The 118,116-nt window shown below is 38.7% G+C and overlaps 3 protein-coding genes across 6 annotated transcripts; 1 reads left to right on the forward strand and 2 right to left on the reverse strand.

Moving 5' to 3' along the window:
* The first annotated feature begins 662 nt into the window (after window positions 1-662).
* TFB1M (transcription factor B1, mitochondrial) lies at window positions 663-25,766 on the forward strand. Its single transcript, XM_048937673.1, has 7 exons — window positions 663-804; window positions 2,272-2,423; window positions 4,269-4,377; window positions 5,291-5,442; window positions 11,149-11,268; window positions 21,850-21,977; window positions 24,337-25,766. Exons 1-7 carry the CDS (start codon window positions 672-674, stop codon window positions 24,593-24,595), a joined length of 1,053 nt encoding a protein of 350 aa, XP_048793630.1. The 5' UTR covers window positions 663-671; the 3' UTR covers window positions 24,596-25,766.
* On the reverse strand, window positions 11,279-21,610 carry CLDN20 (claudin 20). Its single transcript, XM_048937672.1, has one exon. It carries the CDS (start codon window positions 15,660-15,662, stop codon window positions 15,003-15,005), a length of 660 nt encoding a protein of 219 aa, XP_048793629.1. The 5' UTR covers window positions 15,663-21,610; the 3' UTR covers window positions 11,279-15,002.
* Window positions 25,767-25,781: 15 nt separating the features above from the next.
* TIAM2 (TIAM Rac1 associated GEF 2) lies at window positions 25,782-116,572 on the reverse strand. 4 transcript variants are annotated; one of them, XM_048937660.1, is made up of 26 exons: window positions 116,459-116,572; window positions 113,434-114,633; window positions 107,681-108,116; window positions 102,660-102,832; window positions 101,430-101,654; window positions 89,694-89,879; window positions 88,383-88,529; window positions 85,315-85,377; window positions 80,540-80,704; window positions 75,142-75,247; window positions 74,605-74,682; window positions 73,605-73,697; window positions 72,323-72,586; window positions 55,976-56,079; window positions 39,046-39,225; window positions 37,463-37,531; window positions 36,950-37,075; window positions 35,580-35,688; window positions 34,785-34,964; window positions 33,304-33,422; window positions 31,496-31,604; window positions 29,727-29,785; window positions 28,797-28,902; window positions 27,956-28,043; window positions 27,217-27,371; window positions 25,782-26,422 (listed from the first exon to the last, which is right to left on the reverse strand). In XM_048937660.1, exons 2-26 carry the CDS (start codon window positions 114,625-114,627, stop codon window positions 25,782-25,784), a joined length of 5,175 nt encoding a protein of 1,724 aa, XP_048793617.1. In that variant the 5' UTR covers window positions 114,628-114,633; window positions 116,459-116,572. The 4 variants fall into 4 exon arrangements, with proteins under 4 accessions (XP_048793617.1, XP_048793616.1, XP_048793619.1 ...); XM_048937659.1 differs by having other exon boundaries at window positions 80,540-80,707; XM_048937662.1 differs by lacking the exons at window positions 55,976-56,079; window positions 72,323-72,586; window positions 73,605-73,697; ... (9 more) ...; window positions 113,434-114,633; window positions 116,459-116,572 and adding an exon at window positions 53,321-53,573.
* Between the last annotated feature and the right edge of the window lie 1,544 nt (window positions 116,573-118,116).

Consider the following 118,116-nt stretch of genomic DNA (forward strand, 5'->3'; position numbering starts at 1 on the left):
ATTCCTGTTTTTTTAAATCTCTGCTTAGAGGAGCAGGTGACTTAGCAGTGAATTCTTGCTGTGTGTGACACCACGAACCAAACAAGCAAGTCTTAATGAAGACATAAGTTGACAGTGATAGGACAAGGAGAAATGCTTTTAAACTAAGACAGAGGAGGTTTAAGTTAGATATTAGGAGGAAGTTTTTCGCATGGAGGGTGGTGACACACTAGAACAGGTTGTCCGAGGAGTTTGTGGATGCCCCATCCCTGGAGGCATTCAAGGCCAGGCTGGATGTGGCTCTGGGCAGCCTGGTCTAGTGCTTGGTGACCCCACACATAGCAGGGGGTTGAAACTAGATGAGTATTGTGATCCTTTTCAACCCAGGCAATTCTATAATTAACTATATATTGTTAAAAAGTAAAGAAAGATTGAAAGTGAACAGTCATGGGATGGTTTTGTTTTGTTCAATGTTTTGGCAAACCCACCAAATGAGTCTCGCCCAGCTCCCACAGAGATGCGCTTATTACAGGCACTGTGTCCAATAGTGAAAACACCCGTGGGTAAAATCAAGCACTTGTGTAATGATTTGTAAATCATCTATTGGTTTGTAAACTCTGTGGAGTTTTGACATGTGTAAATTCACTGCAAATGCCAGAACTGTCTTCTTGGTGTTTCTCCAGTTCCGTCCGATGGCTGCTGCAGGAAAGGCTGCTTCTTTCCATCTGCCTCCTCTGCCAACGGTGGGGGAGATCATTAAGCTTTTTCGTCTTCGAGCACAGAAAGAACTTTCCCAGAATTTTTTGCTGGACTTACGATTGACAGGTTAACTATTTTATTTTATACACTTTTAGCTGCTATGAAGTACATACACATCTCAAGTTTTGTCAGAATCTGATTTTTGGCTAAGGGGATGATGTTTGCATGATGACATCTGTCAAATATACAACAGCATAGAGTCTCCTTTGAAAGCTGTTTTAGGTTAGACTTCTTGATTTTGTTTGTGCATTCCTAGAAAACATCTTTCTTTATAGAGTAAATTACAGGATATTTTTTAGATATATTCCTATATCAGTATCAATATCAGTAACAAAATATCAGTTCAGTGCGAAACTCCAAGCCTTAGTAGTTTCCATTCAAGTACTGTCATTTAATAAGAACTGTCGAGAATTACCAAAGTGTTGACAAATTTGGTTAAGTTTCAGGTGAGTTGAATTTATATGTTTGATTCAAAAAGGATTTCCGTCAGGTTATTATATATCACAAGTACTGTTGGTCCTTCTGTCTTTCAATATACTATATACTGTACTTAGGAACATTGGTTGGGTCAGTCTGACAGAAATTTCGTAGCTTTTCAGACCTGTTACAGTTCAGTTTCCTGCAGCTTCTTCTCAGCAGTGGCTGACAAAGATGACAGTGTGCAATCCATAGCAGATTTTTTAGTTGTATGGTGGCTGGGTTTGACAGTAATCAGTGCAGTGTATCTTCATGTACCCAATGATTCAATTATACATTGTTACTCCAGCTGATATAGATTAGGAATGTGAATATAAAACTCTCTTCCCTCTTATGAATAGCCAGGTTCTTATGTTAGAGTAAAAATGTGAGAATGAGTTTAGTAAAACCTTAGAATAGAAGATTGTCAGAATCTCTTGTTTTTGTTACACATTTAGAAGACTTGTAGAGTGAGCAGTATAGTTTCCCTCAGCATTCCAGTATAGGCTTCCTAAGAATCTCTGTTTCATTAGCTATGTTTTTAATCCTTACTTTAAGCCTTTTTCAATTGTTCATTTTTTTTTTCCTGCTCATCTTTATTGACTTCCAGAGTTGTATCTTGCTATTCATGTACAGTAGTCTTGCTAGAGCTTCACTGTATCCTTTTTGCCTCTCATTTCCTTAAAACAGGTGTTCTGTAGTGATATACCTTTATAAAGATAAGTATTGAGACCCCAGGTTGTTGAGTGCTCACTTACAGTACTGCTGGTTTACAGATAAAAAAGTAATATTCTCCTTTTATTTGATTCTGTAATGAGCAACAGTGTACATGAAAGACAGTAAACTGGAAGTAGCCTTTCTTTAAACAGTGGAACAGTAAAGCAGTATCTCTTGGCATGAAACAAATCTGAATTCTGTGCAGTCTAGCAGGCATGTGATTGTGTAAGTGGGATATGTCACTGTTTGTGCCTATTCTGAGATAAACTCATTGTTTATTGTTAGAGTGCAAATGTGCTTATCTTAGTGAGCCGGATCCTTTGGAGAATAAAGGCTTAGTGTGTTCTTATTGTCTTGCAGACAAGATAGTGAGACAAGCTGGCAAGCTGAAAAATGCTTATGTCTGCGAAGTGGGCCCTGGGCCAGGAGGAATTACCAGGTCTATTCTCAATGCCGGTGTTCAACAACTCCTCTTGGTTGAAAAAGATACTCGATTTATTCCAGGATTGCAGGTATCAATGGCAGAATGATTCATATGAATGTATGCCTGAACATTTTAAGAACGTGGAAAGATTCAGAGTGTCTTACTTAGATCAGCACGTTGAAAACAGTTTTGATACTTTGGCTCAAATTAGAGCTGTCATTTGCTTGAAATGAAAACATGTACTATGGCAATTGATCCTGTCTTATCTTAACAAGTACTCCTTGTCTCTTTCTGACCTGATGCTGCAAATAAATAACAGTTGTTTGTTGGATGTTTCAAGTGCTTTAAAGAGGCTATTCATGAAATAGTAGTTTGAATGTTGATGTTGTTTGATCTCATTTTTCATTTTAATCCTAATAATTTTGCCTTAAAGTTTAAAACATTCTGACCATATATCTCCAGTTAAAACAGTTCAGTGTGGGTTCTCATTCAGGTACAGAAGAATAAAATAAGAATAAAATAAGCATTTATTTCATATCTTTCTTGATTTGTATAACAGAAAATGTCAGAAATTAAGTAAAAGTCCCCAGTTGTTATTTTATAAATGTCTTCTTAGGTATTTATAAGATGCTGATATAAAGCATGCAGCATTTTTCACTGGCTGTTTCTTCGTCTGTGATCTCTATCACAAAGCTGAAGCTAGGATCTGCTACTGCAAAAATGGAAATACAGTGAAGAACATATGTGTTCAGAGTAACAGTTTACACAAGCTGAGAGTCTGTCAGTTCTGTCTCACTCTTAAAGAAACACAAACGCCCTATGCCATATGCCCTAATACTTGTTAGGCTGGAAAGATATATGAGGAGAGAGAAGGTGCTCTTAGTTAGTAGTTTGAATATGCAGTTCTTCCAGGGAGTGCACTTAGTTTTTGTGAACCATGCCTTTCGGTTTTTGTATTTTTACACCCTTTCCCTCGTGTGTGAAGAGCAAGAGGATCTACATAATGAAAGATTACTCAGCTTGTGTACTTGGTGCATAAATGCTTCTGGAACCAAGTTAGCTGCACACATTGGCCTTAAAGTGAAGAAAGCTTCGGTGACTTCCCTCAATTTCTGATTTCAAATTGAATGTATACAATTGTGATTTTCTGGTGTCAAATGCCTTTCTCAGTTATGTTAATTATAATACTAAATAAAACCCGCATTCCTTCTGACATGGAAACTAATATTAACAAACAGTAGAACATATTAATAATCCTTTGTGTAGGTGGGTCTTGGTTTCTTCTTGTACTGTTTTCTAAGTTTATTGATCTTACATTATCTTTCATCTGTTTACAGTACTTGGAATAGCTTCAAAGAAGAATTTGACAAATCATGGCAGATTAGTGAATTTGAATGCAATACAATTGCTAATGTAGTGCTGGAAAACCCATTAAGTGATTTGGATTTGTGGTTAGATTTGTTTTTCTGGTTGAAAATAATTGCACTTAAATCATGTGGAATCATAAAACCATAGAGTAGCTTGGGTGGGAAGGGAACTTAAAGTTGATCATCCAAGTCTGTGCCATGAGCAGGAACATGTTCCGCTGTAATAGATCCAGAACCTTTCCAAAACTTGCTACGTGCAATACCTGTTAATAATGCAGAGCTTGTTAATCATTTTTGTGGACAAGAAACTTGTCAACCTTTTCAGGCTTAAATTTCCTGTTCGGAACTGTGCAGCTTTGAATAATAAGGTTTTAGATACATACTGAACATTTTTCACCAGTGCTTGCTTTTTGAAGGTAAATAGTTATTAAGTGTGCTCAGTTTTAATTGCTACTGTTTTTTGTATAATAAGGTATATAGCAGGGGTTTTTCTCATGCTGTGGATGATGTTGAAAATCAGAGTGGTTAATATTCACTGTAAATTCTATTTGCGTGTATACAAACAGATGCTGTCTGAAGCAGCTCCAGGAAAAGTACGCATTGTTCACGGAGATATTCTGACATATAAGATGGAGAAGGCTTTTCCAAATCACTTAAAGAAGAACTGGGAGGATGGTTAGTATTTGGGCTTGTTTTGGTTTCATTTTAAGGCTTTTGAGTTGAAAATCTGAAATACTTGTAGATTTCAAAAATATACTTGCCTGTGGCTGGTATTTGAGAAAAATCACAAATATCCAAGAAATATCCTAGCCTAGAAAGTGAATAATAAGTAAACTGTGCCTAAAACCCAGCTTGAATTTGATATTGTCATCTGCCATTCGTGTAATTAAATGCTGCAGTATCTAAGAAACAACAACACTTTCTTCTGTCCACCTCTTCTGCAATACTTACTATGTGCTGTGTAACATTTCCGTTGATGCAGTGCAGAATTGAACAATACATATAACTTTGCATGGCTAAGGAGCTGTCTTGTGCTAGTTAGAAAGCTTTCTGATTTCATATATGGGTCTCTGTGCAGAGACCCATTTCATATATGGGTCTCTTTAATTTGAGCTAAGTTAGTTATGACTCCCCTGAGTCTCCAAAGCCCATGGGATGAAACGTGCTGGACAGAATAACATATGCCTGTTTTCTCTGTATCTGATAGTCATAGCTGAATGAAAACAGAAATGTCTAAATTATGTATTTCTGCTGTTCTGGAGTAGCTCAGCTGAAATCTATCAATCAGCTGAAAATTGGCTGAAAGCTACTAATTTATTCTAATGTAAACAAGAATAAAACCTACCTTTTTTTTTTTTTTTTGCAACCAACTATCATGAACAGTAACAGTTTTGTCAGTATAAGACAAGTATAAATAGAAAGGCATAATTTTGATGTGTCACAATAAAAATTGTTTTAATATTTTAACTCTAGATTGATAGGCTCATATGTTTGTTATGTAAATATTCTTTCATGGCAAATCTTATCCAAAACTCTTTGTCAGTTGTTTGTGTTTGTTTTTTTTTTTTTTCCAATCAAATGTGAGCAGAGCCACCAAATATTCATATCGTTGGAAATCTACCCTTCAGTGTTTCAACTCCTCTAATCATCAAATGGCTTGAAAATGTTTCTAAAAGAGATGGACCTTTTATTTATGGAAGGACGCAGATGACACTGACTTTTCAGAAGGAAGTTGCAGAGGTACTGTTACTGTTTTCCCTAAATTTTAATTAAAAAAAAAAAATATATATATATATATATATATATATAAAAATATAAATAATATATATAATATATATATAATATAATATATATAATATATATATATAAATAATATAAAATATATATATATATATATGGACAGTCTTAGTAGATACACAAAATACACTGGGTGAAAGAGAAATCCATTCCTTGAAATAAAGAAAAAATGCAAGTTTGGAAGATTTTAGCATTATTTCCAGTTTTGATTAAACAATTCAAACACAGGAGATGTTTGGTTCAGGCCGTGGAAACTGACTCCAGCTTGAACAAGAAAGACTTCAGTTCAGAATTATGAATGGATTTCTGTCAGCCTTATGAAAGTATAAAAGCATCATTTGTGTTTTGTCACAAATTGAGGTTTTTAGCATCTCGATAGTTAGATTCTCAAAGAAGGCTGAATTGATTTGCTATGTTTTGGTGTTAAAACTAGGTAAATTAATATTAGGAGGATTTCACTCAGAATGCTTTCAGGCTTAACAGTTTATTTTTGTTGCCATGGCATAAAACATACCATAAATCTGGAGATTTCTTGTGATTCTGTGATTCTTACCTGAATCCCAGTTGCTGGGTTTTAGTGTTGTTTTTTTTTTCTGGTTTTCTTGTTGTTGATTTTGTTGTTTTTAAAGAGAGGAACTGTGCGTTGGTCTGAATAACACATCAGTACATGTTAGAGGATGATCTGCAGGAGATGAGCTCTGCAGAAAAGGACCTGGATGTCCTGCTGGACACTAGAATGGCCATGAGCCAGCAGTGTGGCCTTGTGGCCAAGAAGGCCACTGGTATCCTGGGGTGCATTAAAAAGAGCATGACCATGGTCAAGGGTGGTGGTCCTCCCCCTCTGCTCTGCCCTTGTGAGGCCACGTTTAGATTACTCCGTCCACTTCTGGGCTCCCTAGTTTAGAAAAACAGGAATCTCCTAGAAGGAGCCCAGTGGAGGGCCACAAAGATGAAACAGGGCATGGTGCATCTCCCATATGAGGTAAGACTGAATAGCTGGTTCTGTTCAGCCTTGGGAAAAGAAGACTGAGAGGAGATCTGATAAATGTATAGCAGTATCTGGAGGGATGTGGACGGCAAATGGAGGAGGCTGGGCTCTTCTTGGTGGAGTGTAGCGATAGGGCAAGGAGTAATGGCCTAAGACTTGAACATAGGAAGTTTGGTGCTAACGTGTGGAAGAACTTATTTATGGTGAGTGTGACAGAGCACAGGAGCAGGTTGCCCGTAGAAGTTGTGGATTCTCCTTCTCTGGTGATATTCAAGACCTGTCTGGATGCCTACCTGTGTAACCTATTGTAGGGAACCTGCTTTAGCAGAGGGCTGGGCTTGATGATCTCTTGAGGTCCTTTCCAACCTCTGCAATTCTGTGATTCTATATCATTGAAATTCCATCTAATTAGCTGAGAATACGCAATAATGTTTCCTCTGTGCAACCTAAATGTATATGTTGCTTTAATTATGTTGCTTTAATTTTTATCTTTTACAATTAATGTTATAAAAATAAAATTTTACTCAGTTTTTTACTGTATGCAGAGAATTATTTATACATGCAAGTGGCATGTCTGCTGTCATTTTGCAGTCGTGGAAAACCAGTCTTTGCTGTTACTGCTTTAGCTCTGCAATCAAGTTTCAAGAAAAGTACTGAAGTTGTTCCAGCAGATGGCTCTAGAGATCACAAGGGACAAACGTTTTTTATTACATGAGTAGGATTTTTTAATTCAGTTCTGAGTTTAGGCATTAAAAAGTCCTGTTCTGTTTTCCAGAAGGACTTCATGTCATCTGAGATTATACATTGTTGCAAAATATGGCTAATGGACTAAGATAGAAAATGCAAGTGATGATTAATAATAAACAAAGACTTGTGACAGCAGTGAAAAAAGTGGCAGAGTGCTGAGATAAGTGGACTCTGTACTTTTTTTTGTAACCAGCTGCATATGCTGATGGTGACATGCAGATTATAGTGCTTCTGTACAACATAGCTCAAATGAGATGCAAAATGCCATGCACTCTTAAGTTATTTGTACTTAAAAAGCTAGGAAGTTAAAAACACTAGGAAGTGGAGCGGTATGTTCAAGACTGTACAATTAATCAGTGTTAATTGTTGTTGACTTTGCATTCTGGGACATCTTGATTCGTGTTTTTATGCTTATGCAAACACAGAGCTTGCTCTGATGCAGAAATTCCATAGTTTATGGTTTGTGTTTTCATAGTGAATGCTCATTTGGGGTACACTATTTTGTTTTATGGTTAGGAGGAATGGTAATCTTTCTTGTGCCACTCTGAAGTAGCTTAACCATTGATATTTGGCAACTACAGGCCAAACTACAGGTATTCTGTACCTGCAAATACAGAACAGTTTAACACAGTAGAAAACTTAAAAAATTTATTAATTGATATTTTATGTATCTGAAAGGGAAATTTCTTAATAGCTTGCTATTCTCTCTGATCCTTTGAAGCTAAAAGCCTGAATACTGAATAAAGTGTTGGTTGTATATACCACGAGTTCAGTGGAAGGATAACATGCTGTAATGGAACAGCCCTGTGTGCTTCGTAATCACTTCTGATAACTTGATGTTAATGGTGAGAAAATAAATCAGTGTGCCAATCCGTAGTCAAGCTAGTTTGTGCTATTATATACAGGTAAAAAATACCTTTGCCATTTCTTGCTGGTGGTAATTTCCTGCTTTTCTATTTCTTTCTAATTGCTACACTGTCATGAGTTATGTTAGTATAGGCCTATTGCTACTAATTTCTCTATTCTGATACAATTTAATTAAATTGATTAAAATTATTGAAGAGAACCAGTAGTTATGATTTATATACTAAGTTTTAAGGCCTATTAAGGAGGATAAGACCAGATATTTACAGTTATAAAAATGATGCTTGGAAGTGTTGGGTGAATCATTTTGCCTCTGTAGTTCATTTTTGTAAAATTGTTTGTTATTTTCTGGAAAAAATCTTTGCCAGAAATTCCTCAGTAGTTCACCTCAGATTTGCCACTTGGGCTGGATACTTTCTGACCCACTTATATTAAAATGAATCATAATTCAGTTTAAATGGGAGATCTTTGTCAGTGTCTAATTTTGAGTAAAACTGGCTGCAGAGTGTAGTTCACCTGCTGCTCCACCAACACAATCATATACTATTAGACCTCTAGAAGATAGGAGTATTAGTGGAGCAGGATGCTTAATCTTTGTGTAACACTGCTGTCTATGTAGAAAGCTAGACAAAAGGTGCTAAGAAATTGGAAAATAGTTCAGGTTTTTGAACTATGAACAAAAGAAGACTTACTATGTTTTCTTAAGTTGTAAGATGTAAGTTAAGTTCTTAAGTTAAGATGTAAGTTGTGTATAAATACTAGCATTCTGAAAAAAAGTAATTGGCTTGTGTATTAGGATTGATTTGATAGTTGTAGAATCATAGAATGGCCCAGGTTGGAAGGTACCTCAAGGATCATGAATCTCCAACCCCCTGCCATATGTAGGGCCACCAACCCAGGGCCCCATCCAACCTGGCCTTGAACACCTCTATGGATGGAGCATCCACAGCCTCTTTGGGCAGCCTGTTCCAGCACCTCACCACTCTCTTGGTAAACAACTTCACCTTGATATCCAACCTAAACCTTCCCTCTTTGAGCTTAAAACCATTTCCCCTTATCCTGCCATTATCTACCCTTGTAAAGAGTTGATTCCCCTCCTGTTTGTAGGCTTCCTTTAGGTACTGAAAGGCTGCAATGAGGTCACCCCGCAGCCTTCTTTTCTCCAGGCTGAACAAGCCCAGCTCCCTCAGCCTGTCTTTGTAGGGGAGGGCTCCAGCCCTCTGCTTTGCCAGTTCTTAATTCTTTGTGTAGGTTGATTCCTGTGATGGATTTTGCAGATTGATTGATAATGGGCTTTTAATATATGCTTATGAAAAGCATGGCTTACTGAGGAACAAAACAAATAGTTGTCCCTGAGGAACATTGAGAGGAGTTGATAGTGAGCAACATTAAAAAGATGTCATGTACCACCTTGACTGTGTTCCATGTTATGTTCCAGAATCAGTGTTTTGATTCCTGCCTTGAAATTTTTGTAGTACATAGATACAAAAATGTTGCCTAGTTAGCTGAACTTCTGACATGGTTGACTTACTGCACTTTCAGATGCTATCCACATTTTAAAGGTAAATACAAAGAAAATTTTGAGAGCTAAGGGAGAAACAACCCAACTACCTAAATAGCTCAGGTTACAGAATTACTGTTCGTAGCATTTTTGCAAAGTGCCATACCCATGTATGCTCCTGCCGATGCGATTGAAGTAATTTGTTACTGCCCAGAGGTGGATGTTCTTAAGTTATTCCCTCTGTAAACTGAGAGGCAGGAACTAAGCCTGAGTCTTGTTTTCATGGAAAGTAGACTTGCTTGTTTGAATTGGCATTTGAAGAGCTGTAAGTGCTGTCCATTTCATTTCCACTGCAGAATTAAGGACGTGTGTATCTGATAGCTTTTTTTTTTTTTTGTTAGATTTTTTAATCAGTTTTCTTTTTTTGTTTTCTTTTTATTTATTTATTTTTAATAAGTTTTCTCTGAAGCAATAAAAGGTAGTTTGAAGAGCTCATGTAGGCTGAAAGAATCTCTGAGTTTGCTTTCTGAGAAATTGTTGGAAAGGATTTTATTTGTTCCATGCTGATACTTAAACTGTCTTTTAGGAGACTTGTTGGAAAAAGATGGAAAAAAAAATAAAAAAGAGAAAAACTTGAGCAATGAGTTTTGTTTTTCTGACATAGTTTGAGCAGTATTTTATCAGCATGAATTTCACATGAAGCTATGTAACGTACAGATGTTATTAGATATGTAAACTGCTCCTTTTTTAAAAAATTAAGGTAGTTGTAAATAAGATGAGAAATCTTCAAAATTCAATTGTTACCTGTAACCATTTGAGAGATGTTTTACTGAGAGTTTTTTTGTTTGAGTCTTGTTTTTGCTTGCGAGACAAGCAGATAATGTTTCATGCCAGCTTTTGAAAGTGTAGAAAACCTCTTTTGTCTGGGTGACTTTTTGATAACCTTTGTAAGAAATTCCATCGGAAAATTAGAGAGCTGCTAATTGAACTTTAAGTATTAAATGCTTGTAGTGCTAGGTATCTAAACTTAAGTAGATTAGACAACCTTGCATGCATAGTAAGCATAGATGAGTTTATAACAAAGAAATTTTGTTTAGTATCTGATTTTGAGTTTATGGAGCTTTAATTTTGGAGAAAAAAAAGAAAAAGAAAAAAAAGATCCACAAACAGTGGAAGGGAAGAATGTGAAAATATTATCAGCCAGCACTGTTTTGATTTGAATTCTGCAGTGATATCGGTTTAGTCTTCCCATGTTCCCATGCAAAATTATGTTGACATTTAGTAAGTTCTGCAGAAGTTCAAGGAGCTCCTTTCTGTGTGCTTTTGATTGAAGGACTGGGATTGTAAATTAGCATGATGTCATGATGAAATGGTATTACATAGGATAATATAGTTCCAGATGATTCAGGCTTAAACTCTGATGTGAGCTCTTAAGAGTTAGTTGTTTTTTTTAATTTGTCCTTGATTAATAGTGATAATCAAGCTTTTGTGTAATTGACAGTTTTGTCCAATCAGTTTCACTAATTCACGTGTTTTGATTCTTCAACAGAGGCTTACTGCTAATACAGGAGGCAAGCAACGTAGCAGACTGTCCATCATGTCTCAGCATCTCTGCACTGTTGAGAACTGTTTTGTAATACCAGGCCAAGCCTTTGTTCCAAAGCCAGATGTAAGTTTTGTTATGTTCTTCTGACTTTATTGTTAACTTTTCAGTTAGGCACTCCATCTGATTTTCAGGCAGGAAAGCAGTTGGGTCCTCAATTCAGCATCTCCACACTACTAAGTAGACTGTTTGTGGTATGCGTGAAAGTGAAATATCCATGGCTGAAGAGCATTCTTTTCTTTTTGGTTACTGAGAACTTGTGCTTTGATGTTCAAGTCTATTTGCATGATCACTGTAATTCTTTGGGTGTTTGTGGAATTTTAAATTTCGTGGCAGGATAGTTTGCTAGAATTGCAGCATCTTTGAAAAGCTAATTATTTTACAATTGCAGTTATAGACAGTTTAAAACTGCCTGGAAAATTTGTTGAGTCTTCTGAAACACCCTTATTAATAAAAGCTTTTCAAATGCCACTGGTAACTGTTTTTACCATGTCTGTGGTCTGTGTATTTCTCCTTACTCATCTTCAGCATTTTGAACTCCCTCATGTTTGCTATACTACTTAGTCACCTACATCCCACTCCCTGTTTAAAAAAGTAACCATGTTTTCTCTATTTTGTCTGCTCTTTAGAGGAGAAAAGTGTCTTTACTATCCTCTTATTTCCTGCTACTATTTTTTTTTGTTTTAATAAATCCACTAGGATAACAGGAATCAAGAATGCAAAAGTTAAACTGCATTTTGATCACAGATCTACCTTTTTTTCTTCTTTTTCTTTTTGTAAAAATGTGTGCATGACAATAAGTAGGATCTGTTTGCCGTGAGTGCACTTGGACATTTACTTGCTCCTTCTGAGTTTCTCTTAAAATGGTTGGTTTGGCTCTTAAGTAAATCATCCTTTCCCTTTCTCACAGTCTCTCTGTGGGTCGTTTTATTCTTCAGTCATATCTCTCGAGAACTTATAGAAGGTTATTCTCTTTCTCTTATTATATTGAATTTTACAGCCTATGTCTGTGCATATTCTGATGACAATGTAGAATTCCTTTACTGTTTTTTTTAAACAAGTAACTGTCCAGACGTGTTGCGCTATTATTTGTGACAACAAATCTTCACTATTGTGAAGAAAAATGGCCATTGATGTGGCTTTTTTTTTTTTTGCTTTACATTTTTGTTTGCATGTGTTTGTATTTGTTTTGTGATTTTCTAGCCCTCCTTTTTTTTTTTTTCCAATAATATTATATTAATCTGAATGTTAAGTACGTGAAGTATTGTACAATAAGACTAAAATTTGGATTTTGTGGATGTAGTATGAGAACATATTAGAGCTGCAGTGAAAAATATTGTGCCATCTGTGTCTCAGCACTGGATACCTGTAACTGAAATTCCCAATTTCCTGTACTGAATAGGCTTCAATTGACTGAGAGGGAAAGATAACTCCATGAAGGTGTGACAACTGTCTGAGTGTAAGCAAATCCTATAATCAGTTGTTGCTTAGTTGAATAAGGACCTCACAAAAAGGCAGTACTGCTAAACTCAAACATGTAATTATTTAATATATTTATTTGATTTACAGCAAATACAAGTTACATTGCAAGAGCAGATAATGCAAGCTTTTCAGGAAGACCTGACACCCGTTGCACTGTACTTTGTTTCCTTCTAACTCCTGTTGTAGCTTCATCTCCTGTTTTGTTTATTTATTTTGGACTGAAATGGTTTGAGGTGTCACTGTTGCTGATAGAACCTTTGCCTTCAAAGAAAGCTCTTGCAGGTGTTGTGAATAATGCAGCTGTGTACCTGCCTTTTGTTTCACAGGTGTCCAAAGAAGTTCAGGTACTTCTGTGTAAAGTTTTAGAAAGAAAAATGTGTTGCTTATGTAATTGAAAAATACTTCATTTTGCTTGGAGTATGGAATTATTACTTTTTTCATATGTATAAACATCTTTGGTTTCTGTTTTATGAATGTCAGTTTTCATTCACGTACGTTACCAGTGATCACAACATAGTGTCATGTCAGGCCCCAAACAAAAGGTGGAGAAGAATGGTTTCTGGGAACGAGTTGTCTACCTCATTTGCTCAGTGAATGAATAATATTTTAACAATATCTATGAATATTGAGTCATAATGGGCTTCTGTTTTATGAACAAGATGGTGCTGCAAAGCATTCTGTCTTAATGATGAGCAAAAAGCCAAATTTTCTTTGCTTATGTCTCTGCAGTATTAAGTAACTGCTGATAAAAGTAGTAGGAATAGTATAAAAGAAGCTCCCTGATGAATAGATAAGAAACTTAAGATGGCTACGTAACACTAGTAATAAGAGCAAGATGAAGTTTGAAATTTCTTTCAGAGAATGCAGACAGTAGAACAAAGACTTTACATAATTGGATATAAAGCATTTGACTTTCTAAAACGCTGTAACAGAAGATTTTACTTTTTCCAACAAACATTAGATAGATAGATAACATTATGGGCTCTTTGTACTGTTCTTGGAAATTTGGGATAATAAAACAAAAACTGAAAGTTGCATATAAATATATCAAATAAATAGCAGTTGGTTTTGTTTGAAGACTTGTCCAACGTTGTAACGTTCCTGAATTTAAGAGTCTGCATCATATCCTCTTACCTGTGCTAACAAATGGGCATCAATTTGATTCCTGTTCAGTAACATGTTTAAACAGGACATCTGCCAATGAACAGTGACAAACAAAATCGGTTTGTTGAAAGATAAGCAATCAAATTAAAAGAGTTAACATATACATTTAAGTGTAATAGCATTCTCTTATCATTATTATATATTACATTTTACTCTAATAAGATATCTGGGACTGGGCCTGAAACATACCTTAGTGGAATAATTGAAAGCACCTGGAAAGTTCTTTTAGAAGGCCAAAAGCATTCAAGGTAATAAATGGTAGCTGAAGGCCAAATGCTTCTGGATTTTTCATGTAAATAGATAAACAGTTTGTATCCCACATTACAGTTTTCATAGTCACAGTTACATTTCAGTTGTACTGCTCCTCAAATCTAACACTTGTGATAGATTAGCAGCAATTGAAGAGTGCCCAATTGGCATTGCTTTAACAGTAATAAATGAAACCCACAGCAGGTGGCAGTTTAGGGGGTGAGAGATTATTTTGGCAGCATCTGAATGATACCACTGATTTTGCTTCCTAATATGTAAATCCTGTGCAGCTAAGGTTGGGAGTGCAGGTTTGTGTTATTAGTTTGGTGGTTTTCTTTTTTGTATTGGGCAATTTATTTCTTCTTTGCTTTTTATTGTTGTTGTTTAGGAAATCTAAACATTACTATGACAATTTAGAACAAAAAAATGAAAGGCAGATATGTCCCTTACATAGAAATTGTTGAATTGAGCTTCTTGGACAGGGAATAGTTGCTTTTTTTCCTTGCATCATAATTAAAGGGAAAAAGGTAAAATACCATATAGAGCATTCTGTTACCAGTGGCCTGATTTCACTAAATTGAAGTGTCTTTGCTGTAACAAGCGATCAGTACATTAAATGTACTGTTGCTTATGCTGAAATAATTTATTTTTCTTCAGTAACTCTTACTTGGAAAGTCAAAGAAAATGGTTTGAGATGTCAGTCAAAAAAGTACTCTTGCAGCAGACTCAGGGATTGCTTCGTAACTTGTTCTTTTTGCTGATATTGCTAAGAGGAAAATATCTTATGTAAATATAATTGCAGCCCAGATGTAAGAAAATTTAGGTGTTACACATTCTTTAAAATAATCAGAGTACACTTAGCATTAAAAAAAAAAAAAAGCCTCAATGGATAAAAACAATGGTATTTACACGTAGTCCTTCAGGTTGTAACCTGTATTGCTTTCCTGCAGTGTGGGTGGGAGATGCTGCTGCTTTGGAGGATAAATCCATGCTCCTTGCTGCTTTTTAAAGCAGGAAGTACAGAAAATCGCACCTGCAACAAGCAGAAACCCTGCTGAAATGAATCCTATATAAACCGCTCCTCCTGGTTCGTGTTTACTGCTCTCTGGAATGGTCTGGTCCAGAAAATTGGAAATGATTTCTCTCGTGTACCAAGATGTTGGTACTAATCCAAAAATTCCTGCGAGAATGAAGCAGACTCCTCCAGCAAAACAAGTGTGACTTTTGCTGTCGGTGTCCCCTCCCAACTTTGTGCATTTCATTCCAACTGTAGTGATGCAGATCCCAAAGGTTGATAGGATGCAAGACAGTACCATGGTGGTTCGTGCAGTCTGGATGTAGATGGGGAGAGACAGAACGGAGTATTTCAGGGTGCAGCTGAACATCCCGGTGCTGTACCACGTGCAGTCCATCCACAGTCCTTGCATCTGTGTTATAGCTGTTATGATGTTGGAACCAACATCTGCATTTACCTTCCAGTTCGGTAGCAAGGTGGCTGCGATGTCTCCAAAAGCGCCAAACAAAGCCAGCATAAAAGCAAAGAACTGCAGACCAGCTGATGCCATGCTTATCTGCTGTCCCCTTTTGTCTGCCCGCTTCTCTCTTGTAAATGCGTGTAACTGGTTGGTAGCTTCGTAGCCAAGGCTGTAGCTGGCTGTGGGATACAGAGGAGGGGGAGGAGAAGTACCGAGAGAAAGAAAAAGAAATCAACAAACAAAAAAAGCTTGCATTTAAAATCAGAGCTATGTGAATGAGTAACTGAACGTGACCCTGCAAGCAGATGAGAGCAGCTGAGCCACTGTATGCAAGGCACTTGGTCCTCAGTGATAACAAATGGACAGTGTTTTAGCATTGCCTGTGAGGGGGAGCTACTCTGCCATACATGATTGCAAGCCATCAAACAAAACATGATTTACCAGAGTGGTGTTCAGTGGTAGTATCAGATTACAGGCTTACTGGACAACTACACACTGTAAGTGGGACATTAGAAACTTGCAGATTATCAGCCATTGTGGAAAAATATTGTTGTGGAAAAATATTGTGGTAAAAGATATATTGTACGCTCAGCATTTCTTCCGTAAGCATGTTGATGACTGTAGCTGTCGCTCCTGTTGACAGTTTTTTAGCAAAGAGCACTGATGATCATATCTGTCACTTACAGTTCCAAGCAACCCTTTAAGTTCTTTAAATACTTGTGTTCTTTTCTTTGCTTTAATAACTTTTCTTTAATAATTTTTTTTTTTAAGTGAAATGGTGCTTAGTTTTGCTTTATTTTCGCAATTAAGTCATATCAGAACATATCAGAATAACTTATTCACTTTCACTTAAGTGATTCTCTGTCCTCAACATAGACAAGCAGTCTTTGCAAATCTGTCTTAGGAATGAATATGATGTGCTTTTGTCTATAAAGTGAAATACTATTTTTAATACTCATATGGCACTACTTAGTTGTGTAACAGCATTTTTTTTAAATCAGAAACCTATCTGAAATAATCTGCAAATTTGCCTCACAGTGGCACTTCATAAAATTTGATAAAAAGCAGAAATGCTGTTCTTGTTTTAAAGACCGAATTTCACATAGTAGATTAGAACATGTAGTTGTTAGGAAGCACCTGTGAAGATAGGATTGTTGCTGTTACAGCAATGGGACAATTGAGATAGCAGAGACAGAAGAACAGTTTGAAACTTGTGATGAGGATTAGAAAAGATGTCCTGCATTTAGATTGGGGCTGGATAGTAGGCAGTTCTTGTTTTCTACCACTATGGTAAAGAAAGGGCAGTCCTTGCATTTCCTCAGACGTTCTGTCTGAATACGAACAGTAATATTGGAATTGGTCTTTAGCAATGAACATTTTTGAGAAGTTGTAATAATAGTGGATACAGTTGAAATGAGTGGTGCACAAAATAACTGTAGCATTGTAAACTTATTTCGTATTTTTATGCGTAAGACAACAAGCTTTTGATCAGTATGTCATTAGTGGTATTACATATCAAGTAATTCTCTAATTCTGTAGTATAGGATTACTCATAAGCTAGAATTTATATATTGAAACTTAATTCAGGTGATTTTTCAAGTATGTGCTCTGTCCAGCATAAATGTATGTATATATCAAATGATTATATTTCAGGTGAATATGATAACAGCTAACCTATTTAAAAACCTTATTTCCAAGTCTTGCCTATTTTGAAATTCTGTCATTTTGTTCAGACTGTGAAGAGCTCCTTTGGCAAATACGTATCTTTCTTTTTGTATCAGGCCCACGGGAAAGATGGCTTATATTCCTTTTGCAGAAGGAACTGACATTTTCCTGATAGCTCAGAAGTCATTCAGAATCTTCTGGAAGCTCTCACTAGGACCTAGAGTTAGCCTTTTTATTGTTTCATTTTTAACATTTCAGCTACAGCATGCACACACAAACCCAAAGCACTGCAAATGGTAGTCACACCTTATAATTAATGGGATGAACTGAATTAAAGGTATGATAAATTCAAGTATAAGCACTGAAAGTGTAATAGAAGATACAGTTATCATGCATTCCTGTTCATGTAACACTTACTGCTGGTTGTGAGATCTGAGATGTTTTCTTCACTGTCGATGTCCTCAAAAAATAGGGTTTCACCTGAATGGGACTGTCCCTTCTCATATAAAACTGCATTGGCATTCATTAACAAAATTTCTTGGAGTGTTGTTTTTTCTCTTCTCTACAGCAAGTGCTGTACTGTTGTTTGTTCCCTCTCTTAGTTCCATCTACCAGAGAATAAAGGAGTACTTTGTTTAATGAGTTTTGTTTGACAAACACTTAGAAAGGGAAAGCAAAGAGATTATAGAGAAAAATACGTGGAGGCTCTTAGTGCTAAATGCATAACAATATCCAACTGCTTTGATTAAAGCTGCCAACAGGGATTAAAAGGAAAGAATAAAATCATAAGAATCCAAAAACTCTATAGACTTACGAATTTGAGCTGGATATGATTCATGTAAGTTTATCTGGGAGCTGTAGAGCTGTTTTCTCTCATTATTTTTTTTTCTTCATTTTTTCATCACATGTAATCTTATTATGAGTTTAAACTTCCTAGGAAAGAACTATGCAATGTATTTTAATTTCTAATTGGAACAGCAGCACATTTCTTTTCAGCTACAGGTTTTGCTTGTCTGTCCTTGGTAGCTTTTGCCTTCTGTAGGACATCCTTTACTCTTTAGCTTTCCATTATATATAAAAGAATGAAGGGATAAAGCTGCTCTAAAGCTTATATGATAATTGCAGCGTATTGGTGAAATGGCCTCAGCAAGTCAGGGTAAGAAATCATGAAGCTGGGAGAAAAGCCTTTCTGATTGTTACAGTGATATAACCATAGCTTTTGGTTCTGAGTTGTAGTTTCCCATGTCCACATCTGTGTTTCAAAAGATTTTTGGAGAATATAATTGTTTTAGTTTCATTTGCCAGTGAAGAATGTTTTACATCCTCAGGTTTGTCTCTGTAAATGTTGTGACATTTAATATCTGGTCAGTTGTCACATCCAAGAGAAGTTTCTCTGTTCCCAGATAAGCACAGGTGTGATGATTCAGGAGCTGCAGTATGAGCTGATGTAATGGGTGAACTCTGGTACAACGTATTCAGTTGTTCTTAAGGATTTTTCTGCTTGTCAGGAGCTTTCTGCAGTGCTGAGCAAACTGGTATGAGCTGCTGTAAATATCAAAAGTAGTGGATAACGCATGCAGAAATGCACACAGTGTCTCATACATTTGTTTGGAATGCTTTGGAGCAGAGAATGCGTGGTCCACAGCATGATTTCGTTAGGCTCTTGGAAGGCATTTGTGGTGCCCTCACAACACTCTTGAAAGAGACCGTTGCAGAGTAAAGAGGAAAGGTCTCATCAGGGAGAAATGGTTGGCTAGAAGATTAGGTATGAGTAGATAGATAGAAATAAATGGTCAGTGGAATTGTACAGCAAATCTAAGCAAATGCTTGTGCTGTGTAGCCTAAAGAGTCTGGAAAAAATGTGAAGATGTAAAATTTTTTGCTCACAAAAATCATGAGAGTAGTAAAGATGGAGTTTAACTTTGAAGAATTGTAAAGGGACCTTTATAGTGCTACTGATTGGATGATAAAATAGCAAATGAATGAAGCTTTAATGCATAGGACGTGACAGGCGAGGGGAAGAGCACTGCTCACGTCGTGTGTGCAGTAACTGTCTCTGAATTCATCAACCTGAAATGAGGTTTTATAGGAAAGTTCACTGTGTTGCTTTAAAAAGCCTCATCTTAGTGACTCTTTGCTCCATCAAAAAAAAGTGGTGAGTAAAGTAGTCAGATTATGAGTCATCCAGTGCCTCTTCGTTCTGGAGCAATGCTCCTTGTGAGAAGATCTGTGTTAAAGAACTGAGAACTATCCTTGGGAAGGAAGCTCATCTTTTCCAGTATGGTAATAAGAAGTTGTATATAATTGCTCTTAGTGCCGTGCCACAGTTATTTTGTACTGGAGGGAAAACCAAAGTGAAACTTTCACATCAGAATAAGGGGCTGTGTGATCAGCATACCTGGTGTGAGACTGAATGCTTGCCTGTAGCATACAGACACAGAGCTGGTGCTGAATGCTTGGCTGATAGAGGAGCTGCCTTAGAACTGTCTTATTAGGAACTCAGACAGTGCACTTTAATGAAGTGTAATATGTTCTGCTTAGGTTTCAGCTCCCTGCAGGAGAAAATTACAGCTTCGAAAAAGATACATGGGTTTGCTTTTAATACAGGCTTATTGCAAGATACATGTATTACCTATCATGAGACTTCTGTTGCTAACAGTTAGCTAAAATTGTCTCATGTAGGCTCATTCTGATTTAGAGCATTGATTTCATCAACAAGGCAACAGACTGAATTACATTGTACTTTGTCACGTGTTCCTCCTGCCTCACTAGAGCATAAACCTTCTTTGTACTTGAATGCTAAAACAGTAAGGGGAGAATAATTGTTACACTATTGACAGTTCAGGATATATCGGTAGGATAATTTTCATATTCATTATTTTATTAGAATTGAGTATTATTTTGAAAATAGTGGTGGGGCAAAAAAAAGAAAGTGTTAGAAATAAAATGATCCTCAGATTAACTTTTGCGTTCTAAGTACTCTTGTGTACTCTGTATTGATTTTCATAATTCTACTCTTTTTAATGCGTACTTAAAAGGTTAGCAACAAATAGCTTGGATAATTTTTAAGGAGTGGCCAATTAGAAGTGAAAAGCTTTCCCTGTATCTGTCACTATAGTAACCAGGCAGCTTTCCTGGGGTCCAAATAAATCAGTGTCTGTAATGGAACAAACGCTGAGGAGTGCTGTTTTCTTTCAGAAGCAGAAATTATTGCCTTCCAGCCTCTAGATAGCAAGTTGAGCTGGATTTTTTTTTTCCCCTAAATTTTACACTGTGTTTTTTTTTCTTATCCTTCAGAATTTTGTGGTCAAAAATGCAGGTGTCGGGGATCGAAATGTATTGTTGTATTTCTTGACAAAAGCGTAGATAAGTATACATGCATGTAAATAAGTCTTTGGTATTTCTGGGCATGGAGGTGGTTGGTCATGCAGAGGATGTATTTACCCTGTTCAAAAACCTGAAGTGTTCTGACGTTCAGTGTGAGCACAAGTTTTCATTGTGTGCTTGTGCTCTTCCTTACAAGTAGGGGGCTGTGGCAAGTCTAGAAGCCCATGAGAAATTCAGACACTATTTTTGAGATATGTGCTAATCTCCACAGATTCTGTATGCCAGGTTTTTATTTGTTATCTCACTTCTAAATAAGCTCTCGTGACATTTTTTAAGCATTTTTATATTTTAGTCATTAAAGCAGTTTTTCTATCTTAGTCTTGCAAAAAAGTCTAGCTTACAGAAAAAGTGGAAAAGAAAAAAAAAGGTATATTTCAGGGTGTGTTTATATGATGTAACTATAACTGCATGACATATTGTGTTTTTTATATGTACATCTGTGTATACTGAAGGCAGGATGTTACTATAGTCTGTTTTCAGACACAAGGGAAGTGGCAGGTCTGTGAACCAAGCTGATATAGGAACTACAAGAGAAAATAACAAACGTGAAAGAGATCTGTGTAGAAACATTCAAATGTAATTTTGGATTAACGGTGATGGTACACAGAGTATGAGTTCATAATTGACTCTGAACACAGTTCAACTGTCACTTAAATTGAATGCAGACTTATTTTGATCTGCAATTCCTTTGAATAGATATGAGTTTTAAAATCTTAATATACTGGAAAGTAACTCCTTGGCTCTCATTTTGCCAAAGCCCTAGAGCAACAGAAAATATATGGGGAATAGCTTTGATTTCTAATTATAATACCAATTTTCTCCTGCTGCCCTTCAGCCTGTATATTGAATATTGTCTAATTTGTGTATCATGTCAGAATTGTCTTGTGGAAGGATCTGAAGAAAGAAGTGCTAATTACTTTACGGATGACATGGAAGTTGGGCTGGATGAAGAAAGTGCCATGGGGAAAAAAGCACTAAGTACTAATGGTGTGTGAGCTAATTAGAAATATGTAGATAACCAAGAAAGACTAAAATACTCCAGGGCTTTGAAAGTTAAGCCAAATCAAGTACTGGGGCAGTGGTTTATCACACAGCTGTTACCTGTCACAGTGTTTTCTTGTATTGTCCCTGTTTCTTGACACCTAACCTGCAAACTGTAAAGAAGTACCGTGTCTCAGAGGAATGAATCTGCTCAGGTATCTTGATGTTTTGTTTTTCCTTACAGGTGGATGTGGCAGTGGTGCATTTCACTCCATTGGTGCAACCAAAGATACAGCAGCCGTTTGAGCTAGTAGAAAAAGTGGTTAAAAGTGTTTTTCAATTCAGAAGAAAATACTGCTGCCGCGGAGTCGAGTAAGGAACTTGAAGGAAAAATCCTCTATTTTTTGTTTTTATTCACTCTATTTAAATATGCTATTCAATGTTCATCAGATCTTTCAGTTTCAGAACAGAGACAGAATTATGAGCTGAATGCCTCTCTGTTTTTGTTAAATAATAATTACTGTGAATTTTTGTTAGTGTAATTGAAGCTGTTAAAATTAGTGGGATAAATTGGTGATCTTTCCAATTTGTATCTCTCCAATAATTGAACAAAATAACAAGAACAAAAGCAACGGAAAATCGATAGCATTTGTTGGTTGAGTTAAAAAATGAAAGTCTCAGAATTCTTAACTGACGATTGCAGTCCGTGGAGAGAGAATTCGATCTGTGGGAAATTTTACTTATTTGGAGGGATAGTGTCAAAAGGTTACATTCTTACTTCTGTGCTTCTGTGCCCCTATATGGAGTTGTTATTGCCTCTTTAAAAAGCCTTGTGTCTCACTGAGAGAATTTACTAGCTTCTTTAGCCGGTGCAGGAGAACTTCAGTCTGTTCTCCAGGGATCCTGTTAAAACTTGAGCATAGATACATGTCTGACTTGGGATGGGAAAAGCCCTGTGCTGAGCATTGTAGAAATATGTGACAGAGCTCTTTTAGGGAATTTGAGGGGTAGAGCTGTAGCTTCATCTAGCTGAAGTTTGCTGGGCATAGTTTTGAAGCAGTTTAGGATGGATGGCACCTTGCTAAACTGCAAGGGTTATATGTTGCTGTTTTGAAGGTGAACGTACATAGAATTTTGCCTTCATTTTTTAGATGGAGAAGTGTTTTGTTTGTTCTTGAGGCAGTGAGTGATATTGATGTATGGGATTCAAAACTGAACGCAAATTTGCCTGCAATAAAGTTTGAGTATACATTTGAAATTGGTGAGAGATTGAGGTATCCAAACCAGCTAGGTTTGTATTTGATTTCATGGAGGAGTAGCTTCAGCTGGTGATATAATCAAGAGGCACATGCAATCAGCATATATATGTTACGTAGAATATTTTTGCCAAAGTTTTTTTAAAAAATTGTGTAATACAAAGTAGCTAATAACGGCTGTACATTCTTTTGTGGCAAGGAGAGCGAGTCTGAACTTCTGAGCATCACATATTCTCTAACAGATTATTGGACTTTAACCCTAGCACGCAGCCAAGAAACACAATCCTCTTACTATTTAGCTGACCTGAAAAAAATGAGCAACTTGTGGTGCATAATGGGGCTGTTACATTACTTACAAGATACTGTATAGAAACAAGATAATAGAACGAGTGTACATTTGTGTTTCACTTCTGGGACCTGAGAGAAATGTGGCATGTAAGATTAAACTGTTACATCCAGGAAGCATAAAGCGTAGCAGAAGTTACCACTCATGTATGGACCTTTCATAGTCTATGTATAAAAGGTTGATTTTTGGCTCAAGGAACGTCTGATAATAATGGAGATTTCTTTAATCAAGGCCTTGAGGCGCACTGCAGCTTAAACCAGGTTGCTCCCAGAGACCCCATCTTCTCTTGTCCTTTTAGACCCCTTTTTAGCTTTGTGTTCTGTCTGTCCACCAAGTGCCAACTTTCAGTTGCACAAAGCCTAGCTTGTCAAAGGCAATCTGGCAGCATTTTAAAGTTTGATGTATGTATGACAACAACAGATAATTGGAAAACTGAGGCATGCTTATCAACCATGTGTCCAGTGCTTTCAGTAGCTTGAACTACTCGTGCTATGCATTTTTGAGGGTCATTAAAAATCACTTGAATTAAGATTTGAGAAGTTGTGAGAGAGAGGCCAATGTAGGTCACAGAGTACAGGGGTTAATTTGGCTATTTATAAACAGTTGATAGAGGAGAAAATGACATCTAGAACTTCAGGCACAATTTCCCATATTAAAATGTGAACAATAATTAATTATTCATTTCCTCTTCCTTGGCTTTTTTTTTTTTTTTTTTTTTTTCTGGCATTGGAATTAAAGTATTAATGAGAAGTTATAATAATACCTGTGCCATTGAAATGAAACAGCCTGAAACAAGTTATGTAGTTTGAACCTGATGTGCTTTGCGTAAAGTTAACTCTATTATTGTTCTTTAAATATTAGGCTGATTCCAAGAAGGCTCTGTGACAGTATCCATACCCAAAGCTCTTTTTTAATGTTATTAATCATGAGCATACATGCATGGGTTTGATGTACAATGCACAAATATAATCTTCCATGTTGTTAAAAGTTGCATTTGCAGAAAAGTGGCCCTTCTATTTTTCTATTTGCTTAGACAGTGAACTGTCTTAAGATTATGTAAAAGCCTTGTGTCTCTTTCTGGAAACTGAATTGTCTGCACTTTTCTGTCTGCTCTTTGCCTTGCCTTTAGGATCTTGTTTCCCGAAAGAGAACGTTTGAAAAAAACAGAACAGTTGATGATGGCAGCAGATGTTGATCCAACTCTGCGTCCTGTTCAGCTCACTATGTCGCACTTTAGAAGTCTGTGCAATGCGTACAGGAAAATGTGTGATGAAGACCCAAACCTTTTTGCATACAATTACAGAGAAGAGCTAAGACAGAAGAAGAGGAAGCGTTCCCCTGAAAGTACAAACCAGCTAGAAGAGACTGTAGAGGAAAATCATCTGTAACTGCAGCAGACTGAACTGAGATTTAACTTCTTGATCTAGAGGTGTTGATTTATGTATTCTTACATCTCTTCAGGTATGGAAGAAATAACTTTTGAAAAAATGGTGAAGGAGGCTTTCCTATTTTATTTGTTCAGTTCAGCTGTAGACAAAAGTTTAGGACAGTCCACTTACAATGTGCCTACTGGTTCTTCTCGTTTCCAAGGACAGAACACACACCCAGAACAAGGTATGTTGTGAGATACGTAATTAGATTGAAATAATACATTTTGTATGAACGTGAGTGCGTTACTGCAACATAAAAACTCTTTTCATACTTGCAGCATGTAAGATGTTGTCTGAGGTCTTATGCCCTTTTTATCTGGGAAAATCCTCTGTGCAGAGTAATTTAAAAATCAAAAGCCTCATATAAATATACTCAAGTGACTGGCTTATAGGAGGATAAAGTGCACAGATTGCCTCAAGGTCTGCTAATACTCTTTCTCATATATACAAAAGCAAAGAACTTGGGAGTTTAAGAGAACAGCAGCACGATAAAAAGTAGAAAACATATCTAAGTACAATACTTATTTGTCTTTTACTGTACAGGCTGGTAGAGAAAATAAAAAATACAGTCAAATAAAAGATTACAGGCCAAGCTTTGATTTTATATTTACACATATATATATAAAGTATAAACAGCATCTTGAAACATACAAAAATGCAATTTCTGCACTGTTGTGCACTAAAGCACATTCAAATAACTTAATTCTGCTTTAAATAAAGCAAAAATGAAAACCAAAGAAAATAAATGCCCATAGTATTGAAAAATTCATTTTGTTATACTACTTTCCACTGCATTTACTTCTGCCACTCACTAGCACCTTTTCCACATAACTTAACTTAAAAGTACTAACAAGGCCACCCTTTCCCTCCCCAAGAATAATACTACATAATCCCAATAAGCGTTTGAAAGGGATGAACTAATTTACAGACCTTGGCAAACTTAATCTATTTTTGATCCACAATAAATTAAAATAACTTAAAAATCCTTTACAGCTGTATTTGTGGAAAAACTGTACTAGTGCTGAAAATCAGATAGTAGTTTTGCTGTGGCTTCCATGAATTTACTGATTTTAAAGCAAAATAAGTTTGTTGAATTTTATGTGGACTTCAAATTAACATTTTGTATAGAGTGCTGCTCAGAAAGCTAGGATTTCCCATGCCTCTCCACAGCTTCATAAAAACAGTCCTCGTTAACTACAGATGTTAAGCTCTGGACGCTAAATTCTCTCTCCAAAATAGAGTTCAGGTCCAAGTTTGCAGCATCAGAGTGGCTGTCAAGGGACTGGTGACGTTCCTGCATTGCCATTAAAGTTCCCCTGTTACGCTTTGTGCTGTTTACTTTTCTCTTCACTGGGCAGAAATGGCCACGTATCAGCTTTGGATGTTCTCCCATCTTGAAACCATCTCCTTCCTCCTTTTCTGCAGCTTGATCTCGTTCAGAGTCAGTATTGGGTTCCTCTGAAATCTTCAGCCGTTGGAACTGAATTTCAATGTCTTTAGTAGGGCTGCTCTTCTTTAGGTTCTGATAGTCATCATCGTCATCATCACTGAGAATATCAGATTCTTTGACAAGAGCATTAGAAAAGTCAGAGGCACAGCTCTGTACATGCTGATCAGGAGATGAAGTTTTGGGCTCCTGTATGCTCTCAGTGGTGTTGCAGCTGCTGCTCTGGGTGCTGCTGCTCAGGCTGCACTCATCAGAGTCCTGGAAGGTGCCTTTCCCTTGGTCACCGTTCCACTCACTGCTGGGTGAATTCTTCAGTACCTTCAAGGACCTGGTGGAAGCTGTGCAGAAGAAGAAGGCAGTTTTATCTTCTCATCTAAACATCTGGTTATACTACCTGTCTCAACAACCCACTTCCAGTCGCGATGTACCTAGCCTCATTCAAGGTCAGGTATGTCAGCATTCTGATACCAGCAGTGTAATTAAGCATCAGATTTTTCTCTTACCTCCTTCAGAGTTAGATGCTTGCCTTTATGTGCAGGCATATATACCTCAAGTACTAGAGGGACAAGTTGGAGGCATGAGTTGAACTGTCCCTGATCCTGCCACATAATGAGGATTTTAGTCAACTGAGCACATAGAGAACTAGAAATACTAGTAGGAAACTAGTAGATAAAAAGCCTGAAGCCTGTGCTTAATTCATTACCGTATGTGCTGGGATGCAGATTAAGAACATGGAGAGAAACAAGAGCCCTGTCTTTTGTTATTTGTTTTAGCTTTGACTGTTAGCAGGGCTCAGACACTAGAGGTAACTCTGAGGAAAGAACACAGTATTCTGCAGGCCAAAGGAAGTCTGTTTCTAACCAACAAAATGGGGCCTTACTAAGTCTACCCTTAAGAAAGCTAATGACAAATCAAACGTGAGAATACAGTGGGAACCAGCAAGCTTGCTTATCTCCTCTAGCCTTTGTCATACACTGAGTTGTGGAGAAACTGCTGCAACTACTCAGCCTGAAAAAGAAAATGGAATTTGTGGGTCTGGCACACGACACTGTACAGCCACTTTAACAACTGCAAATCATTGCCAGCTCTGGATTCCAGCCTCCATTTTTCACTTTGAGAACCTGTTTCTTACCCAGTTTAGCTGTGGCAGGCACACGGTTCTTGAGTGGGATGAGGCGATCTTTACAGGTTTTCTCCAGAGGCAGCTCACATTTTATGTGACGTCTGAAATTCTCCCGCAAGATAGAACGGATCACCTTCACAATGTTAGTCTTGTTCTCGCAGTCACTGGAAGTTTAACACAACAGTTAATCTCATTTTCACATCTAAAGAAAGACAGCTGAAATCACATTCAACCTCCTGCTTTTTGTTGATGTTTAGCGTGGTGATTTTTTTCAGTCACTTTCCTTAGTAGTAGTTTGGCAGTTAACATTGTTCTGTGTTGTTAGGTATGTCATACTCTTTTGTGTTTTGAATTCTTAGTTACTTCCTTTAAAACAGCCTGAAAGATCAGGTACCAAAGGATTACCCTTGGAGTGGTGTTATCAAATTAGGGTTAGGCAATTTCTGCTAACCAACCAAGAGTCTGGTAAAATTAGTCTGCCCCTATCATACTGGAACTTATGATACTACACCTGTGCAGATTTTCACTGGATCACTGCATCAAGTTCAAGGCAGTTTCAAACTGTTATGTCTGTTATATCTTATGCAGGTAAATAGTAGCACAGTGCCTAGATTTAAAGACTGGTAACAGCTTTAGAAGTGCTGATATAATGGTCACAGGGTGGAAGGGTCTTCTACTTTTTAAAATTTCATTAATGTATTAATTAATTTCACACATTAATTTCATCCAACTTCCATAAAAAGCTTACCTGCTGCACAACTGAAAAATGGTTTCTGGCCTGCCTTCCAGTTCTGACTTTGTGTGAATCAGTTCCCAGATACAGCTGTTCTCTGTTCCTGTGCATAGAAGAAGATGTTATTTTTGTATATATTTCACAGAACCTTCAGCATTAGAAAGACCCGTGGAGAGCTCCTCTTCTCCTGAAAGCAGTGTCAACACAGGGTGTGGTAGATCCACAGAAGATCTCATCTGAGATAGAACCCAAAAGAAAGTTCCCTGAACTCTCTAGTTCTAGCAGCCTGCAAGGGCTACCTTTGAAAACTCTATGTTCTCTCTTGGAGAGTTGCTTTCCCCTGTTCTTATGCTTCTTAATGCCTTCCAGCCTTAGAAGACCTTCTCCCATTTCCTCTAAGACAGCCTGTGACACTACACAAGGTTCAGAACTGGATAGAATCATAAAAATCAACTCAGAGAAAACAAAGAGGTGGCCCTCTGCTACACCAGTTATACAGTCAGCTTCCCACACCAAGACTCTGCACACAGAAAGGGCATAACCAGGATGTCAGCCAAGGTAAACCCCATCCTGTTCATGGTTATCTTTTTACAGGGAATTTTCATTCTGTCATATCTTCATATCACCCTCCATCTTCGTTAACTCAGGGAAGAAGAGGAATAAAGCCAGCATATGGAACTGCAAAAGTCTATTTGTGAATCAGGTCTGTGTCCTGTGAGGTCAGACAACAGTAGATAGGACTTTCTCTGTACCTGCCTGTTTCCAGCAGCTCCAGAACTACGTACAGAAGAAGCAGTACTGGAGAATCGCAGAAAACTATTCATTCCAGAGTTTTCAGTACAAGGAAATTAATTACCTGCTGCATTCCCAAGCCGAACTTGAAGAGCAGATAGAGGAATCAGCCAGCGAAACTTAAATGGATCCAAGTCACCATAATTATGGGCAGCACGAACATTACTTGGCTGCAAAAACAAAAGCAAGAAGATATTTCTAAGAAGTGGTTCTTTTTTGCTTCCATTTCAGATCCATAACTGAAGAGAAATTGCAGTTCATTAGACTTTTTCCTTCAACCCCTAATGTGTGCTTGTAGCTGGAATGGTCATAGACACAGCCTTGGAATTTGTAGTTGCTTCCTTTTAAAAGCACTTGATTTTAATGGATAAAAGTAATATATATAAGTGCTATTTGGGAACAAACATTCAATGGAGAAATAGTCTAGGGATCGTACATTAGCAGAAAACAATCATGTCACTGCTGCTGCTACTACTCCTAAAGCCCTTTGATCTCTTACAATTTGCAGGTTGCAGTACATTGCCACTGATACTCAGGATATACTCAGGATATTCAGGTTGCTGCTTTAGTATTCCAGTTTTGTAAATGGGGCCAGAGAAAGTTACATTTATACATCCTTTCAAAGTGATCAAGGGTCTATAAACAGAGGTCTTCAATCCTCACAGTGTTAAGGTAGGCTGTCACAAAAGCTATCTGGAAGGAAGTGATTCCTGTATGGCAGTGTTTCATCCCTGACAGAACCAATGTATTGCTGACAGAGAAGATGCTGGAGCTTACTAAACAGCACTAAAAACAAACAAACAAAAAAACAGCTACAACTTATTGTTACATAAATACTGAATGCTTGTTTTTTCTATGGTAGCTAAAGTTCCAGCCTAGTGAGAGGAGGTGGCATTTTACCACAGCCACTTCCTCTTCAACACCAGTATGATCCATTCTACACTGCAGCAGGATCCTGCTCATAAACATCCACCACAACTCACAACAGACTTACCATTTTCTTTTTCAGTTTGTAGTTCTCTTTATACACCAGTATTACAGCCCTCTTAAAAACTAAAAAAGAAAAGAAGAAAGAAAGAAGACTCTTAATTGCAGATACAATATTCAGTGAAAATATCCTGAATAAGCTGAATATTAAAAGTCATGAGACGAGATAAGCAAAGTGATTGGGAAGCATCTACTCTGTATTAAAGTATTGAGTTTTTCATCCCACATATGTTCATGCAGTAGCAATATTTATTCTCAGATCTTCTGATGAACTTTTTAAGGTGAAGCCATTCTGCACGTGCATTATGAAACTACTGGCAGCCTGGCTCTAGCAAGTCTTCACACAAACATATAAAGCTGGTGCAGTTTAGACGTTAAGGATTCAGGTTTTCTTTTGGATGGATGCCTTCATGTGGAGTGAAATGCCAGTACTAAGAGAGAACTGTGAAAAAGGATGATAAGTCTTCCTGCAGGCCAGCTTTTGTTCAGTTGGAAACAAACATTCATCTCAATTCCTACTTCTGCATCTGAAGGAATTATCTGTCTTCCACAGCATCTGAGTGGAGCGGCTCACTAATGGTATCTAATCTCTCAGCTTCCAGTGAGGCAGTGACATGCTCTCTCTAATCAACAAGGAGAGATTAGAAAACCAGGGACATTGAAGGTGCATCTGGACTATGGGATAGCAGTCCTGGATCCCAGACTGGATGACAGTGGTATAGCTCTATTCTTACTTATGCATCCACATTTCCTTCCAGTGGAAGAGAGGGGCAGTGATATGCAGTAGGCTGTCATGCCTTCATGGAGCCAGGATGCAGACACAGTGAGCACAACATTTAGTCTAGAGTTGGGCATAATTTCCTTTAGTTTCACATATTAAATAAGTGCACTTTTCAAGCTGCAGTAGACTAAAGTGGGAATAAAACCAGGTTTCCCAGGTGGCAGACAGTCTAAGCTACGTATCAGGCCAGAGTCCCTTCATTTATTTATACACACCCTGTTGAGAACTCCCACTTACTGGGCTTGAGTGACTGGCATGTGTGGATCACTGAGAGCTCATCCAAGTGAACATGTGGAAGCAGTTCACACTTCTTCTTCTGTTTAGAAGCACTCTCTCCCCTTATCTGTCATGCTTAGAGAAACTTGGAAACTTAGGAAAACTTGTCTCATGAACCTGGAGTTGTTCTCTGGGTCCAAAGACATTTTAAATAGATGTTTTTTAAATAAATAGACAAGTGCCTAATATGTTTCAGTGGAACCTTTTGATTAGTAAGATAGTAAATGATTAATAGTACTTATACTGTTCAGTAAAACTCTTGGTTCCATGCACTGATTTTCACTTACATGTTTCAGGTTAAAATAGTCTGAACAAGGACTGTCAGACAACACATTTTGATGTAACAGTTGTAAAACAGGTTTTCCTGTATTCCCAGGAGTGAAATAAATCACCATTTTCCTACCAGCCTTGTTTGAAGACTTATTTATCATATTATTTTAGAGAGAATGTTGTTGCTTGAAAATCATTGATTTCCATACTTGACACACAGAGTAGATGAGGTTGGCTCACAGAACAGACAGTAGCAGCAAGCAAATTAAATAGAAATGTTTCTCTTGTATTAGGAAATGTAATAGTTTTGCATATGCTTTCAGATGCATGTCTACATTAAGTAACCCATGGTTACAGGAAAAGGAGATAGTGGCTTTAAAAAGTGTGGAAAATTTTAATTTCTTCATCTTTAGATCTGAAAGAGCAGAGTCATGAAGGAAGACACTTACCAAACACTGTAAGTTCAAGGTCTTTTCTTGCTTTGCCCAGTGATGGGAAAGGATTTAGCCAGGAAACTGTGGAGTGCATCAGAAGTTCTCCCATGGAAAGTTCAGTCACCTGGAATAAATTAAACAATAATCAATTAACAACAGACAAAAATATAAGCAATATACATCAATGCCATGATACAAAGGTGGGAGTAAATATTAAATTGAATACACATTGATAGCATTGATTATATGATTTCTGTATTTACTGAATGTACACAGTGAGCAAGACAGGGAGCTCTGTACAAAGGCAGGAAAGTGCAAGTAGTCCCCCTAGGTTGCTCTGAATACATCCTATTTATTTCCATGGAAACTACAACAGATACAAAGAGCACAGTAACACAGATTTGTTAGAGCAAATTCTCAACTACCAAAAACTTGTTTCAACAGTCAGCTGATTCACTTGAATGAGATAATAAATATGCTCTTCATTTTGTGGTGTGACAGATGTGCACAGCTGTCTGGAATGTGGCTTATCTTTCACACTGCTGTCACCACTGCTGAAACACACCACCCACCTCCTTACTGTGCTCACATCACTGTTTGTCTCTATCAGTGTTGAGTGAGCATCAATGAATGTCAGTTGGGTGCAATGCTTTGTTCAGAGGAATTCAGTGACACACCTTTGCTTCAACAGCACCTCAGTGTTGGATCCCATTTGTCAGACTGCCCCTCTGCTGCCATCTGTGAGATGGCAACAAAAAGAACAAAATACTGGTGAGAAGGGTCAGCCTGTACGGCCATACCATCAACATCTGCTTCTGACGTTGGGAGACAACAGAATAAAATAGGAGGCATTACTTTCAGAGCAGCCTTTGCAAAACAGATAATAACCGTAAAGTAACAGCATCTAAGTTATGGATGCTGGATACAAGTTCTTACTATTAGCTATATATCTTTCTATAGCTTATAGGACTAAGCTGACCTGATGATCTGTCTACGTATAGCCAGTTGTGAACTGGCTGATTTATTAGAGGTAAATGCCTTTATAGAGTAATTAGTATTAATGACACTTCCAATGGCAGAATTAATGCAGGTCTTGCTCTCCAAGGCTCTTCTTTCTTCACTTGACAGTGTATCTCAGGCTGTCAAGTTTGTTACCTAGAAATGATGAGAAACTAAATTGCCAGTGGAGGTGATATGGCTTTAAATATAAGGACATATAACAACTGACTTGGCATCTTCATATTCTCTACCTCTACTGATTGTGTCTGCTTCGTAATTGTTTGATGTAAATGCCTAAGTTGAGACACTGCTGCCCCAGTTCTGTGAGATGTGTGCACACAGTTCACTCAGCTAATGCTTTTGCTCTCTCAGATACCCATGGATGCCTCAGCCCTAGAAGTGTAGAGAATGAGAGTAACAGACATTAATGTGAAATCCCTAGAATTGCCACTTTCATTTATATGGGTGAAAAAAAAAATCTTAAGAACTCTGAAGCATAAAATCTGAATGCCTTTGGGCATGGATAATCTCTGCAGCACTTGAGAAGAGGAAGATGTCTTTATTTTTTCCTACTGAGAATTAATGTCTACGCCTGCTTGCAATTCTTGTCAGTCCAGAAGGCTGTCTGAAAATTTTTACTGTAACCTACTGACAAAAAGAAGTTTCACAGACAGATATGGAATGGAAGTCAAAATATTAAAGGAGAATGAAGGACGCCCAGCACAAACAAGTTCCCAGAATTACTTCAGGAAGAGATAAAGACCCCCAACAGCTAGAAGGATAATGCTTCAGGACTGAATAAAATACTTTGTTCCTTCTCTTACCTCCTTCTCTGTTCCACTTTGATCTGCAACCAGTTGATCAAATACAGTGCCGTAATCTTCATAAATCTTCTGCATCTCATTGATGTGACTTGCTACTTTTTCCATTGCCTTCAGCGCTTCTGTAAGGTTTAAAAAATTCATAGGCAGCTATGTAATTCAATTGTATTTTCTAACCATGACATTTTGTATAGAATTCTACTTGAGGCAGCCAAAACCATGCAGCATTCCCAAAGTTTGTTGATCAGAATTCTAGCTTTAGATCCGTGCCTCTCATAGCAGCTGCAGAAAATGTGCTTCCTGATCAAAGTGAAAAATGTTTATCTGATCTCTTGAGCGCCTGAACAAATAGCAGTAAGTGTTCTAGTGATGAATATTCATGAATTTGGAGTTCATAACAACATGACAGGAAACACAGTTAGGTTTTGCATCTTGTATAAATGGAGCCACTAGGCTATCCAGAGTCATAAACACCCATACTAGCATAAATAATTTAATAATTTAATGAACTTTAATGGAAAATAATTGAATTTGGCTCATCACAAAATACATAAATAAATACATTGCTAGGTTGCACAAATTCATCAGTGGTTGTTATCTATGAAATAAAATGCTGGTAGTCAGGTTTTATTTAAATTTTGTTTTCTGGACAAAGAATTACACTAGATAGCATTACTTTATTGTTAATCCACAAAGGAGTTGGATAAGGGCACTTAATTACCCTAGTTCTTCCAGCTCTTAATGGTGTAGTCTTTTAGCAGTTTGGAATTCACCCTTGACCTACAAGCAAGCCATCCTCAACCTGATTGTAATGGCAAAATATAGTATTAGAATCTCCCTTTGAAGTCGATAACATTCTCATGACTTTTTGCTGACAGTGTATTTGGCCTGAATCTATTTTGTTAAAATGAAATTCATCTCTGGACTTTGATCCTTAAGGTGCTGACAGACATGAACTGAAATTCCTCAGGGTGAAGCCCCAAGCATCTGAGCCTAGAAAAAGAATCTAATATATATATTAGGACAGCCATGAATTTGTGTGTGTGAAGACTGTGAAGCTTTGACACAGAACTCTTCCACACAAGCAAGAATCACAGCCAAGCCTCAAACAACTAAAATTGTCTTCTGCAATGCTATTAAAATTTGACGTGTTTCAAGAACTAATAATAACCACAAGTTATTTCCAAGTGGAAAAACAACACAATGAGCTCCTGTCACAAGGATTAAGGAGAAAGACCCAGTCCTGTTTGTCATGACAAATTCTGACTGTATCTAATTTCTCAAAGGGACTTGGACATGCTAACTGGGATTTTTCGCTAAAAGCACAATAAAGCTACTTACTGTTTTTAATGAGAGAGAGGGAATTCTCTCTAAGTTTTGACAAGTTCTGTGCTGTCCAGTGGAATGGCTACCTGCATCTTTAGAAAAGGCTGGAAACCAAACTTAACTCACATTGATTCCTGCAGAAGAATCCAAGAAGTTACCTGTCAAATGATAGTGCTCCTCACTCTCGTTGTCTGTCAGAGACACCAGCTCTTTCAAAAGCAGTGGATATTTCAGCACTCTCTGAACAGGCTTTATGAGATATGACTCCAGCGTAGAGGAGTGTTGCTTTGTAGGATTGCGGGCATCCAGGAAGGCCTTAAAGGCACTGTCTGTTTTGGCTAAATATAAATGGACGGGTTGGTCAGTTGAATGTGGAACTCATAGTGTGAATGCACAGAATTGCCACTCGTAACCAGCATCAAGTACCCCTCCTTTTTCAGTAGATGCTTTACACTCTTCATTTCATTGTCATTTCATGCACTAAATAATGTACAGAAGGGCTAAGAGAGCAATCATCTAAAGGTGACATTATTCCTCTGCACTGCAGGCCTCTTCTGCATCAAATTAAAGAAGTGATAGCGGAAGTAATTCCTCACTTACTCAGCCATTCATTGCAGCTTTGATTGACATCCATCATTTAACATGCAAGCATATGCAAACCAAATATAGCAGCAGCTTCTGGAGTATGAACTAAATCTGCGGACAGCACAAACCTGTGGCAGATGTTTCTGATGCTATTCAGGCTACCGCTTAGTTGTCACAAAAGAAATCTCATCCCTTCAGTTCTATACCGTACTGTAGCAGAACTGCAGATCTCAGCTATTTCTATTGAAAGATATCCTATTAGTCCTTCCTTTGTATCAAAAATTTGCTGCAGGTCAGAGTTTGTTACAGTGTTTCACTGAGGTTTAAAGTCATGCAAATGAATTGTAGTAATGAAGACAATGAATTACCTCTCTCAAGAACTTTCTGAACTTTGATGTGATTGGCACAAAAGCCACTGTACAGTTTAAAGTGGTCAGCATAATACAGAAACGATCCTCCCAGGGAAAACAGCAGTTTCTGAAATCAACACAATCAAAATATTTACTTTATTACCAGAACCCCAAATAAACATTCAGGTACATAACACATAGACTCAGTGGTGTGAGCATCTGCTGCCTTTCTATATATATCCTAGAGTATACGTATACGAATATATATATGTGTGTGTGTATATACACATATATAGAATACATGTATGTGTGTGTATATAAAATAAATATATATAACAATTATATTACATGGATACATTATTCGTAGTAGTTCATAATGCTTCTTTGTATCAGTAGACTTCAGAAAGGCAAAGGCTGCAGTTTTTCTCAGCTCTCCCTGAGCAAACACCGCTACTGTAGGCATTGTCTTACTTTATCTTAGAGACAGGACAGGAACAAAAAACTATAGGCATACAGGTACGTTGTGCTGGGAAAACACACGAGCACTTGGAAGCAGGGCATGAAAGTGCCAAAACCAGAAGAGAGAGTGTAAAACAAAGACAGGGTTGCTTTCCAACTGTTTTCCTTCTTTTGGGCAGGTGATAATTACAGAGCACCTCTGCTTTCTCTGGATGAAGAGGAGGATGGGAAGATGTAGGAGGGACTGAGTCATGAGGAAGATCTTTTTAGAGAAATGCTTCTCACAGCAAAGATAAGAAAGACAAGTAGTGATGGAAGAGGAGGTGAAGGGGGAGGAGGAGAAAGAGAGCAACCTTCTCTCATATTTTTGATTAGTGTTTGCTTCACAAAAACCAAGGGTCAAGCAGACCTGCAAGCAGTCTTTTCTAGCTTTGTGACAGTGCCAACATCTCTGGGGAATCTTCTTCCTCAATTATGTCAAGTACTGAGTGATGCCACTGGGAAGATGACAGCACAGTGAGGGCACAATCGACAGTCATCTACACTTTGTAGATGTGACTCTGTTAGACCTCACATCATGAGAAGCTCATACTGCATTTAAAAGGAAAAGCTCCCAGTCTGCAGCAGGTGAACAGGGCATAGCAGGGAGTCCAAGGCAGGGCGGAATTCAGCATAGCAACAATAACCTTTCTACAGAAGTTACACTTTGTGTAAGCAGTGCTACTTCATAGCATACTTGAAGTCTACTCTGCATTGTCTGTCTTACATCCTTTGCCATGGGAAAGAGGAAAGACCACGGAAAATAGCACTCACTGTCCACTGCTGATAGGTTCAAACATAAAAGCAACCATATGAAACAGAATTTTAAAGCCAGATGTCCACAAATATTTCCTGGCAAATTTTAAGTTATTAAATAACCACATATTTACCCGGAACTGAGATGGTGTCTGCAGTGTATTAAAATCTGAGGAAGAAGATATTCCATCTTCAAGGGTCTCCAAAAACACCTTCTGAAAATCCAGCATTTCTGGCAGACTGCCGAACAAGGACTCCATCTGTGAAAAAACATTAGTCTATGACATACAGCACTCCATACAGCTACCTTTGGTCTTGAGAAAATAGTCCACTAAGGAGATACAACACACCAAAAGAGGTTGCAAAGACCAGTAACATATTCATTAATATTTTTCAAATGCATTTTATTAAAAGGTCATTATAAAAAAAGCAGAGATTTCTTAGCAGTTAAATCAGAAGTACAACTACCATTTTTGAAAAGTGAGGGATGTGTGAACCAGAAAGACACATACAGGTGTAAATCCTATTGTTATATGCATAGTTTTGCTTTTCTGTAGTGCTCTAAGTAGTGAAAAACAAACAAAAAATAACCACAAGGTCTTAACTCACGAAAGAATGGAAAGAACATCTTTCAGTAATTCCCTCACCTCATCTTGTGTAAGGAAGGTTTCATTTTGGAGAGGCTCCAAGTATAGCTCAAAGAGGCAACTCAAATCCTGAAAGAAACAGAATTTATTCACTTTTTATGTAACGGTTTGAATTTGTCCTTTACATAACAACTGTGGGAATACAGGTAATTTAAGGAATAAGTTAGAAATACCATTCCAGTCCTGTAACAAAGTCACCCGTGTGTTGTTAGCACTAAAGTGATGGCTAAATTAAAAGCAAATAAATTTCAATGTAATGTTTCTGTTTCATCTTTCAGGATTTACAGCTTTACTATTACAAATTATATTTGAGTGTAGCATGAGGAGGAAACATTACATATGATGGCTTTCTGAAGATCTGTGTATGTGAGCAGTATCAAATATTTTAATCATGCATGTTAGATAAACCATATAAATAGTCACTCATTTAAACATCAGCAATAAAATTTGTCAGGACGTGTGACATTTTAAAATCCTATTTGGTATTAAAGCATTCAGTTATATTGTCAAGTAGTGTGATTAGGCGCTTTTTCAGTCACTTCTTCAAAGAATTGGTGCCACTTTTGAAGACTTACTATCCCACACCAAAGCATGACAACAGGGTTGGGGCCCACGCTGCAGGGCTCTGTGACCCTGAGGAAAGAAATGGCAGAAATTCTTCTGGAGAAGGAATAATCAGCATCTCTGTGAGAATCCCCATGAAGAGCATTTACAACCATCCAGGAATTTTGCCTGGTGTTACCCATATTACAGTGAATTCCATGATCTCCTTTGTTCAAGTGATTTCTCCATAAGAAACACCAGCTGGACATACACAAGGGTTCATGTTCTGTAAATCTTCCTCAAGCTTTACAGTGTATGGTTGTATTAGTGTATGGATGGATATGTTAGAAATGAGAAACTGGAAGTTTCTCTCCTTTCTCACACATTACTGCAATTGAGTACTGATATCAGCAAGTATGAGTTTTGAGATAAGTAAAATAGATGATTCCTCCTTGCTGAACATCAATGAAATCAAGCTGTTCACATATCTTTTGGCATTCATTCACATGAATTCTGTGGAGAGATTCTCTCGTAAGGGAGGAGGCATATCCAATAAATCATGGGCTTATCAGTCAGAAGAGAATAAACATATGTATGATGTTAGAACCAACTGGAGTTGCACCATTTAGCTTTGCTGATTCAAAAATAATAATGCACTATTCCTGACAATTAAACTTCTTTAGAATTTGTAGGAGATTGTTCCATTCTACCAGGGTTTTATTTATTTATTTATTTCATTTTGAAAACTACGAAACATCCCCTGGAATACTCTAGTGTTAAAATTTTGCATATGGCTACTCCCTGCTAATGACTTCTTTCAAATCTAAACACAAATTGACCAGAACTGAAGTGACCAAGTCAAATCCTACACCAAATATTACAACCTATTGAAAAAAAAAAAACAAAATCAAAAAGGCAACAGGAACAATTACATAAGCAGACTCTATGTTATGACACTGGTTATATAAAGATAAGCATGAATATATTAAGAACACCTACAAGTCATGGTCAGCTTTAAAAAGAAGGCTGTACTTTATTACCTTGACATAAGATTTCTCAGTATCCATAAGTTCTTGGATGACTTTCCTCAGTCTGTCTGCATCAGAAAGGTGTCGAGCCAGTGGTCGTGGAGGCAGATCCTGGTTGTCCTTCTGCCCTTCCATGCTGCTCGTCTGGACCTCTTGGAAGTTCCGGCACAATGCACTGATCTGTTCTGCGCTCTGTGAAACGGAAAGAGACAAGTGCTGATGTTCAAAAATACAAACTGTACTATAACTATTTTTAAATTCCTCAAATTTTGCTTTTCTTCCAAATTCACAAGCCAGCATGGGCTTATTTTTGACATATACTTATCCTGGATAGCTCTGAACAGCTTGAATTCGTAACAGATCTGGATCACAACAGTAACATTAACTGAAAAATGTCTTGTGTTTTTGCAGTGTAAATCACTTTAAGTCATCAGATACACACTTGTGAGATGCAAAAGATGGGAGAGCACACATAAGTCATGCGATTTGGTTCTTATGATGCCAGCATCACACTGGTGGGTTTTTTTTTCAACAGTTACAGCATCAAAATAGAAAAAAATACTAGATAGAAATCTTACAAACATTCTGAGTCTCTGGATGACCATCACTTGCACCTGAGAGCAGCTTATGCAGGCAATAATGTTTAATGCTTAGTAGGAAAATCATTTCAATATTCTTTTCAATATATAACATTTTCCTGAAAACTAGAATATTGCTACCATGACCTAGCTATACATTAGCACCTGTTGATATCCACTTTTTTGTACCATGTGAAACAATTTCTCAGCATTTCTCTCACGCTCTCCCAGAGATACTGGAAGTCACATATGCTGTGCCACACATTATCTTGCAGTTAGCAAATGTATTCAAACGAAGACTAGATGAATGCTGCCTTATTTCAAATGGAAGAGAACGGAACTCAAGTACATTTCAGAACTGCCTTGATGTGCTCTGATTTAGTCCAAAAGCTGTTTCAAGCAGGCTGCTGGGTCTCTTGATTCACTGATTATGCGTACAGCTGGGTTCACCAATGTACTGCGTCATCATATGGGCAAACACAGAACTTATTCTGAAACGGAACTGAGCTATACTAAACCCCTCCGTAAGGTAGAGACTGAGTGTACCAGCAATATTAAAGCTCCACCATTCATGTGAGAAAACACAGGTACATCCCACACATCTCTGTGATGGAAATAAATATTAAAATGCCAAAAACGTGCCACATAGTCCATATCGCTTGGTAGCTTCCCAACCCTCCAGTTTGGAATAACGTCACCACTTCTAAAGAGAGTTAAGTGATTCTCATCACTAAGATGTGCAACTGTCTTCCACAATCCTGTGTAATGACAGTTTTCAGGACTCTGAAATTTACATCTATACTGTATTTAGAGCATTCATTAGGACCTGACAAAATGCAGTGTGAGCATTTGTGGTGCTTTGTAGAAATGCAGCTACATACTGATGGAATACATTAAAGAAATCACAGTACTCTGTACCACTAAAAATAATTCATGTATTGGAAATAAATCATGACTTCATTTAGGGAAATAGGAGGGTATTTAAAAGCAACTTCTAAATAGCTCAATTCCGCAGTACTTGAATTTATATCTTATTTTCTGATGTCGGAAAGCTTTGTATTTGTATCAGAATGACTCAGATTTTACACTCTCTGCAGTTCAAGGCGTGTGTGGGCAGCTTGATTTACATCAACATGATGCCAGATCAAGGATACTAGATCAAGGATTCAGGATGGCCTATTCAAAGGGAGCCATAAACAGCATCGTCAAGCACAATTTTACAAGTCACCATAGCACAAAGTGGTAGGACAGGCAGATGCTGGAGAACTCGCCACATGTTCTCTTATCCTGCTCAGTTTTGGGGCTAGAGCTGCATCTAAGAATCATTGGATAAGAAAGTAAAAGGAAATAGATGACACTCCTCCATATAAACAATATTTGAAAAACAAAGCAACATGACTTTGATATCAGAAATCATTCTGTACAACTTCATAGTAGCGAACAAATGGAAAGGAATAAAAACAATTCTTGCTCTCTGTTCCTTTCCAAAAGTCCCTTATCACATTGATTGGGTCTCACATCCTTTTCTCTGTACTGCTGTAGATGCTTGTTTTCACTCCCCACTCAAAACAATGTCCTGCTCTTTATTATTATTGCTCTTTAAAATAGATATTTCTAGGAAGGCTCTGAGGACAATCCCTAAGAGCACATCTTTTAGATCAGATGTGTTTGCAGGAAGGTCTCAGACTCTGCCCTATTACCTTACAAGCTCTTGAACTAGGAAGCCTCAAAAGAGCCCCAGGTTGGTACTACATCCACCTTAACAATAGAATAACCCAGAATTTGCTCTGAAAATTACACTGCAACACCTAACGCTGGCTGATTTGACTTTCAGATCCATCTGGTAAACTCCTCAAGCGCACAGGTTCTTTTATTTGCACATGACCATGACTGTCAGTCCTTAGTAAAATTTACTTAGGTAAAACTTTGTAGCACACAACTTGTTGGAATAAAATCATTTTAACTGGTGAAAAGAAGGTTTTTGACTGTGGCCAAGGCTGCAAAGTAGCTGGTTACAGAGAAGAGCTGAGGAGAGCATGTAGTGCAAGCAAAGGACTTTCTTCATAGTCCATCACTTTAGCTGACATGTGATACATTCAGCAGCATTTATAGACAGCAAGCAGCTTTGGCTTACCTTTGGCACTGGACAGAAACTTAAGACTGCCAGTGTTGAATTTGAATGGCAGACTTGGGAAAGAGAACTAGAAGTTTTGCAGGGTTTGTGGAAAAACAAGTACTTGCATTCTAGGAAGAATCTAGTGAAGCTGTTCCGTTCTACTGGCCCCTTTTACAGATTTTCCAGCAAAGCGGTATAACCTTTCTACCAGACCTAGCAGCTGGAAGAGCAGGCTCTCTTGGAAGGATGTGTAGAAGCTGTCTTGAGAAACTTTGTTTCTTTTTATCCTTGCACCTGTGTTCCATATTTCGGCCCCATATATTTTAGCTTGGAGTATTCCTCATTAATGAGCATTGTTCACAGCAACTTTAGAAGGGAAACTTCTAATTCTCTAATTGTCAAACTTCACCCATAGCTGCCAACAACCACAGTGGTGCTCACAGCTTGTAAGATGAAGATGAAGCACATCCTATTTTTAATAATATTCTCAAAAAGAAATATTAAGGATTTTTCCTTCGAAGTGAACAAAAGATATGCCTACAAAGACTGTCTTACAGATTTTCTTTGGTCCTTGCAGACAAGCATATCATCATCTGAGGCTGTGCTATCCCCACCAGAGTTAAAATCTCCATAAAATTAATTTGCAAGAGGGGAGAAGACATTAATCAGGACTGGTTAAGCATTAGCACAACAATTTCATGGCTACTGTGTGACTTTCATTGAATGATACTGATTGAGCATAAATGCTGCACAAGGTCAATTATAGAGTCTCTGCTCACTGCTGTTTCTCTTAGTCTCATTTATACACCTGACAGATCAGTAGGGTTTGGTGTGTTGGTTCACTGCAGTTTAGTGTAGGTTGTGGCTTGGAGTGTTTTTGTTGCTTACATATACATATATATATATATATATATATTTCTTTTTTCCTTTTTCTTTTTTTTTTTTTCTTCTTTCTTTTTTTTAAGTGATGAAAAGGAAAATTTAAGTAGGCTTATAAAAATCTTCAAGCTTAGGAAGATTCCTTGGGAAGTTTACAGCAACACGCATCCTTTGACTAGCTTCCAGATTCCTGTACCCTTGTGGAGAACACTGGCCGCACCTACATAGAGGTCACTAACCCTTTGAGTTCATTATCCATGGGAAAGAACACACACAGAAAGCCTGCTGCTGGAACAGATCAGTCTTACAGCTTTTAAAAATGAGAAGCTAACAGCTCAGTGCTGTCTGATGTGTTTTTTTCAGGAAGTAAACTGAATGCACCAGACAGCAAAGAAACACAATTACAGGGGATTTTGAGAAAGAGCAACCAGCCAAAGACATTTTTATATCTCTCACTTTCTGAAAAAGGAAGGCCTTGGAGGTATCCATCACTTTCCTTTTATATCAGAAGACTCTCCAGAATAAAGACAGGCCTAGCATCCAGCCTGTTTTGTGCAGCTATCATTCCACAGACTTCTCTAGTCTGGGCAGTACTTTGTAACCAAGCAATGTAAAAAGCTAGAAATTAAGTCTTAGTAGTCCTAAAAATTGCTGAAAAAAAAACAGTACAGTACATGTACTTCTTTAAACTAAGACCAAAAAACAAAAAACACAGCTCAGTTTTGCTGAAAATTGCTTTGTGGGATTTCCATCAGCATGTTTCTGGGAAAGGCTGCTGTTCAGCTTTGGGCAATAGAAGCTGGGTAGATTCAGTCATCACAACTTACTTTTTGGTCCTTTTTTTCATAACCTCAACACCAACTACTCTTGATGGACACCAGTGAAATTCTGACAGTCTATTTTGTTTATCTGTGTTTCTTGCACGTCTTTTAATTACAACACTAAAAAAGGATAAATTGTCTTTCAGTCAGAAATTCAATTTCAGTGAGATTTATATGAACAGTTAGCCTGTTCTGGCAATGCAAGGAGTTATTAACAAACTTATGTAGAAATCAGAAATGCAGTTGGAAGAGGGCTTGATGTTCAGATAAAGAGTTCCTGTCAGGACCATGTGGCTCCTAAGATGCAACCCATTTGACCTGGTGCCTAAGCTATCAACAGGAATCGTGTGGTGGGAAGTCTTTGCTCTCTCTTGCTCATCTTTCTCTTTGGATATACAGGAAGACTCTCTGGTGCCTTAAGTATTCATTGGCAATGCTAGTTATAAACCAACTCATGCAGAAGGGATCTGGGCCCAAGTCTGCAGCAACCAGATCCCAAGGACCAGAAGCTCCCATTGAGCAGGAAATCAGTCACTAAAGTCATCTGATCCAATGCATATCATAGCCAAATGCAAAACAGAAGTCATTTCCATCATGGAAGGTTAAATCCTAACCACTCAAAATACAAAGATGTGTGTGTGGGGTGGGGGGTGAATCATTAAAAAGAACAAAGGGAGAGGAGCTCCGATGCCCACCTCACTAAAAGGAGACTCTTGACAAGTAACATCAAAGCACAAAATGCAGATTTTCTCAGAATATGACTCTATGAAAATATTGTCATGATCTCCTTCCCCAGGTCCTTATCCTGATGTTGGCAATATTTAATACAGAAGGCTCATATACTTTTCTACCATCTGCATAATGTGTTTACTGTCTTCTTATATTTTCTCATTTCCCCAGCCATTCCTTGATCACAGCTTTTCTACTTGCCACCCTATTTTTTCCAAAATTCCAAATCATTTGTCAGAAGTCAGATAAATAAAACATTGCAGCAGATATTTTACTGAAGAACTGTGTTAAAACCATCCCACTCAGCCCTCCCTCTGATAGAGGCAAGTAATAACTATTTGCTGGAGCGCACACAATCAACACCCCCCCCCCCCCCCCCCGCCTCAAAATATTCAAAAAACCCAAATCTTTTCCAGTGCAGCACTGATACAGACTCACCTACGGAGCGCGCTAATGACCAGCTGTAATTATGAAGTGCAGAGACCCCAGCAACCCGTCTCCTATCTCAGCCTGCTCACAATCACCCCAGCCCCAGACTCACCATAGAGAACATCCTGTGCAGGGAGCCGTACGCTGCTGCTGCCTGCTGCTGTGTTTTGCGAGCCAACGCTAAACTCTTAGCTCTGGTTTTACTCCTCCTGAAGGCGGGCATTGTGACTTATCAATACAAACTTTGCCAAAGGAAAGACCCCTGGAAAGGAAGGCAGGGATGCCGTAGCCTCCCACGAGCACACCTCTCTGCATTCAGCTGCAGCCTGCCAGCGTGCACAGACACAGCACAGAAGTTTTCCTTTTGTGCTGATGAACAAAAACGGGAGACACTCTCAATGTCCCGGTTTAACTGGGCTAAGCAGTGCATGAGGCAGCCGGGCCTTCCATTATTGCTACAGAGGCAGTGAAAACCTGCCAGAGGAGAGGAATTTTTATAAATAGCCTGATGTAGCGAATGCTGGACAAAGCGCAGTCATGCCAAGGGAATGTGGGTTTTATCTCCCAAAAAGGTACCTGTCTCTGTGCCCGTAAAATTCACCGCATAAACAAAACATCAGGTGCTGTGGGAAAATTAGCCAAATACCTAAAAATATCTGGAGGGTGCTGACAGCTCTGAAAGTCGGTGTGACATCAATGGCACTGATGCTCTGTCAAGGGTATATGTTGCTAAATGATGCTGCAGACACATGCACTTACAATGATAAAATGAAAAACAAATAGGCAGCTCCACGGAAGATTTGTTCAAATAATTGTGCTTGTCCTTTGTTTGAACTTTCTCATTGCAATTACATCAATAAAAGGAAATTTAAACTGTGCTCAGTAATAAATTTGAAAGTAGAAGTACCCATGTTGATATATACAAAAACACTCAGCTCCACAAACAAACTATTCTAAACAAAATGTAACTTTAAATAAAACATGATAGGATATTACAACATGGTGGTGAAGAGTTACAAGACTGACAAGAAATTTAGTAATAAAAGGAGAAGAGTATCAGTGACTTTAAAAAAAAAAAAACACCTATATTCCTCCCATTACAGCACTGTTAGGGCACACTGATGATGAGATGCAAGGCTTCTTTCAGCACTGCCCTTGCCACCACCTCTTTGCATTCTGGCAAGCCCTTTTCTTTTGCCCAAATGATACGCTAAGCTTGGGTGCACATATCCTTGGTTATGAGTGTGCTACTTCACAGGTTTCAAGGATATTTGCCCTCCTACAAGCAAGGGAATAGCACAGCCCTCTCCTTTAATTACTGCAATTAAACTTACATCCATCTCTTTCCAAATCGTTAGCGCAACTTGACAGCTCAGCATTTGCCAAACCATAAACCTCAGCTGCTGCATCCTATCACAGGAATAAGGATGCTGGCTCCCTGAAAAAACAAGCTGCTGACAGAGCACTGAATGTATCGAAGGAGTAGGAACTGTTTGTTTTTTAAGGACTGGGCTATTTTGGAGAGAGATATCAAATTTAGTGGGCGAGAAGACTGTGTAGCAGAAAATTGAAGGAATGATCTCGATGGAGTGAGATTTTCCAGGGTGGACAGGCTTGCTTAGAAGTCCAATTATATAGACCACTGTGTAGTGCGCACACAAAGTTTACTTTTCTTATCCACCATTAGTTGGTGGTGGTTGCTTCTGCAGTAGTCCACAGAGACTAGGAGTCTACAGACCATGTCCAAATAGACAACAGTATTGCTACTTTCTGGAAATTACATATTAAAAAAATACCAGAGTTCAGGACACCAGGTCCACCTTTATCAAGAGCAGAGCTACACTGTACTTCAAGCACTGTTTTTCATAGAATCATAGAATCACAAAAAAAAAAAGGCTGCTAAGTTTCAGGTCCAAGCAATGCCGCCAATCTCAACAAAAAACAATGACAGGACTTTTTACTTCCACATTAGGAATTTATTCTTCCCCAGATTTGCTAATTAAGCCTGAGTTATTAGCTAACTATATGCCAGCTAAAAGATGCTACCGATTGACATTTGGGGTTTTTTTTACATGTGTTCATGTACGGGCTGCCCAGGGAGGTTGTGGATGCCCTGTCCTTGGACGTGTTTAAGGCCAGGTTGGATGGGGTCCTGGGCAACCTGATCTGAATGTGTATGTTTGGTGGCCCTGCTAGGCAGGGGGGTTGGAACTACATGATCCTTGGGGTCCCTTCCAACCCGGGTGATTCTGTGTGATTCTGTGTGTGATTCATCAGGAAAAAACAAAAAAATATGTTTTAACAATACTTCCAATCCCTATTGAGGAGCCAGGATCAACCCAAAAAGTAAAAAACACAAACTAAAATAAACCAAATGAATAAAAGCATTCTCTTTAGCATTTCTTCTCCTGAAATATGCAACATTCAAGCCATCCTCAGTGATGTGCCTTCTAAGTGAAACGTACATGCAAAATAATCAATTGCCTTGAAACACATTCAAGATGACTGGAAAAAGGACACAGTCCTGTTGTTTGTTCCTGTGTGCTTTGAGTAAAAATCTTTCCCTTTACAGACATCTGCTTTTCATCTTTCCATTTCAGAGGCACCAGGCTTGATAGTTACCATAACAGTAACATCCTTTGCGATACAGGCTTCCCTCTATTGTCCCAATGCCTGTAGGTGCACTTATCTGCAAGGAGTTTGCTTCCCATCCAGCTTTTGCCCTCAATCCATGAAGGTAAAAGGTTAATTTAGCTGGTCTCTGGTTCTCTGCAGGGATCTATAAGAACTCTGCTCTTCACTTCTTATAAACGTGGGTGGGTGATTTGTCTGCCATTCTTATTATGCTAATAGCATGTTTTAAAATGTCTTTAAAATATATTTCCAAAGCATAGTTGACTAAATTGAAGACATTTTCTTTCATTTAAAACTGCAAACAGTCAATGCTCCAAGTGCTTAAAATTAATTCTTATTTAATTTTTAATTTCAAGCATCTTAAAGACTGTTTTTAACATTTTCACTCCAAGCGTTTTGTGCTGAATACAAAAACTTTTTCAAGTGCTGAATTAGAAACTATGGCAACCACTATGACATTATCTTTGCAGTTGCATTCAACTTGCACAATAAATTTTTGCAGTGTGCTTTCTTTAGAGTCAGAGAGGGCAACCTTTACCTTTTAAGGCATGTTGAACCTTTAATGTTCAGAGGTGCAATAATCCCACTATAAAGACAGAGGCAGACCCTTGAACTCTACACCAATAGTGCTGTTGGCAGCAACTAATGAAAACAGGTGAAAAGCTGTTGTCAGTTTCCTGACTCAACTGATCCTATAATTTCATAATTCTCCTCCCTCTTCCTTCCTTTCAGTTTCTTTATCCTTGATTTTGTAATTTCCTGCAGGTAGTGGATTTTTTTTTCAATTTTGGCATTTCAGATCTACCTTTGGCCCTATATGTTCCTGATAGAAGAAAATAGGAATCAAAGCCTAACCAAAACGTATGTGTGTACCCAGGATGCAGCTGTTGTCTGAAATTCTGTATTGCAACTTAGTGTGACTTTGAAGTGATCTTGTATCCTGTGGTTAACTGTTGGACACATCACATACCCGTTATGTGCTAAAATTGTGCTTAAATGCTTCTGAATCACACAGGGAATAAATGCATGTTATTGTCAGTTCTGTAATGGAACAGTATCTTCGTCTTAAAAAAAAAATGACAAGAGAAAAAAAAAAAGAAAACATAAATAATCTGTATCAGGGAGTTTTCCCAGCTCCCTGAGTCTGTCAGAAGTACAGTTAGGTATCTCGACCTTCGATTTCAAAGTGAAACACTGCCATCATGTCCTGTACTGCAGGCAACCAGGGTTGCCTTTGGAGGCCCAAGGTGGATGACGCTAATGAAGATTCCTGTCCTTCGTCAGTGAAGTCAAAAGCATCTCCAGAGGCACTGCTAACCATACCTTGTGGCAACGAACCAGTACTGTTCTCACATACTTCTTTTCAGATGCAGGTAAGCCGCATGGATTTTTTCCCAGCAGACCACAAAGACAATCTGCATTATAACTCATCTCTCACCAGCTTTTTTCATTTGCAAGCAACAACACAATTTCTTTTCCTGATCAAAGCCATCTGCATGTTTTACACTGACAGCTGTCACAGTACTGTTGAGAGGATGTTTCCTTTGGTCTGAGGAAAAACAACAACCACCACCTCCTCCACAGGCCCCAGCAACAGAATGTATGTAATAGCTCAGAGCGCAGCAACACAAGTTTACACCTCTACATGCAAAAACTGCACAATCTCCTTTTCCTTTTATTTCCAGTATGTATGCATGCAGGTCTCCATCTGGAGCTTGCAATAGTGTCTGGGTTACAGGATCAATGTAGGTATGGTGCCTTTCATGCTTAAAGCTTTATGGTTTCAATGCTCCCTACTACATTAGCCGAGACCTGCATTCAAATTATAGGTGATCCACAAATTAACATACTGTTGCAGTAAAGAACTGCATGATTAAAAAAAAAAAAAAAAAAAAAGTGAAAATCCAGGGCCAGGGTTAGGAACAAGCACTCACTAGTATGTTTACAATAAGCCTTCTGCAATCTACTGCATCAAGTTTGGTGCTTTTACTAAGGGGTGGAGTAGAATACTGAAATCTAAAGAAATTAGCAAAAGTCTTACAGACTTCTAACAGGCTATGATTTTACTTGTGTTGCTTTCTAGAACCCCTCTAAAAAGGATCCTCAATGACAACAGGGTTTCAGCTCCACATTGCTGGAGCCAGCCGCTCTGTTTGGGCTGCCTACAAGCCAGGATGTCTGCAAGTGAAGTGCAATAATTAACAAAGCTCTCCACGGGCTTCTGCCTCCTTTCAGTACAGAACTGTCCCCTCTAGGCAGAAATGAATCAAGAAAAAGCAGTGCTGAGGAACTTGCTGTTCTCCCACGCTAGCTCTCAGACTCCCTCAATGCATCTCACAACTTTAAGGATAATGACACTCCGATTGAAGAGGAGTACACGTGATTTTGAAAGGAGTACTACATTCACCACTGTTAAATTCCTTTCACACAAAGAACATTAGAAGGGATGTTAATTGCAGACTACTCCCCAGACTTTTGGGTTTCATCAACTGCTGAAGTTCTCATGATTGAAATGAGGGGAAAAACCTTAATGTCCTGTGGATGTTGAGCCTACCTTCAGGCAGCTCTCTTGCAATTAATGACATGCTGTGCAAGTAGGAACTGCCTGGGCACAGCAAAATAGAGCTAGTAAGAAGATACCACCATGAACATCATTTACCTGTAATTGCTTCCATGCATAAAGTAAGTTTGGGGCCACATGGGACTACCAGTTTTTAACTTGTTTTACTTCTCGCAGAGGGATGTCTATTGAAGTTCTGGTCATTGAGCTCAACTCAACAACTGGTGTTTCCTGGATTAGTAGTAACATGTGCCCTCCAAGATTTTTATACTCTTTGCTTAACAAAATTGCTCTTCACACACACTTTCCTTTTTCTTTCTTTTTTTTTTTTTCAGTTTCTCTCAGTTTTATTAGAATATTAATGCCTCTTTGGGGACACTTTGGAGGTAGGAATCGCTACCTGACTAGCAAGAAGGGTTGCCACTTACACTAAACTTAGAGAGATATGGCTCTGAAAATCATCAGAGACACACTGAATATACATACACAACACCATCCTAAATGCCATCAAAACACAATTTCTACTTCTCGGTTTTGATGTTTTATGCAAAATATTATTGAAAATCTTCCTTCCAACTCAGTATATTTTGGTAAATCTTCAACTTTCCCATTCAAAAATCCTATTAGCAAACTGTTCAACTTCACTAGGGAAAAATAAACACTTCTTGATATCTGTCCATTAAGGCAATCATCCACTGCTTAGAAACACATTCATACTGATGTATGTACTTAATCTAAGATAGTGAATGGTTTTCATTACTAGATCAAAATAAACAGACCACCACAACTGAATATATAGGATTACATTCACTGACAGTTCCTATAGAAGGCTGTTTGATGTGGTTTGAGTAAGTGTCCTCAACTATCCCACTGCACATATTGGAAAGATCACTTCCAGGTAATAAACTAGAGGAAAATATCATTTCTACCATCCACTTGATTTCTTCTGGAAGTTGAAATATCATTCAAATCATTCATAAGCAGTGAACAATTATGTTAATTTTCAGCAAAGATGGGACTGTATGAGTAATGATTACTAACTGCTTCAGCCTCCATTATTCCACAGCAGCTGTCGTAGTTGCCCTCTTTCTCTCTCTAAAAGGAAATCATCCTGTTTTCTTTAACAGAAGAAAATAAGTAGAAGCAGACTAGCAATGGGATACACATTCTTACTCTCAGTTTTGAACCTAACCACCATATATAGTACTTCAACATTTTTACTATTTTCTTCAAATGAAGTTGGTGGTTTTACTGTCGCTTCTAATGAAGGGTTTTCCACATCAGTTTCAGACAGCTTAAAGAGAAAACAATTTCTGTTCAACTTATGAAGATCATCCCTCCAGTACACGGCTATATTGTATACTCAAGAGGCCAAAACAATATATGCAGTGATCTCTTTACAATACTCAATGATTTTTATTACAGAAACAGCTGTTGTGAAATCAGCTAATACAAAACACAAGGATTTCCGCTTTGAAACCATGATATACATGTTTTGCCTTTGTTGAAAGCACTGTTCTGGGAAGCTCACTGTGATAGGTGTTATCTTCTGACTCTGTCTCAGTCTCCTATTTATACCACTCAGGCACTGTCTGACAATCCAGATGCTCAAACTTTATGGGCAAGTTTGCACATCAGCAGTGTGAGCTGAGTGGCGAGAATTTGCCAGCCCAAGAACACACTGGATGCAAAGAAGCCCAAATCAGATTTCCTACCATGATATCTGATATTCAGAGTTCATGGAAACATCAGTTTCTCACTATACCTGCTGAAGCTCCTCTTTGGCTAATGGAGGACTGTCCAAAACTGGCATCACATAAAAGAGAAAACACAAGCTTCAAAAGCACCAAAGAGATGCACCACTTGGCATTATATAAAATATTCAAGCATCCTAAAGCAGGTTCTGAAAAGCACAAGTAGTTGCAATACATTTTTCCTACTTTTGTTTTGCAAAGTAAAGCTAATTTCTGTAAGAGTCTCCATAACCAACTTCCAGAGTCTTTTACTTCATTATTTGAAAGCAATATAGCACCACTTCCAAAATGCTACAAAGTCAAACGTGTTGGGCATTCTATAGAAAGCAAATTCTTGTTAACATGCATAGTTTCTCATCACACTAGATTCCGTTTCTGCATCTGCAATGTTAATTTTTAAATGATGCCAGCATAAACTCATTCTGCATTCACTGTCTATTTTTATTTATTATCAACACTAGCTATTTGTACTGGGCTTATGTGTGTTAAATTATCCATATTTCTTATAAATACAACTCTTTATATGCATGAGAACACAATAAAGTTACTTTATATATTTGCACTAAATTTATACCAAGTTTTTTTTTCATGATCTGTAAAATATTTGAAATGAAAACATATCTTCCCCTTCACACAGATGCATTTATAAGAAAATCCTTCTTTCCTTTTGTTAAAATTTAACTTGAAGTGGCAAATAGTTGTCTCTTACAACACACAAAATATTTAGAGTAGCCAAAATCAAAGCACAACTATCTTAAGTGAACTCTTAGAAGAGGAGTTAGAAATACTGTAAAATTTCACCTTTTAGCTATGCTTATCTTTCATAAGGGGACATTTTTTAAAATATAGAAAATACAAAGTAAGTAAGAGACGACTAAACTTCATTTAGAGGAAACCGTGGGTTAAAGAAAGCATTTCTAACCAATACAATTAGAAATCACAAGTAACTAAAGGAAAAGTTGCATTCGTGCTACCCAGGTGCACAGACAGTTTGATTCTTGGCAACTGTCAACGTACCAGGATTTAACTGAGCAACAGAAACCCAGACAAATAATTTGCAAAATGATTAAACACAACTAAACCTAATTGCACTGACAGGCACACTGAATCCCCACATTTTCTAAGGTCCTCCATTCTTCTGTCAACGGGACGCCTACGTATTCCACAACCAACAATTGCAGGGACAACTTGCCAATGCCACATAAACAGTATTTTAACACAGTTTGAAAATGCACTGCAGCAGAGTGTGTTAGAATTGTAACATCTTTTCTTGGTAGATGAAATAGAAGGAAGGAAGGAAAGGAGGTTTTCAGTAAAGGTATGAACAGGGCATCCCAGAGTGTACAGAGCTGACAAAACTAATGACCATCTAGAATGGATAGTTCTTGACATCCATGTCTTTTCAATAATATTTTATAACTGGAGGAACAGTTTTCATTTCTGGAATGAAATAATCCTCTACTATCTTCCTAATTCATTTGTTAACTCTCACATGAAAGACAAACAGAGCTTTCTAAAATCATTCATTTCTTGGACTACAAAAAAAATGAATGAAAGAACAAATGAGCACATATGTGAATGTAGTACACATGCAACAAAAGACATTTTCATTTGAAATTACTAGGGAAATGCCTTCCTGTATGTTTTAGTTAAGATAACGTTTAATCTTAGCTTGGTATAAGATGAAGAGAATAATAGTGAAAAACAGTCAAAAACATTGCGAATAAAAACATTAAAATCCAGAACTCACACATGCAACCATTTAAGATTGTTTTTTAATTACTTACATGTTATGGGACAGAGAACAACCAAACTTCAAAGGAGCCTGCTCCCTCAGAGCCACAGAATTACATCTACAGCTGTTGTCAGCTGGGAAATGAGCATGTCTGGCTGTTTCTCTCCTAAAATAATCCCAAGCTGCCTGTTGTTCCAGGCTGTGCTCAGTACCTCTCAGCACCACCAACGTCCTCTCCACAAAGCTGCAGCTACAGATCTGCTCTCCCCCATACTCTGCATAACACCAAGGTGTCTGCCCTACGTTCTCCCACTTCCATGGATCAAGTTAGCACACGCAGGAAACAGAAGGCAAAGGGGATGGGAGAAAAAAAACAACAAAACAAATCCAGATGCTGTGCTTTTTGAGGCTACACAATTTCCTCAAACTAGCTTTTATTAGCAATAGCTATTGTTCATCTGGTGAGCAGTCCAAAATCACAGCTATAAAAACAGAAATCATTTTAATTTTTTTTATAGCCAATTACTGAGGCACGTACAGCATATACTGCTTCCTAAATTTACTGCGAGGTTTTTAATTCTCCATTTATTGGAGAAATCAGAAGGGTCAGACAAAAGCTCTGACAGTAATAGGCACTCTCCAACAGAAAAGCGGCAGTCAATTACAAACCATTTGCAGAAATTGTAGAGCTGTCACAGACTCATTTACAGCTGCAGTTCAAGTCAGACTGCTTTTGATTTGCTGAGCCATCTCTCCCCCCTTGCGCCTAGAAAACTAGGACAACTTCAAATAGTTTTTAATGAAATGACACTAGCAGACCTGCACACCAACCCAAGGAGCGAACTGCAGTATGGTCTGGGCATTTACTCCAACAAATTGTGCACAAGCCATTTATGCTGATGGATGTGATTGTTTTTCAGCTGGAGAGAGGTCAGGGAACAGACCTATCTGTTTTCCCCCTTTTTCTTTTCAAACTACAACCACAGCACATAATTCAGAGCATCAGAGCGAATTTAGCAAAAACTGCTCTGAAAGAATTGTTCTCTGTGTATTTAAATCCAGCTGAACACTCCCTAGTTTCCTATAATTTGCTGTATTTGACAGACAATCAGGGGTGACTGACAAACAAAGCCTTTGTTTCTCTGCTAAAGCAATACTGAATCTGGAGAGCCTCCTCCCCTCCAGCAGGATGGGTGCTCAGTCCCCCTGCCTGCATGGCACACTGGGGGTGGCATGCACCCCAGGAAAGCAAGGCACCTTGCAGCACTAGGGATGCAGCGGTGACATGGCCAAGCACCAGCCTGCTCACACAGCCAAGTGCTGCATAGGTGTCACCTCGCCTGGGTTCTGACAAAGGTGGAAGGTATTTTGGCTCTGACTGTAACACACTGCAGATGCCCTAGAACAGGACAGCAGAGAAATCTGCACTGTCACCGCCAAATGCATCCTAAGGGGAGAACAATCCCCCTAGGATTTTTTCTTTATGGTTGCAAAGACGTTTTGGAAGCATAATCACAGTGGAACACAAGATAGAGATTATCTCCATGGGAATCCCCTGTGAAAAAAGAGATGAGCTAACGGCCCCAAATCACCAAGCTTCTCCTTACTCTCACAGAAAACTGCATAAAGTCATCTGTATTTGACTGAAGGAGAATACAAACGGACTGCAAACATAAAAGACAATCAGTTCCTCTGGGTACGGTATGGCTAGAGGCAAAACGCATCTTCCTCACTTTGGTCTTCTGAGATTTTACATTTTGCTTCATCTCTGGCTTTCTACTGTTCCTCTCTTACCTCTGCCTGCCTATCTAAATATTCCATACAACTAGTAATACGTTCCTGAACCATATAAACTTCTTTTCTGTTATATAATTGTGTAACATAAGTGTTATCACACATTTAATTTGAGGTACAACCAACTCACCAACAGAAGCAACAAAACCAATTCTGCTGTCAAAATGGCAATGCCTCATAAAGTCCACAGACACGAAACCTACCCATGCAAGCACCTGGGGGGTTCAAAACAATATGCTCTTGGGCTGGACACAGACTGCAGTTTGACAGATGTGGAGGAAAAAGGGTAAAAATTGCTCTCTGAAGACCAATGCATTCAAAGACAGACACTAACTGTGAGGGTTCCTACATCATTCTCCAAAGCCCTAACTGAGAAAAGGCATGAGCATCCATTATTTCAGCTGAAGTTAAATAATATTTGCAGGTGCATAAAGGTTCTTCAAATAAGACAGCAGAAATCACTAGGATCTCCAGAACTGCATCTCTCAAAGTTTGCAGGTCAGTTGAAATTATTCATGTTATGTAAGTGTTGCTTTGATCAATGCAATCTCAACAAGTCCTAATACTATCAGCAAAGAAAAAAAAGTAAGAATTAACTGAATCAGTTAAAAAGCTGTACTAGTTTCATTGTTCTCTGGAGAAGTGGGTTCAAGCAACACAGAAAGAGGAATTTGACAAGTCTTCATCTCTTTGCCATTTGACCCTATCACAATGCTTTTGGAGATGCAGCAGCTATTCCAGAGATGCTGACCTGCCAGCAGACAGCAAAATACTAAATACAGCTAACATGCTTGCATCTTTTTCCAACTTAGTGCCATTATATTAATTTTTTGCCCCGTCAAAACACTGTGTTAACAATGAGATATCTCTACTTTTTCACTTTTAAGGATTCTTATGTCAGGTATATTCTTACCCTGAAAGGTGGATCAGTCTTCTCCCTCTGTGGTACTTGGTCCAGAGTGCCATCCGTACTGCTCCTTTTCAAGCTGGATGTGACATCGGGCACATTATTAAAATCTGCATTTGAGAGAAAACAAATAATTTAGAGGGTTATAGGAGAGGAACAGGAAAAGCATTTGCTTTTATCTGCAGATACTTTTAGTGCCTAGCAGAATTTTTATAGAGCAAGAGAAGGAATACAAGATTTGCCACTCACCCCCCCTGCCATATGGAAAATAACAGAAGAGGACAAAGTAAAGAGAAGCTCTGTCTGAAAATTTGGCTTTTAAAACAATGAGCTGGACATGTAAGAACCATCTGAAGCAATGTGCATCTCTAATCTACAAAAACAAGCCTCACATTCTTGCTAGCAGCATGCTTTCTAAAGTAGCTTTATTTATAATCAGCACACTGTGCTAAGACAACCAATGAGGATGCTCTCAATAGTTCTCCTTGGATGAACATGCTATTTGACATGACTTAGTCCTGAATCCCTTATAGATTTAAAAAGAGAATTTTGCCTTGGAACAAGCACTACAGTTTATAATACTGACGAAACTTCATCCTGTTAATATCAGTTAACCAATTTTAATAAATTTGGATTTCAAGTGCAGGGCATCTGGAAAAATGAAAAAACAGAGTAGTAGGGAATGTCCTACTCTACTTATTGAGAGGCTGTACCTCATTTATGTATAAACTCAAGATCCATCAAACAACACTGAACATTCATATAAAAATAGTAATTTTCTCTTTATGGTTCCTCAACTGGTTGCTTAAAATGTGCAGTGAATTCTTTATTAAAAAAACTATTAGAAGGGAAACAAATTCTTCTGTTTTTTGATCAGCAGTATTATCAACCCAAGTCCTGTTTTCTGTCATGTAAGCCTCTAGGATATATCTCACACCACATTTTCAAAGTTTTCCTCAACACCTACAAATGCTGCGTATATATTTTTATATGAAAGCTAAGATTCTCATTTAAACTCTGACTTCAAAAACTAATTGGCAAAAGTATTATTTATTTTGTAATAAAATCACGAGAACTAGAAGCAATGTGATTTTCTCTCCACCTGGGTGTTTAAATCCTGAAGTGGGCCTTTTTCTGCTGTTTTTATTTTTACTATGAGGCAGTTGTTGTATCCTCTGCATCCTTGATTTGATGGAGAGCTATCAACCAGACTTCCCTTCCCCAGCCAGCTCAGCAATATCGTTGCTTTCTGGCTTCAAATTGTTTGAGGACAGGACTTGTTGCTGGCCTGTCCCGATCAAATAGTTCCTGTTAGCAAGGATTCATAAACACAAGCAAAGAGGGAAGTGGGAATTTTAGACCTGAAATAGCACCACTTATCTCAAGCTCAGTGTCAAGATTGACACTTTACACTCAGACACCGAAGACTTGACTACTCTGTCTTTTCCCACTTAGGAAACCAGTGTCCCATCTCTTTTCTCCTCTCAGTATCTTGTGCCTTTTCCATCTGGAGTCAGGTGTAGCTTCTGATATCTCAGAGACCCTAAGCCACCTTTGCAGAAACAACACATTTTACGCAGCTTCACCAGTCACACATCTTCATTAAGAACTTAACATGGAGCCACTTTTACTCTTCTTCCTCCACCACGCATGAATTATTTTCTTTTGCCTTCTGGAATTCTAAAGTCATATTGAGCCTCCCTTTTGTATATGGGTCACATGAATGACCACTGACTTCAGTCACTGTCAGCTCCTGGATTCACAAAAAGTAAGCCAACTCCTAAAACATTAATTGACTTTATTTGCCATTTGGGCTCTTTTTACTTGTCTTCTGTCTTTCAGTGCCATTATTTTCCCCTACCTTCACACAGCATGCAGCTGAGATTGTCTGTTTGTTTTTCTCATCAGAGAGCTACCTGATGTCAAACTGGATATCACTGGGAAACTCATATCCTTTCCTTGATTAACAAAGTGACCACTAATCATAGAATGGCTTAGTTTGGAAAAGACCTTAAAAGTCATCTAGTTCCAACACCTCTGTCGTAAGCAGGCTGCCCAGGGCTCCATTCAACCTGGCCTTGAGCACCTCCAAGGGTGGGAGGCACCCACTGGGCAGTCTGTTTCAGTATCTCACCACCCTCTGAGTAAAAAATTTCCTCCTAAAATCTAACCTAAAAATTCCCTCTTTTAATTTAAAGCCATTCTCCCTTGTCCTGACATTACCAGACCATGTCACTCTCCCTTCTGCTTATAAACTCTCTTTAAGCACAGGAAGGTCATAATGAGGTCTCCCTGGAGCCTTCTCTTCTTCAAGCTGAACAAACCCAACTCCCTTAGCCTTTCTTCCTGAGAGAGGTGCTCCAGTCCTCTGATCATCTTCATGGCCTCTTCTGGATCTGCTCCAACAGCTCCCCATCCTTTCTGTGCTGAGGGACTGAGACCTGGACACAGTACTCCAGATGGGGCCCCATGAGAGTGGAACAGAGGAAAGTAATCACCTCCCTTACCCTGCTGGCCACAACGTATCAGTCCTTTACAAAACAGGAAATAAGTGAAACTAACGTCCATAAGCAATGAAGCAAAAGCATAAATGTAAAAAAACGACAATAAGGTAAAACAATCAGTAGATCCCAAGAACAGAACAAATCATAATGACAACAGCCAAAGCAGGCAGCAAAATATTGTATCACTTTTTCCATATAATCTATCTTTTCTTCCCTTCACTCTTGTCTTTTTTTTTTTTTTTCTTCTTCTTCTTGTAGTCTCCTGGACTGTCAGAGGTTGATTTATATTGTCTTGACCATTTTCATAGCATTTGCTATTGGCGTAAAAACTGATTAGAGTTAAGAGTAAGCAATATTAAATGCCATTTTAAATAGTAAATTTAAAAAGTACATGGAAAGGATCCAAAGAGAAAAAGGACATCCTACTGTACACTGTATGCCAAACTAACACAGAGAGGGAAGGAAGGAAGCATGGCTTGTTGATCAGTTTAGCATCCATATCCTGTCTCCCTTTTCTCCTTTTACTGTGGAAGCAGACTTCCTCTGGATTCATTCCTACACATCACTGAACTATTCCCAAAGAGCAGAGAAGCATCAACATCAGCTGCATAGCTAAAAAAATAAGTCAAAGGGTAAAGAAAATATACACTGCCTTAAAGAATGTGAAATTTCAAGTGCAAAGCTTAAGAACACAAGCAGAATACCGAAATTCTCTCTTGTTTTACTAAATGAAACAGGAATAATAAGGCAACCCATAAAACTGAATCTTCTTTAAACTTTTACATATGGATTGAGCTGTACCACAGGATTCATATAGCAAAGATGTTCAAAAACTGTAAAACTGTTACCTTGCAGGCTGTGGTAGCTACTGTTCTTTCAGGATAGCAACATAACCACAGAGAGTGTGTACAGCATTCAGATCAATGTTATAGCCACACAAGTATAAAAATTGTTTCAGTATATAACATTTTGGATCTTCACTGAAAATTAACAAAGTATGCAAGTAGATATATATTCCTAAAAATTATCTAAACAAAAGGTCAAATTGCCACTTCTTGGCAATGGTGTTTTCCTCTTAGCCACCTCTATGTTACTTAGTACAACTACATTACTAACTAGTTAGAAAATAAAAAGAATGACTGCTTTGCTGGAACTATATTGCCTAGGAGATGTCCAGAACAGTAATGGGGAGTATCTCATTACTAGTTCTGCCTATACAATACCACTACCGTAGTATATTAGATTTATCCTATTGATACGGTTGTAATAAACCTTTCTGGAAGAAGAAAGCATCTGATAACGTTGCTGAGTTAAATGAAATTTGTTTTCAATATTTTAACATAATTTTTCTCACATGATGCTGAATGAACATCCCTCTGTTCTATTTACACATGTAGACGCTCACATACAGTGAGTTCAAATGTATATCCCTTCCATCTGAGAAGGACAGATATCTCAGAAACAGACAGCTGCTTCCTATTTAGCAAACAGGAGAACCTCCAGATGCCAAAATACAAGTCAGCTTACTGTGAGTAAGCTAAATAGCAACCTCAGATAAATGATAATATCCTCAGAAAAGCACAGGGACAAAATGCCATTGTGTGAAAAGGTTAACTACAACATTTGACATGCACAACAAGCCTTATGCTTGCTTTCCAGTGATGAATGATCAAGCATTAAGAGCCCGATGATCACCTTCAACTACCAACATCATCACCAAAGGAGGAAGTGCGCTGTGTGTATCAGGCTTTGGACCAACAAATGCAAATGTTCCAAATGAACTTCCTCCCCACTGCCATTACTTCTGCAATACTGTGTCTCTCTGGCAGGTAGATACATGACTCTGAATCACTCAAGACAAATAGCGAAGAGAAAGAAATGATAACGCAACCACTAAAAACTGGAAGAAAATATACTTGCTAAGTCATGTTTCTCATTACTAATTATTTGGTTTAAAGTGGGCATGGCACAAACAGATGGGAGAATCAATGAGAAAGATAAAAATACAGCACATCTGAGAGCTCTGTACACCTACAGAAATGCCTCTTCCACGTCTCTGTGGTGAAACATGTACAAGTGGTCAATACAGAAGACATTCAAATATTTGTCAGTGATGAGGTACAATGGAAACATCCTCCAACAGATATGTGAGACAGTAATAACCCATTCTATGTTCCTAGCCAAGAAACCAAAGGAAACCAATTGGAAAATATCAACATCCAGCAATTCATTTACCATAAAGAAGTCATCAACAAATTCAAATGCTACTAATCTCCTTTTCTTGTTCAATTAACAAAGAAGACTTAATTACTTTCTACACGGTGCTGCTGTTACCACTTCAGCCACTGACTGCAAATAAAGGCAAAACTACCACAGGGAAAAAGTATAAACTGAGAATTCTGCTTCTTTTATAATTCTTGTTTGTAATACTTTGAAACATGTAGATTTTTCTCACCAATTTCAAAAAGAGAAATACTCGTCTTAAGCATGTCAAGTGTTATCAAGTGTCAAGCACTATGTAGGTGGTGTAACCAGCCCCTTTTTCAAACTACAAGAAGAGGGTGTGTTTCCATCTGCCACTCTATTGATAACAATAAATTGCAAAAAAAAATATCATTCTAAATCTACAAGGGAAGGTAACACAGCAAAATTAAATGCACCCATTCTCTCACTTCAAGACATACTAAGAGCGGTGCAGGGGCGTCATTTTCAGCTCTTAGCAGCAGCAGCAGTTCTGAGCATCACTTGATAACTACTCTCTGCAAATGAAGAGGCACTTTTGACAGGCACAGGCAGCCCTGACCTTGATAAAAATAAAGCCATAAAAGCCATATGGAAAATTGGTTCTCCATTTTGCCATATTCCCAAAATTTTCCCATATTTCAAAAATCTTCGCTTTGCATCAGAATGAAACTGTTCTTTTGTTTTATGCTTTTTTTTTTTTCCTCCCCCCTAAAATGCTGAGAAAGAAATTCCAAAGAGCAAAAAGAAATAGTTTGACATCAGGATATTGACCTATGGTGCAGGGCAAAGAGATAAAGTCCCCTGCTCTGTCAGATTCAGGCAGGTATCTGAACCCAGCTCTTTCTCAGCTAAGGTGAGTTGCTTGTTAATAGTAGTTAATCCTTTGAGTCCTTTCTGGTGTCTTGCTTATGGTAAACCTGGTCTCATACCAGGTTTAAACCTGTCTACCTTCAGCAGGAAAAAATGACACAGGAAACCATTTTCATAATGACCCAGATGCTGATGGAGAGGAGGGGATGATAATATCTTGAACAACAAGCAATACCTATGTTAAAAGGAGTAAAAATGTTGGGGGACTTGGCTGTAGGAAGTGACCTTCGTAGTAACACACCAAAGGCTTTCACAACCAGAAATCTAAGCTTAAGTAAATAAATAAATAAATAAATAAAATTAAAACACCTTTACACCTTTATAATTTCTCAAGGGATATCATTTCATAAAACGGAAGAAAATAGGAACCAAACCACGCAAGAATTGGCTAGCAGAAAGTAAAATAGGAATTACTACAATTAAACACACTGATCAATCAAACTTAATACATATCATTAAAAACATAACTAGACTACCATACAGAAGGTGCAAAATGACCTTGAAGATAGAGCCACAGTCCCAGAATGAATCTGTGCAGGACACAATTTTAAGGACTCATAAGAACAATTCCTTCTATAAGCTGTGGTTCATCAGTTGGAAACACAAATGAAAAGCATGAGAGTGTGGAGAAGGGGGTAAAACCACAAAGCTTTGAGTTAAAGCTACCTAAGCAATGGTCGGGCCTGGATCAGTTATAACGCTGGCTAGGAATTTGCCTATGCAAAGAATAATGAGAAGATGGGCATTTAAACATCACATGAATTAATTTCTGACAGGCTTATCCAGGATGCTAATAGACCACCCTATTTTAAAATATGATAGAACAACCATCAATAGAACAACTCCATGAACAAGGTTGTTGAAAGCCTCAACTAGCAGAGGACTGGATTCTGTGAGTCTGGAAATTCTGTTCCATTCTCTGTTTCTATCATTAATGTAGCATCAATATAGTACGTGAAAGCTAAAGCACTACTATAGCATGTGAAAACTAACTACAGCTACACAGGCACATACATAGTCAACTATCTGTTAGCACAGCACAGAAATTACTTTGTTTCATTAGTGCTGGTACGTAAGGATTCTGGCAAAGAGCATCAAAGACTAAGATAATGTTTATATCACAAGTGCAAATAGGTGAGGTGCATCCTGCGTCCTGCACCTCAGTTGCTTGCTGATTGCACCTTAGATGTTTGTTTTTAACTCTTTTTTTTCTGCTGCAGACTTATCTGGTTGTAGTTCTCTAGCACTCGGGAAGGAAATGGTGCTCTCATTTCCCATTCTCTTGAGTGAGGATTTTTATCTCCAGTAGATAGATGTTTCAGATGTAAAAACACATGCACGCAAAAAGCTTCTACCAATTAGGATAGCCTTGGTCTAGTCTGTAAAAGACAGATATCCAGATTCCCAATCAGACCAATTAGCAGCATTTTTAAACTCTGGTGCTGTCTGGTGGTTTCACATATACATTGCAAATAGCAATAAATTGGATATAAACTTAGGTATAAGAATAAAAGTATAAGATTTAAGCTTGAAAAGGCTGGAATCCAAAATTATAAGGAATTACAGAGAATTCTATTCTCTGGGAAATACTGCATTCAGTATTTTCACTAGCTCTCTAGAAACTGCCTGTAACAAACAACACAGCCAACCTTTAGCATGTAAGATATTCTCCATCCTAGACTTACGATACAGAGAGTAGCTAGCGGTTAGGATGGGAATAAGAAAATGTATTTGGGCAATAAACTTAACCAAAGTATGGAAAGCTGCATTCTTCATTGCTATGTGAATTCTCCAGACCGATCAGTTAATTATCATAAGGTTTTAATTCCCATATAATTCTAAACAATGTTACTATTAAGAGAAAAGTAGATTTACAAGAGAAAATAACAAATATTTCTTAAACCAATATTAAAGCCTGAGCTAAATCTCAGAAAGGCACAAAGTCTTGGTGGTCTTTATTCCTTGACTCATTGAAAAACAGGGAGTGGTGAGTAAAGCATTCCAGCATTGCCTAGAGACACAAAATATCAGTGTGTTGAACTCTAACAATGCTCCCTTGGAGAGAAGCACTCATAACCTCAGTTAAATAACTAAGCCTGGCAGGTAGAATGCTTGCGCTATTTATCTTGGTCTGAAACAACTAAATGTATTTCAAGTTTTCAACAGTATATTTACTCTTTTGTAGTGAAGTTAAGAAGATAGGTATGCAAGCAATTCCTTCTGTATCCGTTTTTCTTTCTAAATGGCTCCAACGAATACCTTTCAAAAAGTAACAGTTAATCCCAAGTAATTATAGGACGGCTTTCAAGAGATAGCCTCTCAATCTTTGTTGAAGAAGGCATTCAAATTTTGCAGGAGAAGGTTTTTGGGTTCACTAGTTTTATCATGAATAACTCCTATGTCTTGCTTATTTTAGAATCAGATCTTTGAGTTCTTTGGCTCATATTATCCCCTAAGACCAGGATGGAAGGGGCTCTCAGCTGGTCCTTTGTCCTCCCAGGGCACATTGCTGCCTCGTGTTCAATTTGACCCCAACTAGAACCCCTACATATCTTTCTGTAGGGCTGCTCTCCAGCCTCTCATCACCACTAGGAAGTGAATGTAAAACAGTAAGGTCGGTATTTCAGTACCAGGGATCCAAAGTGTATATTCTTATTAATCTCCAGTTAAGTTTTACAGAATTACGGAATTATTCATGTTACATAAATTCCAGCTAAAATTACTGAATAGAGCTAAGTGTTTAACTACTGCATAGTGCCAGTTCAGTTGTTTCCCTGCAGTTGGTACTCACAGGCAAGTATTACTACTTAAGTGCTCAGATTCCACTGCTGGATTAAATTCAAAACACTTTTGTAAGGCAATAACTTTGGTTATTAACTGTGCTTTTCTGCTGCTCTAACCAACATTTCAGAAGGTAGTGAAATATTAAATTTATTACCAAATAAAAGCCTCTTCCTCTCCAGTTTAGGAAATTTTCAAGTTCTTCACAATGACTTTAGCATATGTTCGGATGCTAACTTTCAAACTCTTGCTAAATTAACATAACTTGACTCTACTAGTACTAGTAAATTAAGATTCTAGAAAATGAAAACTAAACAAACAAGAAAAACATACTAAAAATGCACTCAATTTTACCATTCAGAACATTTTTCTTTCTGTAAGATATATTGGCTTCTATCACTTGGTTGTCGTAAGTATTTCATAACTGGCTGGAAGGCATGTTCTCAGTTAAGCTGACTCTTTGGTGTAGCTAGAAACATCATTCAATAATACATTCAAGATGTTAAATCTGGAAAGAAGATTATAATGCAGCTGTCATAACACCAGTCTTCCTAGATAGTGTTCTTCAAAACGTGATTAATAGATGCCTGTCACTGACAAGACGAATTGTTACCAAACAAGGCTTGCAGTTATTGGCCAGACAAGAAGGCTCTACTCGCAGCCTCTCTCATCCAGATGTTTTGGTTTCAGAGAGAAAACTGTTGAAACATCAGCAGGTTCTCTATATGCTTGCCAAAGGGCAGCAGAGCCAGAGTTGTTCTTATTGCAGATCTCATAAAGCGTAGAAAGAGAGAAGCTCATTCTTCAGGCAAGGGTCTGAAAAGGACTCTTTTCAATGGTGAGTGGAGACAGGACAAGGGGAAACGGCCAGACACTGCAGCATAGGAAGTTCTGCACAAACATGCGCAAGAACTTCTTTACAGTGAGGTGACGGAGCACTGGAACAGGCTGCCCAGGGAGGTGGTGGAGTCTCCTTCTCTGGAGATGTTCAAGACCTGCCTGGATGCCTCCCTGTGCGACCTGCTGTAGGGAACCTGCTTTGGCAGGGGGGTTGGACTCGATGATCTCTGGAGGTCCCTTCCAACCCCTACAATTCTGTGATTCTGTGAAATACTCAACTAGTATAAGTCTCCTTTGTTCTCATTCTTCAGTGAGAAAAGAGATGCTTCTTGTTCAACCATTGCACATTTTCATGTTTATAAAAAGCCAGCATGTTTGTGCAAATATTCTTATACCATACAGCTTGAACTATGTTAAGCCACGTGCTGAACAGTGGCTTAGCTCCAGTCAGCCACCTACTTCTGCAAGTGTGACTTTCTGTAGGCTGCTTTACGTTCTTTTCTTCTTTTTTTTCCCCTTAAATATCTGCAGAAACATCCACTTTGAAATTAGAGCAGAATCTTTTAGAACCCCTGGGAGTTCCTTTGTTGGTTAACTGTTGGTCAGGAAACAAAGCAATTTGACTCACTTGTCAATTCAGTTATCAATAAGAGGTACAAATTAGCAACATAGTAGGAAATAACTGCCTATGCTTCTGTAGCAATGCCTGATTACCCCCTGAATTTGAATATGTTTTTATGGAGTTGTTTAGCTTACTAAACTTTCTCCATACAAGTATCTGCCAGCCAGACAACCGTGCAGGCTTTCCAGTTTTAATCTTAACACTTTGCACTGGCTTCTCAAATTGTTACCAGAATGCATGCATTTCCCAAGTGCACATTCCTTGACATCCTCTTAAATAGACCCTTGCTGTTGGACATGCAGGGTGCTGCCAGCAGCTCTCCTGATTGGTTATCTGTGCCTAGCAGAGCAGGACAACAAATGGAGTTGGCCAAATGCACCACCTTAGATTTTTCTTCTCCATCTCAACTCCATCTCAGACACAAAACCAGCAAGAAAAAAAAAAAAGAAAAAAAGAAAAAAAAAAAAGAAGAAAAAAAAAGTAATTTAACAGTTCAGCAAGAATTTGTGGCCGGCTTAGACAGTTTGTTTTTATAATTACCAAATCTATTTTACCTCTATGAAACATACAACAACATCTGCCATTTGATGTATTTTAAATGTGCCAAAGGCATGTGCGTGTCTCAAACTTTATCATTATTAATAAACCTCCTTGCTTACTGTATTATAAGTCTACAGGACTCAAAAGGATGGGTAACATCATAATTCCTGTCCATATATTGCCACAGAGTCAGAGGGTGCAGCTCCACAAGGTTTAACAGAGTTTGCACCAGAAAAAAAAACAACTTTGGGCCATTGACTTCATAGGGATTAAGTCATAGCAGCATTTAGCAAAGCAGAACAGAATGCACTATCAGTAGAAAAGCACTACGAAGAGCACTTAAAGCTGTCCCATTTTAGACCATAAACAGTCTTTTAATTTGCAGCATGTGCATCTAGCAGGAAGCAAACAGGAGTGTTAGTCAAGTGCTAGTAAGAGCTCATTAAACCACCCTTCTTGGGAAACATTCTGTATTACACAACGCACAGTAGACAACAAGTGCTCCTGTGAGGAGATGAATATTTCTTTGAATTTACTGCTACACTGTTAATAGTCCCAGGTGTTGTTCAGAGCAACAAATGTTCTTTTCCCAGTGAAAGACCAGAGCACAGCTCCAGCATATTCACATTAATGCTGCAAAAGCAGTCACTGTGAAAGCCAACTTAACAGTTTTCCAAGGCAATTTCAAACATACACCTTATCTCTGAGCTCGCCTTGACACCCAGCCTCAGCATGTCCTCTTGCGCTTGCATAGCTTCCTGCTGAAGTAAATTGGGTAATGAGTGAAAATAGAAACTCGAAGTCATAGATCTTCACACTGATAACCAGTCACCCTGCACAGGCAACAATATGATTGCTCTGTGACACTGCTTTTCTAGCATATTCACACCATGCAAACCATCAGATATCAGGTATTCAAAAGATCAGGAAAGAGCCAACAACATTCAGGAACCTGCAACACCAGCACACCTTCCTCACAGATGGCCTAGCAAGACTGTGGGAGTCCTCAGGAAGCTAACAAGTAATATTCACCTCCTCAGAGTTCAAAAAAGCTTCCTGTGACAGAATAAAAATAAATTGCATTGATTTCTCACAAGGACGGCTTTGCAGCACCAGGAAGACCATGCCCCACAGCATGATTAAGAGAATTTAGGCAAACAAAACTTTGCAATTTGCAAAGAACTACATGAATAGGTTATGTCGAACATGTCTTCCGGTGTAGTTTTACTTTTGTTTGCAAAATGTGTTGAATCTTAGCTTATAAGAGGCTTATGAAATGCTCTGAAAACAATAGGGAAGCACTGTGCAAGGCACAAGGAGCTTGTGTTTGCTATTGCAAGCAGCAAGTTAACTTCCCTTTCCTTCTGACTTTCCTTCTTTTCTTAAGGGACTTACAGGTCTTCCAACTCCAAAAGGGCTAGAAGAACAGGCAGGAACTTCTCCTTCATTGCATAGCAAGGCTCAGACAGTGACAAAAGCACAGACAGAGCCAGCCCCCACCTTTTTCTTCTCTCTGGGCTCGACAGTACCTGAAAGATGCTGAATGGAGAAAAGTTTTCTGGAGCAGCTGTGGTTTCCAAATTAGCTTTACAGAGGCACTGAAACTATCCCCTGAAACATAGTTGAAATAGGTCAACTGAGCCACTTTGCTTCTGAGTAAGCTTGCAAAGGTTAAAATCAGAAGCGGATTATTTCTTGAAAAACAGAAGAGACACTTCTCATGTGAGAGTTTAAACCACGGATTCTCTTCTTGAAGCAGTTACATTTTGCATAAATGACTGGTAGATATTTCATAGATTAAGAGCTGAAAAAGAGCTTGCCACCTCTAAAAGCAACTCTTCTTGAGCAGCTCTGCCTCCCATGCCTTCCCTGTTCGTACCTGCAGGTCTTGCTGCTTACCTGGCTCTGACCATGGTCAGACCTCTGCACCCACCAGTTCAACTCACTGAGTTTGCAAGGGGGAAAGAAAAGGAGAGGAAAAAAAAGTTTGTCCCAAATTGTCTTCATCGAGGACTCCTACAAGTGCCACTGTCACAGGGGCAGGACCAGTGCTGGGGGCTGGACAAATGGGCCAAGGCAGTGCTGAGAAGGAGGAGGAGCAAAACTTTCACTTTGCAGTCTTATGTTTTTTAAAAAATAATTACCATCATTTTTTAAATAGTTTCTTTCCCATTTACTTCTCTGATCCTCCCAGACAAAAACTATTCCTCATGAAAACTTGTTAAAGCATATCCCAACTGCCATCATCCCCCACTTTGCCCACTTTGTATTTCTTCTTTACTTTTTATAAAATCAAAACTATTTACAAATTAGAAGTGATTTCAACAGTGTCAGCTACCCAGAAATGACAGCTTTTTTGGCAAAAGCCCACTTGCTGGAAAAATAAAATAAAGTTGCCCAACTCTGACAGCAACTCACACACTTCGATGGGTTTTCACACCTACTAACGCTTCTGCCTCCTGCTTCAGCACTCTGTAGATGTACTGTGAACACACATGGGACCATCTTGGAAAATACAGTTTTCCATTCTTGCTCCTTCTCTGCTGTTTATTCCTTAAATTTCTATGCCATCTTAAAAAAAGAGTTAATTTTTTCTCTACAGTCATAAGAATTCTACACCAATTCTCTCTTTTTTTTCTTACTATACAAACATTTGTTTAATTTCCTTAGCATGAGCTTGAAGCAAGTTTAGCTGCTCTGCTGTTTGTTTTTCCACAGTTACACTGTATTTTTAAAAAATATTTCAGCTCATTGCTTTTCCAGAACGAGTTTATTGCCAGTCGAGTGGCTAAGCAGCAGCAACACAGTGTTGCCATGTGGAAGGTCAAATGACATGACCACAGGCAGCTCCAAAATACTGCCACAAGGCTTTGGCACCCTCTTGGAGGGAATGAATCACTCCCACAGTAAAATTCCCTGGGAATGATTTTTAGGAGTGGAACAGTCAGTGACTGGAGAAAGTCAATCACTTCTGTACAGTAAAATCTGCCAAAGTTTGGCATGAGGTATGGTTGAATAACCTCTGTGCAGCAGGGTATGTATGAAAAGGCATTAATCAGGGTTATGCTGAGCAGTTACACAACTGTAAATAAATGTGGACAAACTATTTCCACCTAAGTTACATGAAGGCAGAGATTTAAAGCAAAATCTCTTTTGCATTTGCCTGGTTGTTGACATCTAGCAGCTGGCAGGGTATTATTGCGTGACACTCAGAGTGTTGAAAATTTTCATTTTTCAAGCACTTTGTTAATTTTAGCTTATTAATCCTCACAATATTCTAAGAAAATAAATAGAAATAGTTGATATTTAAAAGCAGGAAGGTGACAGTCCAGAAATATTAAGGCTTTTACTTCTAGGTATGTACCCTGGGACAACATGTGCTTGATTTTTGAAAAAGGAGCCCTACCACTTATACTGATGGACTTTCAAAGGCACTGTCTTAGATAGCAGGCTCAAAATGAACTAACAAATATCAGAAATTATTTCCAAAGCTGTGTTCTTAAGAGTGACTAACTCAATGCTATCAAAGGAAATAGAACAATATTAAATTGAAATAAAAATAAAAAAATGAGAACTTGGCCTCCAAATTCCTGCTCAGATTACTAAGAACCCATCTTCTTATCTAAAATCTTAATTCCTGAATAAGGAAAAGGAACATAGAACAGTTAAACCCTTTAAGAGTATCTTAATTCAAAGCAATGCCATTTTCTTCTGTTTTCATTTGAACTTCATCAGATGATCAGACACTAAGCTCCGATACTTGGTAATTCAATAAACATAAAAGTCCTTCTCACAAAGCTTAAGTTTGAACTATTTGTTCACTTTCAGAATAAAATAAACCTCCCTTTGCTGCTTTTAAACAAAAAAGCAAGAATACTGTGTCGTTTTATACACTGGTGCTTAGTGTATAATATATACTCTAGTAATTTCCTATTATAATGGGCTATTTGCACAGGTTGCAAATTTATCCCTGAGGAATGATGAATCTAGTAGATGGACACATACATTTAGTATACCAAATACTCCAGGTAATGCTGGCTTATAATATCAAGCCAACAAAGTGAATGATAGCCATGGTGTAATTATGTAATTAATTAGCTCTATCATAATTTTTGTTTTATTACACTAACTTTTATGCCACCAGTCAATTTAATGGCATTTTAAATTGAACTAAGGCCCCTGAGAGAGATGCTACTTGCAAATCTTGTATTCAGATTACTTTTAATTTCAAAAGATGACCTAATAAAATTGCTTTATAATTAAAATCATTCTGACAACTTCTCCTATGTGATTCTTTTTCTCCTCTTCCATTTTTAATTATGAAAAAAAAATCCAATCACAAAACACTTGCCATCATAATTATATACAAAAAGCAGAGATCCCTTTTTGTACCTCTCCTTTCTATCCCTTACACAACAGTGCACTCTGGCTAACTTTCCTGTAGAATTTTACTAGCATCCCCCAGAGGCACAGTGAGAAAACTGCACCTTTTTCATTCAAGAAACTGTAGTTGAATTTGCTTGTAGAAATTTGTTTGAAAACTAGTCAAGACATAAAAAAGATGGAAAGCAAATCCCTGAATACTTTCTGTTTCAGACAGACATTTTATATATATTTTAACAGCACAAGAAGCATGTCCCACCAGAAACATGGAAAACCCCCCAGAAGGGTTTCCCAAACAGCATGCTCCTTGTGCACATCTGTCTGCCCCAGCCTGGTGACACAGAGGACTGCAATCTGCAATGGTGAGTATTAATAGAAAGGATGCAAAGGTTTCTCTCCAGTTAACTGCTTACAGCAATCCCAAGACTGTGGGTCTTTGTCTGTTTGTTGTTGAGGCTTGCTTAATCAGTTGGAAACTGATGGAATTTTGAGTGTTGTCAATCCCCAGGGCCGTTCTGGCTCAGAGACGTAGCTATGAAGGCCCCTGGAGGTGACCAGTTTTACCTACAGCCTGTCACACAACTCGTCAGAGTACTTCTGGGTGCTCTCCCCTGCAGACACCCTATGCCAGAGACAACCAAATGACTGTGCACAAATCCAGGAATGTGTTTACAACAACAACAACAACAACAACAAATCAGATGTGAGCCAGTTCTCTAGCAGACGGCTCCTGTGTAGGACACTCTGTCCCAGGAAGGGGAAGGGTAACCATGCCCCTCCATGTAGCACCTATTTCCATCTGGAAAGACAACGCAGCATTGAGCACTAGCACCTTCCTTGGGGTTGGCAAGGTCATAGAATCATCAAGGGGCTGAGTCTTTTGGCGTCTTTTTATCACAGACTCTTCTGGCACCTTCACTGTCTAGTATTCCTCATATGTAAACCCATTATGTTCTGCCCCTGACACAGCACCATTAGGATACAACTGAACTTCATTCAATGTTTAGTACAGCACTATCGTATTAAATAAGAAATACACCCAGGTATGGTAGCAAAACAGACTCTGTGAAAACTGTTTTCAAAGGCTCTACTCTACACAGCAGTTGGCTATAATCAACTGGAACACTCTAGGGATAGTATGTTAGGGTGGGAGCAGAGCTGAACAACTAATTTCTGAGGTGTTAATGATTATGGCATTCAGGGTACCCTTAATTTATACAATATTTCAGAATTTGTAAAGCATGTTAAACACAGCAATACATCTGCCTCTGAAAATCATCACATCACTTCAACCACTCATGCCTGGGAAATGGATGTACTGGAGATACCCAACATTACAGCAACTTGTGCCCAGTAATGCTGGATGGTATGGCCAAACAAATTAAAACAATGTAGCTTTCCAGAAGACACGATCATATCTCATTCTATTCCTACTTTATAGAAAATAATGAAATAACAGACAATATATGGAGCATAAATGGAACTTCAGTTGTTTGCATTTGGGTTTCTTACTGAGGCACAAGCAGAAACATGACATGAGGTTTTAAAACAGTGCTGTCAACTTCTCACCATTTGCTGTATTCTTTCTGAAGTTATCTAGAAACTCTTCCAGAAGCTGTGACTGGTTTGGAGGTGGCAACAAACTTTTTGGATCCCTGGAAATGTCACCATCTGATGACCAGGATGCACACAAGGGTTGCTGACTCCCACAGTGATTCATTCTCAAAGTGAGCATTACGCTTCTCTCTGAAAACAACAGCTCCATCTGCCTAAGGTCAAGATCAGACACAGGCTCTCCGTTTATGCTCAGGATTTCATTGCCTACTCGTAGACCTGGGAGCATGTGAAAGGAGAGGAAAAGGAGAAAAAAGAAGGATGGAATACAAAACAGAAAAGTCACAAACCAAACCTTACAATGTTTCACCTTTTATTTTTATTTTCCATAAGTCTGTTAGAACTGATGGAAGTTTTATGTGTGTCATAAAAATACAACTTAATCTCATGCCTACTTTGATACAAGTTGCTTGTTCCTAGAGATGCTAGAGGATTTAGAATGGAAGATGAGTGCAACTTTTGAAAAGATCAGAACAGAGGCACCTCTCATGACTCACATATCCTGAATTCATTACAAAAGATGGCATCAGCATACAGCACAATAATACGTATAACATTATTCCAGTCTGGAAGAACAAGAAACTAGTCACATAGATCAAATCATTCATGCAAAATAACAATAGATGAAGTTTTATAAGCTTTTGTATAAATTTAAACAGTAGCAACTGCTGTCTTTCAAGATTTGCAGCAACTAAGTGGTCATTATTCTCAGGTAGCTATTAAAACTTTCTATGTTTTCTGTTTTCTCCTTTCTGTTTTTCAGAGAACCAGAACTAACATGATCCTGCCAAAGAGAAATGCAGTTTCTGAGCACCACAGTAGAGAAGGAGCTTGGAGAAATGTATACAGAAAAATATTATCATGACAGAAGCTACTTTTTACTGCTAGCAACACCAAAAGTCTTGGGTCTTGGAGACTGACCAAGCCCATGAGGTTTCCCAGTGTGAGAAAATCTCTTCTTTCAGCCTGCTCCTTCATGCAAAAACACTTGGTCAGATCAACAAAAGCAAAATTTGTTTCCACAGGAGAATTATTCTAATTATACTGGCAGGATAATTCAGTTATTCTGTGTACATTATTCTTCCTACTAGCATATATATTCCATGATCATCAGGAAAGAAAAGTATGAATAGTAAAAGCCAAGAGCCATTTCACAGATAGCAGTACTAAATCTCCTTCATGTTTTGAGACTGATATGACAATGGAGTGCAATGTTAAATGTCAATATGGTACATACCTTCCTTGTATGCAAGCCCATCAGGGAGAACATCACTTACAAATATGTGTGTGAGATGCTGATTTTCATCAACTTGAGCTGTGACAGCAAAACCTGAAGTAATACAGGTTTAAAATCAAATAAAATCAAATTTCTCTGGAACAACGTTTTTATTTTGTATATTTAGTAGAATTAACATAATCAGCTAGTTAATAATTCTCATGAGAAAGCATCTACAGATCATAGAAAAGTTATCTTATTGTTTTTCAGCCATTTTTAGGACAGATAAAATTAACGGGTCTTCTCAACTTTGAGGAAATGTCACGCTGTGCAGTAAAAAGAGAAATACAGTTTGAAAAAAATACGTATCTAAGCCCCACAGAATGGTTCAATAACACAGCTTATCATTACAGTATGAGTTCCATAATGTGTCTGTGAGACAGAGAGTTGTTTTAAACAATTCCAGAAACTGGAAACCCAACCTATAAATGGAGCAAACTTAAATCCATACAGATCCAAGTGAGCCCAGGAAAAAAAACAAACATTCATACCCATAAACATGTAGATGAAAAACAGCACAGAGCCACTTTAATAAGATACCTGTGCTAAGTATATATTCATTTTTAGGCATAAATACTTCCTGCAGATAAAAGACTGTCAGAATTTGTTGATACTGTTCCAACCTGTGTCGACATAAAAAAAAAGAAGGCAGACCTTGACCATGGTCTGGTTGATAGTATTAACCTTGGCAAAGGACATTTTTCTTCTGAAAATTCCAAGCTTGACTAATTTATTGTATACAGAAGAATAGACAATGGGTCTTTCCCAAACAGAGAAATAAGAAATGCATTTGCCAGTGTAAAACAACCAATCTGAGTGCTCATTATAAAGTCAGGAGTCTTTTGCAGACAGATTTTGGCAAAGATGGCTCTAAAAATGGCAGAAAGCTCCTGAAGAAAGAAAGTAGATAATGAGGATAATAAAAAGAAAAATTCCTGAGAGCTGTTTTGGTTAAACTTACCAAAATCAGTTATATTTTCAGTCTTTGTAAGATGAATGTGATAAACATTTAATGGGCAAATTTCTATTTCATCATACACCTGTTGGAAAAAGCAGAAATAGAGGTGATAAAATTATGAAATTGTAAATATTAAAACATAAAGGTACATCATAGGAAAGAAACGCAATACCATTTGCATCAATAAAGAGCCAAACTTTGGTATATTTACACAGGGAACTGTGTTACACTGCAAGCATCGCTGGAATCAGTGGGACTAAATGCAGAGTAAACTAGATATAGACAGTCTGGAGTTGAGACTGACACTATATCTGTACCAAAATCCCCACTTAAATTTTCAAACAGTTCTTGAAGAGAGTGTTTGTAGTGCCTACCCATCTGAATGTCTGCACAGGCATGAACTGTGTGAACAAGGATGGCAGAGCTCAATGCATGAGCAGCTTTAAAGCCTTATTTTAGATCTAAATCACACATTCATAGGTGATAATTCAACTGTAGCTACAGACATTACTGAGCTGTATCTAAGAAGAATCACACTTTCCTGGTCTACTATGTATTCGTATGGTTCAGGAGTACAGTATTCAGTATTTTCATCAACCAGTCTTCTGAGCTGTAGCCCATAGTTCCTTGGCTCCAGTTGTTTCATCTAAGGAAAAGAGAATGGGGTTTGGAATTTATTATTTGTTTCCAGAATCCAGAGGTCAAAGCAGCGACACACACAAGCATATGCACAATCCTTTAGAAGTCGTGCAAAAGTAATTTTAAACAAGTCATTTTCTAACTATTTCTGTGGTATAAACAAAACTTAGCTGCCTTGCTTCAAAACTAATGTTGAAGTACGACTTCCATTTTCCCTTAAAATTCACCCAACTCCTTTCATAAGTACTATATCTTGGCTATTAGATTAACTGAACATTGCTATATGTTTCCAGAGGTAATCATAACTGCTCTCTGCACTTTTGAACTTACACTCAGAACCACCTTTTTTTGTAACTACTTGTAATGACTCAGTTCTACTTAGCAACTTTTTCTTCTCATATAGGAAATGTGTATGAAATATGGGCTGCTAGAAAAGGGGATCAGGTGGGAAGCAGATTCCCTAAGGGTTTGCCTTTATTTGATTCTACTTTTATTGCTGGGTTTCATCTATGATCAGAGAGTTTCACCCATTTTTTTTTCACCATGTGAGGTCAAAGTCAAAATCAACAGGAAGCCAAAGGGAGATAGGAATATTCCCAGAGAATATTAGCCTGAAAATGCAAAGGCACTGATAGGAGTTTCTCTGAAACCAGGATTCTACTGAGAGCACTGCATAAAACATTTCTTTTTAACAAATTAATAAAGCAAACATGAGAGGAATGACTAAAACAGAAGGAATGACAACAGCATCCCTTAGGATTATTTAACCTCATTTACATATCTCTGCAGCTTATGGAAAAAAATCTACTGAATAACTAGTAATTACTTGACTATTTATTATGTATAGCAGTTTATGAGTTACAAATGTCATATATCCTAAATAACTGTATTTAAATGCACATTCTTTTTTCTATATGTGCTACTCAAAACCTCAGACGGAAAACAGAAATGAGAAAATTATAAAACCCATAACACATGAATGATGAAAAAAAAAGAGCTTTGATTTGTATCCTTATACATACAGCGTTCAAACATGTTCTGTTTAGAAGAAAGATTCCTTACAATCACCCCAGCAGAATGAAAATATAAGACCCAGGATAGATGAACAGAAAGTAGTCAGCTTTAGAGAATGCTTATGAAAAGCTTTGCACACGGAAGAGGAAGAAAAAATAAAAGGGAAAGAAGTCTTAGAAAAAAGTCAAATAATTTAGAACTAAATTTTCATCTGATACAGACATTGAAAAATTAAAAGCCAGCTTTTTCCAAATATCTTGACGGCTATAGACTCTTTAGGAGAGATAGGCGAGGTAGGAGGGGTGGGGGAGTTGCTCTCTATGTCAGAGATTGGATAAACTGTGAGGAGCTCCCTACGAGAAGCAGTCAGGAACAGGTTGAGAGCCTGTGGGTTAGGATTAGAGATGGGACAAATATAGGTCAGCTGGTGTTAGGGGTATACTACAGACCACCTGATCAAGGGGAGGCTGATGACGAGGCTTTCTTGCTCCAGATGCGTGAGATGTCTGGCTCACGGGCTCTTGTCCTGGTGGGGGACTTCAACCATCCGGACATCTGCTGGGAAAACCACACGGCGAGCTGCAAGAGCTCCAGAAGGCTCTTGGAATCCATTGATGACAGCTTTCTGGTTCAGGTATTGGACGGACCGACCAGAGGTGAAGCGTTGCTGGACCTGCTGCTCACCAACGCCGAGGAGATCATCAAAGGCGTCAAGGTTGGAGGCCGCCTGGGCTCCAGCGACCACGCCCTGGTTGAGTTTGTAATCTCAAGCGATGTGGGCCTGGCAAAGAGCAGGACCAGGACACTGAACTTCAGAAGAGCAGACTTCAAGCTATTCAATGGATTGCTGGCCAAGATCCCCTGGCGCGCTGCCCTCAAAGACAAGGATGTTGAGGAGAGCTGGCGGCTCTTCAAAGATGCCCTCCTGGAAGCACAAGAGGTCTCCATTCCGCTGAATAAGAAAGTGGGCAGGCGAGGTAGGAAACCGGCATGGCTCAGCAAGGACTTGCTGAGAGAACTGAGGGCGAAGAAAGGGGTGTACAAGCTCTGGAAACAAGGCTGTGTCACCTGGGAAGAGTACAGGAATGCCGTCCGGACTTGCAGACGTGGGATCAGGGAAGCCAAGGCGCAAGCAGAACTGAACTTGGCAAGGGACGTGAAAAACAATAAGAAAACCTTCTACAGGTACATTGCCCAGAAGAGACAGGCCAAAACGGGCGTACCTACTTTGGTAAATTTAAAAGGAGAACTGGCTTCAACAGATGAAGAGAAAGCCGAGGTGCTGAATGAGTTCTTCACCTCGGTCTTCACTGGTGGCCAGGATTCTAGTCTTTTTCACGTCCCTGAACCCTGCATCCCCAAACCTCTATGTGGGGACCAAGGAGGTAAATCCCTCCCCACTGTAAGGGCAGAGCAAGTCCGAGAGTGCCTCCTTAGACTGAATGAATACAAGTCTATGGGGCCGGATGGCGTGCATCCCAGGGTCCTGAAGGAGCTGGCCGAGGTGGTTGCCGAGCCGCTCTCCATCATATTTGAGAAGTCGTGGCTGTCAGGTGAGGTCCCGGACGACTGGAGGAAGGGTCATGTCACTCCCATATACAAGAAGGGGAGCAGGGAGGACCCGGGGAACTACAGGCCGGTGAGTCTCACCTCCGTGCCTGGGAAGATCATGGAACAGATCCTCCTGGACAACATGCTCGGTCACATAAAGAATGAGCATGTGATCCGAGACAGCCAGCACGGCTTCACCAAAGGAAGGTCATGCCTAACTAATCTTGTGGCCTTCTATGATGGAGTGACGGCAATGGTGGACGAAGGGAAGGCGACCGATGTCATTTACCTGGACCTGAGCAAGGCCTTTGACATGGTCCCCCACCACATCCTCGTCTCCAAATTGGAGGGAAGCGGATTTGATGGGTGGACGACCCGATGGATAAGCAATTGGTTGAAAGGCCGCAGACAGAGGGTGGTGGTCAATGGCTCTATGTCCAGGTGGAGGCCGGTAACAAGTGGTGTCCCCCAAGGGTCTGTCTTGGGACCGGTGCTCTTTAACATCTTTATTAATGACATCGATGAGGGAATTGAGTGCACCCTCAGCAAGTTTGCTGACGACACCAAGCTGAGTGGTGCGGTTGATACAGTGGAAGGAAGGGATGCCATTCAGAGGGACCTCGACAGGCTGGAGGGCTGGGCTCGGGTGAACCTGATGAGGTTCAACACGGCAAAGTGCAGGGTTTTGCATTTGGGCCGGAAGAACCCCAGGCACCTGTACAGGCTGGGAGGAGCGGTCCTTGAGAGCAGCTCGGCAGAGAAGGACCTGGGGGTCCTGATGGACGAGAGACTGAATATGAGCCAGCAGTGCGCTCTGGCAGCTCGAAAGGCAAATGGGATCCTGGGCTCCATCAGGAGAGGGGTGGCCAGCAGGGACAGGGAGGTGATTGTCCCTCTCTACTCGGCTCTTGTGAGGCCCCACCTGGAGTACTGTGTCCAGGTGTGGAGCCCTCAGTACAAGAAAGACATAGAGATTTTGGAAAGGGTCCAGAGGAGGGCGACTAAGATGATCAGGGGGCTGGAGCACCTCCCCTATGAGGACAGGCTGAGGGAGTTGGGCTTGTTCAGCCTGGAGAAGAGAAGGCTGCGGGGTGACCTCATTGCAGCCTATCAATACCTGAAGGGAACCTATACCCAGGAGGGGAGTAAACTCTTCAAAAGGGCTGACAACAGCAGGACTAGGGGAAATGGTTTTAAGTTGAAGGAGGGAAGATTTAGGTTAGATGTTAGGGGGAAGTTCTTTACTAGGAGAGTGGTTAGGCCCTGGAATGGGCTGCCCAGGGAGGTTGTGGATGCCCCGTCCTTGGACGTGTTTAAGGCCAGGTTGGACGGGGTCCTGGGCAACCTGATCTGAATGTGGATGTTTGGTGGCCCTGCTAGGCAGGGGGGTTGGAACTACATGATCCTTGGGGTCCCTTCCAACCCGGGTGATTCTATGATTCTATGATTCTATGATTCTATGATCTTCGAATGATGGATTAAGAGAGGTAAGGAATTTCATTTTCAATTTAATTTTATGTTTACAAATTTTATTTTCATCATTCAGATATATTTCTTACGCGTTATCTTAAAAATGTCCAAATATTTCAGCTATACTGTGCCATCTGCTGGTGAAATACCATCTCTTAAAATTCCTTCAGCCTGAGCCATACAATGTATTTCTGAGACGTAAACTAGGCCATAAACTGTTTCTCCAGGATTCAGTATACACCAGCAAAAGCAATGAGGAGATAATTTCTCCCCAGTAATGCACTGTAGACAATACTGTGTCTTGTCTAAAAGAGCATGCTCGTTTTAATTTAAAATATGTAGTCCATCCCAGATTTTCAGAAACTTGTATGATTTCATAATTTCTTTCTTTCTATATTCAGTTTGCAAAATTATCACACGGTAAGAGTCACTAAAGTGGAGCCTTTACTTCATTAAAAGCCCCACCTTCCAGCCAGCTGAATGAGCTTACCTGAGATTTCACACTAATGAATGCCAAAAACTGCAGCTGGAAAACTTTTTTTTTTTTTCCCCCATTTTAACTCCTTACTTGTGAATTAAATAAAATATATTTACCACTTGTTAGAAAACAGGAAAACATGATTTGAGTATAAAATGTTATCTCTTTCAAAGACCTTGTTTGCATAATTTGATTTGAATCATGAAATCAGAGCTAAACTCAACTACTGGCACAAATAAAGACAGAGGAGCTAAGTAAGTTGTGATTCAATTTTCTGTCCCAAGACATACTGCAATCTCTCAGATTTATGGCACTGACTGTCAGAACAGAATGCACTCTTGGAAATTCTCGGGTAGGATTAATATCTAGTTAAAAGCAAAAATATCTAGTTAAAAGCCCTTTAAGAAACATACATATCCGATAAGCATTTGTCATAGCAGTCTGAAATGTCTTATCCTCATTTGTTAAGTCAACTAGTCCTCATAGTTCTCTGTGACTAATCTGTGCAGAACAGCTCAGCTTGCTGCAACGACAACTTGAAGTGGACACATGGGGAGATCTCTCGGAGTCTGATTACCTGGCAAATTGTCATCACTCATTAAGGACTCAGTGTTCTCTGTCTTGATCAATGCTTCTAGAAAAGTTTTCCACAGCCTTGCTACTTTGGCTACAACACATAAATGCTGCTACTGAAAGAAACACTGCAACCACTCAAAATGTTGATACAGAGACAGGGGTGTCCTCAAATACATTATGTTCCTTCTGAAGCATATAACAAATGAATACCTTGCATGCCAGAGACAGAACATCTTCCACCCTGTGTTCCGGTTTCAGAGTTAAAGCTACTCCTTGACCGTCACAGAAGTGAACATACGTTTGTGTTTCCCAAGCATTCTCCTTCTGGATGCTGTCCGGTACTGAGCAGTAGACATTCGAAAATTCATCAACTTGCTGCTGGAAGCCAGGGCAAAAATGCAAATAATATGTGAATGTTGCAAAAATAATACCAAAAAATGTACATTTACATTGGCAGTTTCCAGTGCATATACACCACCATATCTTTAGACATTGTACTGTGTATACTCCCATGGCAAATAAGGGGCAAAGTTCTGTTACTGATTCTCATTTAATGTCTATAACTTGATTTTCTTGATAATGGAATGTACTGCCACTGAATTCCCATTATGGGCTTTTATGCCTTTTTCTCTTATTATTTGTTGATTTAACTATAACTGAAAATATGTAAATACCTGACATTGTACCACAGTAGGAAACATTTCTTAAGAGGAGCTGACTACAACAATTTTACTTAATTAACAAAGCTGAAAAAAACATAATTTCTGTAATTTTGACAGGAAAAAAAAAAGATGACAATATACTAAACTTCCAGCAGAGAGCACTATGGAGCAAGGCTTGCCATAACATATTAAAGGACTAAAGCAGAAATAAAGTATTACCCTAACTACTGCTTGAAATCACATTAATTCATAGCTAGCAAAGTATTTGCTTGTTTATCAATCTTGTTCATATTCACACTCACTCCAAACCCACTCAGCTTGATCCAATACAACATCCACCCTAACTAAAATCCCTGTCATTTTCTCACCCTTCATTTTGACAATGTTCTGCACTGCACTTCAGGCTAGACATTTGAAAGGAAACCTCACAAGGAAAAGAAAAATACTGCGAGCACTTCTAAACCTGAAATTTCACTTCTCTATCTGGGTGTGCCTATTAAGCACATCACTTCACTGCCCTCATCAAGGCATTTCTTTTACAAAGAGGTGCTCCCTGAATTCCTCCTTACAGCCAAAGGAAAGTGACAGTAACCCGGGAAAGCAGCATAGCTGTGATCCAAGTTAAATCTTAAGATAATCTGAGCTATCTTACAGTGCCTAACTTCTGACTGCTTTTTCTTCATTAGTTTGTTTTCAGTCCCTGTTGGTTTGCATTGGGGTGTTTTTGCCACCTATAAAAAGCTTCTTGATTATGCAATTTTTCCTCCTGACCGCAGGGACACAAGCCCAGTGGTCTACTGCAATTAAAAGCTGCAGTAAAATCACTGCACAGGGACTGCTTCCCTTGCTTCAGGCATCAAAGTTATTGACAACAATATATCAACAGCAACAAAGAGACCATATTATTTTGTTTTTCTAAATAACAACTGTGACTGTAAAAAAGATGTAATAAACAGTCCTATTCATGTAATTATTAAACAGTACAGAAATTTAGGTTGCAGATGAACCACAATAACAATTTTTATGCTAGAGTAGTGCTGGTTTTGGCAGAATTATTTTAATGAATCAAGAGCATTCAAGAATCTTATACTGATTTGCTCAACTGTCCTTTATAACTTGTTGAAAATGAAATATTGACCAGCATAGGTCCATAGAAATCCTACTAAAATAGAGCTATTATACATAACAGCAGTTCTGTTATGCCACTGCAATTAATGGAACAATGAAATCTACAGCGGTGGGGTTTCACTTCCAGTGGCTGCAGCTCCAGACTGCTTGTAAAACTGCTGTAGTTGAAAAAGATAATTCCAGTGGATCTGTGGTCCTCTGAGAAACCAGTCAATCGGGTGCCTGGGAGCAAATGATAGTCTTCCACAACATATATAGCAGGAAGGAGAAAGGGCAAGGCAAGTATACTGCAAGAGATGGAAATGATCAGACTGAATTCTCCAGCAGCTTTCTTTGAGCTACAATAACTTAGTTAGATGCTCCCACCAATTCAGAGATTTGTAATTACCAAAATGGTTTATTGTCCTGCAATAATAGCTCTTTGTATCTATTCAACAAAAATGAATCTCATTTTTGCAACAGATTAAAAGAAAAAAAAAAATCAAAACAAGAGAGGATGAAGGTGATGAGAAATAGATTTAAGTAAGGCCACCTTCTTCTGGTAACATTTATGGCAAGAAAAAGTTCTTCCTCCAATGTACGATGTTTCCCCTTTCTTTCCATGTACACTAGTGCTCAAATACATACCACAAGATAAACTTGTCTCTATTATTAAACAAAAATATGTTCCTTAACTGCAGTCAATATACTGTTGCTTCATCCACATTTTCCATCTCAGAAAATCTGACACGAAGAAATTTTTTTCCTGTTATGCCCACTAATGTGACTAATACTACAATAGTTCATTCATTCATTGCCACATAAATTTAAAACAACCCATCCAATTTTCCAGAAATATATGCCAGGACTTGCAGACTGTCACACACTGTGGACATAGGTTTGCTGCAGGACCAATAGATTACTTCATAATTTCCTCCACTGCTTGTCTCCATTTTTATCATCTCTTTCAGGGAAAATATAGCCTTCCAGGCAGAGTTTGCTGTTTGTAATTTACTGCATTCCTTGGGTAGTATTTAATAAAAGTTTTTATCCTGTTTTGTTTTTTATTGAAATTAGCCTATGAAAATGGGCTTAAGCCAAAGTAACGGTTTTCAGAGCTATGATGAATCATTTCTGAGTTGTCGTGTGATTCATGAAAATGTCAGGATCTTAAAAATGCCCACACTGTATTTAATTCCCATTAAAAAAAGGTTTCTGAAGTACAGTTCAGATGGTAATGTTTTTCTAGAAATAAAGTTGAGATCCAGAGCTCCACTTCAACACCTAAGTTGGAGTATTTTTTGAGCCCTGAAACAGCCCCATTTGACTTTGTAATTGGCCTGTCCAAAACCTGCAGCCAGGTTGACAGTATGCTCGTTGCTTTTGCCCAGATAGAGCAGAGACAGACCTTGAGCCTTTCCTGATTCAGCACCATGGGAATTGAATGTCATTCTTCCAGCCTTATGCCACCTCCAAGACCGGTCTGTCTCTCCTCAGAGGGGTTCAAGAGGAGCAAGAGATGCCAGGGGACACAAAATCCACAGCAGACCTTGCTGCATCAGGTGATGCTGTTGATCTCTCAAGTCTCAATGGGGTCAGAGGCAAAAATGAGAGACCAACACAACATTTCTTTGGAAAGAATCTTCAGGAGTTGCACCCAAGAGATTTTGTTTGCCTCATACCAGTTTTAGGAGAGACCAAATCTCCTCAAGATTTAAGATGACTTGGCTTTTTTTTTGCTATTTCTGAGGTGTGAAACTGAGGCAACTTGACACCATAATCAGTGGTACGTTTTGGAGGAATTTGTGAGTTGTCTCTACAAGAGATCATGTCCCCCAGAAATCTCACATAATTTATTTGGAAAAGAGAGGGGTGACTTAGCATAAATATTTTCCCACTCCAGAAAATAACAGGCAAGAGGTCAAGGAACAAAGGGAATTCAGTTGTTTCAGTATATTGCTTCAAAAGACACACAAAAAGTGAAGATACTTTCAAGAGGCAAAAAACCAACATTACAGGATTAGTTGCTGTCAGTTGGAGATACCTCTCAGTGACATAGTTTATTCATAATTACACATTTCTTAATTACCTAGCCATCACATGAATACCTTTGATGGGAAAAGAAACCACATAGCACATAATAATACCCCCAAAAATCCAACAATAGGAAAATGTATGAAAGATTTTGAACTTTGTCCAAATCTTTGCCATGAAATCCATTATAACTGTTCACTATAGTTAATCATTTTCAAAATCAGGATTTTATTCTAAAAAGCAGATTTTGACTTTTTGTCTAAGACCTGGTACACTTACACAGATGAAGAGAAATAGCACTATGACATGCTTTCTTTCTTTTCTTCAAAGTCTTCTCCTTAGTTTTAAGCTACATTAAAAAAAATATAACTGTTTCAGGAACAAAAGAAGAATAGGGATAGAAAGTAGATGGGAAGACCAACCCCTTTTTTCATCTGGCACATATTGCAATTCTATACACAAAACAAAGTGTACAAAAACTCTATGCCTAATATTTAATTCTTTACTTGGTGCTTATCTGTTCAAGCCTATGGAGGGAAGAAAAACCTGTCTGTATAAGCTCCACGGTAGTTAGACGACACAAAGTGCTCCTACATGTGCATGGTTATGGACTTGAGAGTCTACTGCTCTGCTTCCAGCCAGTGGATTGTAATGCTATCCCCTGAGAGGTTGCAGGAACCAAAAGGGATTGCGACCAATGTCCTGGCCCATGTACATTAACTCACTTCTCTGCCCACAGGACTTAAGTTAAATTTCATTTGCCTTAACACTCAAACCATACAGGTTCTGTTGAACTAGACAAAGGGGAAAAATAAAGCTTAGAATTGGCCACAATACAAAGGCAAAACTTTCAAACAAACTCAGTTCAAAATCTGTTTCTTAGACCTTACAGACAGTGTATACCAGTAAGGACAAGTGCTGTAAAGAATTTTCTAGTTTTGTTTTTTTGTTTTTTGTTTTTTTTTTAAATTATTATTATTATTATTATCATTACTTGTTAAAGGTTACCACGCATGTTGAGAAATTGAAAGTGAGCAGAATTTTAATTCTGCCATCTAACACTGACTTTCACGAACCTTGGTGGGGTTTCAGAACCAGCCTCATAACATGCTTATATTTTCAGGAAATCTATTTGAGAATTTAAAAATAAGATGGTGTAGAATAGAGACAGGCTTTTCTTACCTCAGCAGAGTTGGCTGAATTCTGGACACCGGCGAATCCATGTCCTCCAGCAGAGTCAAAAATCTATTAATAATACAAATAAATAAATAGGCTAAACAAATTAAAAATTAATTGCTTATGTGTGTTAGGCAAATTCTTTGAATAACCTAAGAAACAAAAACGAGATGAATATATCTAATTCCCAAACCAGGGATTGTTTTGCACTTTTGACTGTTTTATTTTGATGGGAGGTAGTATTGAGGAAATAGGAATTCTCCCTCCATAAGGAAAATTTAAGTCCGTTTTCTCCTTCAGAGTATGTATACACTTACATTCAAACATGTACAAAAGCATCCACATACTTGGTTTTTTCTACCCACTATTTAGCAGTAACTTTAAAGCCAATGACTATCCAATCAGGCACTCTTCTCTAAGTTACAGTTTCAGTATTTGCTACATCATTAGGTACAATTAGCAATAAATCTCATCATGATCTAAAGGAAAAATTTCAAATTAATGTTCCAGTTTTGGAAAATTTCATCCCCTACAATTTTTCAGCTCATCTACCTGAACAGTGAGGCTGGCACTGCTGATAGCAATATAATTTTAGCTAGAACAGCATACATGGTTCCCACCAGCACTAGCAAGAAATGGAAACAGCTGACTATTGCCCTACTTCGGAACTGATGAAAGCAGAAACTGCAACCTACATTTCCCATACGCATAGAAAGTACTTACTTTCTACAGAGAGGCTAGGAAGTAATAGTTAATAGTATCTCACAAAGATGCTAGGACTATTCCTGCAGTTAAATAAAAAATGAATAGCTAAGGATACAATCAGATATTTTGATGATAAGAGTTGCATAAACGTAAGGATAGATCTGTACAGTTCACACAAGAGCTTGAGATTTGCAGGTACTAACATTACTGTCCTGAAGTGCAAATATAAATTGCTCTTTTAGTCTCCCTCTGAAATGAACAAATCAGTACGATATCATCTGACTTACATCTGACCTTTCTTTTTTTTCTTTTGTTCTTGGAAAAACCTTTTGGATAATCCAAGACAATAACAAACTCTTTTCTGAAATTTCACATGAAATACAGCTTCTGACAATGTGTAAAACAGGCACTACTTTTGAACTTCCTCTTTCTTGTCTTACCCGCAGATGTAGTCAAAGCATTTTATTGTTTATGATTTCTCAAAATAGTTTATCGTTTAGACTGAAGAAAAGCAGATAAGCATTTAAGAAACTGAGGATAATGTGAGCCTAGACGTCCCCCATCTGCTACAGTTCAGTTTTATTAACTGGTTTCTAAAAGACTGAGTCACTTCACTAATGTTTACGAAAGCCTCCTGGAATAGAAACTCTGCACCCTATATTTTGAATTATTATTAACAACATAAAAATAAGAAAAAATTTAAAACTTCTCTGCTGCAACAATGTTCAAGAACATATCATCTAATTTTGAGGCTACAGTACTACAGATAAAACCATACTAGCTCTAGTCAAATGAACTTTAATTAAATCCGTGAGTGCAAGAAATTTTTAACCTATTTTTTGGAACAGATGTCGGAGCACAATTAAGAGAGAACTAACCCTGACTTTCCTGCTTAACCCAGTTTCCCAGAGGGTTGAAAAGTTGACAAGAAAGGCAGCCCCAGGCCTATTCTGATTTACAATTACGTGCGTATACACTAGTCTGAGCAATGACATGGCTCCCTTTTCAGACACTTTCCAGGTTCAAGGGTCAGTTTTTAATTCATGCTTTTAAAAATTCTTCACTTTTATGGGTATGAGTCATAGTGCAGTGTTATTAAATATGCAACACTCAAGATTTACATTTCCTTAATTTTATTGTAGGTTGTTTAATAAAAAAAAAAAAAAAATCAAATAAATACAAGAATCTGAGTTCTTGGATGAAAATGAACACTTTTTAGGGCCAGCTGGTTGCAAGTTTTGGAGCAAAAAGGGTGAGGACACACTGGGGACACCTCTGCCTGTGCTCAGGAAAGAGTTGGGAGGGCAGCAGGAGCCTCTCTGCCTTGTTGTGGAAATGAGATTCCCTGTCCCTGAGCTCAGCACAATCCCCTTCCCAGACTATAAAGCATACAGGAGGATGTATCATGCAGTTAAGGCAGTGAGAGCTATCAGCTCAGCTGGAAATGAAGCTAATAGGCACAGCAACCCTTCCCTCAGGCCTGTTATTAATAAAGAAATAGAGATGTAGAACTCACAGACCAGCCTTACTCGTCACAGAGAACACTGAAAAATATATGAAAAGGACCACCTAGAGAAAATCTCTCAACCAGTTCCCTCTTTCAAAAGACAGATCTGAGCTTTTATTCTTATTAAGTGTCACCATGTAACACATCTCAACTGATATGCAAAAAATGCCTAACAGTCATTCAAAGAAGCTTCATCCCAATGCAACACGCAGATAAATATTTACCTATTAAAAATATAAATAACCAGACCAGAAAATCCTGATGTGTTATTTTGCAGTGCTAAATTATCTGTTTCATCAGCTCTGGGACTACAACAATACAAATATGGATAGGTTTGCTTTGTATACTTCCTGTGAGAGGAAATGCCAAAGGCCGCTGTCTTTGGATCAGCTGCTCCATTTTTTTCCGTGAAGATTCACCAGTATTGTTCTGTATTAAATTGCAATAGTACTTCAGAGTCCCAGATACATGTCAGCACAACACTGAATTAAGGATTTGCATGTAGGCTTTCTCCAAAGAAATCCTACTTCAGAACAATTTGCAAGATGGCCGTAAGATGAGTTTTCTTACAAATTCAAAAGAGATTGCCTTGTACTGCAGATATGCTAATCCACAGGGTCAAAATCTCTCATTCATCAACCTTATTTAACACAAAGAAATCCAAAATCAGACATATATCAGTGCCTCTTCACAAGTGATGCTCTCATTACAAATCTATAATATCTACTGAAATTGTAAAGGCAAGTCTGATGGACAGATGTCTCCTTCCCCATGCACCAACAGCATTAGGCAGGATAAGCCCCAGTAGAAGCAAGCCCTTCTCTGCTGCCAGTATCCTAAATCCTCAGCAAATAAGATTTACCTGTGTTATGGAAGGTCGCTTTTCTTTTCCTTTTCTTGCTAGTGTGTCCAGTCCTTTCAGTGAAGAAAACAAACCCTTCTTGTTTCTGACTCTTTGAGACAGAGACAGGGTACGCTTCCTGAGAGCAGCTTCATCCCTGGAGCAGATCTATTTAAACACAGACAGGACTTCTTTACAGCACTTTCATAAAAGCAAAATACTTATAGTTTCTACAACCTGAGACAACAAATGAAAGTTTCTTTAGTTTATCTCAGTGCAATATGCCATGGTGCTTCTTTTGGTATTGAAATGATGTGACAGCATAATTTTTCTCATAAGGCAAAATTAGAAGATCATAGGAAGGAACTGGAAAATGTTGCTCTGTACAATGGAAGTAGTTAATGAAAAGCGCCTGAAAAAGAATGATAATCTATTATCCAGATATAAAATTGCTAGAGGAAGAAAGACAAAGTTGGCAAACATAGGAGATAAAAGTGCTATACTCTCATGTTCTTGACAAGAAATAAAATACACAGAAAAATATAGTGGCTGAGAGAAACAGATTCTCTCTTGGGTCTTTCAAGGCTACTATTCAGTCTGGCTTCTTACGCAGAAAACACGCTCTATTTCTTGCTGTAGAGATCAGCTTCACAGACCAGTAAGGTTAAAAAGAAGCGTGCCTGCTATTGTCATAGTTTACTTGAAGCCAAGAAGGTGACAACAGCTTACAACAGCAGAGGAGCTTCCTCGTTCTTCTCTGGAAACATAAGCCATCACTTCTAGAAGCGACTTGCAAATTTGGATTGCCTCAGGTTTCTGTCGACTCTAAAAATATTTTCCCTTCAGGAGGCTACATTTTCTAAAAAATGAAAAAATTGGGGGATCTTCTGGGATCTCCACAAAAGATTAGCTCAACCTAAAGGTACCAGAATCACTTGTTAAAAGTAACAACCAGGGGTTTATGTCATATACACTTAAAACTTCAAACTCAAAGGGTCAAAATTGCAGTGACAGAATTTCAACACTATTGCTTGTTTATATTTATGTCTAGTTTTATTTCTTTAGATATGGGTCATAAGTGGCCAATTCCAAAGTCCTCAGAGACCAAAAAAAATCATGGTTAAATATCATCATGGGTTCAAAGTCTTTCTCTTTGAAAGAACATTTGTTGCAGCCAAGGAAGAGGCAGAAACAAGGAAACAAGGCCCAATGCAGCAATGAACAATGCATGGAGGTGCAACCATTACTTACCCTAGCACAATTCCACATGTAAATACAGTAATAACGACGGCTTTTGTGTGACACACCCATGAAAAGTACATTTGTACTTACCAGTGCATGGAAAGATGACACTGAGAAAATGCCGAGCCTTCCCAGTGCCAATTTTGAAGGACGACTGGCAGCAGCCAAAAGGCTCTTTGGGTTCGGAAGCTCCCCACCTTGCAAACTGGCCAGGTAACATCGCATTCGGAAAAGGTCCATGTTAAATTTTTCCAGGTTCTGTTCCCATTGCTGGATCTGTTTAGATATAAAAAGGGACAATTAAAAGGGGAAAAAATGTCTTTGTGGGCTGCACTGAAAATCTGAGCTCTTCCACAAACCCACAGTAAATTACTTTCATCTGGTGCTATATGGATTAGATTAGTTATTCCCTGCCAAAACACATTCAGTCATATTGTGTTACATCAACCCAAAAGATGACTTGAAATAAAACAAAGCTGGTGGTCTCAAATGCATACTGACAAGATGAACATACCATGAACTTCGGGTAGTTTGATAGCCACAAAAGCAGTTACATAAAAACATAACCTTGTGGTTCATGAAGCTTTTTTTTTTTTTTTTTTTTTTTTCTTCCTCTCCTTTTTTCTTCTTGGAGATTAGTTTTGTTTCCTTCATTTTATGAGTTTAGATTGTATAGCTGCCTGGCTGAAAGTGAGACTACATAGCTACACTAATTCACTACACTAAGTGAAGTAGTGGCACTGATAGGTTCTGCTCATGCTTCCTACAGCCTCTCTACCTGTACACAGGAGACAAAACTGGCAATGGAAGCATGCATAGTTCTTTGTTTGACTAATAGTTTAAGACATGCCTGTGCTCAGTGATAATCCAAAAATAAGTTTTATATACTCTGTACAAATTACTGGACCACATGTAAGAATGTATACATACCCTGATAAAATTTTAAAACATATTTAACACAGATAGATGCAGATGCATCAGATAAATAAATCTAATTTTAATATAAAATTAGGAAAGTGAAAAGACTCAAATATATACTAGATGAGTAAAATCCAGAATCAAGACTCACATGACAGAAGTATTTTGCATACATGCACACTCATCTACACAAACACAGATACTTAAATACTACACTAAAGTCAGAATTTGCTTTTAATTTTTTCTGTTTACACATTGGTAGTTGCAGCTTAAATCTCTCCCACGGTGTTTAAGATACATTAATATGAGTAAATGGTACAAATAAGAAGGCAGCTGTGTTTAATATAATAGACACACTCACACATGAGAAGACAGACAAGATGTCTACATTAGGTTAATGTACAATAACTTCATGTACATCAATTGAAGGTTGTTAAAACCTCCTGACAATGCTTTTCTTCAAATGTCAGTTCAGATCACTGTAAGCTTGTTGTTAAACAGGTGGTTTAGGGTTGTGGAAAAAGTTTATCACATTTTTCTCTTACATATATATTGCCTTCATACATTTTGCTGACATGCCTTGCCTGCTTCTGAGTGTAAAGAAAAATATCACCTTAAATTTAAATTAATCAGTATTGGAACAAGCAGTTTTGCAACTTCCAAAACAAGCTGATAAACACCATAAAAATATCAGGTGAACTGTATGACTGATAGCTTCCTCTAGAAGGAAGATCAGTTCAATTTTCTTACAATGTTGCCAAGTACCACAAAATCACTACAACTGATAGAGACATTACCTATTCTGGCTTTCCTACACATTAAAGAATCACAGAATCATAGGGGTTGGATTCACTCACAAACTGTGGCATCAGCTGAGATATATATATATCTATATATATGTATATATATATTTTTAATATATATATACACACACATATATATAAAACAGCATATAGTTTGTGGAAGCATTAGGCATTGAGGGTAAAGAAAGGAAAGGGAAGGAAGTAACAAACTCAGAATAGTCCAGAGAAAATGGACTGAAATATATATGTAGATCACTCTGAAAATTATACTTCCTGTTTATTTCCATGGATACTACAATAGATACAAAGAGCACAATAACACTGTTTGATAGAACAGATACAAAACAGTATTTTTCAGCACAGTCATCTCCATTAGATGAGCACTTTCACCAATGATGACCAAAAGCCTGCATGTCATGCTCATGAAAATCTGCATGGCCATTCAAAATGTGGCTTGTCTTCCACATCACCACTGCTGAAACACACCACCCACCACCTCATTGTGCTCAATCTCCTTCAGCATTTGGCAATCCCTGACAAATGTCAACGAGTACAATGTTTTCTATGTGGAGGAATTCAGTGACACAACTTTTCTTCATCCACAGTTCCCATGTCAGACATTATTTTGTCAGACTCTCCCTTTTCACTGCACAGCATCAAAATATAATGAAATATTGGTGGGAAGGTTCAGTCTCTACTACCATTCCACCAACATCTGCCTCTGATGTCATGGACCAACAGAATAAAATAGGAGGCATTAATTTCAATGTAGCTCTCATATATAATGAAAACACCACCTCCAATCTCACGCTACACATTCAAAATATGCATCCTTTGTGTCCCATAAAGAAAAATCATTTTTTCTTGGATTTTTTTTGAACATTGTCCTTTATTCTGCACTCTTTTCTTCTCTCAGATACTCTTCATTCAATATTTTACTGCATGCCTGCAACTTACACATGGGATGACACCAGAAAGAGCCTTTGTGACCAGCTCTTCCTCCACGTCAATGTCTAATTAGAATGAGAACACGGTTGCCAGCTTTTCACAAAGCCAAAACCTACAAGTTCAAGCAAAGTCTTTCCCCCTTGAATGAAATCTCCATGAGTACAGAGTCAACACCTCAAAAGAATAGAGCAAGGCTTGTTCTTGGTGCTGCTGGACTGGAGTATCCTGTTCCCACTGAACACAGGCGTTGTGTTTCTGAGGCTTTCTTCAGAATCCTCATTACTCATTTCAAGTGAGTTGTATTTTAAAATAATCTAAGAAGGGGAGTAAGGTACAACACAAGGATGTTCTGAAGAAATAATTAAATTAAAGTGTTTATCAGTCATTCAGGATGCTAGCTAATCAGCTCCAAAAGCATCGGTAATCATGATGTTACATTTAATGGCATTAGCAAAAGCTGTAGGCAGGGAATTTCTGAGATTGTCTTGTAGTCTTATCAAAACCAGGGATGTCTGGAAACAATTGGAGACCATGAACCAATACCAGCTGCTATTTGTCTAAGGCTTTTAAACTATGATAATTCTTCCGAAAGATTTATATTCTTGAGGGCTAGATGGAGGAAGCACACAAATAAAAAAAGCAACAACTTCAAAGCTCAGTATGACCTGGTCTATGAAGTTAATTTACAGCCTGCAGACTAGATGCTACAATCTTCATTCTGCTTTTGTGTGAGGCAAATCGCTGACCCATGTGAGAGGACTGGCCAAAGACAGCTCAAGGACTTTGGTTCATCCTGTACAGACAATACAGCCCTTTTGAAATCTGTCCTAAAGCAAACGGGAAAAAGCACATGCAGCAGACAGCAGTGAGAGTGGGAATGGGTAACAAAGGCTAATAGCAGCAAGAAGAGAGTCCACAAAGAGATAAGAGAGACCGCCTGAAGGAAGGCACGCCAAAACAAACAAGCATATACGAAATCACACCCTGTGTGACCCACTCAGTTATTGCTGCTTGTCTGCACTGCAGGCTTGAACATCAAGGGCATCCAAAACACTTATCTCTCTCTCCTAGTTTCAATCACAATTTAAACACCTCTTAGTGAATTTCTAGGAGAACCATTAAAGGAGAGGCAGAAGGCAGGCTGTTATTCTCAATACAAGCAAATGTGAGGCAAGGATATCTGGGTTTTGTGGCAGCATGAGAGAGAATGGGAGAAAGACAAGGAGAGACCACCCAAAAAAAAAAAAAAAAAAAAAAAAAAAAAATTCAGGCTAATTGGATCCCTGTAAAATAGAGAGAAGTAGGAAAATATAGCAGAGAATTAGAATGGAGCAGAATGCAGGAAGCGCAAAGAGCTAGGACCATAAATTATTTAGTTTGGGTCACCGGGGCAAATTAAGGCCAGGAAGCCTGATTTAGGGACAAGACTAGTTATGTTGGGAGTTCTAAGTGAAAGGGCTACTTTTGGTAACAGACACATCAGGAATGAGATCTTAACAGTTAACACACAATGTGGTACTTCTAGCAGCAGTTTAGCAGTAATGATCTTTTTTCAGAACATAAACATTTTCTTCCAAGTTAGTGAAAAATCTATTAAGACACTAAGAGACAGTTGTAAATTCATTGCATTGTAAATTATGCAAACAGATAAGTTGAAGGAAGGTGCTACAAAGTGAATCTCTACATGTTCAGTATCACTGCTAGGTTGGTTCTAGGCAAACTCTGAACTGGGAGCTTGGGAAAGCCAGGAAGTAAATACATTCAGAGCAGATCACACAGACAAGGGTTTCCAGAATGTGAGATGAGGAATCAGTGAGTACTGCTTTGGAGATTATAAAAAGTTAACAGGGAAGGACAAGTCTTATCTGCTATGCAGCCATTCCTGTAGGTGATATACCTAATAGAACCTCCACCTGAGCATGCCTCAGGGCTGCTGTCTGTGAAAGACAAGGACCAGCAAAGGCTGTGCTGGTAGAGGAACTTAGAGACTGGCCCTGGCTCCTCCTGTCATACATGCAGTGCTAACAGCATCCTTCGGAAGGGAGAGGAAAAACAGTTTCTTTTTCAAATACACATTTGCTACAAAGGAAGAGAGCTCAATGTAATAAAATCAAAACCAGCGCAGAGTTAGCTGAAAGCAGCGCCAAAAATGACAACACACCAACTCAGAGTAAGAATACTTCAAGTAACAAGAGGAAGGAGGGAAGGAAGAAGCCTCCTGAAGCTCACCTAATTAATTGCACTTATTTAAGGTAACACAAAAGTAAAGATTCACAAAGATGAAGGTGTTCTCTCAGTGAGTTAAGTCTTTAAAATGGATTTGATTTAGTAACGGTTCTTACACTGTACAGAAACATCAGCTCCTCATGACACAACTATCTACAGCAGTAAGAAATTCAGAATTTTCCCCTACACAACATCTTCCTAGATTGAATCATCTCTACTAAGTGACATAAGGAACTCTGAATTTGAAAGAAACTTCTGCTGCTGTTTTGTATGATCAGCTTTTTAACCACATTACAAGCAACACCAAACTCTTAGCATCCCAGTTCTCAGGCACAATTCATATTGCACCCATCTGGATAAATGAGTCACTCAGTATCTTGGGACAGGAAAAAGACTTTTATTGTCATTTCTTCCTAAAGAGAGCGTAGGGGCAGTCTGACAAAATGGCATCTGACATGGAAATACACATAAAGCAAAGGTGTATCATGAATTCCTCCATGTGAAAAACATTGCACCCACTGACATTCATCAATGATTGCTGAATGTTGACAGAAACCAAACAGTGGATGTGAGCGCAGTGAGGCAGTGGGCAGTGCATTTCAGCAGAGGCAACAGTGGGTCACCTCTGGTACAGATGTTTACAAGCGCAACATGCAGGCTCTGGGTCACCACTGGTGAAAATGCACATCTAATGCTGGTGACTATGCTGAAAAATATTGTTTTGTCGCTAAGAATGTGCTCTATCAAATAGTGCTACTGTTCTCTTTGTATATATAGTAGTTTCCATGGAAATAAATAGGAGGCATTACTTGCAGGGTAACCTACATACGTATCTCTGTCCATTTGCTCTTCACTTTTGTGAGTTGGTCTTTTATAAGCTTTTGTAAATACAGTCTTTCAGAGCAACTCATGTACATACATGTCTATAGTCAGGAATGAAATTCAGAAAGTCACTGAATCCAGCTGCCCTTCCCCACAAAACAGCAAGATAGGCCTTCCTGCACACACCTCTGCAACAGCTTCATCCCACAACCACTACTATACAATTCTACATTTGCTAATGTCTATTCATTATTTTATATTAAATCTTTCCAAAACAAAGATGGACTTTCACCCATCTGCAAAACAGTAATTACAGCAGCGAAGAGAATGGAGATGGCTGCTTATTCTCTTCACTCCTTAGTGACTACCAAAAGAGAAGGATTTTACTAATAATGCAGAGGAGGGTCATACCACAACGAAGAGTAATACCTGAAAAAGAAATCAGACCAAATCACTCAGAAAGTAGAGCTCTAATCTAGCCAGTTCAAATACCATCTAAATAGAAGATCTGTTGCACCAAATTTAGATAACATTTTTCTTTCATTTGGAAGAGTGTAGAAGAAAGAAAAAATCACTGGATATTACAAATAAATGAGAATTTTCATGTGGAGAAACTAGCAAGAGTTATTAAAATTCCCTGGAAATAATATATTCCAGGATTATTACTGAGTTTTCATTCCCTGGAAATAATATATTCCAGGATTATTACTGAGTTTTCATTCCCTGGAAATAATATATTCCAGGATTATTACTGAGTTTTCACCTAATTTTGGACAATATTTCATAAGATGCTTCACAGAAAAATGAAGACATGCAATTTGGTCTTCTGAAGGGAGTCTGGAGAGTAAAATTCTTAAAAGTACACAAGTTATCTCCCTGTACATATTAGTGAGAGAAAAGATAGTCAGGTACATTTTAGACAAACTGTAATGAAGTTATGAGGTGAAACGCAAAAGTCACCAAAGGGAAAGGAGGAAAGGTACTAATTTATTTAACGACAATTCAGAGAAAACAGAGTATCACCTTACTGATCCCCTTATTTTGCTTTATGTAGTGACAGATAAACCATTTGTGGTTGCAGGGTGCATATGAAAACTTACATAAAAATCATCTCCAAGCATGCATTTGTTCTTCTCATTAATGCCTCATTATTTCAATGCTTGAAAGTAAAACCTCTGCTTATAACCTATCTGATAAATAAGTCTAATGTACACAGAAAATATGAATCAGAACAGAAAACCCTGAATAACTTGGAAAATAAAACATTATTATGCAAATATATTACAATTTGAAAAGTCCAGAATGTTTTCAAGCAGCCATTATTCACATTACTGTACTAAAATGAGACAACAGAAAAGACTTACGTACAAAGTACACAAAGAAATACACCCAGAGCTGTACTGCCCTCGCAGTGAGGCTAATTTTCCATTCCATTAAAAACATTTCTACAGGCAAAGGCAGCTCCAAATTAACATGCAATATTTTGTTAAAAGAACTCCAAATAAATGCCATTAATCCCTTTCACTAACTTCAGCGGCAGTTAGACAAGGCTCCGTTTTCACAGCAAATGCTGTGAACACCCCTCCAACGTTAAACTTCTAGGAAAGTTAATATTTTTTAAAGACAGACTTTGTGGGCTTTGAAATCATGCTCAGTGATGTGAGATTTTTGAACTTGATACTTTTTGTCTTATTATGTTACAAACTGGGGAAACAAACCAGCACCACCAAACAGCATATTTATTGCATATACTAATACAAACATACATGGCCGTAGATAGCATGTGCACACTTATTTTCAGCCATATGACCAGAGGCCTAATGGGAATAGTTCAGTAAACATACTGCTCTCTTCAATCTCTTCTAAATTGCCCCACTGTACTGATAGCTATATCAAGGGTTGCTATTTTCTCTTATGCTGCTAGTAAGTCCATTGAACTAGTAAGTCCATTGAGCAGTGGATGTAGTCTACCTTGATTTCAGCAAGGCATTTGATACTATCTCCCACGACATCCTTGTAACAAAGCTGAGGAAGTGTGGGATAGACAAATGGACAGTGAGGTGGGTTGAGAACTGGCTGACTGGCAGAGCGCAGAGGGTTGTTGTTGGTGGTGCAGAGTCTGGCTGGAGACCTGTAACTAGCGGTGTTCCTCAGGGGTCTGTGCTGGGTCCAGTCTTGTTCAACATCTTCATCAATGACCTTGATGAGGGGATAATGGCCACCCTCAGCAAGTTTGCTGATGATACGAAGTTGGGAGGATTGTCTGACATGCCTGAAGGCTGTGTTGCCATTCAGCAAGACCTGGATAGGCTGGAGAGCTGGGCAGTAAGAAACCAGATGAGGTTTAACAGAAGCAAGTGTAGAGTCTTGCATCTAGGGAGGAATAATTGTATGCACCAGTACAGGTGGGGGGATGACCTGCTGGAGAGGAGCTCTGCGGAGAGGAACCTGTGTGTCCTGGTGGACAACAGGTTGGCCATGAGCCAGCAGTGTGCCCTTGTGGCCAAAAAAGTCAATGGCATTCTGGGGTGCATTAAAAAGAATGCGGCCAGCAGGTCGAGGGAGATGATCCTCCCCCTCTACTCTGCCCTGGTAGGGCCTCATCTGGAGTACTGCGTCCAGTTCTGGGCTCCCCAGTACAAAAAAGACAGGGATCTCTTGGAAAGAGTCCAGCGGAGGGCCACAAAGATGGTGAAGGGCCTGGAGCATCTCTCCTATGAAGAAAGGCTGAGTGAACTGGGTCTGTTCAGCCTTGAGAAAAGAAGACTGAGAGGGGACCTGATCCAGGTCTATAAATATCTAAGGTGGGGCAGAGTGGTGAGGCTGGACTGTTTTCAGCAGTGTGTGGAGACAGGACAAGGGGAAACGGCCAGAAATCGCAGCATAGGAAGTTCCGCACAAATGTGTGCAAGAACTTCTTTACAGTGAGGTGACGGAGCACTGGAACAGGCTGCCCAGGGAGGTGGTGGAGTCTCCTTCTCTGGAGATGTTCAAGACCTGCCTGGATGGCCACCTGAGTGACCTGGTGTAGGGAACCTGCTTTGGCAGAGGGGTTGGACTCGATGATCTCTGGAGGTCCCTTCCAACCCCTACAATTCTGTGATTATTATTTTTGGGCTGGTCAACCCAGACAAAAGGAATCCCTGATCTAAGCTGCAGGTCTGAAGACATTTCTTAGCCAGTTTGATAGCATCAAGTTTCTAAGATAGTCATTTATCTAGAAAATCAACCTTCTCATTCTAATTTTTTGTTTGCACTTCTATGTAGCACTAGCTTCATCAAACTCTAGCCTGCAAATCCATAACTATAAAAAGAAGCATCGGAAGAACTTTTCCAGTTCACTTGCTGCACACCAAAAATAAATCTGTATGTACATTTAAGTACATACAACAATTTTAGAAGTCCAGATTTCCTTACTGTAATTGCCTTTCAGATGATGGTATCTGTGAAACAAAAGATGATGTTGCATGCTTGTAAACCCTTGTGTTTTATTAAGACTTCAGTAGAGAAGTATTCATTTTAAATCAATATAAATGTGGGGAAAAAAAAAAAGAAAGTTGAAGTTGAGTGGTTGTTCTAAGGAATAGGAAGGAAAAAGACAAACGATTTAGAAATCACCATTTCTAAGATAACTCTCCAGTGAAAATAAATGTGTCTCATCTTCATTAAAAAAAAAAAAAAAAAAAACCAACATGGTGATCCCCCTACAGTCAATTGCAGTATTTTCTTTGACTTCCCAGAACCTATCAAAAGTAAAGTTATCTGGAAGAGGACGTGTATGATATACTTCACTCAACTCCTACATGATTGAAAACACCACCAAACACAGAGAATATTTATAGTCCTCTTGTATAAAAGTGGCTTGTGTCTAAAAGTGGACAAAAGATAACTGAACGATTCCAGTTCAAAACAATTAAGCTACATATATGCAAACTTTTCACCAATGAATAATGCTTTTTCAGAATTGTTAGCATAAGTATATTAAGAATGCTTACTCACTAAATATATTAAAGATTTTCTTGGATTTTTTGTTTGTTTGTTTGTTTTTCCAGAAGCCTATCACTGAGACATTAAATCAAAAGATCAGGAAACCCAGTTATCTACTGACTTTTCTCTGAAGTGATCTTGCTGACAAAACTTAAAACAGCTGTAAGGAGAAATTTTATAGAGATCAAAGGGTTTCAGACTGAAGAAAAGGTTCACTGTGAATTTGCTGTTTGTTAACTAGTGGATGTTTGCAGATGATTCATTTCACTCTTTGTCTCACTAGTATGCCCTCAGTCAACATTTTGAGAAATTAATAGACAGAAGATTAGCAGAAATAAATCTTCTGCAACCCCAGTGATGGATTTCAGTTATAGCAGAATACAACCAACTCTTTCCAGGATCAGAAATGGAAAACAATGGCAGTTCAAGGACAGAACACCTAATTAGCAGAAATAAAGAGACCATCATTAGTAAAGTTCACCTGACTCTAAATAAACTAGCTTCAGTATCTAGTGAATCAGTGAGCATAAAAAAAGATTTTTCTTCAGTGTGTTACACATGATGAGGCCATATTAAGCACTAGAGAATCTCTAGAAATCTATATACTTTTCTATGTCTCAAAACCTACAGCAATAAAAGGATGCTCATCCTCCATTCACCCCAATAGGCTCTGGACCTGGAAAGTATATATGAGCTTATGAACATCACCACAAAAGGCTGTAAGCAGCGAAGCTTTTACCAAGACACTGAGAGACACATCATCATTTGCCAGTTGTTGCCTATACAGCTGCTGGTATGGGCAATATGTCAACATCTCAAGATGTAATTCCATTAGGTGGCACTGGAGTGTTTCCCGGTTTGTTTGCTGAAAACTAAGAGTAGAGAAAGGCTTTATGTCTATGCATGACTGCACAGACAAAAATGTGACCATTTTACATGAAGAACAGTTCTAGCTATTCATCCGTCTGCTATGACTGTTTGTCTTAAGCATGGCTTAGCTGAAATACCAAGGTGCACATGGACTACGAAAACTAAATTTCAACAGGAGGATGGAGAGGTACTCCAGTTTTCTTTTTAGAAATAAACCATAGTGATGAAGTTTCTTCAGCATTAAGCTGCTGCTATAGCTAAGATTCAGTCATTTCCACCACCACCATAAGAAAATACGATCAAAACTACACATTAGGCATTCAGAAACTATTTGCAGGAAGAAGCAACTGATGATTCAGACCAGTTCTTGCTGCAATGAAACAAAAGTAACCTAGATGCAAGTATGGATGCAAACATATTAACTGTTATGTCAAGTGTAAAAACCTTGGCTGTAGGACAGCCAAACTCCCAAGCTAAACACCGATGGGTCTGAGCTTATACTGATACAAAAAATTCCTAGCACAAAACCAGGAAGTGCTGCTAGTGACAAACAGTTCCCTTTTTCTTTGAGTTGATAAGGGAATAATGCTCCAGAGGCTGTCAGTGGTATTCATGGAAGTGCTTTTCCATTCGAGATAAATGCTGGTCTTGACTTCTAGTTCTTCTTTGAACTCCTGTATGGATTTTCAAGAAGCCTAGAGGATCCTGGACTTTTAGTAATGGCTAAATTTCAGCTGAAGCATGTGGTTTTGTCTGCCTTTAAACCTTCTTACAATTTTATTTGGATAGAGAATATGTCACATCGCATCTTAAGGTGCAGAAATATATTGCTATGTACCTACTCTAAAATCTTTCCTGCAGTTCAATAATAAATTAAATTATTCACAGAACATACTGTAGATCCTGTGGTATGCTATATAATAGCTGAATATTATTAGCATCTAAGTGTATCATAAAACAAAGCAGTGAAAATTAATTACATTTTTCCAGAAGAGAAAAGAAATACCTTTGTGCTCATAAAACAGATCAGTCTGATCATCAGTTTTGAGTGCCGGTCTACTTCCTGAGCTGCTCTGGATTGCTGTAGATACTTGGCAATAATTACAACTACCATATCTTGCCAACTATGTCCACAACAATTGCTTTCAGGCCTACAAAGCATTAACAGTCAGAGACTAAAGCTAAAAACTATGACAAATGCTCTCCCACAATAATACTTTGTAGCAGAAACAAGCTGCACTATTTCCAGTACCTGATTCTCTATCGCCTTCCTGTTTTTTGGATCACTAACAATTGAGAGCTGCAACTCTGCCATCTTTTTCATCTTGCTGTCCATATCAATCTTCTGGAAGAGACTCTTGGTCTGATTTTTCAGTAGCCGAACTGTGTCCTCCTTCCCAAGTTTCTTTGCAAAGAGGGAAGCACAGGCTGAATGTATGGCAGTAACCCAGTTTTCCAGATCTGTCTGACTTGTCGCCTGTGGAACAAACCAACAGTGCAAAATTACAACCAGGAAAAAGAAAATCAAAATGAATCTGCAGCTCTAGGACATTAATTCTTCCATGGTTTCCCTGAGACCTGAAGTGTTTTTTTTCTCAAAACTTCTCAAGTAAGGTTTTAAAGCTACACAAACAAAGAAGCTTTTTCCACACTGTCATGACTTGTATCCAAACTACAGCTTCTGCTTCTTAGACCTTCTAGGTCTGAGTGCTCTGGGAGCACAACAGAGCACACAAGCTGTGGGTAAGATGTGACTTGCATTCTTTAGCCCTCGAAAGTTGACAAATTTCAAAAATAAATGTCCTCTTGCAGAGGTAACATAGCAACAGGGATGATTTTAAAAGTTAATTTTGGAGAAGAGGAGTTTGCTTACTTTAAAAATGCCAAATTAGTGTAGCAAAGCACAGCAAAGTTAAGAGAATACATCTGCACAAAGTGTCTCCAGAAATGTTTACAAGTGTGCCTATGAATCAACATGTTTTTATGCACGCAGTTCCACATAATACTGTTCTTTATTAATATTTTCAGTACTGCAGTTAAGCAGCCAAGAACTATTTTTAACCTTCTTTTTGAATGCTTCACTCAACTGAGACATTCTCTGAGGCCAGCAGAGTCAGAGTTGTGTCCATCATTCTGTGAAGGCACAATGCTGATAGATGTGAAAACATTTGCTAAGACACTTGATTTTCTGGAAGCCTGTAATAATCAACCAGAATTATCTTGTATGTTTGTGATCTATGTTCTCTTTATTTTTGAACTGTAACTGGCTGAGTCAACTGGTGTAATATTGTACCTTTGAAGTAGTATTGTACACTTACATCAATACTATAACACTATACTGTAATAATGTAACTATAGTATCATTTTTAAGTCACAGACATGAGAATGTATGTGTATGTGTAAGAATCACACGTGTAAGTGCATACTCACAGACACAACATATAATGGAAATAATTAGAAAGTTATGTATGCATTCTGTTACCTGGAATAGGTAGACATCTCCAAAAGAATTGCTGAGACAGAACACATTTTCTTTCTTGGGATGTTCTGGAACAGACTGGACTATACTGTCTTCAGCAAACAGAGCGTATCGAGGCAAACTACTCTGCTCCATTGAATTCCTTCCATAGGTCTCATAGAACAGCAGAGTACAACCTTTGGAGTTCAAAGGGACAAGAAATGTGAAGAGAAAATCAAGCTCTGGATCTTTCATTCAAGTTCTCTTAGATTAATGCTTCCATGAATTAAAATTCTCAATGACAGAGAATATTAGTTCCCCTCTTTTGAGCTAGAAAAATGAGTGGGATTCTCAAAACTGGGAAATAGGAAAAGTTAATATTGAATTTGCCAATGTAAATTTGGAACTGACGTCCAATAGAGATGCAACGAATATGCAGGACTTAAAAAATAAACAAACAAAAAGAACAGGATAGCTCAGTAAACTCAGCCTATTAAAATATTTAAGCCTGTAGAAAAATTCCTGCTTAGTTCAATCAGCTTGTGTGTTCAGATATTATTTAAAAGAATCTGCTCTCTCTCAATAACCTTTTTAGTTGCAGACAAAAGATTTGCAATAACATCTGTCTTCCAAAAACATGCAAAGTGAATAAACGTCTCAAATTTAAATTGGACTTCCTTCAATCTACCTGAAAACTGTCAACTTAGACCATGAACATTATCTGGATAATTTAAAACAGCTTAAAAGGATTGACTATGATCATGTTCATTCTCATTGGTAGAGTAAAACGTAAGATGCGAGATGTACATCCAGAAAACAAATTTCCTTCTTGACAATCATGAATGCAAAGAGAAGGAGGACAGAAGAGCAGCCTTGGTCCCAGTACCCAGAAGTATGATTACATTGCCTTTGGCAGTGAAGCTGGCGTAAAAGCTGCCTGCCGCTCCTCTGTTCCTTGCCAGCCATTTATTGCTGCCTTGCATTACAGCCCACTGTCCTCTGAGATGTACCGATTTACATGCCCAGGCAGCCACAGTCTGAGGTACTAAATAATCTTGTTTAAAATTATCTTGGATTTCTGAAGAATTTCTTAACCCATTTCTGCATCTAGAGAAAAGGAGTAAATCCACCTCACTCTCATTCCTGTGAAACATAAAGGTTAATACTAAAGGAGTTGATGCTGTTTGTTTTTTATAATTGAAAAACTAATTAACACTAAACTATGGCTGGATGCTTAACCTGGAAGAAATAAAAAGAGATACTATAAATATAATTTGAAAATTATCTAAGCAGTTAGAAAACTCTGAGACTGTTGGTGGATTTTCCAGCAAGGAAAACCTTTTCTAAAAGATATGCTTCGATTCAATCAGGAATTAATTTAAAGACTTACAGCCACATTATGTATTGTCTCAGACTAAATGACCACAATGGTCCCCTAGGGACCAGAAATCCATGAATATATTACTGTTGTAGCCCCTATACATATTCAGTAGATAACTTGAAACTCAGCCAGTATAAGGATTAAGTTTGTTAGGGCTACACCATTGTTATCTCTCCGGTCTGCTTTTTCTTGGTTGTTTTTTTTTTTTTTTCTTCAAATCAAAGAAACAACACAACAGAAGGCATACACTTAGGCATATAACTTTGCATATCTACCTAGGTACTTAGGTAGTTTGTATAAAGGGAATGTTGCAAAACCTGCAAAATAGAAATGTTTCCTTTATACATGCATTTATAATAGTTAAAACCAGACATCAAACTTTGTTTTAACATTTCTCTAACTTTGGTACACTTAACACTGTACTAAAAATCCCAAACACATCATCCAAATTCATGTAATTTTGAGGTAGCGGTTACTCAAAAGTTAGATCTGGAATCAGAATCAAAATCCTTGATTTTGGGGGTCCTTCTGCCTGATTAAGTAAAATGCTTTGCCTGCTTGGGTTTGTGGGGCATATCTGTTCTGAGAAGTTAAGAGCCCACTCTTTTTCTCATAGACCAAATACAGAGTATATGATAATAAGAAGTCAACGAGATGAACCTCATCACATTCTCCAGTGCCACTGAATGTAAACCAGCTACAGGAGAAATGGAAATCACAGGTTACTGAGCAAATCAGTTGACAATTGGAAGGTTTTAAAAGGAAGGCATTCAATTAATAGCAATTCCTGTGCACTACCTAAATGCATCTTTTCCTACTGCTGCCCAGAGCATCTAGCAGAATATTCAGGATAGGAGCAAATCTTACAGAGCTGCTCCTATCCTTTTCCCTCACCCACTCACACTTGCTCTCCTTTACAATAGAGACAGCTAGACATCTCTGCAGTAGGAACAGAAGGATGTGGCTTGTTACACTGCATATCAGACATACCACTTCTTTAGGAGTTTCACCATTACAGGACAAACAAAATCAACAAACCAAAGTTTCCTCTTGCACTCTTCAGCAGCAACACTGTACAACCACTTCCACTTTTGTATTTTAGGAAAGTGCAAATTAGTTCTATTTAAAACTTCCACATTTCCCCCTACAAATTATCAGAAAGGTAACTAAAGATATGTTGCCTTTTATTGTGGAAGCTTACATGTACAAAACCAAACAAGTAAGTAATAGTTGAAGAGCATGCATGTGTGTTAAGGTGTATGGCACTCAAGATATATCTTGGGGTGAAGCATTAGCTGGTTTCACGAATCCTAAGAGAGCCACTGGGACTGATTATAGTTCAAGTATTTTCATCAAAATGTGAACTGAAGGGGAAGTGCAGTTGGAAAGCAATTTCCCTCATTAAAATAAATTAATTAGACAAGACAGATGGGAAAGAGAGATCCTCATGTTATTATTCAAACATAGGTCATGATGGCCCTGAAAGTGAAGCAAAGGTCTCAGGACACGTCTGCTTTGAAGTCTGGCATACAACAAATGGTTATTTGCCTTCTGTGTATTTACAGTTTAACACATCTCACCAGAGTGCAAAGAAACACACTGCTCTCCATTTGCATATGTGGCTATTTTAAGTCATATTTTAAAATATCTTGTCTACTTAGATTTCAAGAACAAATTAAATACAGATTTAGTCAAAGTTGCTGCATCAGGGAAAACTAAAGCAAGAGACTTGATCTTGATGCAGTATATTATGAAAACAGAACTACGCCTTGATATCCAGACAGGCAAGTTTATTTTGGCACCAGAACTCTCTACAGGACAATAAAGGTATGAGATCAAGGAAATGAGAAATATGTATTTAAAACTGTTAGCAAAGTGGAGGAGATTCTGCATCATGAGTGCAGCCATATCACTCATCTTAAGAAGAAAGCATTATATTGAATAGTTATAATGTTAGAAGCTAATAAAGCTTTTTCCAAATAATTTTAGTATTTCCTTGTTATGGCTGGGTAAATGCAGGTAGCAAGAAGGGAAGTGACTTATTCAAGGTAACCAGTAAGCCAAATGCATAGCAAGGAACCAAACACAGAGCGCCTGACTTCCTTCCCAGAGCACTTCATTATCCTAAAAACATACAGACAACTAGTAAAATATATTACACTTTCTGCGTTTGACAGATTTGTTAAGAAACTGCTAGAGTTTTAGAGGAGGCAGATAAAACTCATATTTGCACTCCTAAACACAAACATATAATAAAAGAGTGGCATTCAGATATTGTTTTTCCCTTTGTATATACTGCCTGTAAGCATGAATCATGCTACCTGATGATCAGTATAAGTAATTTAAGCTGTTAAGACTGCCTACATTTTGATCCTTTGATAACAGGTCTCTGAATTGTAAGGCAGAATTGCTACATTCTTGCAAGTTTGCTTCCTTCAAATCAGTACTATCAAGGGTAACACTCTCCGCACTCGCTATTTGATGTTCATTTTTCTTTGGTCTACACCCATGCAAAATTTTGAAAAGGGCAACCTGTGGGAAAGTTGTTATTTTCTCTCCTCCAGTCCAAGATATGCTAGGAAATCATTAAGTTTGATCATTTCCTCACTCATTAACTTAGCACTACATCCTACTGAAAGGCAAATCCTTCAGATACAATTCAAAAAAAAGGAAGAGAAAAAAAAAGCCTGCGAACTCTCACAGTAAATTCCTTTTCCTCCCCACAATAGATGTTATTTTCCTTCTCACACTTTCTGACACCCGTACACTTCTTGCAGCACACCTACCTGCTCCATTACTCTGAGCTATCAACACACGCTGCTAGTGCAGGGCTAAACACAGTAATCACACAGCAGCCTACAGGCAGCAGCCTCTGTTAAGTGGATTGCATTCCCACAGCAAGCAAAGAGGGGGGAGATGGGAAGGGCAAGCATTCTAAAAGGCAAAAGTGCTCAGCAATACAGAGCAGGCCATGGGAAAGACCATCTGCAGAAAGAAGGGAAGCTGAGGAGCCCTGGAAATTGCTGCAACCACAGAAGCAAGCATCTTGCTGAGCTTTGGGCATTGCAGTCTTTCCCCCCTGCTGCTGCTACTGCTTCTGCCCTGAATGTAAATGTTTGTCAGTGCAAATGCCTCAGCACGGAGGTACTGACCTCTTTGTTAACTTGCCACCTGGCAACAAGCCAACTGTTTTCACCTTAAATTACCTCAACTTAAAGTAAACTTTATAACAGATCCAAGGAAACATTGTGTCTGAGCCAGGGACCATCAGACATCAGGGACCTGTTAATCCTTAAATTTTGACTTCCTCTGATAGAGAGATGTAACTTTTCTATTTTTACCAGTTTTGGTTCAATTCAGTCTTTGACCTCCAAATGTCCCAAAGCATCTTCTAAAACCCCAATTACATTTAAATGCAAGAACTGGGAAGTCAGGTGAAACAATGCCTGCTACGGTAAGAAATGCAAGTGCACATGCTGCACTAAATACACGAGCACCATCTTGATTTAGTGGGCTGGTTTGACACATGCTTCACTTCACATGTGAGAGTAGACTACATTAAGTTACAGGAATTGCTAATAGGAACCATCACATGGGAAAAGCTGTGCAGACACAATGGAAATAATTGGTGCTGCCAAGCCAGAGGGGAAACACGGCAGTTTACCTTTGAGTGTTACCCAGTACTGCTTCCACTTTCGCCGTGTGACCAGCTCCAGCTTCTTCTCTTTCTGCAGGGTCACCAATGGTTTGAAGAACAGCCACCCTGCTTTGCGCACCACTCCTTGCTCCTTCTCGTACAACAAATCCAGTTGCTCCAAGGAGCTGAGGGACTCGCTGCTGGAGTCCTCCGTTTCTGATGAGGTCTCAGTGTTCTCCAGGTTTGTCCTGCTCATCTCCAGCTCTCGCATGAAGTTTTCATAAATGTTCTGCCTCAGGGCATCACTGCTGACTGCATTGGTGGACTCACTTCTCTGGGACAGGATGTGACTGGAGCTGGGTGACCACAACAAAGTAGGCTGCTGTGATGGTGCCAGCGTGTCTGTGCTGAAGTTGTCCATTCTGCTGTCAAAGTATTCGCCCCCATCTTTACATTTGGGTTCCTGCATATTAAAGGAAGTTGCCAGAAATAAGTCACCAGTAAGTCTGAGTGCAACCAGGAATAACACCACAGCATGTTGCTTTATTACAGGGCTTTCAATGCTTTGGTGACCCTGTAAATGCAAGGCAGCTACCTTTACCTTCAAGCATATCAGAATCGATTTTATCTGTTTTCTCTCTGTCATACAAAATGTGCATAACCAACAACAACAACAGCCAAAAAAAAAAAAAAGTCAAAAGTTTAAAATATTTTAAGCCTGTTAGTATTGATTAATGAAAATCTAATCTAATATACATTTTAAAAAAAAAAAAAAAAGGAAAAAAAAAAAGGCAGGCAGGCTTGCAGACTGGCAAGAATCCAGTTTCCAAACTGCAGAGGTGTGTATTTTCTGACTTGCTGGAAACCCTAAGGGAGCTTGACTATCTCATCAAGCACCCACAGGCCTTTTCCCAAACTGCACTGTTAGTTTGTCCCTGCACTGAGAGGCTGGCCAAACTAATTTGAAATAATTGAGTCTGATGACATCCCCATGCCTTGCTTATATGACCATTAATGCATGTCCAGCTCCTGCTTCTGACTATCTAAGCTGGCAGCTTGGGCTTTGCCTGTCTCAAGCCTTTCCCAATAACAAGCTACTCACTCCCACCTCTCTCAGGTGGTCAGGGGTTTCTTATCATGCAAAGGAGGGGCACACCAAAGCCATCTGTTATGCTTCCAACTTACATTACTGATGGTATTTAAAATTAATTTTAAGATTTAAGAGGACATAACACAAAAATTTTGCTGCCTTTTGCTCTAGAGAAAATTTGAGACTGTTGCTTGAAATGTGTGAATGAAAACAAAAGAATAGATGGTTACAAAAATCAAAGATGTGAAGCTATTTACTCTCATAAAAATAAAGCTATTATACTTCTAAGATTAGACTACTTCTATAGCTGCATTTATTTGCTTGCAGATCAAGTAAATAACCCTTGGTCTTCCACAATCTGCTTTCACCAGAAGTTTTGAAAGCAACTACTATTTTTTCCTTTGCTTTCCACTTGAAGCTCTCAAACAAGCAACGTTGTGTTTTGATGGTAGAATGGCCTCCACGTGCAATCAGGAGTCACGGTGAGCCCACACCCAGGTGCAAGTCTCACAAGGCAAGCCACCTGTCAGGCTGCAGGACACTGCTGCTGATGGCACCCCAAAAGCCACACTCAGCTGAAAACTATGACCCTTTACAGTATGTTTAGCTTCAAGTCTGGCTATACAGATCACCCTGCCCACCCACAAAGATCGAATTCTCACAGTACGGCAGCACTTCTCTCAAACCCTGTGGCAAAGCTTTCATCAGTGTTAGAGTGGAGCTCACTGAACATCAACAGTTTTGCCAAATATGCCTGCAGGAAAAATCCTGAAATTCAATGAAAGGATATGCATTTTCCTATATATACAGCCTGACAAGATATGTACCCTTTTTCATTGGCGCCCGTGAGAATAGATGAATACATCCAAGGCAACAGTGACTGTAAACAATTTTCCACAGGCAAGCTGAGAGATGGTTGAGGGGGGAGTGGAACCACATCTGTAATGTGTTTAAGCCCACAGAACAACTGTACAAGATGGATCACAGAACTGCACCAGCCATGTGCAGTTCCGTGGGAATGGAAAGCTTTCTCCACCTACTTTTTAATTACCGTTACTGAACATATGTACCAAAATTTTGTGTTTGACTATTTATTTGCCAGAAACTGTCCTCCAGAAAATATTAATGTACACTTTATGAAGCATATCTATTTATTTCAGTCCTAAATCACTTATTTGAAAAGCAGAGAAAAAAAGCACATATAAGAAGACGATTTCTATGAAGGGCCATTACTGGAACAACACACACCGAGGAAAGAGAAGTAAAGAACAACCTAACATGACAACATAACTTGTATGTGCTAAAAATGAGCAGCAGTGGCAGTGTCACACAATCTCTACTGGTCCCCAGGGAAGCTGTCACTGTGGCAGTATCTGGTCGCTGTTGCTCATGGTGCTTACCCTGCTCTTTTTCCTACTGTTGTATCTGATGATAGAAAATTCCCACTGTATCTGTGCAGCTGCATTCAAGCAGATCTCTTAATGTCTGAGATATATCCTGGATTAATTGCAGATAAAGCAAAAGATAAAGAGGATAACTAAGATACTAATTAGACAAAGTGACGCATGTAATAATTAGCTGTAAGGAACAAGGCAGGAAGTAATGCAGGCTGTTAGATGTATTAAGATTCAAGCAAAAAGTGGGACTTAATGCCTGCTTTCCAGCCAAATAAAGAGTTTACCTCAGTGCACTTTTCTTTTAAACTCTCTTTACACCATCAAACTTCATGCTCACACTTATAAAAGCCAGTGCATTTCAGAAATGATTCTTCTGAAAAGACTACTTCATGCAAAAGCCTATCTGCACAGAAGTTTCTGGTGGCTCATTTTTTTTACTTCATACAGCATCAGCCCTTTCTCTACATGTTATACAGACAGACACAAGGGCAGTTCTTGCACCACGATTGTTAGAAGGAACTGACTGCAGCAAGTCTGCCTAGGTCCTGTCCACGCATCCCACATGCTCAACACACACCTATGATTCTCTTAAAATGTATCATGATATAGCATCTTCCCAGTGCTGTTCCATAAAGAATTAAATCAGTGAGGATGTGTCATGCAGTACAGCACCAGCGATGTACAAAAGCAGTGCATGAGGATACCATCCTACAAAGAAAGCTGGGCTACAGCACAGAACAACAGCAAGTCTTTGACATGAGATGATAATTAGAAAGGCAAACTCAGTTCCAGGGTATAACAGATCAAGTATCAGATCAAGCCAATAAGGAAGCATCCACCTCACCGGACAGGACACAGCCAAGGGCTCATCTGGAATATCCCATATCTGAATCTGGTTATGAATGATTCAAAACAGGTGCAGAGAAAGGGTGCCAGGACAAAAAAGAAAGACTTCCTATCTTAAGACAGGGGACCAAAGACAGTCTGCACAGCCCAGAAAAGGTGGGCCAAGAGGAGATACAATTTCTCCCTTTAAATAAATTGTAACAGATTAAATAACAAGGAAGGATAATTAGCATAATGGACAATACTGGCATCAGAAACAGACTGGCTGGGACTATATTTAGTCTGCAAATTAGATGAGAAGTTCCATGCATCTGAGTAAGAGGGTTTGGAAATGGGCTTCAAGTGGGGTAAAAGCATACCAGATTCTTGGCTGAAATTGGTTCAGTTATGAAGGAGGTTATATTCTGCTGCCCTTTTGACAGCAGGGGGCTCGTTCCAACTGCCCTCATTGTCCTTTCTAGCCTTTAGCCCTCATGCTGCAGCAGGCTTGGCAGAAGGGCCCACCCACCCACCCAAGTACCAGTGCTCTGGCATACCAATAAGGATATACTCCAGCTTTCACTTACTCTCAGCCTAAGTGACTCACAGCAACGTAACGAGGAAGGGACACAATGTTCAGAGCAAAGTAGAAAGGCTGTAATCACGGTGACGAACAGCCCTACTGACTGGGACTAACCAGCTGCCAGCAGAATCATGCACAGTGCTTTTGCCCTTTTGAGTCAAAGGAGCTGGTGAGAATACAGTCATCACTATACTACAAACATAGCAGCGCTCCAGAGAGATCACAGGTTATTCAAAACATGTGAAGCAGAAAGAAACTGACCAAACCTCACAATGAGGGAAAATCATAAAGCACTTACTGCCTGCTTTTTGTCATGCCTGAAGTTGGATACTTGTCTGATAAAAATCGATGACTAACCATTTCCTATACCTTTTTCTAAGAAATCATCATTTACAGAATTGGACCGAACTTCCCTCTGTCAGAATCAAATCTGAGTTTGATGCAATCTCACTAGCAGAATTTTTTCTCTGTGCCTAAAGTAAGCTCACTGCACAGTGAATTCAAGGCAGCTATGAATCCTGCATCACAAATACCATTCTGAAAATGTCATAACTAAGTAATACATGGCAAAGGTCTGGGATGCAGAGATCATATGTAAAGCCAGGCTATAAAATCCAGAATAGCTGCAGATGTCAAAATCAGTGAAGAATCCTGGCAGAAAGCACTGGGGCCCACTTTACTGATTCCATTTTTTTTTCTGCTTTCTCTTTCACAGCTGAGTAAGAAGGTGAAAAGACAAAATCTGATAAAATACATGAGCATCAACTCACAAAGCAGTGGCTCAAATACATGGCTTTCATTTTCATCTTTCCAGTTCCCTAGCTCTTACCTAGGAAAGAAAGAGCATTATATGATCTTAGCTGTTAGCTAAGTTGCAGAAGTAAGGGTTCCTCTTACTCTCTTCACACTTCAAAAGCAGCCAGCAACCCAATATTGCTAAAACAGAGCAGATCCTTTATTTAGAGAAGCACAGTGACTGTTCCTATATGACTGACATTAGAGAAGATAAAAAAAAAAAAAAAAGTTTCTGCCCTCCAACTCAATGTTTGAACTCACACAGAAGTCCAGGTGCAGTCTGGCATTTAAAGAGCTGACGCTGGGACGTATGACTGGAGACAAGAATTTCATTCCCAACCACAGGAATCCTACATTCCTATTAATGGGATTAGTTTTAAATTCTTCTAAGGAAACATCCTTTCCCTCCCTCTTGCCCTCCTCCCATCTCCTTCTTCACAACATCAACTGCCGGCAGGCCAGATGGCAACTCAAGCTCCTCCATCTGGCAAGCTAAGCTCATGCACATGAAGGAGGAGGGCACCCCATGTAAAAGCTTAATGGGAGGAAGATAAGAAGCCAGCAGCTCTGGCCAGTGGCCTGCAGCTGCTTGCCTCACTACAGGTAGGCCAATGGAGAAATCAAAGTCAGTGACAAAACATATAATAGAAACACAGAGTGTTTGCAGTGGTATTCTTAACGTGCTGCTTTTCAAGTTTACTTCCACTGTTCCTTCCATGGTCTTTAAATGCTAGTCTAATTTTCATATTTGAAGCAAAAAGAAGGCTTAAAAGCTCCAAGTTACTCCATAAATAACACAATGAATACAAAAGCTAATTCACTGAGATATTAGAGTTCAGAGACTCAAGTTAGCTAAAAAGGTGACAAAATAGGAAGGGAAAATTTTTACACAGAAATGCTTTTTCGTTTGTTTTTTTTTTGTTGTTCTTGTTGTTAACACTTATGTATAACTTCTGGGTTGGAAAATTTCTCAGAATTCCATGAATTACCATAAGAAACTGTTAATTCACTATTCTGTTAGAAAGATAAACATGATTCAAATCTACAAACCAACTTCCAGACACTTAGGCTCAGGACTGTTTGTACATACCTGCAACTTCCTTTTCTTCCTCGAGAGACTTCCCGTCCAATCACTGATGCGCCTCATTCGGCTTTTTAATGTGTCCTTCTTGGATGCATCCTCAGTGAGGGGCTTGGACTTCCTACATGGGAGCGTGTAAGAGGAATAATGAGCAGGACTTCCCTGCTCTACCCTGGAGGGAACATCAATGTCTGAGGCGAATGATACACGGTTGCTTAGGCTACCATGAGTATCAATATACTCATCAGACAGCCTGATCACAGGTGGAGGAGTGCTTTCCAAATTTGTATCCTTATAGAGATCTCGAAGTGAGGAAAGAGATGAGCTTTGATTGAAGGACTTCTTGTCGCCTGCTGGGAAACTGGCATGAATGCTTGTATCTGGAGTGCTCCTAGTCAAATATGGACCATCCAACTCATTGATATCCCCAGCATTTCCCCAGAGAGAGTCATACCATGAAGACTCGGAGCTTAGGGAGCTTCCCTTACTAGATCGAAGCCTTGAATCAGTAGGTGACAGACGATGGTTTGAAGAACAGTCTGCACTGGAGTTCCTCCTGACATCAAGCAGATTATTTGACTTAGATTCCAAGGTAGGTGAATACCTCAGCAGCTGGACTGGCCCACTGGACTCCTCAGTTGGCACTTTGCTGTTGCTACTGTTGTGGAATTCAACTCTCAAGCAACCATCCAGCTTCCCCAGTGTTTTAATAAGTACTTTTGGACTTCTCCTGTCCTCTGATGGGGAGGTTGATGCAAGACTCTCATTCTTTCCGTAGCATTTTAGTATGTGCCCATTGCATTCTCGGGGAGCAGCATGATTACTTCCAGCTTGAAGGCCAATATAGTGGAAACCATTATCAGGCAAAAACACTGCATTATTTCCTGGACAGTAGTCCCCTGAGGTGTGTGTCCTGTGTTTGGCAAGGACGTTACTTTTAGAGGCCTTCACCACAGTGTCACCAAGTCTAGCTGAATAAGGCTGACTACTCTTGAAGTGCGAAAGGCAGCTTCTAGCAAGAGACCTTGACTTGTAGTTTGAGCCACTGTTGGTATGTCCCCATCCATGCAAGGAGCAAGACTTTTCATCTTTAGCATGAATGCTGCGAATTTTTAGAGAGCAAGGCTTCTGCTTGGAACCAGTTGAAGCAGTAGCATGATTTTTTGATCCCTGAAGACTGTATTGGCTTTCTGAATTCCCCATTTTCCACTAAATTAAGAAGAGTTTCATTAGAAACAATGGCCAGAAGACAAAGCAAAAAGTAATAGACCATATTTATTCTCCGTACAGGAAACTGCCTTTTTAAAAAGTTATATGAAACAATTGCTTCAAAAAAACCCAAATGATTTACAACATCAAATTCATAATTGCATTAATTTTAGGGGCAGCCTCAGAAAGCCTATTCTCTGCCGGATTTATTACCCCTCTGTTTTAAAGCTGGAATCTAAACCCACTGAAATCACGTCAACACCTTTCTCCACCCACACCCTTGGCAACATCTTTTTCTTATAACTTACAAAACCTCTGGCTCCCAAGAACAATGGCATAATGAAAGGGAGACAGCAAGATAATCATTACTTAGATGTAAAGTGAACTGTACTTTCAGAGAAATCCCTTCTGCCAAGAAACAAGCAAACTGCAGTTTCAGCTTGACTGGCTTCTATGCAACCAAGTATTGCCTCAATAAACTGTTCGGCTAACTCCAATTTTATGTTTAAATGCAGTCGGTCCAGGAGAAGAGGAAGGAAGAAAAAAGAACTTGGTTAGTGAAAAGCCTCATCTTCCATTACAGCACAAAACTGCATTATGTTCATTCAGCATTGGGTGGTTTGATAGTTCACTTAATAGAACATGCTTCAGCTTCTTACTGAATTCACAGGGAATGGTGAACACTGGAGCAGGCATCCTGCCAGAGGGAGATAATTACAATTTTGCACCTTCATAAAGTGTACTCAAAAGTAAAAATGATCTCCTGTTCCTCTCATTACTTGGAGCAAATCTCCACTGTTTGTAATCACAGGATCACAGAATGGCCACGGTTGGAAGGGACCTCAAGGATCATGAATCTCCAACCCCCCTACTACATGCAGGGCCACCAACCTCCCCATTTAATACTAGACCAGGCTGCCCAGGGCCCCATCCAATCTGGCCTTGAATACCTCCAGGGACGGGGCATCCACAACCTCTCCGGGCAGCCTGTTCCAGCACTTCACCACTCTCTCTGTAAAGAATTTCCCCCTGACGTCCAACCCAAATCTCCCCTCCCTCAACTTAAAACCATTTCCCCTCATCCTGCAGTTATCAACCATTTCAAAGAGTTGATTCCCCTCCTGTTTGTAGGCTCCCTTTAGGTACTGAAAGGCTGCAATGAGGTCACCCCACAGCCTTCTTTTCTCCAGGCTGAACAAGCCCAGCTCCCTCAGCCTGTCTTCATAGGGGAGGTGCTCCAGTCCCCTGATCATCTTTGTGGCTCTCCTCTGGACCCTCTCCAACAGCTCTCAGTCTTTCTTGTACTGAGGTCTCTACACTTGGACGCAATACTCCAGATGGGACCTCACAAGAGCAGAGTAGAGAGGGACAATCACCTCTCTGTCCCTGCTGGCCACCCCTCTTTTGATAGAGCCCAGGATAGAATTTGCCTTCTGAGCTGCAAGAGCACACTGCTGGCTTATGTTAAGTTTTTCACCTATCAAGACCCCCAGGTCCTTCTCCACAGGGCTGCTCTAAGGACCGCTCCTTCCAGTCTGTATAGATGCCTGGGATTCCATTTTATGGTAAATTTACAGAAGAAAGATTTTATGGTAAATTTACAGAAAGAACACTGAAGTCCATTTTTAATCAGAGCTATGCTTCTTTGTCAGACTTCAGACTATCACTCTTAGTAGAATTCACTGCAGTCTCAATCAAAATTTTGTCAAAACAATCCATTGTGATTACAGAATCTTATTTTCAAGAATTTATATATATTGTAATAGCCTAAGTTCCATCCCTTATCACTTTTAGACAAAAGCAATGTATAAAACAAGAAGCATACCTGTAGAATCTCTCTCTCAAACGTAGGTATGGTTATCAGTTAGCATCATTTGCATTGCCTTCATAGCCAGCTGCTACACTTGCCAAAAAAGCAGGATGGAGATGAATGCAGGCTTTCTAAAAAACACGAAAAAACACAAAATAATAATAATAATGATAATAATAATAATAATATAAATTAAAAACAGGCTTTCAGTCATAGAAAACATTTTTTAGTTGAGCTATAAGCAAAACAAATACAAAAAAAATAATCAGAAGGCACAAATGAATAAAAGAGATCTGATTAAATGGATTCTTGGACTTCAGACATCAGTGTTAATAAACATGCTTTAACAATTGAAACTGAATTAATACAATGAAGTCACAGGGTAAGCGTTTTATTTTCTAATCCTTTCCTTTTCCCTACTAACTGATGAATTAGGGTGCATTTTGAGCACCTTCCATTTGGCTTTTGGTACACCAATTACAGATCACTGGGCTGTACAGTGATCCACTATAATTTGAAACAAACTGATCAGAGCATGTTCTGCAGAATCTGTTTATCCTTCCTTGTCATGTCTCAATTCCAGCTGACTCCTGCAGTGAAAAGTCACTGTACAACTCACTCCACAAACCACCCAGCAATCTCTCCCCTTAAGTTTGTACCTATTTTAAGTTGCTCTGCCAGGCAACAATAGAAAGGCAGCACTGACCACCCAGCACACAAGAAGGTAGCAAGACCCAAGTTTTTCCTGAGCATCCAAGCATATCAATCCTTCACTAAACACACAGAGGCTGTAACTCAAAACAAAGATATGAGCTGAATCTCACAGAAAATACCAGTAGTGCAGGGAATAAAAAATTCAGTAGGGGAAGCTGTACCAGACCTCTGGCTCAGTGTGCATAAAAACTTTGTAGATTTTAAAGGAATTCAGTGGTAACCGAGGTACTTTGCTAATCTTACAGAAAGCAAAGGAAAAGGTTGCCAACTAGAATTAAAAACAGTCTCATCAACAAGCTTAGAAAAAAAATGACAGCAAACAAATTATTTAGAAGAAATATATCCTTTTGGATAATTCTAGCGACCTATAAACCCAAATTCATGGTTGTCATCAGAAAGATATCTGACAAAATAAATCATAAATTTCAGCGAACCCTTGAAAACAAAACATCTGTTTAACTTGTTTATTCTTTCTAAAAGTTTGGTAGGTTGCTAATGAAGACACCCTTGCCTTGGAGGTTTGATTTGTCTATGCTAATTTTAGCCACTTACATCAACAACTTAATGATATCAAGTGTAACTAGCATTGAACAAAAGCGACTCAAAGTAAAGGTAAACAGAAGACAGTATCAACTTCATGAAGTCCCAAACTGCTGAACAAATTGCATCTGTCTCAGCTAAACTTCCTGCCTCAGACCAGGAAGCACAGACTGCAAACAAGCAGAAGTCTGCATTCAGAATTTCTCATGTGGGAGCAAAAAGTACATTCAAAAAGAGGGCTTTGGGGGCTTATGTCTATTCATAAAAGAACACTGAACCCAATTTGTCTAAAGAAACAGGCAAAAAGACCATCTGGTCTCCATAGCAATTGTGCAGCAGTTAGGTAATCCTTTTAACAGAGTGGGTAGCAAGCAAGCTGCTGTCATGAACCTCAGAAGATAGACATTCAATTCTTTGAG

Source organism: Lagopus muta, chromosome 2, assembly GCF_023343835.1.
Source record: "Lagopus muta isolate bLagMut1 chromosome 2, bLagMut1 primary, whole genome shotgun sequence".
Lineage (NCBI taxonomy): Eukaryota > Metazoa > Chordata > Aves > Galliformes > Phasianidae > Lagopus > Lagopus muta.

Excerpts from the sequence above, each read along its gene's own strand:
- TFB1M (XM_048937673.1), top strand. The coding sequence starts at position 672 with ATGGCTGCTGCAGGAAAGGCTGCTTCTTTCCATCTGCCTCCTCTGCCA. Across the intron at positions 2,424-4,268 it reads GATTTATTCCAGGATTGCAG|ATGCTGTCTGAAGCAGCTCC; the intron begins GTATCAATGGCA and ends GTATACAAACAG. Across the intron at positions 11,269-21,849 it reads CCTTTGTTCCAAAGCCAGAT|GTGGATGTGGCAGTGGTGCA; the intron begins GTAAGTTTTGTT and ends TTTTCCTTACAG.
- CLDN20 (XM_048937672.1), bottom strand. The coding sequence starts at position 15,662 with ATGGCATCAGCTGGTCTGCAGTTCTTTGCTTTTATGCTGGCTTTGTTT.
- TIAM2 (XM_048937659.1), bottom strand. The coding sequence starts at position 114,627 with ATGGGGAATTCAGAAAGCCAATACAGTCTTCAGGGATCAAAAAATCAT. Across the intron at positions 108,117-113,433 it reads GGAAGAAAAGGAAGTTGCAG|GAACCCAAATGTAAAGATGG; the intron begins GTATGTACAAAC and ends TTTAATATGCAG. Across the intron at positions 37,076-37,462 it reads CCTTCCTTACACAAGATGAG|ATGGAGTCCTTGTTCGGCAG; the intron begins GTGAGGGAATTA and ends GTTTTTTCACAG.